At 39.0% G+C, this 105,982-nt stretch overlaps 1 protein-coding gene across 1 annotated transcript; it reads right to left on the bottom strand.

Moving 5' to 3' along the window:
- Positions 1–743: 743 nt before the first annotated feature.
- galnt18b (UDP-N-acetyl-alpha-D-galactosamine:polypeptide N-acetylgalactosaminyltransferase 18b) lies at positions 744–64,970 on the bottom strand. Its single transcript, XM_026379156.1, has 11 exons — positions 64,733–64,970; positions 42,221–42,416; positions 40,129–40,295; positions 33,285–33,468; positions 31,793–31,990; positions 31,420–31,534; positions 13,553–13,738; positions 9,593–9,730; positions 7,332–7,427; positions 4,171–4,335; positions 744–1,680 (listed from the first exon to the last, which is right to left on the bottom strand). Exons 1-11 carry the CDS (start codon positions 64,968–64,970, stop codon positions 1,534–1,536), a joined length of 1,830 nt encoding a protein of 609 aa, XP_026234941.1. The 3' UTR covers positions 744–1,533.
- Positions 64,971–105,982: the final 41,012 nt, after the last annotated feature.

Here is a 105,982-nt window from a genome sequence, read left to right as displayed (position 1 = left end):
GCAGAAAACCAACCCTGTTTCTCAGCTTCAACCCTCGCATTTATCATTACAAAATGACAACATCACTTCCACGACTTTTTGCCAGATTCAAAATGCCGGGAGAGTGATAGCTGCCGTTCATTGTCAGTAAAACCTGTCTGTTGTAGCTTTGAGACCCCCGAGGAGCTTGTTAGATTCAACAGGTGCCCAAATATAGTAGGAAAAACAGATAAAGGGTCAGTATTGTGCAGATATTCCCTGATGCAGTGTGAGCTACAGTGGTGCGAAAGTTACTCAGAATCATCTTGATTCCAACACAGAAGCAGAAGTTCATTTACTGCTTCAGCTTTTATGCAACACTGATTGTTGCAATGTCCTAATTCTTCACAGGGCGACATATTACAAGTCCCTGTGGTCATAAAAAACAGAAGAACAACAAAGATTGCCACCACAACTACTGTATGTGGTTGTGGATACAGCATGAAACAGCCCAAAATTAATGACTAACCACATCTAGTTCCCACCAACTACTTTGCACCTGTGTTTGTGATAATATTTGTTAATGGCAGGCATGAACTGGAGGAGTGGCTACACCAAGAACGTCATCCTGCATGAATGGACACCTGACAGGTGTGAAGAAAATGTGAATCTATGTTTTAACAATCACTTCTCAATGCTATACTGTATTGTTTAATAGAAAACATCTATTTATGTGCATAGTGTATACAGGGTAACAACATTATTTTTCAGTCATGGCCATGAGTTTTTATTGTCCTCTTGTTTTAGAAAATAAGTTCAGTTTTGTTCTGTGCAAATTGTGCAGTTGTTGGCTGTGTTATCTGAATGTACACTTCATTTTCTTACAGTACAATGAAGTCTTAAGGCCAACATAAGAACTGGAACTGGATAATCAAAAATCTATTTGGGATGATCCACTTCTTTAAACTTCAATGACAGGTTGACCCTTTTGTGTTCATCAAATCAAAAACAGAGCATCTATCAACAAAAGAAAAAGAATTAGCACTAAACTGTTTACTTCAGTTATTTTACTGTTATCTATTACAAATAATCAAAATATTTACATTTAGAAAATAATCAGAGTTATTCCAACATTTTCCCACAACTGTACAACTGAATCACATACTAAACCTACAAACCTGAGACACTAAAATAAAATAATTACAACAGGGACATGTTCAGAAAGCTTGCTACACAGTAGCAAGTATGGAAAAAGTTAAAAACATATCCATTACATTTTTTTAAGTCAACAAAAATCTGACTGTACTGTATTTATACCACAAAATATACTGAATATACTACCTTGTCAAATCTGCAAAATATCTGCCAACTATGGCTGATCCTGTAGGCAAAATAAAATGTTTAACATTTACGATGTGATGTCGACTGCTCGGGACATCGTGGTTCTCAGAATGAACGTGCTCAACCACGCATTGTTCACCTCGCTTCTCATCTTTTCACACACACGTGCACACAAAAGAAGCACCTCCGCCAGTCTGCTGTGCCATTCACTCCAGTGTTCCTTTCAGCAGTCGATCATAAGGAGCTGCTAAACAGCACATTTGTGATGAACCATTTCTGTCCAGTGCATTTCTGCAGAGCCAGTTGGTAGCCGAACTCATTGTCACTGCTCACTACAAGCTCCAGGCATCTCTTTGATTTCTTGTTCTGAATGGATCCTCCCTGAAAAGATAAAAAAAAAACAGGCTGGTTCAAATTGTGCCAGGCTTCAGAAGAAGCACAATATAACTTGTCTCTTTTTAAACCCACACTGGTGTGAATGGACGGGGATATGAGCAGTCAAAGTGCCCTAAACTCGGGCGTTTTGGCTGATTCACACACCATCCTCACTGGGCCCACCAGATAGCATCAACATGGTTTCACCTCAAAAACAACAAAGCAACTGCCAGTGCAGTCATTAACTTTTTTTATGGGCAAGCCAAGCTTTTGAGACAATACACCAGCTGAGTAAAGTAAATAAGAGAAAAGAAGACAAATACAAAAGAGACTGAATGGAGACGAAAACGTCGATTCGTCATCTAAGACACAAAGTCTTAAATTCATGGGAAGATAGAAATTGTGTGGCCTGAAGAAAGAGAAACAACCTTTAGTGGAAAAAGAAAAGTCCGACAATTTCCAAACTTTAATATGACAGCTGTCACCAGAGTGTGAAAGGAGTGAGCACATCAGCTCAGCAAAAATATTCCAGCATGTTCTGATGAAACGAGGCAGGATTTTCTCATTACAGTGTCAGGACTGACAAAGGGCAGGAGACTGAACAGGAGGCCTCCAACATTCAATACAGTGTGGAGAGAGCCATGAGCGGAGAGCTCCTTCTAGTACCATCAGAGGAATGGACAGGTTGTTTGGCCTATCAGTGAGGTCAAAGAGACATTTTATAGAAAGCAGATTGATAATATCTGCAGGGACTCACTGCTGGGTCCACAAACATTCAAGTGAAGAACAAAAATTATAATATTATATTATATTTTATAATAGGATAACAACTACACCATCTCCATGACAACTGAGTGAATCCATCTGTTGAGGAAAGCCACAAACATGTCTCATAGCTTTACAAACTACCAGTACTATCTCTATATATATCTACTATATATATGACTCACTGTCTATCTAAAACTTCCATTCATTATAACGTTGAGAATTAGCAACCTGTAAAATTCTTACTATATTTAGTTTTAGGTTTTACATCAATACCCACACTAGGAAACACTTAAAAATAAAGAATTGTCAAATGTTTTGACACAGACACAGTGTGCGCTGCAGGAGATCACCTGAGTCTGCCAAGGTCTACAAACAAATGCAAGTTAAACCACCTGATTTTGTCCTGTTCATGTTCCTGGTTGGTGGACTTGAGCAGGATCCCTGCAAATCTGGAACATTAATGAACAAAAGAAGCTGCTCTGGGTTTTACTCAGCCATGTTTCCTACATAATATCTTGGTGCTGCTTCTTAAATTAGCCTCCAGGAGCTGGCTAATGAATGCATATTTCAGCATATAGCACGTGGGAAGGTTGTTGTTTGATTTAGACGGCTATACCTTTCCTGTGTTTACATTAAATGAACTAGAACAATAAGTATTTGTTACAGAAAAATAAAAAAAGTCACCACCCACACATCGCCACAAATCACACAAACAAACCAAACTAAACAGTCCTGCCCACCGTTGTTTTCCTGATCAGTACCTGCAAACACATGACTAACTAAGCATTAAACATAGAAGCAAACATTTAATTTCTTTCTACACATCAGGCATCAAAACCACTTCTTCATGCATAGTTTAAGGTTTTTACAGTGGCTGAAGGAACGGAGAGGTTTGCACATTTCACTTTTAACTGAAATTTTTGCAGACCTGTGGAACATTTGATGATTAGGAAAAAAAAAAAATCATTTGCAGAGTGTTTCTTAAAGCTGCTATGGCTGCATGAAGGCAGTCCATTTCTGTTTGAACATCACACTTAGAACAGTGTCAATAATTAATGTCACACTTCAGAGACACGCTACATGTCTCCATCCCTCTTTAAATTATCTAAATTATACAGCGTTGGCTAAAACATCACTTAAATGTCAGTGTAAGGATTTGAAACATTTCCATTTAAGCATTTGACATCTCTTCACACCTACTGCCCATTACACTGTAAAACAGCATAAACAACACTTTCACAGCCAGTCCAGAGGTGACACAGTCAAAAGAATATTCTTCTAATTATAATAAGCAGCTAATATGATGCACATTTAGGATTTTATACTTATTTGGGTGAAACAGGAACCAAACACCCATCATTAACACTGCACTGACAGCTTAGCAGACTATGAATATGAGTTCTTTTGAGCGCAGATCAAAGCGAGCTGTAAATCCAATTCGCCCGCTGTCAGGGAGCATTTTGTGAGGTGGATGCTTGTTCTGTTAAAACACAGCACACAAGCACACAGTCGCTAATGAAGAAAGACGTTCATTAAGTTGCAGTGACTCTTCGTGTCTAAATGAGATGCAGGATTGAGCGGAACTCTGGTCAAATAATAAGAGTAAATTAAACCACTTGCTTGATTAAAAGCTACCTCCACAGATGGTTTTCCCATAACATCCAGCAAATTAACCTTAACTGATGCTGAATATAAACATGTGCGTGTGTCTTTCTCGTGTGTTGTCACCTGAGTGAAGAGCCAGTGGAGCTTCATGCGTTTGGCTGCAGCATAGCTGCACTCAACGAGGCGAGGTCTGCTATTCACATCCACCAGGCACTTGTTGTCGTCGTCATCAACTGTGGGACTGAGGAGCCCAACGTAGAGCTCCTGAGTACTGGTGTAGTACACATTCTGCAAGAAACACCATATCCTGTTATCAACAAACTGATTAATGTTGTTAACAGTGCCCTGTGTATAGCTGTCTTCTGTATGTATGACAGCTGGGTTGACATTTACTGTAAAGGTCCTTCCAGAGCATGACCATACAGGCAATAAACTATCCAGCAAATGAGGCTTGCTCCTGGGTTTTCTATGAAAGAGACATCTATGAGGTTGATTTACATATACTAAATTTACATATTTATGCAGTTATCCAGGCTGAATGGAGGACAAGGAAAGGTAAGGCACACAAAAGAAGCTCATTATTAATCCGGGAATGGGGAGGAAATCCTGAATAATTGTGCCCTCTCTGTTGGAATCCTTTTTTTTTTTTGAAGGGCAGTTGTTTGCTTATATTGAGTTGAGAAAAACTGAAAATGATTTTCAGGAAAGAAGCAGGAAAAGCATGTTCAGTATTCAGAGAGACAAGGCTTAGCGGTATAAGCATGAGAGAGAGAATTTGTCGATTGCATTTACAGACAGCGCTGTGCTCAGAGTATAATGGTATAATGCTGTCTTTAGTTTGGTGTAGTGCAGCACACGGAGCGATAAACAAGAAGCTGTGAAAAAACAAGGATGCACTCTGTATGATGAAATGTGAAATCATGCATGTGGCTCTTACAGAGGTTGAAAGTAACTAAGTTAAATCACTCCAGAAATGTAATTCGGTACAATTTTGAGATGCTCTACTGCAGTAACCTCCTCGAAATGTTACAAGGTAATGTGTCTTTTACTCAACTACTGCAATTAGTAAAATGTAACTATCCATTTATTATCCTAACTGCTTTTCCTGTTAAAAGTCGCAGGAGTGCTGAAGCCAAACCCAGCTGTCACTGGGCGAGAACTGAGGTTCACTCGTCTATCACAGGGCTGGCATATAGAGACAGACAACCATTCACACTCCCATTCACACCTATGGGCAATTAAGAGTCACTAATTAACCTAACTGCATGTCTTCAGATGGTGGGAGGATGCCGGAGTACCCAAAGAGAACCCAAGCAAGCCTGGGGAGAACATGGACCTGTGTCTAGTTGATTTGTGACTGTCAGCAGTTTTATCAAAGAGAAACTCCTTAGTTGATTTCATTTAAATAATTGACTGTAGCTGATTTTCCACTGTTCAAGCACTATTTTTCCAAATGAACAAGAACTAAATTCAAGAGAGAACAAATTTACTGGCCTGGAATATAGATAATACAAAACCACAAGAAGTAGACACAAGAACCAGATTCATCTTGGAGTAAAACTGGACAGAGCAGACAATTAAACTGACTCAGTCTGCAGAAATCTACATTTCTGATTAGCACTCTGACTCAACTCTCTGTCAACTGTCAAAGTATTTTCTTTTATTGTAAAAGTTGTGTTTGTTTACTCTGCTGCCTGTCATCCTTCTCTCAGTCTAATCTCATTGTCTGACAACGCCTCCTGCCTCCTTTTTTACCAGTCTTTAAACAGTCTTGTGAGTGAGAGCCTTTTTCTTTGAAGCAGCTCATTTTTGGAGCGACGCATGCTGCCAGGCCATGTGTGGCTGATGTTTCTATTGTTGCTGTGCTTAAGTCAGTATGTTTTATGGCTGCTTGAGTTGAATTGTTGCACTGTATGTTTGCTGACAGCCTGCTCTTGTAAAGTCAGCCATGTGTTTGATTGCTTTTTAATACTCCTCCTTTCATTTGTGCAGTGTGAAATGTTTCATGTGCTGTATTTACACCAGCAGCGCAGATACAAAGTTCAGATATTCCCTTGCACCATCAAAAGTTGTTGGCAGTTGCATTTTGACTGGCTACATCACATCACAGATATATGCATCTTTATCATTAGAGAAGCAATACAGGGACTAATTTATTTTGATGATGTAACATCGAAGCATAAAAATAGAGCAGACTAGATTTGTCTTGCAGAGGAGATCCCTAATCTCATTAGGAATGCTGGTGCTACTCCAATCCTTTGTTTGATATGCCTGGATTTATGAGAGATTCATAGCACACCACGATCTATAATTAGCAAGTTTTAAAGTTATCTAGGTCTCAGAAAGGGCTGCAGAAGTTGACTCATGAGTGTTTTGAGGATAAAAGCGTTTAAAAAAAAATTTATACAGATTATTACCTCTAAATATTTCTCTATGGTGTAAATGTCAATACAGGTGTAATGGGTTTGGAGCATTCAGTAGATTCATCTGAACTACGTTGGATAATGTGAGATCAAGCCTCACTTTATAAGACAAGAGTACAACTGTCACAGCAAGGTTAAACAATCTCTGAGAACAATCCCCTCAGACATAATGGGATGGTGGGATCGATAGGAGCTGCAGGAGGCTGAAGAAAGTAAATGATAATCAAGCTGTGCTAACATTTGAAGACACTTAAACTCCCTGTTGTTTGGGATGAGATATTTCCTGAACAAGTAGTACAGACACGCTCTTAAAGACACTGACTAATGAAAAACACGTAGAGGTTGAAATAATCCTGAGGTTTATCAGGCTGCGTATGAGTCTGAATCTCATAATAACAAAGCAAATCTTTTGACATTAAAATGGAAAAAAAAAAAAAAGCAAGAGACAGAGACAAATGTTCAGGTACACTCTAGCTTAATCAAAAGCAGGATTTCACATTGTCTTGCATCAGTATTGTGACGTTTTATTCAGAGATGGATTCAGTTAGGACATGTCACCTCTAAATGGAGGTGTATGAAAAATGGAGGTGGGTATTTTAAAACATCAAGGACTGTTTCTGTAAAGGGCAAACTAGAAATCCTGATCCTGTTTTATGAGGTAAATCTACTGAGTTTGATCCAATCTGAAAGCAGAGGAAAGGCAAGTTATTTTTCTTTATGATGGAACGGGTTTTATTGAGTAAGAAAAACCCAAGATAGTAAATGGAAATAAAATATCAAGGTGATATATCAAAGCTGGCTATATGCTTCACGAAACAGCGGCGCAGAAAGGCAGAGAGAAAGGCTCAGGAGTGCTCTAACCTGAGGTGTCATCCCGTGACAGAGATACAGGATGGGGACGTTGTCATTGTCGGGTCCCTGGTCCAGACACAGATCAGTCTTCAGAGAGTTTTTCAGCTGAAAAACACACACATTTACAAACATGCACAGCTAAACCGACAAAGAATCTAAAGATAAGATTTGTCAGGAGGTATTCAGTAATATAACAACGTTTACATGCACAAAGAAACAGCAAAAGATGACTGGATCTCCAAAAACATATCATGAAAAATGGCTGTAATATTATATATTTTTATATAAAGCTATTAAAAACAGATGGCAGTATCATGCATGCCCAGGATTTAAAGTGATCTAGAAGTCACATGACTAATTAAGTGACTGTATATTTTATAGGAAACTGAAAGCAACCTTCAACACCGCCTCAATTTGAGCTGACCTGCATACAGATAAAATCTGCTGCCGAAACACAATGAGAGTGGAGGAGCTTCATCTACCACCTGCTTCCTTCAACTGTGTAGCACATTGTTTCTGCTACGAGGGAAAGAAATGATTATCCGAGCATTAAGAGCTGCTTGCTGTGACGCTTACTGTTAGAATGAAAATGAATATGTGTTTGGAAAGGCTTTACAAACCAAAAAAGACAAAGATGAAAGAGGTAAGATGTTTATATCGACAGCAACTGTTCAACGTCAGCACCAGGCGGGCGCATAGAAAAAGGAACTTAAAGGATATTTACATAAGTGAAGACAAAACTAGACGTCAGCAGGTGCAAACATCTCAAATTTGAATCCCTGGATCCTGAAGTTAATTTTTCCTTTATAAAAATGTAAATGAGCAGAGTCATGCTTGATGAACTTGACTCAGACTTTAAGGCCCAGAGGGTTATTCATGCATGTCATGATAAAGGTCCGCCTGATTGCAAGATACACATTTCACTGTAGGACGCTCCATGGATGGTGGTTTGTGTGAGGAGTGAATTAGGTAAAGATGTAAGATCAGAGGAACACAGCTAGGGATGATTCAGCTCCCCTTGGCTCAGGAGATATCTACTTCTATCTGATAATCAGTAAATCCACAGGCAGCACATAGTCCTGCGCAACAGCTCAGATCTAAGCACTTCAAGTGTGTGTGGAAAAATAGGAAATATGCACCACTAAGCGACACCTGTGGGGCCGACATTAGCTTAAAGTCACAGTGAAACAGCAGTTAGTTCATCGTTAGCTTCAGTAATACGACATAGTTCTGAATGAAACGTTCAGCATCCTGACAAATATCAAATGTCTCTGATGTGATTGGATTACTGTGAGGTGGGTGTAAAACGCCAAACGCTTGGCTTCCACTCACACCACCCTCCTTTGGAAGCATTTAAACACCTTGTTGGCCAACAAATAAACATGGTTTGACATTTTTGTGCAGACACTCATGGTTCGAAGTTGATGAATCCTAATGATTTTGGTGATTCTCTGACTTCTCTGCATATGTCATGAAATAATTAAACCATTGCACTGCTTTTATTCCACTGTGTAGTAAATAATGTAGCTGCTTGGCCCGTCTTTTGTTTGTTTTTACTACGGTGTTGAACAGGGATGGCAATCTATTCTCATGTAATGACTCCTCAAACCACTACCACTGACTAGTCCATCAAATACATGTCACAAATACAGAATAATGAGGTCAACTAACACGGAAAAATGAATGTAATGAGGCCGACCTAGTTCCTTGCTATATTCATCCACAATTCGCCAGTTTGTCCAAGAAGAAAAGATCATCCATACTACATTGAAAGCAGTGCAATAACACTGAGGTCTGAGTGTCACTGTGCATTAGGGTGCATCACAGTGATGTGAGGTGGGAAGACTGTGGAAATAAACCTGTTTGAGAACAACTATGAATGGCCAAACAGAAACACTGCCAGCATGCCCTTTTGGCTGTCAGTTATTCTGGCTCCTCTGTCTAATAACATTCTGCTGGCCCTCTAGCACAATATCCCACACCTGCATTTAAACGACTGTATGTCTCAGGTAATCTATATATTTATGTATCTGAGTCCATCACAATAATCAAACACAAAGAGTTATTCAGTAACCTTCGTTTGAGTTGGTTAGCAGTTAAGTTGCTGCAGCAAACCTTGTCTTTGTGAACTGTTTTTGTTCCGGACTGCAGCCATCCGTAACCCAACACAAGGGATTAAAATGATTTGCTCAGGCACGGTTTAGCATTGTTTTGGCTTTTGCAGACGCTGAACTGAATTTGGGATGAAGAGGGAGACAGCAGCTGCTTACTACTCCGTATGCGATGGTCTCGCTGTACATCCTCATCTCAGGGTAGATGTTCACCAGGTACCACCGGAAAGTTTTACACTGCAGTCGCTTCCTCAGAGCCTTCCTCTCTGAGATATCGCCAATATCAATCCCTGAGTCCTGGGGTTCACACAAACACACAGAGAGAAAAACACAGATGCACACAAGGCGTAAAATTGATTAACTGCAGTCTGTGAAGAAGTGAATCAGATAATGGGCCATTGAGGAGCATAGTGCAGTCATTTGTTGTGTATTTGACTCGACTCTATAGGGTTTTGATTTCTTCCTTTTCTGACTGGAAAACCATCTATTGTACTGTTCCAGCTGCGACATCGCACAGACACAGTCAGGACCAGGCTCATGTTACTAGTGATGGAAAGCAACGGGGGTACATTTATTCAAGCACTGCACTAAATTTACATTTTGAGGTACTTGACTATTTCCATTTTATGCTGTTTTTAGACTTCTGCTTTCTATATCTTCGAGGAAATTTTTGCACTTTATTTGACTCCATTACTGTTTTATGATAACTGTAATTACTGATTAGTTTACAGATTATAAAATATAATACACTGTTAAGATTAAACCAGTGGCTCCAAACTTATTTGATTAACAAAAAACAGGCTCTTTGTCTTGAGTTGTTAGAAGTTCCACCAAAGAGACGTTTCCACTCCATCTCACATGGTTGCATCTTAACATCTGTTTTAGGCCCAGAGAGGAAACTTCCTCTTCGCCCAGAATTTCAAAAAAGGGAGAGACTGGAGATAATTCCAGTGTATCCAGATGTTTTAATCATTTTGTGCCCCCTAAAGTTTCATTTTGTGAGAAACCCAAACTGCACCCTAGGCTACCTCCACTTGTTCTTTCTTCGTTGTTGTTTCTTGCCCTGTGGTGCAGGGTGGTTAATTTCAGTTGTATCATATTGTATCACATCTAAATAGACTCTAACGAGCTATGACAATGAAATATTGATATGTTATACAGTATAAAGTGGTGTATGAAAGCTTGTGAATTCACTTGATTCACTTGTAATCACTGGGATGACAATCGGGTGAGAGTCTGGGTCTCCGCTATCAAAGGGTTGTCAGATGTCTCGAACAAAAGACAGAAGACCTTGGTGATGCTCACCAGATTGAAGAAGGTTAGAAAATAACTCCACCAGTCAGCTGTCAGGAACAAATCGCGAACTGTTCAACATCACTGTTAGAAGTGGAAGAAGTGGTCGACTATATTACCAAGAACAAGGTGTTTAGTATGTACAGCATCATTTACAGAGAATAGTTTTATTACATTGCATCAATTTCATCTTTTTAAAATTAGACGTATGCTGTTGAAGCTGACAGCTGTTCTACCTAATCAACCAAGGTCACTGCTCACTACTGCTCCTCTCTCACTGATGCTTTGTTTTGATCTTTTCTCATCTATTGTAATAATAACAACTTGAAGGGTTGAACAGATTGGATGGGCCTGAATTTTAGTCTCATGTCTCCACTAGCTTGATTCCCAAAAGTCCGATGTTGTACTGTAGCTTTAAGTAGAACATTCGCAGCATTTGCTCCAGCGTCAGTGGTACCGTTACTGAACCTAAGGATCGGAGCACTTCAATCACTGCATATGACCACGTGCTCTGTCTTCTACCCTGTAACTTATCTACTGTCAGTGATTTCTCTCTGTAATAACTCAAAAGCTGCAGTAGGTGCCAATGTTGCTGACATGGCTCTATGGTGTTCAAAAACATCAAAAATTGTGTGTGGGCTTAATATGAACTGGCAGTGTGTTGATTTTTACACTCTCAGAGGTAAATTAACACTGACAATTTTGCTGTGTAGTTAATTCATGGGGCTAAAGCTGGGGCTAAATTTCATGCTTCTTGGTTACAGCCCCTGTTAAATGGCTCATTATTGACTGAATGAATTGCCTGCAGATGTTCATCTATTCATAACGTGGATTTACATATTCAAACAGATTATGCAGGGGAAGGAAAAAAGCTTCAGTGAACAAACATTTAACTTAGCCTTTGAGGGATGCTACATTTAACTTAAAATGACGCGGTATGATTATTTATTTTAATTTACTCAATCCAGTTCAAGATTAAAGAGTCTGCTTCTTCTGAAATGAAACACTGACACAACTGTACAAACACAGCAGTGTGTAGTATCAGCGAGATTCAAGGTGATTCTGCAAACTGTGAGATGTTTTGTGCGAGTTGTGGATAATACGATAACGTCTCGAATAAAGAGATTAAAAAGAATAAATGCCATTCTGCTGAAAACATAACTTATGTACAGCTCCTTTTCTCTGTACTTCATTTTTCTTTCTGTAATATTTTATTCCCAAGTCACAGCTGTAATCCAGTAAGTTTCTATAATTAATCGTTTCATTGTCGCTCTTTGCATTGAATTTTCTAACTGCTGCCGTCTCGGTTTAGACCATTTTATTGAATCATATTAAGTATTTATTTATTCTGTGGCACGTCTTTAGTAATTAAGGCCATTCTGTAACTGACAAGAAATCATTTCATTTGAGCCTCCTGGAGGTGTCAGGGGCCTGATTGAACTAAACATCTGCGATGTGAGGAGTGCAGCTTACAACACATGACACTCAACCTTGTAACATTTAGATTAGGTGGCTGCAGAATGGAGTCTGCTGGTCCTGTAGATTTATGGTGGCATGGTCTAATTTAATCTGTACTCATATTTGTGAGTTTGTGCATCATGTTTTTACATAATACTAAGATTTCTGTTTGAATGTTAACTTTGGATAATGACACACACAGACTGCAACATCAAATACTGTATTGCATGCAGGTACTATGAAGAAACTTAACAAACAACAAATCAAGAGTTGGCTGTAACTCTTCTTGCAAGTAATCAATATTGCAATATACTGTAATGCGATCTTTTGAAACCTTATTGATACAGCAACAGAGGCAGAGATGTTTTCTACCAATTTTGCACAGATATGAAGTCTCTAAAATTATGCTATCAATCAGTTGGGCCTTTAGTCACTTTAGAGCTGACATCTGAAAAATGGTGCAGTGTACAAACTGACAAGGTTTATAAAGCTAAGCAATTTGGAACAGACCGTTTAATCTTAAAGCTGGAAAACCAAAAAAAAAAAAACTCTCATTATGAATGATGGTTTATGTTGGTTTCTGCTTCAAGAGAAACTGGTCCACAAACTTCCTCTTCAGTTAAACATCTTGGGTTTTTGTTGAAACTTTAAATGAAGAAAATTTAAGAAGTATTTATAAAACCTAACATTCAAGATAAGTCAGATAGTACATACATACAAATTAGATCAAACTATGTCAATAATTTGAATATTAAGGTCACTCAAAAGCAAGTGATAAGTGACTTCATACAAGTGACAGCAGTTGAGAAGACCTAACACTGAGGGTAAACTGTTCCACAGTCAGGGAGCAGGAATGGAAAAAGCTCTGTCACCTCAATATTTAGATAGTGGGCATGAAACAGAGAGGAGTAACTGATCACAGCATCTGAGGAGTCTGGAAGCAGAATGTGGGATGAAAAGATCAGAGATGGAAGCTGGCACCAAGCCACACAGTGATTTAAAAGCAAATAAGAGAATCTTAAAATCAACTCTATATTTAACTGATGACCAGTGAAGAGAGGCCAGTACAGGAGAAATCTCTCTCTGGTACCTGGGAGGATTCTCGACGATACAGTTTGGACTAGATGGAAACATAACAAAAGCTAAACTGACTGGGAAATGGTACTGTAATTTAAAAACCAGATTTGAACACATTTACATTATTAAAACTTTAATGCGTTGTTTTAAATAGAAAGAAATACTGTCATAAAATAATAACAAAATAAATAAATAAAAATGATCACTGTAGATAACAACAAATTATTGTGAAGGTACTGTATAATAACCTAAAGACCCAAATCTTTAGGTTATTTGGGCATGATCACTCACCTCCAGGGGAATATTCCAGGCCATGTAGACATGGTTTTTAAACTCATCCATCCAAACTTCTGCAACTCTAAGGGCGTTTCTTCTCACGTGGGATGTTAGATCCTCTGTGTAGGGTTTATGAGCTCGCTCGATGTGGGCGATACGAGCACAGGGCAGGACTTCCACACTGCCGCCACACTGCCACACCTGATTGAAAACATGACAAATAAAAAAAAAAAGAAAACTGCAATTAATCTACGTTAAAGGCTGAATGTCATTTTATTTGTTAAGATATACAATACGTATTAATGTATGTATTGACATTATGTGGAGCCCTGAAATTATTACTGAAGCTTGTTTTTAAGGTTTTAGTAGAGATCAATTTCTCAAACCTCCAAGTAAAAGAAATATGATGAAATATAATTTTCTACTGAATTCTGATAAAAAATGTGATGTTTTGTTACAGTTCCTCCCTCTGCCCCTGTCTGCGGCTTTGGTTTTGTTTTGTTCTGGTCTCACCCTCCTGTCTCACACCATATATGGACTTCCTCCACTTTCCGCCCTCCACTCACTGCTGGACTAATTGACTCATTCGATGCACCTGTTACTCCCTCCATTTTAAAAGCACCCCTCAGTCCTCAGTTCGGTGCTGGTTTGTCACTTCCACTTGCTCATTGACATTCATTCATTGCTCACTCTGTTTGGTTCATGCTCCACAATTCTGGTCAGTTTGTTCGTTCGTTTGTTTGTCCATCAGGAACCTCTGTTTTGTTTGTTAGTTTGAATTGTTTGGCCTGCCTTTTGCAGTATATTTTTTGTTGTTACTTTGTACGTCTAGTTTGTCTGTTGGTTTCTTGTCCGCTTTAGTGCGTGGTTTTTCGTTGATACTTTGTACTGTTGGTTCGTCTGTTTAATAATGTTCTTCTGCCTTGTGCAGATGATTTTGGTTTGTTACTTTGTGCTTCTGCTTTGTCTGTTAGTTTTGTCCACATTAGTGTGAGGTTTTGTGTTGTTACTTTGTATGTCGGGTTTAGGTTTTGTTTGTACTTACCACCGTGTGTTCGGGTCTCTTTCGTTTGATACTTTGTTAGTTTGTGTTAGTTCCCTGTGTCCCCTGACCCTATTGTTAATAAATATATGTTTTTGTTCTCACTCGTTCGTCCCGTTAGTCCATTCGTAACAGAACAAACCAGCCACGTTTGCGACCATGGAACCACCACATTCCACCACTGGTCGCTTCCCCCTTCCTCCCTGTCCTAGTTTTGTTTGTTATGGGGGCCTGGCGGATATTCTGGAGGAGGAGTATTTAGACTTGCTTTGCAGTGCGGAGCATTTGGTCGGTTGGCTGCACTCGGGTGTGGACCCCGAGTGTTTCGAGGCGCTGTACAGGGCAGCAATCAGAACCTTTGTGAAGAAGGGATACATGATGACGTATCCAGAGTTCCAGCGTCTTAAAGACGCTGTGATGGCTTCTCTGAATTCCTTCAAACAAGGGTTTTGTTTGACTGCCCTGCCTAGCCAGCACCATTTGCTCTCCTCCTCCAGTACTCCCCGGTCCCCAGCGCCTGTTAGTCCTGCAGCCAGTGCTGCTTTTGTTAGTTCTGCAGCCAGTGCTGCTTTTGTTGGTTCTGCAGCCAGTGCTGCTTTTGTGGGTTCTGCAGCCAGTGCTGCTTTCGTTGGTCCCGCAGCCCCCGATGCTGCCTTTGTTAGTCCCGCAGCCGATGCTGCTTTAGTTAGCCCAGCAGCCCATGCTGCTTTAGTTAGCCGCCCAGCAGCCCATGCTGTGTTTGTTAGTCCGGCAGCCGATGCCGTGTTTGTTAGTCCGGCAGCCGATGCCGTGTTTGTTAGTCCGGCAGCCGATGCCGTGTTTGTTGGTCCGGCAGCCGATGCCGTGTTTGTTGGTCCGGCAGCCGATGCCGTGTTTGTTGGTCCGGCAGCCGATGCCGTGTTTGTTAGTCCGGCAGCCGATGCCGTGTTTGTTGGTCCTGCAGCCCAGGCTGCTTTGGTCTCGGCTCCTGTTCCTGTCACGGATCCGGCTCCTGTTCCTGTCACGGATCCGGCTCCTGTTCCTGTCACGGATCCGGCTCCTGTTCCTGTCACGGATCCGGCTCCTGTTCCTGTCACGGATCCGGCTCCTGTTCCTGTCACGGATCCGGCTCCTGTTCCTGTCACGGATCCGGCTCCTGTTCCTGTCACGGATCCGGCTCCTGTTCCTGTCACGGATCCGGCTCCTGTTCCTGTCACGGATCCGGCTCCTGTTCCTGTCCCGGCTCCGGCTCCTGTTCCTGTCACGGATCCGGCTCCTGTTCCTGTCACGGATCCGGCTCCTGTTCCTGTCACGGATCCGGCTCCTGTTCCTGTCACGGATCCGGCTCCTGTCACGGATCCGGTTCCTGTCACGGCTCCGGTTCCTGTCACGGATCCGGCTCCGGTTCCTGTCACGGATCCGGCTCCTGTTCCTGTCACGGATCCGGCTCCTGTTCCTGTCACGGATCCGGCTCCTGTTCCTGTCACGGATCCGGCTTCTGTTCCTGGTCCTTCAGCTGTCGCCGCAGTTGCAGCCACCTTGATTGCTGCAGTCACCGCTGCTCTGGTGTCAGCTGCTGCTCCGGTCCCTGCAGCCGCCAGGTTCCCAGGCGGGTCGACGCAGAGGTCGCCGTCGTCGCCGTCTCTTCAGTCTCCGGACGGGTCGACGCAGAGGTCGCCGTCGTCGCCGTCTCTTCAGTCTCCGGACGGGTCGACGCAGAGGTCGTCGCCGTCTCTTCAGTCTCCGGACGGGTCGACGCAGAGGTCGTCGCCGTCTCTTCAGTCTTCGGACGGGTCGACGCAGAGGCCGTCGCCACCGTCTCTTGACTTCGAACTTTGTTTGTCACCCCAGGAGATGTGGTGGGATGACAATGAGGACACCACCACCCTGCTCCTGTCTCCTTGGGGGGCCCCTGAGAACTGTGCTCCTGTCCTGGCCCCTCAGCTCCAGCTGGCTCAAAGTTCGTCGCCGCCGGGCAGTCCGCCCGGGGCTCTCCAGCCTTGTTCGTCGCCGCCGGGCAGTCCGCCCGGGGCTCTCCAGCCTTGTTCGTCGCCGCCGGGCAGTCCGCCTGGGAGTCCTCAGCCGTCTTGCTGTTCCCTGGCTCACTGCTCGCCATCCGGCAGTCCGCCTGCGGGTCTCCTGCCCCGTGGGTCGTATCCTGGCCCCCGGCCTGGGGGTCCTCGGCCTGCTCTCCGACCGGCTTTCCGGTCCCCGGTTCTCCAGCCGGCTCAAGGGTCTCAGGTTCTGTCTTCTGGTTCGTCGCCTCCCGGCCGTCCGCCCGAGGCTCTGTCTTCTGGTTCGTCGCCTCCCGGCCGTCCGCCCGAGGCTCTGTCTTCTGGTTCGTCGCCTCCCGGCCGTCCGCCCGAGGCTCTGTCTTCTGGTTCGTCGCCTCCCGGCCGTCCGCCCGAGGCTCTGTCTTCTGGTTCGTCGCCTCCCGGCCGTCCGCCCGAGGCTCTGTCTTCTGGTTCGTCGCCTCCCGGCCGTCCGCCCGAGGCTCTGTCTTCTGGTTCGTCGCCTCTCCGGTCCTGTTTGCCGCCTCCTGGCCGTCCGCCGGAGGCACTCCTGGTCCGTCTGCCGCCTCCTGGCCGTCCGCCGGAGGCACTCCTGGTCCGTCTGCCGCCTCCTGGCCGTCCGCCGGAGGCACTCCTGGTCCGTCTGCCGCCTCCTGGCCGTCCGCCGGAGGCACTCCTGGTCCGTCTGCCGCCTCCTGGCCGTCCGCCGGAGGCACTCCTGGTCTGCTGCGCCCGGTCCCTCCTCCGGGCCTCCCTCCGCCCGCCCGGTCTGGTGTTTCGGGCCCTCCTCCGGGCCTCCCTCCCCCCGCCCGTCCTGGTTTGCTTGGGGCCGTCTGGGATCCGCCCCTTGCCGGGGGGGTTCTGTTACAGTTCCTCCCTCTGCCCCTGTCTGCGGCTTTGGTTTTGTTTTGTTCTGGTCTCACCCTCCTGTCTCACACCATATATGGACTTCCTCCACTTTCCGCCCTCCACTCACTGCTGGACTAATTGACTCATTCGATGCACCTGTTACTCCCTCCATTTTAAAAGCACCCCTCAGTCCTCAGTTCGGTGCTGGTTTGTCACTTCCACTTGCTCATTGACATTCATTCATTGCTCACTCTGTTTGGTTCATGCTCCACAATTCTGGTCAGTTTGTTCGTTCGTTTGTTTGTCCATCAGGAACCTCTGTTTTGTTTGTTAGTTTGAATTGTTTGGCCTGCCTTTTGCAGTATATTTTTTGTTGTTACTTTGTACGTCTAGTTTGTCTGTTGGTTTCTTGTCCGCTTTAGTGCGTGGTTTTTCGTTGATACTTTGTACTGTTGGTTCGTCTGTTTAATAATGTTCTTCTGCCTTGTGCAGATGATTTTGGTTTGTTACTTTGTGCTTCTGCTTTGCTGTGTGGAGTCTTGACTGCTTCATCGTGTGTCAGTATACTGTTATTTTGACTGTTTTTAGTGTGTCTCTGTTACTGAGTCTTGACAGCAGTTTAGGGATTTCCACAGTCAGTAAAGCATCTTCCATATTGCTTTAAGCGTGTACTGCACTGGTTGACACGCAGAGGTTATTGATCACCTCTAGTCCTACCACAGCTTGACTGTGAGGAGGGAGTTCTCGTAGTGGAAACTTTGTTAATGTCCCAGTGCCCAGGAGAAGAGGCCTGAGCACTTAATGCAAAAGCCAGTGGCACAAACTCCTCACATAATGAAGACCTCGGGGAGGCTCAGGACCCTGGTGTGGAAACTTTTCCCAACTGTGATTCAGCAGTAATAATACATGGATGAAGATTAAAATAAAATGTTGTTAAATATATTAGTTTTGCAGCATTATACAGAACATTGTATTCTCAGATTGATTTAAATCTCTGCAGCATGCAGCAAGGAACAAATAAACCAGTGCAGTTTTTCTTTTTCATATTGTGCCTTTTACTAATCACTGCTTACGCATTTAATCACATAATTAAGTGTGCATATTTTCCTTTATGCATTTTTAATCAATGTGTAATCAAGCATTAAACAGTTGGTTAAAATATGTGTTATGGTTATTTATGTAAATCCACTTGATTTATGTTCTTATTTACATTCTTTATGTATTATTCTTTAACAGTCCCTAATGTCCCAGTTGTTTTCAACATTTGAATTTATTTCTCATCTTGATGAACATTTCACAAATGTGAATTTCTAAGTTACAAAAACTTTTAAATGAGAAAATGCTATGAGAATGGGAAATTACTAGGCTGTACAATGCTGCTGATTAGTATCTGGACAATTTGAATGGTATCTCAAAGCAATTCAAATTCAACTTTCAAATTGAAACCTCCAAAGAAGTACTGAAGACGTGCTCTTCTGTTTACATGCTCACATTTGTATGGGGTCATCAAGAAAGATGTCTCTATCAGAGCCATTGGAGGACGCTCAGAAATCGTTTAAATGTGCTCAGCTTAACATTAGGCCAGGACACCCGGTGTTTCACTATGAATAAGGCTGAAATCATCACGCTGTGCTGTTATGTGAGGATGAAATAGCACAGCTGACATCCTTCCTGTTTTAAAATAAAATGTGTAATTTCAACATATATAGTATGCTGTGCATGTGAGTGTCATCGGGAATTATGTGACATAAACAGGACATGGTGTTTGTGAGTGGGACACTAATAATAGGACACTTTCTGTGGATAATCAAATCACTGCAGACATGTAGACATGATCATAAAAACTGCCCCCTGTGCGTTTTCATTCACTATTTTCTTGATAGAAATAATCTAATTCCAGGTGCAAGAGATGCTTTTAGTAAACCCTGAACCCTTTGGGGGTCCCAGAAAACACTATGTACACACATACAAATAATACACTATACATACACTGCAGTATTTACTAAGAGAAGTATTCAGGGGGGAAACACTCTGATAACAGCCATCAGGCAAAGCTGAACATGTACAATATTTCTCCAGCAAGATTTCTCTGGGAGAAAATCGATCACAATATGAATTTAAGAATATTTGAACCAATCTTAAAACCAGTAGACAAAAAGTGATGAGATCGCCAAAGTGTTCGCAGTTCATCCCGTGGGCGAACATATCTGTTTTTGCCAAATTTCATGGAAATTCTTCCAACAGTTTCTGAGATATTTCAGAGTAAGTGGTGGACATAGTGACACTGCCATCACTAAGTGGCTTAGTCGATAAAAAAAACAAACAAAAAAACCTCTTGCTTTTCCTTCCAAACCTACTACACACACAATTCGAAGTGAAAACACTGAAACAACTGTTCCGGCACTTTCTAAAACACAGTCAATTACAGCTTGTAGGCTCCCTCTTCCCCAAAATAATTCTCCCTCCGTTGTTCAGTGTCAACTTCCCTCTCTGACAATGAAACTACTGCCTCAGAGTCTATGGTCACGTGATGCCCCTGCATTAAAACACTAAATATCTGTTGCCCATCACCAAATTTATTACAAGAAATGGGTCATTACTGTCAAGACAGAAGGTCCTCTGTTATAATGGAGGGCTGTATTGTTATTCCATTCAAAATGCACCAATTTTATCCACTTGCCTATCTCAAATGGTGCACTCCTTGAATGATCAAACCCACCATCTAATTTGCATGGTGACTCACAGAATTTGTTTTTCAGCGAGCTGCTGAAGCAGAAAGCACAGCTCGACAACACTGCAGCAAACAATTACACTGCACTTCACTCCAAGATGGTGGCACAGTGTTAGATGGCAGACTGCTCTCCACCTCCAAGTTGTCAAAAAAGTTGCAAAACAGTAATTAGGTTTACAAAGCTCCACTCGATTCCATGTCATTTAGAGCTGGTATCATACTTCATTCACACTGTGGTACAGACAAATTCCCCACTTTTAGTCGCTGTTGGAGTCTGCCTTGCATTATTAAAAGTCAGGGCCTCTCTCCACCTGGTTTCTTTCGCTCCATAGAACAATGTCCATCAGGACAGCACAACCACTCCCTTCTTTTGTGGAGTTAAAAACTCGTCTCCTCAAGAAATCCTTCACGTCCCCCGCTCCCTCTTCTGCTACATCCTCCTGCAAATATGCTCCTGTCTAAATCCAATCTTCCCTGCTCTCTTTAGCTGTTCTTCCTCTAATTTCTTTTTGTAAAACTTTTCTGGCAGAGCACTGGTCTCACATTACAGCAATGTTTGCTTAGATCTATTATCAGGGTACCATCAGCCTGAGCCTAAGCTAATTTTACTGCTGCCCTCATCATAATTTGCTTTGGATAAGAGCACGAGCTAAATACCTTTAATGTAAATGTAATGTGAGTGGAAATGCTTTATTCATTTTTGTGTCTACACTGGTGCCAGTTACCGAGCAGAGCGTCTATTTGCTGAAAGTGGATTTTGATGAGAGTACTCACAAGGTTATTTCACAAAATCTTTGAGGATATGAGGCATAATAATGATGCAGCTTATGGTGCGTCAATGTGGAAAATAAAATTGCAGGAAACAAATCCTTAAACTTGATGACTGAACTGTCAATGTTTTAATTTTATGAACTTCCTCCTTTGGTGTGTGTGTGGTTTGCTGCAGCGGCCTGTGAACAAACATTTTCGTTACTTTCAACTACATTTTCTTTTCGTCTCAAAACAGGATTTAAATTTTAATGTTACACCTTTTGCTCATTTTCCAAATGTGCTTATATTCTTTTGAGGCGCGCCCCAGTCTGGCCATCCCCTTACAAACATTCTTGACCAGCCCCGGCTTTGATGCTACACCCAAAATCTATATTTAGAGTGTTGAGCACTCACATCCTGCAGGCTTGAAATGCAGCTGTAACATGTTTGTGCTTTTCTTCTACTATGAGAACAGGAGCAGCTCGAAGTCATGTCAGTAACAACAGATTTCAAAATATTTCACAGCCAAGAATAGATACAAGATGTATATAAAATGTCTCAAACCACTCCTTCAGCCTAAAATATTTTCACTGCTGTTTATCTATATGTTCAGTATAGTCTCTGTATTTTCAACAAAACCAGTAGCAACAACTTCTGCTTCAAATAGTTTAACCTACCTTTACACTATTTTAGCTGAGTTATAATTGGAGAAAAACTACAGGGATTAGATATTGTGACAGATTAGTCAGGTGACTGGTTAATAATGAACCAGCTGTGACCCCCAAAAGAGCACTTTGCTGCCAGGATACCTTGAAATAGAAACAAGGTAAATTACTTTTAGTTTTGTGATGTCATCCCAATGTCAAGTCTATGTATTCACCTCTGATGAAGATCAGCAGTGAGGATGCACAACATGGAAACAAATCTGTAAACAACAGAAAAGTTTCTGGAATAATCTACATAAGATGAAAACCTTGTCATGACCTGCTGTGCTGCAGCACAGTGTTAGTGTATCAGCAGCTACATTGTATAGTGTTAAAGATCACAAGAGGAGACTGCACATGCACAGAGTTTCAGTACATCTACCGTGGCAGCAGAGCCCTTTTATTAGACTATAACTAGCTGGCCACCCTGCAACAGCAATAACTAACTGCTCATTTATTTACACGTTGTCTACACTGGTCACAGTGGGCGAAGACGCTGACCTTTAAACCTTAGCTTCATTCTTTTAGCATGTTGTCAGTTTGTGGCACTGAAGTTTATTTTTAAGGCTTTTTAAATTCACATTTCACATTATAAAATATGTCTTACAAATTGTGCAGAGATGAAGGGTCCAACGAACCAACAAATGTGATAGTGATGGCTCCTGTAGCTGGACAGAGTTGATACATTTAAAATGAATACTCGTGTTACGTTTTCCTTTATGTAACTTCAAATAACCTTTACACATCCTTTGTTTCTTACATATGTGATATTATTTCATTATTTAAAATAGGTGCCTATATTAATATATGGCTTAAAGCTAAGCTATGAGGCTATAAGGTGCTACTGTTTATCTTATGATCAAGTCAAGCAATAAAAATGACCAATTTAGTTTTGGAAAGTATTTTACAGACACCGTAAAGCATGAAATTGTAAGAGTGGTTCTCATCCAGCCCTTTTGTAACAGAGCACTGTGTCTCAGTGAAGACGGTGAATGTGCATCAGTCATGCCGTGAGTCATCACTGCAAGCTGGAGGTGGGGATATGATGGGGTAGGTTGCATTTTTATTATAAACAGTATCATAGACAGACATTTGAAGACCACAGAGAGTAATGAGCAGAGCAGCGACTTCTGCAACTTTGTTTTCAGCAGATTAGGAAGAGGACACAGGAGGGGTTCACAAAAATTACACTTTTGTTGGTCATCGAACCAGTTTTGTAGATGTGAGGTCCAACAATATTGTTATTTGTGCTCAAAAGAAAAAAGTAGAAAGTTTAAATATATATGTAGCAATGATGTTACAAGCATCTTGACAGTTTCTGATGTGCAAATGTGGTGACACCTTGTCGATGATAACTGTCAAAACTTGAAAAGAAATGCAACAGCAAAGGAAGCACATGCTGCTGCAGCCTCCTGACAAGATGAGCAGAACCTTTGGAACTTTTTGCTCCACATATTCCTCTGATTAACTATGCTGCTTCAGGAAACTTCCCTTTTTTTATTTTATGCATGTCTGTTTATCTGAAGCTATCTGCTTTCATCTGCCTGCACCACCTCTTGTGCCCCTCTAGAAATCCTAACTGGCTTTTTAAAAATGCCCTAATATTTCCCACTGCATTCATTTCACATTTCCTCCTTATTTTGGGATAATAAAACCCTTTACATCAAAGCACAGACTGACTTTTAAGGTAAAGCTTAGTTCCCCCTTTTGCTGCCCAGAGCACAGAGTTGAAGCAGCACAGACAATTGGCATAGAGTTTTCACTGTATGTGTGTGTGCTGTCTGAAAAGGTGAGTACAGTTCCCATCCCCTCCACAGAAAAGCTGAATCATTTACTGACAATCCTAAATCAACTTGTGAAGAAAGTGAAGAGGGAGATATCCTTCACACAGGTAGGTCAGAGCTGAATTATTATTATCACTATTTATTTATTTATGTTTTGCAGCATGAAGGCGGTGTTTATCAAACTCCACAACATCTGTGAAATCTAGACCTGCACTCATGTTGAGCTGGGCAGTCCTTTACTTATGTTCTTGTGTATTTGATATGATATTGATATTTTTATTTGATAGTAAACTAATCACTTCAATTCGTGCCCCTATCAGACATGCACTTTACACTGACAGTGTTTAAAGCCAAAGAAATGAAATCAAATCAGCAAAAACAATAAGTCATCAAATACCAAAACAAAATTCAATAAAAATATGAATGAAAATGTGAAATAGAATATGAATTAAACTTTTTTGTCTTTCACAGTGTATGTGTGTTTCATAGTGCCTGAATCCCTTCTTGTCAACAGTTTCAGTTGGCAACATGTTCTATATTTCTGCTTTTAACTATGCTTGCTCTATTTGTAGGGTTACGTGAGATGCCCACGTTACACGTGCAAACACGTTTTCATGCAACTACTACCTACTGTCAACATCGCAATTTGACAGAATAACAAAGATTAAAGTTATAATAGCACAAAGCTGAACATAGAAAACCACATTAACCTTTAGACTTGTCTCACCACGGTACAGTACTCAGTAGGAGGATTCTGGTTCAGATATGGATCAGTTAACACACACTTTAAGTTAAATCTTAGTGCAGCATTTACAAGCGATGTCACACACATCTTTTAGCTCCTGTATTTACTCCAGTAGAGAAGAGACGAGAATTTTAAAAGGTGAAAAATGAACAAATTCCTGGTCAGGTCATGTAGCTAATTTGAGGAGTGCTGTGTCAACAAAACAGAATCATTCTTAACAATTTTGTCGTCAGATCTTTAAGCTAAAACTAATAAACATCACCGGCCTGAAGCTGTCACATCGAGCTACCAAAGATTTATTGTAAAATCAATTAAAGCTGCATTTACATACTTTACTGAAGAGGAGAACTTAGTATCCTGCAGCAAACCCATCAAAGAGCACATCAGTCAGTGTTTTCGCCTGGTCATCGCACCCTTTCTGGCCCAAAACATAGTTACACAATGAAGCTGTCACTTCTCCCATCACTACAGAAAGATCTGTTGTGTATATAGTCTCTGTTAATCCGTTCCACTGAGAAAGTTTGACAAATGGACTGTATTTGAGTACCCCAGCCATAAATGTCCAACTTCTATTCATAAAATCTGCCTATATTTCACATATCCTGCCAAATACTTCCTATACAATATGTCATCTCATGGGAATTACTTGGAGATTTAAACATGTGTTCGCTGAAGGACTGTAGGTGATAAAAATAGGCAACAAAACTCTACATTCTGTCTAAGAAAAGATGACATTGATGAGGAAATTATTAGGGAATACTGTGCAGGCTTGATTAGACTATTGAGAGGAGCGGGTGACCGACCCTCATACTCACTGTGGCCATTAATTAAACCAGCGAGATAAACAGTCATTCAAATGTTCAAACGCAAATTACTAAGTTTAAAAATCAACTCACTCACTCACTCATGTAGAGAGAACAGAGAACTCTTCTCCTCTTTCACACCACCGTGTTCCAGCTTCAATAACAGTTCCTTCATGATGACCAACTTTGAAAAACATATAAATAAATCACTTGAAGGCAGAAGTGTTTCAGAACCTATTAATAATTTCAAGATTAGTTTTAATGTTTTTTATGAGATAGTAATATGAATATCTTTGGGTGTTGAACTGTTGATTGGACAAAAATGTTGGTTTAAAACTGTCACTTTGAGCTCCAGCAAAAGAAGGAAACTATGTATTTATGTAAGTTTTATGTATATATATGCTTATATTATAAGTTTTACCAGTTATTTCCCCAGGACATCTATGTTGGTATTTATCATTCTGTCGCCCACTTCACTAAACAATTTCTAATAAATAAAAATGTCTTCATAAGTTTGAAATAAGCCTAATGAAAACAGCTGATCGCTCTGTGGATGAGTCAGAACTCAATGCCTTCAAGTTAACGTGTCAACACTTTGAGCACGACAAACAAAATCCTCATTAAGCTAAAACTATTTGTGTGGGAAGAGATTGCTTGAGGTAATAGCAAAAAGATTAGAATAAATACACTACTGGTCATTTGGGAGAAGTAACAGTTCAAATATGATAACTCTAAACAGTGATTAATATTAGAATGGCATGGGAAATTAAAATTAAAACAGCTGCCAGTGCTGAGGGTTAATGTTTTACATGCCGATCCAGCATGATAACCCCCATCCTCTTTTATTTTTGCTGACCTGCACTTGGCTCTGAACGGTGCCCTTGAAAACAAACTGCTAATAAAGAATAAATGCATATAAATGTAATTTATAGGAGACAAGCCTGCAGTAATACGCACAGACTGCCATGTGAAGTTTCATAGTGTTGAATTATTAATGCACCACTTAATATCACATCCTATCCAGCTAAAAAAATGGCTTTTCTAGAAGGGCAGAGACACTGACGAGGTTCTTGATTGGTTGCTTGTATGTCCTAGTTATCAAAGGGCTGCTAATGCTGGCTTAAGGAGTCTTCTTTATCAAGTCTTCAGAAATAAAAATTCATGCTTCAAACGATTTATATACATACGCTACCACGGATGTCTATTAAATGATATTTGTAGAAGCTATAAAGGTGTTTTATTTGTCACTCAAATCTCAAGTATTTAATAATGAAATCCACCCTTCAAGCATTTATATCATATATCATATTTTAAAACAGCATACTGAGTTTTCTACCACATGATAAAATCCAAATGCTGCTGTATCTGGTCTAATGCTGCAGACTGATTTTATCTTTAGAAACAGTGTTATAAAGAATTCAGCACTCTTAATGACACGCTACATCTAACTAGAGAAATCCCACCAGTTGTAACCACTTCAGAGCCACTTATTACCAAATAAAAGCCTGGAGCAACAGATGAGCACAGTTCTGCTGTGTGCTAAGTCTTCTGACTAGGGACTTGATTTATGTTTTAATCCAAACAGTTTCCTTCCTCCTCACAATTGTTATCATCAGCACAAAAAATCTGTATCCGAGAAAAAAACGTTAATGTTTAGCGTTAAGCACCAAAACACATCGTGTGCATCCTTGAGGTTTAGAAATTCAATTCTTTCCTCAGAAAACACTTGCAAATAAACCTGAATTGTTCACATTCATGTTTAATGGTCAGTAGTCTTCATTCATACGCTTCATAGAACTAGAAAAAAACTACACAATAACTAAAAGTTCAACTTTCATTGCTGCTAGATGTGAGTATTTAAGGTGATGAATATGTAACTCAAGGCATATCCTTAATATCAAGACCGGCAGTGGAGTAAATATAACTTTCAACAGGGTAGAAACCATTTATCATAGTTATTGAAGGTAGATGTCTAAAGAGGATTCTCTACTGATAATGAGAGTTGTGATTAGGATTTTAGACATGCAGGGCAAAAGCTCAGGTAGAGATGTGAAAAAGCATAAGGGACTGATATTGCACATACTGCCACCAAAACCTGAACCTTTGCTTGCTATGTGCCAGATCTGTCAAATCTGACCTATCCTCTCCATAGGGATCTAAGTTTTAGTATTCACTCTCTGCTGCCTCAACTCATCCACACTGCTGCAGTATATCACTCCCTGTGTGCTCATGATAACGAGACTGTAAAGGGAACCACATGTTGTCCACAAATCTTCCTTTACTATATGTAGTTTATTGTTTCCCCAGTCAGTGTTAATTTTTATCAACAATAATAAAATAGTGAGCTCCTGCTGAAGCCATGTTTTATGCCTGGGGTGTCATTTCACCTGGTTTTCGATTTAGTTAAAGAAGCAAACTCAGCTTATAGAGTGAAATACAAGAATGTCATCACAGTACACTTAAACCATATATGCATATATTTGATCTGCATATTATATAATATCTGTAGAAACAGCTTTGTCTACCTGCAGTAATGTGGCGTGATATTGATCATTAGGCAGCTGTAAGATAATATTAATGCTGATAAGCATAATTTAAACAACTGAGGTTAAAAAATGTTCAGTAAAAACTAAGGTTTTTATGGTTTTAAACTGTGATTTAAAAGTATAAAACTCTGTGTGTTTGGCATTTAATACCTTGCAGGCAATGAAAATACTTAGGAAGGCACTATAGGAAGTACTGTAGTGATATTACAGGTGTCGTTTTGGTTACTACAGTTTGAACCGTAGTCCTTTTTAGGACTAAATTATGGTTCAAACAGCATCATTGTAGGCAGCTTTGCTGATTTTTAATTGCATGTAGCTGCTGTATTTCTTATGATTGTGCTAGAGAGCTCCATTACCATTCACACTACCTCTGCCAGACAAAATACTTTCTCATTGATTGTCCTGTTGGTTTGAGATTACGCAGTGGGGTTCAATGGATTTTCAGCAGCATGGGGGTCATGAAACTCAATCAGTGCTGTTCTACAATTACTGACTCAGTCATTATGGTACAACTTTTTTGTTATTCATTCTCTGTGATTATACAGGACTCTGAATCTTTTGCACCTTTCAAATAATGGAGAAAGTCAAAACTGTAATGTAGAAAGTGAAAAAACAGAAAAACACACTTTAATGCTTTGTTTTCTTAACATAATGTTTGTCTTTCAGCAAGGGTGCAGGCAGGGTACACGACGGATGGGTCACCGCTTTATCACAGGGCCAACACACAACATACATTGCATGTCTTTGAAGAGGGAGATCTTTGTTGTTGCTGTGTATTCTTTAATTTTTATTTCTTAGTTTTTATAGAGGATGTCAAATTTTGGTTTATAGTGGTATATAAATAAAATAACGTGATTAGATTTTCCTATTGCCATTTAAAATGCTGATATTACAAGTTGCATACTGAGCATAATGATGTTATTCATTGATCGAAATTTCATGCCAAGTCTTTGGGTGAAATCTAATGTGTAAATCATTATGATGACATTAATTCTGTTTTATTGCCACTTCCATAAATAACATGGACAAATCCTGTCTGATAATTGTTTTTCATAACCTTCAATGATCATCATTTCTCACCACAGCCTTCCTGGCATCCGTTGAGAGTGATGATGTCTGCTTTCGTTTTCTTGTGATGCATTGTTGCAGGCCGCCTCACTGGCACATTACCCAGTATTCACAGGTGTTTTGGGAGATCCTACGTATTATAATTCTTCAGAATCAAGTCCAATTTGCTATATTGTACTTTGCAGTCTGACTTGGAGGATCGCCTTGCAAAAACTATTTCTTAGGTGTGCTACATATGCACAACAATTTTTGAAAAATCATTATGACTTCAAGCTCAGAGTGTAAAACAGCTGTGAGAGGCCAACTTTGTATTTTATATTTCTGCAATTTATTGTAGTAATTTGTAGAATAATTGGCCTGATATTTGGTTCTCACAAGACATTTCCCCTAATGACTCTGCCAGCTGATCTACAGTATGTGTTGTGCTGTTAATGGAAATGCATTCACCATCTGTGCAACCGTAGACATTTGTGTAGATCGTGGTTTATGACCACAAACAAATGCACATTTTTCACTCTCAAATCTCAAGTTTGAAATTAGTGATGACAGTATTTGTAAAAGAAAAGTCATTGCTAACTTGGCTAAGCCAGTCAAAGAGCCAACAAGAAGATTTAATGAAGATATATTCTTAATTTTAACAAAAAGTGTGTTTTTGGGATTTACAACAGGCTCTACAGTTTGTGTTGTGACAGAAGCTGTTAACATCCATTCACACTTTAAGGAAGCAATGGAAAATATAAGACATATCCTTCAAAATAAGAGTAAAAATTAAATACGATTTGACAGAAATAGTCAGTTCACATTAGTGCAACAGAACACAGCTGTTTTAGGAAAGCTACACATAAAACAAATGCTTGTGTCGTTATATTTAATAGGAATGCTAATCGTTGTATATTATGCCACTAATATTTAGTTTCCACTTAGTGACCAAACATGAATGGAGAACAGCGGTCTATTTCACCCTCACACTATTCAGTACAGCCCTATCAAGCCTCAGCCAAAGCCTGTAGGTGTTGGCCTGGTTTAAGTGTCTCTGCGGATCCATCAGCAGCCCAGTCTGCATGCTGGCAGGTGGTCTGGAGGCATGACCAATACGCTACAGACAGGCAGACAGACCCTGCTGGGGAGACTGCTAATCTGGGGCCAACCCAGGGTCCTCAAGTCTTGTAGCTCTCAGCTTTCTGTGTCGCCCTCTGTTTTTAAAAGCATTACCAAAGTCTAAACTACATTAACCTCCAAGCAAAGGCGAGTTCCTTTAGTCCAACAGAACCAAGAAAGTAAACAGCATGGAGGGTAATGCCGAACTTAAATGGAGTAACAGAGCAATGAACCAAAATGTTTATACGTAGCTTTAAGAGCCTGGCTCATAATATATGTGATGAAATCATCAATGTGTCCAGCTATAAAACAGTCGCAGAGTCTATTATCAGTCCCAAGAAATGTAAATGCATGTCATTTCTAGAAGAAAATGACTTGCAGGATTAATCTTCCTTCTGACGATTGCATCTCTGTCATTAGTGAGGATGGATATTTCCACATTCATATATGAATGTCGTCAACTTATCTCCATGTCCTTCTCACAGTGCAGTCTATGTAATTGCAGCTGAGGAGGAGTTGTTCCTCGCTTCTTGCTGTTATTGAACAGGCAGATAGCTGCATTAATGATCTTTGGACAGTAGATGTGTGCTATCATTAGCTATCCCTAAGGAGCGTTGTTCTTTCTCTGGCCCATCTGCTTGTGGTACTGATGAGTTGAACACACACCAAGCGATTTTCAACTCCCATTCAGAGCACAATGGGAGCTAAAAAAATTATTTTTTCTGTAAGCACTGAGAGAAGAGTACATCCCAACTACAGACGCAATACTGTATGTCTATCTGCTTTGAACCATGTTGGCATTTTCTTTACACATCAGTGCTAACAGTAACAATGATTTTGAGTCCTAAAGCTCTCGCATGTGTTTCAGTGGGATCATCAGAGGATGATTGTTATCATAATAAACCTGCTTCATTTACAGATTTAAATTTACAGGTATTTCATATTGCCATTAGACTCAGTATATTAAAAGCTGACCATTTACAGGCCAACAAATGAGAATTTTAAACACAGGATTTTATTTCTAGCAGTATAGAAGTAGTTTTGAATACTACTCTAAATAATATATAATTCAACAGTTAATCAAAAGAATAAAACTAGAAATCTAAACAACAGCTGGCAAAGACTTGGACTAAATAAACATAGTTTATCTAAAAGAAAATCCCAAATACACCATCCTTTTTTTATACTCTACTATTATATTACACAAAATGCATCTTTATCTTCCAATATCATATGCCAGACATACTGAGAAACATAGCGACCTCTGAAGAAGGAGTCAGCTTCCCAAGAAGACATAAAATGTTAATTTTAGGCTAAACAGAACAATGATTCTCTTTAACCAGGTGATTACACACTAACAAAAACATAATTATGAACACTATATTCTATTTCAGCTAATAAATCCATTATTTTTGAGGTTTAATGTTGTAGCATTCAACAAACCTATTTTATTAGCACTATGTTGACATTGAGAAGTTTAAACTTTTATGAAAATAAAAGGACTTGATTACATTATATTAGTGAAAAGGCTGTTTCTCGGCTCCATTTAATAATTGTCATTCCACTTCTACACAGTTTGTAAAAGCAAAGATCACACTGCCTAAGGCTAAATTACACTTTTTCAATGAGTTTAATATTGTACGTACAAGGAGGAGACCCACAGTGACCTTGCTCCCAATAACCATTAAGTGTCATTATCATAGTTAATTATCCACACATTACCTGGATGAACAATGACCCATGGGCCACAGGGAGTGACATCATTACTCACCCTGATGCCCAGCTCCACATTTTCTCCCCCGTACACTTCCATCCCCTCATCCAGCAGACCAATTTCCTCAAAATACAACCTGTCCACCACGAAGCAGCCAATCAGGGCTGGGCTCCTAGGGGTATTAAAGATGATGAAGATCAGTTTGGTTTGTCTGTTGCTGTCTTGTGCACAGGTAACATAAGCTTGGCACAGTTGCTATAGTGACAGCAGGGACAAGAAGAGGGATGTAGCCTTTTACAACATATAATTGGTTCATGAATGCTGCATAAATTACTCTTTTAGCAGGTTTAATAATTGTTTATTTCATTTTAGTTCACATTAATCATATTATATTATTTGAGTCAGTAAAGACACTGTGGTATTCACTTACTGGATTGGTGCACTCTTGTTACCCTTGTGCCACCAGGACTTGGGTGGATTGAGGTAGCGACACCACAGCTCCCAGTCAAAGCCCTGTGCTGACAGTGGATACTCTTCAATCTCAAATGTGTCGTACTTGATGTTATCAAATGATGGGGAGATTATGCGGGTTCTGTCCTCTTTAATTCTCTGCAGAATAGGTTCGGCCCTTGAAATGCGGAGAGAGAAAGCAATTTTACAGTGAGTATTTTTGTTTTGACAGGCTTTCTTTCTCAATTATCTTGAGATCATGCCTGTCATGCAAGGGCACTGAATTGAATTCAGTTTATTAGTCTGACAAAGGATGATTGCCCATCTGATAAGCTGATGCTGAAGTTATTTTTATGGCCTATGGGGGAGATAAAATACACTGCTCAAAAAATGAACAAATGTAGATGAGCAATTTATTCAAGTTGAAAATCTTTACTAATGGACACAGTGTAATTTGTTTAGAACAAAATGAAGTAACAACAGTCATTGGAAACAAAACTCATGAACCCATGGCAGACTGTGCTCACAATGAAACAGACAATTTCAATCACAGACTCATCAAAGTTACATTTCATCGCAGCAATTCATAATGTGACTCAGAAGTGAGTTAGTGAGTATATAACCTCCAGCAAGCTCTTCCAGTAGCTGCACAATGTTCAGGAGGAATCTTCGACCTTTCTTACTTTCAGAACTGCATCAGCTCAGCCATATTGTTAGGACATTTTCTATTTTTCTCTTCTGTATTACATTTAGTTTGATGTTTACTGCCATTGTCCTGCTCCACCACTCAGCATCAAGTAAGCTACATGGTGAACAGACATCCTAACATGACCTTGATAAACACACTGACCCTTTTCAGGTCATACACAATGCTGCATGTTCTGATGTCTTTCTAAACATTTTGAGGTTACTTTGCAAACCTTAACAGCTTCATGGAAAATCATCAGTTCTTATTTATAACATTATGTCTTTCATGGTCCCTCTTGAAAGGCCGAGAGCGATTTGCAGTCTGAGCAATCTAAGAATTCACAGATACTTCCTTTATGAAGAGAAACCTCAATTACATATAGACAAGAACAATGCAATGATTAGTATGTTGTTAGTTCAAAATGTGTTTATAGTAAATTTAACTTAGATAGATCCAGCTTTATTTATCCAGCTTTACTTTTCCTATAGCCATTGTATTTAAAAGTTGAAAGATCTCCTCATATAAATTGAAAAATGTATGTCAAACTGGTGCTTTACAATCAGGATTTAAATAACAGATTGTCCTAACACATTTAGGACAGTATGCAGGGTTATCTGATGCAGGCTGCACGTTTGTTTTAGACACAGAACACTGTCACAGAAAACAGACAATATGCAGTCTTCGTTTTTAAATGAAATTTTCTCCAAACCCACACAGAGTGATATGACTCAAGAAGCAGCTCTCTTGTGTTGACCTTGTGCTGCATATGTAGTAAGTGACTCACCACCCAACATTGAACTCGACGTGGGCATCAAACAGGGCAACAACTGGGGCAGTGGCAGCCCTCCACCCGCTCACTCTGGACCGGATCAGACCCTCCTGCTTGGCATGCCGTACCATCTTAATGAATCCTGGATGCTGGCTGTTGGTCTCGGACACAAAATCCTGCAGCTTCTCCTTTAGCTCATCTACAGAACAGACAGACACATGAATTTTACATGAGTATCTGAACACTTTCTGAAACTCCCATTTGAGGTAGGTGAGTAAAGTGAGAGCTGCTTATGAGCAAACTTCCACCCACAAAATGTCGTCATGTCCTCCTCCAGTGGGTAGTATTTCATTGGTAGGAGGCCAAAAGTACTCATGCCTCACTGCTTTGATCACTGAACCAAAGAGGCAGCAGCTTGAGCCAGCACTGCAGACCTCCATGGAGCTCACCAGTCATAACGGCATATTGCAATATTGAGGAATCAGTCTGCAATGCTTCTCAAAGCATGGGGGAAGGAGATGGAGGAAGTCTGCCCGGTAAAGTATTTGACTTCAGAGTTTACCTGCATTATTACCTGAGCTACGTAGATACTGTAGGATGAGTCCCTGGAGAACAACAGAGCCTGTGCTACTTGTATAATATTTCTGCAAATTTCCTCACGAACACAATCATTTACATTTTTTAGAGACATTTTTTGTTTGGGATTCAACTGAAAAAATAAATAAAATAAAGGAAATTGAAATAAAAACTGATCAGAGATTCATTGATTAAGGCCAAACCTATACTATACTACTATCTGAATAAAGAAAGAGGAAAATAAAACAGCACCATGTTTCATCATCTCTTGTACAAATCACCTAGGCTGGGTTCTCACTATTTCACCTCACCAGTGCCTTAAATTTAGAGACAATTAGGCTCTGGGTGGTTGGGCATCTGCCTTGACCAGCCGGGGTGAGATTTTCTTCGGCAGGATATTTATCAGTAGAGGTTGTGCACTAACAAATAATGAACCTGCCTCAGCTCTGATTTTGTGCAATGTGAACTTTCTTTTCTTTATGTGAACAGTAGGTTTTATTATTAAATGTGAGAATAAGATAGGAATTAATTAAATAAATCAACATTTAAAAATCAGTATATTGTGTGTCTTTGATAAGTTGGTCACAAAGCAATGAATTATTGAATTTCCATCATTATAAAATTTCACGTCAAGGACAATGTCAAAGCCCAGTTTTCTGTGGAGCTTTCTTGTTAAGTGAATTTTCATTACCTGCATGCCTGCCTATGTGCTTCTGTGCCCAACACAAACAGAACTCCTTAAAACTCAGAACTGTTATTTCCCACCACACACTATTAACACCAAATGCAACATGAAATTCGATGATACATGGTGTTCTGTGTGTTCATATCTGACCCCAAAAACCCAGCAGTGATTGGTTTCTATCCTTTCCTAGATCTAAGATCTTAAGCAGAGGCACTAAGGATTTGAAAAACTGAGATTGAGAAACAGGCGCGATGAACTAATTCAACTTTTAATTTTTGACTGCTTCCATCAAACTGTAACAAATAAGACAATGTGATGTGTTTGTGTGAGAGTAGAAAATAATGATGATGTGCTGTGGTTCATAATAAAGCATTCGTTACACCAAGAATGGCTGATGTCCAACAGCCATCAATTTTTCAGGACTGATATCCTGCTGAAACTCAGCTTGAAAGCAAAGGGCTTTGGGATGGAGTTGGACTGAAACAACAAGTAAACATGTTTATAACGTTTCTGTGCAGTCATGCAGTACACCAAGTAAAATATTCTAAATGTTACAAGGAAACATTCAACATTCATTTTCTCAGATGATAAAAATTAAAGCTAATGATGAGTGGCAAATGGTGAACACACCATTTAGTTCCCATCTATTGTAGCCTCGTATTAACATCTCATGTGTACATTGTTTTTTCTGGATCAAACAACACAAACTATTAAAGGCTTCATTATTCAAAAACATGTCATGTTTAAATAATTTGATTATCAGTGTCACATATAATTCTGTGCACAGGATAACCTTTTGATAAGTGGGATTTTGATCATTTATTGTATTCATTTTTGGCTTTTTGCTGTATGTCAGTGTGTGTCTGAATGAGGTTGTATGTCTGAGCCAGTATGTTCTCTTCTTGGATGTTCAAACTAAACACCATCCATCGCCATGCAGGCGTTACTGCTGGCACAGCAGATGGCAAATCGGCATGGTTGCGGTCTCACAGTTGCTGTGTACTTTGCACTACACAACTTGAAAATTTCTCACTACACAAATTCATGGTTGTGAAAACCCGTGTTTAAAATATGCATCTGATCCTTGCTGTTCCTCAAGTCTCATGTCCAATCCTGGGTTTGTTTAAAACATTATGAATACATTTGCTAAAGGTCCAGTACACATGTGAACTGTACTTTATAACTGGCAGGACTGTAAACTCAGCTCTGTTGGTTTTTGCTGATATATCCCAGCTCCTGTGTGCCCTCCAGCTTTCCTTGGCTAGACCTGCAGTCCCTGATTGCTGGATATCCAGCTGGTTTCAAATACTGCTGGAACTTGGATGCTGAAAATCCACACTTATTCTCTCCAAGATTATTTGCTACATATAAAAACTGGCAGTGTTGTAAATGCTAATCCTGAATATACAGGTCTTCTTGTCTTGATAGATCTAGATCTCAATATAAGGCAAGTTAATTCATTGACTAGTGAGTTAACAGAAATCTAATCAGCAACACTTTAATATCAGACACTTTAATTCAGTATTTTATACATAGAAACCAATCAAATTGTTAAATTTATGGATTAATCAAAAGCTGCAGCTCTACTATCAAAGGATTAACACTTAAATAAACACTAAAATGTTCGATGAATTAACCAGTTACAATACTAAAGTCTTTTGGTGGGAACTTGGATTAACCTTCATTTATTGGATCATTGCCTTAAAAAGCACCTGGCAACTAGTAATCTGGCAGAGACACCAAAAGAAACAGACTGCTAAAGACCTCTCCAAACATTATTTCATTCTTTCTGCTGTTAACGGATCATCACAGAATCTTTCACACTCATATAAAGTGACTTCACATTCACTCTTTACACACTTCATTGTCCATCAATCAGCAATAAATAACCTTTAACGACAAAAATGGCATTTCATTCAGACCCTTTTCTGTTTTACTCCAAATCAGACAATCGCATCCTGTATTTTTTTTTTTTATTATACCTGAGATGAGTCTGAACTTGGCGCACATTGAATACATTGGACATTGTTTAGAAACCAGTGCAAGTATGGTGCCACAATTCACAGAGCAAGTCAGGGCAAAAACCAAGCCTTGAATTCCAAAAAAATTTCAAAATGTAGTGGACACATTGCTAAGGACAGAGGTATAAAACCATTTCTAAAGCTTTGAGTGTTCCCACAAGCACAGTGGCCTATAATAAAGGTGACATAGGAGGAACTGTCAGTAGGATGACCATCTCAGCAGCACTCCGTCAATCATGTCTCCATGGTAGAGTGGCTAGATGGCAGCCCGTGTTGAGTAAAAAGCATATGACCTCCCTCTTGGTATTGTTTGCCAAATAAGATTTAATGGACAATGAGAATATGAGGATAAAGATTGTCTAGTCTGATGAGACAACTGAAGTATGTGGGCAGAACTCCAAGCACTAAATTTATCAAGCACCATGTGCTGCCCATCACCTGGCAAATCTAGTTTTGCAAAGTAGGTAGAGAGGTACCCAAGGAGACTTGAAGCTGTAATTACTGTAAAGGTGCATCTACAAAGCACTGAATTAAGGTTCTGAATACTTATGTGCATGAAAGACCAGAGTTTTTGATTTAAATAAATACATTTGCAAAGTTTTCATTCTGTAATTATGGGTTACTGAGTGTGGGCTGGTGGGCAAAAATTCAATTACCATTTCAAATTAAATCTACAAAACAAGTGACAAGGTCTGAACACTTGTGAAGCCAGTGTATATACAAAACCGCTCAGTATTATCATTTAAGTTAAAGCATGGAATCCTAAGTCCTTTGACAGCCTGTCTTATAAGTAAGCCCTTCTCAAAACCGCACTCTTACACAGACAAGCCTTTCTCTGCCCATAGCTTGGGACATTATCCAATTAAGGAGGAATCAGCTAGGTCAATTTGCCCTTCTCTCCCTTGATGGCTACACATTCTCCTGCATGCTAATGCCTCTCAGAGGTGAGCTGTGACAGTGGCGAATGTCCAATGTAAAGCTGTGCATGCCTGGGAGGTTAGCTGTGGATGATGACCCCTTCAACAATCTCTGCAGCATCACGGGTCAACAGGCTAACGATATTTAGCACAGATAAGATTCACAGTCGTGGTGATAATGACAACACCAGGCCTATCAGACGCAATGACAGAGTGCTCAAGCAAAGAGGGTGAAATGCCATCAGCAAAATGTCAATGCGTGACTTGGGTCCCTGAAGGAGCTAAAGGAGACTGTTCCCTGCATCTCAGTTACATGATGAAATATGAATGTTTATGGGATGACATGTTATAATCCTCCCGGAGCAGGAGAAAACCTTTGCTTACTTTTTAGTTGTACATTTTTTAAACTATTCAACAACGTGTTGAATTTAGAATCCTCATTCTAAATTCAACACGTTGATCAAGATCTACCACAGTGATCTACATTTGTTCCAACAAGCTACAGTATATGTTTTGCATTATTGACTTTGGTACACATATTTTTCTCTGTGCCATCATTTCCCATGTTGATTACCTATAATGGCTGTCTCAGTCCTTGTTACAAGCCGCACAGGCCATTTAAAAGTGTATTGTCTATAAATGGCCTTGGCACAGTATCATTACCTTTTTATGGTCAGCGTTCTCCCTTTATAATGCAGTTAAGTCTTACATTGTAAATTACCATGGCCCCTTTTCACAGGTGACCTTCTATTTCTTGTACCTTGCATGACAGACTAAAGTCACTGATCAGTCATCCTCAACATCAGTCACCTCAATAACAACAAACACTCTCACATATACTAGATATCTTTTCGACCTGACAGTGTTTACGCTACGTCCAATGAATACAGATGGAAAAATTAAGGTTGCAAATACTGACGTGTTATGTACAAACACTTCATCACCTTGCTGGATTGTTATCTGCCTTAGGGCAAATTTCCTAGCTTTGCAACTAATTAGTGTTCTTCATCTATCGGTTGACTCCAGCAAGCACAGCCACTAATTAAAAACAATAAACGAGTCTGGAGGCCATAGGAGAAGTAGTAAATACCACAGATGCTGGACGTCTCTGCACATGAAGCATGATATGTAAACTGTAAGTCTCCTTCAGCACAAAGTGGCTAAAAACATGGCTGTTAACATTCAAACTGACAATTTGCTATTGCTGTGCCCGCATTGTGTCATTTAAACCATTATTATAGGCTTCTAAGTGGTAGAATCAGACAACACTTAAAATTCTAACAGTTGTGGCATACTCTTGATGAGCAGACAGATGTTCTCCTGAGGGATCTCCATCCAGACCAGGATCAGGGTACCAGTTAACTCCTGGACAGTCTGTGGTGCGACGTAGCTTCGGTGGATGGAACGAGACATGATGTGCTCAATTGGATTCAGGTCTGGGGAACAGGCAGGTCAGTCCATAGCATCAGTGCCTCTATTGTGCAGGAACTGCTGATGCACTCTAGCCACATAAAGTATTTGGTCTTACAATAGGTCTAAGGATCTCATTCCGGTAACTAATGCCAGTCAGGGCACCTCTAGCTAGCACACAGTGGTCCCACCGCCAAACCGGACCAGATGTCGGGCTTCCTACCACTCTCATGGAGTCTGTTTCTGACAGTTTGAGCTGAGAAATCCACAATAGTGCCCTGCTGAAGGTCATTTTGCAGAGCTCTGGCAGTGCTCTTCCTCCTTCTTCCTTGCACAAAGCAACAGATAGCGGTCCTGCTGCTGGGTTGTTGTCCTACTATGGCCCCCTCCATGTCTCCTGGAGTACAGGCATGTCTTCTGGTATCTCCTCCATGCTCTTGACAGTGTGTTGGGAGACCAAGAGAACCCTACCTGCCACAGTCCACACCGATGTGCCATTCTCGATGAGCTGCACTACCTAAACAACTTCTGTGGGTAGCAGACACCACCTCATGCTACCTCCAGTGGCACTGGCCAGAAAGGATGAGGACAGGAAAATGGCCTGTAGCCTCCTGTTGTTGCTAAGTGCCACTAATTTCCACTTGTCCCATTTGCTCAACAGCAGGTAAAATTGATTCCCAGTCAGTGTTGCTTCCTAACTGGAAAGGTTGATATCCCAGATGCGTGATAGACTTGAACTTACATAGGAAAGATTATGTGTCCCCTTTATTTTTTTGAGCAGTTTATATTTGTACAACCAGAAATATGTATGACTCCCATTTTCATAATTTTTACAAATTGTATCAACACAACAATCATTAGCCAACTGTGTTGAATAGCTTAGTAACATACTAGTTAAGTAAAATAATATTTTGTTTGGGTTAAATGCTCTGATTCAAGATGCATTTTGGCAAGAAACACCTAATCACTGAACTAAAAATTGCCACATCTAATTGCAGGCAAGAGTACACACCTGCTACTGAAAGAAATACATTTATAATGTGCAATTTAAACCAGTTCACCCACAAATTCTGTATCAGTTTAGATACATAACTGGTGGAAATAACAAAAACCCACATAATCAATGTGTCATGTGTTTCATTACCATTAAATACACTGTTAAGAGCAAATAATAAAGAATCCAGATAGCATGCTAATTAGTGACAAACACAAGTGGTCTGTTGCTGTATTGTAAAAATAAGGCTGCTTACTGTTATTGCTGTTGTCGTCCACCAGGATTATCTCCTTGAGAAGGTGGGAGGGCGTCCTGTTGATGGCAGAGTGAACGGAGCGCAGGATAACAGACAAGGCTTCATTTACAAAAATGAACACAATGCTCACTTGAGGGAGGTTTAAAGGATAAGTGATGTTTCTGCACCTGAGAAGGATAAAGAACAAACCCCTGGTGAGGCAATGTTTACATCTGCATCTTTCTTAAAGGATTAACAGATACATTTGACATTCATTACAAAAAGCAGGTCAGATTTCATGGCAACACAGCTACCTGGCAGACTATATCAAGATGTTTTTGTCATGTATCAATGTATAAATGTAGGCACTGGCACCAGTTCATGGATTTATTCTTTTTATTTAATGATCAGAGTGCTGCTGCAATGGTGATGCATATAAAAGGAGTTATAAAAGGGGTCAGTTTACGAGGAAAAAATGAATGGTTGTGTTAAGGTCTTATATCAATCAAGCCACTCTCTTCCCTTTTAAAACACTGTTTCCCGCAACCACATGCTGACATTTACATTATGAATGGACAGTGCAGGCTCTTATGCCTGTTTCCAGAAAATGCAAAGAGCAAACAGTGAAAGCTGAAAACATCTGAATTAAGGTTTTTAAAATTTAAATCCTTGTTGGTTGTTTTCTGAGTGTAAAGACACAAATGCTTTAGAAGACAATTATTATATCTAATAGTAGTATTTTTGTTGCAAATCTGTGGCAGAATCTTCATACGAATCTTCTTGACATGACCATGGATAATTTAATTTTAAATAACGTGACCTTTATTTCCTGTCCAGTTAAATAAAATAGCATCACTGTTACGGGACTGTGTTGTTCATTACTGACAAGAGCCTGTTATATGAACAGTAAGGAATAGTTAAGGCAATATGTTTGGAAAGTATTTTAGGGAAACACAGATGCAAAACCTGTGTGATTGATTTATCCCCAGGAACCGTTTTAGATGAGTGCACAGAGGCAGCATCAGTGACAAGCAAGTTCAGTGAAATGCAGTGGAGAAAATGCCCCGGAGATCTCTGAGCTGTGTAAACTTTCGCACCAGGATGTCACCTTCTGTGACATTTTCTGTAACATGTTTTTCCATCATTGGACAAATAAGGAGCGGTCTAACACCTGACTGCAATGAAGTCAAGGAGACTAAGAATTTAGAATATTTTCATATCTTTCTCCTTTAATGGTCCGGCTCACATGTAATTTACAAATTCTTTCAAAATAACTTAAGATTGAATTAAAATTTTAATGACACTACATGGCATTTTACAAATAATAGCAAAAAATTCAAGTAATCTACAATAATAGTCCAGTGTTCTGTCCAAGCCTGATGAAGATCATTAGGAATTCAGTTTTTGCTGGTCAAGTAAAGACCTAGTCTACTCTAACATAATGTATAAAAGCATTTTCAACATCTATTGTTGCTGTCGTGATGTTATGTTTAGAAGAAGCAGAAGAAGCAGCTTTTATTTGTCATATGTCACATGTACATGTTACAATGAAATTTGACCTCTGCATTTAACTCATCCCCCTGGGGGGAGCAGTGGGCAGCCACAAACAGTGCCCGAGTGTCAGCGTGTGGTTCATGCTCAAGGACACACCTGCTGACGGAGAGGGTGTCTGAACAATGTTCTGCATCCCAGGCCCATTGACTTGAAAAATGTGTCTATTACCAATTTAATGCAATAACTTCAAAAAAGTCAAATTATTAGGGTTAATGTATATATAGATATTAAAATATAAGATTGTATGTACTATCATAGTGGAAATGATCACATTAGCCTTAGACATGTCAGTGAGGTGAATCAAGCTGCCAATTCTGCAGCTCAAAATTTGGACACAAAGGAAAATCCATCTGTTTGTGTACATACCCTTAATTGTGTCAATAAAAATACTTGAGTTTTAATAGTGTGAGTCCATTGCCGGGCAAGCAACAACCATAAATTTGCCCTATTTCAATGTTATCACAACCTTATTGTGAGAACACAGGCAAATTAATTTATTCAAGCAAAGGATAATATATCAGCAGCTAGCATCATAACACCATTCTACCTACAATCTTACCCGTCAGGCCTGAGGTCTGGTATCGGCCTGTCTAATGAGAGACGATCACTGAGGTAGCCATTATAGCCATAGTACTGGAACATCTTCAGTGCCACTCGCCGGTTGTCTGGGCTGAGCTCCTGACCCCAGTGAGAGAACAGTGACGAGTCAGAGAATGATGTGTCCGCCTGACTGTCCTCTCCCCTCCCTGGAGTCTCTATGAGGCACAGGAAGATAAATAGCATGAATATTTGCTTAGGTCACAGCTTCTCAGTGAGTTAAAGAATAGGTGGAAAAATTATAGTGCTAATACATTCACTGTGATAAATGCGGTTTTCCTTGAGTTGTAATATATGTTCGCAGGTGAAGGGTGTCTTGTTATTTAAAAAAACTGACTGGCCGTCCTTCAACAGCAACACCGGGAGTTCAGATACATGATGAGATGCTCTATCTCAAAAGATTCAATCTTTACTGCCAGGTACAGTAGTAGAGAAGAGAAAGCAAAACATATTTCCCTAAAGGCATAGCTAGAGTAACATACACATGTATGCATATAATTAATCGAGCAGAATCTTTTATTTATATATTTATTTTAAGTAAGTGAAGCTTCATGTGTTTGTGATCTTACACTACATAAGACTGTAAAAGAGCTCTGTGTATCTCTTGGGCTGGAAACTAAGGAATTCAAAATGAGTACAGCCTTGACTCATTTTATAGCTGTGCTGCACTGACGGTGCTGAGAGCAGGGAGACGTTTAACAAACACACACTTAGTGTGACAAACAGCATATTACTTCTTGTGGTCCTTGATAGACTGAGTTAATGTCCAGACTCCATAAAATAACAAGTGGCATCTGTTAAACATTCTGTACTGCTTCCAAGGAGTTTTAATGCACTTCGGAGCCAAACTGAGTCAGGAAGCTTTACCCATAGGCTTCTGCTTTAAATGCCAAAGATACAGCAGATAGAAATGGAGTGAAATCATTTTAAGACATATACAATAAAAATCCACCAATTGCACTTGCATGATTACAGTCGGTACCTCTAGATTTAAGTGTAGCCTTATTTTATTTGCATTATAAATAAAAGCAGCTTTCTCAGGTTTTTCATTTTTTAATTACTCTAGTACCTGTTAGGACATTATACAGGGATTTCATAATATGCCACAGTAAAAGCTGAATATTGCAGAGCTTTAGCGTTATTGAACTGTGATGCTATTTATGATCTGTGAAAACATGTGGGTGTGGGTGAGAGGCTGGTGAGATTTCGGGAAAAAAAGTCACTTTCGTGTACACTGATCAGTGACAATTACTGTAAGAAGTATGATGAGTTGCCTTAGTATAGTTAGTTATGCACCATACTCCTGCAATCAGATGGAAATGATGGTCAAAAATGGACAGAAATTCATAATATGTTACCACACTCAATGTCATGGATAATGAGGGCTTATTGTTAATTAAAATGTCCTAATCAGCAGGAAATGAAATCTAATGAAAACTGTTTCTGGTATCAGCTGTTAATAATTTCATTTAAAGCAAAGGCATCAGTTGCCTGCAGCACAATAATGTTACCAGAATAGAAAAGTTAGACTAAGACTAATTCCCTTATAAAGTTTCAGTATTTCAGTTTGCTGACACACTAAAGTTATAGGGGAGTATTTCACAACCCACCAGATATAATAAGCAGTTTTGGTTTCCTTTTTAGGGTGAAATTAAATGCACACTAGAAAAGGAAGAATGAGTTCCTCTGTTAATGAATGTACTGCTGTTTGTGCAGAAGCTGTTTTACATAAAAGTAGTTTTTGAATAGACATAGACATAGCTAGATATAGTAAGAAATTAATATGATATCAGAAACCTGAAACAACAAAATCATTGTGAGGACAGAAGAAAAAAAAAAAAGGTTTGACCCTCTAGTAAAATTGTATGCAAAAGTCAAGGTTAAATGTGTGTGTGTGTGTGTGTGTGTGTGTGTGTGTGTGTGTGTGTGTGTGTGTGTGTGTGTGTGTGTGTGTGTGTGTGTGTAGATTTGTATGTGTGAGAGTGTGTTTAAGCAGATTGGGAAAGGTTAATATTCATGAACAGACTGTTTTAACATGGGAGTGACAAACCGTGTCAGCCAAGTACGAACTAAGACAACAATATGAAGGCAGGTGTGAAGGGATTACATTGTGAATCAAAACAAAAATGAGCTTACAGTGAATTTATTTGGGAGGTGAACAAAATTGTCTGCTGTTTTTATCCTGTAACATAGTTTCTCACAGATTTGATTATTTGGTTAGAAAACATGTTTATATTTACTTCAGACTGAGTCTGACCTTTACACAGTCTCCAGTCATTTGATGACACCAACTTTTACTACATGTTCTAATCCCAAGCTCTTAAACCCCACTGTACTCTACCTGCTCATCATCAAATAGACAGAGGTGAGATTGAGCATATGCAACTGAAGTGCCAAATATTTCTGCCACGAGTTAGTGAAGACTTTGATATGCTACTGTAAACTGATGGATCACAGTTGCTCATAATGTTCTGTACAGTAATTTTATCAGAAAATGGCAAATGGCATGTAGCTGACACAAGAAAAACACGATGTTGGAAAAGTATTTCAAAATGTTATGTTATGGTCCCAGTACAGAAAGAGGAAGACTGAACTACCTAACTCCAGGACTGGCAGCCAACTCACAAACAGGCCTCTTGTGCTGATGTTCAAATCCCTTGTCTTGAAAAAGCAGCAACACAACAGTACAATCTCATATTTTATAGCATAGAAACAGGGTTTAAAAGCTATATTCTCTCAAACCAAAACAAATAATGCAATCAATGCTAAACTCAAGCAAAAGCTGTTGAAATTCAAATTAAAAGTCACTGTGCTGTGGTCATGTGGTGGTAACCTTGCTGTTTGGAGAATGGTTTCCTCTTGAGTATACATTCATTCAACTAACCTTGTGCTAACTCAAGTAAAGCACAGCCAAACACCTGAGGCAAAACCAGTGTGTATGTATGTGTGTGGAGTGGGGAATATTCCCTAAGCTTCCCAGCAGCACTCAAGGCGTGTGTGGAGTGCAGCACAAAGTGTGCTTCAATTGCGTGCACAGCAAGACAACTGAGTTATAGCTGTCCACAGTCACAGACGAGAGAGTCAGGAGAAAATTATATCATACAACTTATTATGAGTCATTCAGAGTAACTGACATACAAAGAAAAATCCTCGACCAACAAAGTTAAGACACCACTGAATAAAAAAAACAGAACCTCGAGGTCCTCCATGAACTGACTTTCAGAGGCTAGCAGCCACGTGTTAAATTATTAAACTGGATCTCATAAACGATAGTTCACTGTGATGAAACAGTGCTACAATACACAACGATTTTTATCAAATTATATTTATTCATCCCTTCTTGCCTTCCTGGAGAGGAAACTGTTTTGAATTTCAAGCATAAATCATTATCATTTCTGACACCTCAGAGATAACCCTCCTCCCCACAACGTTAACTTACAGGGGTACAGATGTAGACTTTTGATAAAAGTGCTGTAGGTCTGAATTTTTTTACTACAAAATCTAAGCTGTGTTCTGGTAGGAGAGAAGAAAGCATTTGGCCACGGCAGCAGTTTTATTGAAAATCAATATAAGGCTAAAATTTTGGTCAAGAGATCTCCTGGTAAATCTGATACTGGAGGTAGCCTATTGTAGGCCCTCTGGGCAGTGGTCAAGGGTCAGCATGGGCTGACCGGGCTGCAGTTATGCAGCAAGTTGCCATGCACTGTTCAGACATCTGACACCCGTCGATCATAGGCTGTATTAAATTAGGGAGCTTTGTGTGCCCATGACCACTTTTGGTAGGTATGACCACTGCTTACTACCAACACCACACTAGAACCACAGTTTGAACCCCGTTTCTAACTGTTTGGCGCTCACCGAAGTTGCTCAGATCCATTTTACCTGCTTCCAACACATCACCTTCAAAAACCGACTGTTTACCTGCTGCCTAAGGCCTAGTTCATTTTTTTTTACCTGAAATCTGAAAGCTCCTGCCAGGGTGAAGATCATCAGAAACTCCACTTTCAGAACAATAGATAGGATAGAACATAGAAAGGATTTTTGTGTTAATGCAGCTTTTCTCAGGCTGAAAAAGCAAATGATGAAGATCATGTGTTCCAGTGATCAGACAGAGCCCATAACCCAGAAAAAGTAAAGTGCCTCCTACATGTTGGACACATAAAAATCTCTAAATGAATGTTAATGTTCGAATTAGAAAGTGAAATTAAAACCATAATTCTATTAAAATAACCACACAAATTAATTCAAGAATTGATTCGAGCAATTGATCTGCCAGTTTCTGGTCTTAAGGTTAGATTAATGTTTGTCTAGCAGTAGGAATATTTCTTTCAATTGACTTTCATCCAGGAATATGGATTATAAAGGACAGTGAGTTGGAAATGTTTATTGCACATGAAGCGTTCTTATTCTGAACAGTACATGGTTTACAGACAGGTAAACTCTCAATCTGTCACATTTTACACTTCCCTTTTTATGTAGTATTACATAACGTTAGTGGGATTGTTTTTATTTATTTATTTTTTTTACAATTACTGTTAGTTGTTCTTTTATTATTCAAAGGAAGAAAAAAGCTCTTTGGGGAAATATCAGAAAGGTTCCTTTTCCACATGTGTTTATGTGTGATTGACAGTAGCTGGCTGCCAGAGGGCTGGTGTTCACTGTGGGGAACAAACAACAAAGTCAACAATCTTGTGCTGTGGCTACAGGTTGTAGGCAGACGGTGTGTTGTTAATAGTTCCTACCTGGACCAAAGTGATTTGCCCATGTTGTTTAATGTACTGGAACTGAGCAGATAATTAGTTGTTTAGCGTCCATACAGACATTTTTTTCTCTGTGAATGTTTGTGTGGTCGCTTGTTGAACAAGAGTGCAGAGAGACTTCTGTGAGAAAGCTATGTGGGTTGCTGTTGTTCAAAGACCCTTGTGTTGTGTAGCTGGTTTCTGTCTGGCTCTGTGTGACTTTACCACTCATTCTCTGTTAACTTACTGAGGGATCTTTAAATACTGCAGCAATGTAGGAATGTTAGGTAAAACAAAAATAAAGGATATACATAAAATAGATGTTATCTCACCCAGCACACTAAACTGCGATTTAGTATCTCACTACAAATTGAAGCTGACAAGTGAATATTTGTTTAAATCAGATGAGTTTCTCTGTTTGACCTTGACACGACACACATTTAGAACATTAGTTAGCAGTTCTTGGTTTTACTGATTGACTGTGAAGAACATAATGAGAGTGAAGAATGAAGCCAAACATCAAGCTGTGCTGTGGTGCAGTCAAAGTATTTATTGTATCTTCATTCTGACAGTGACTGAGAGGGAGGAGACGTAGACTTCAGTCTGTAAAAAACAGATCTCATCGTCTACATGAAAATGTTAGAGCACAACGTTTCTACAACTTGATATCAAAGGAGCTGTCAGCAAAACAAGTTCAAGTATTTAAAAAAAGACTTTCCTCACTCAAGTAAGTTTTCATAGTGCAGAAAATCGCCTGCATGCTGCCACTGTTACATTTACCCCCCCTCATTTCCTGCAAAGCAGCTCAAGACATCTCAGCTTCTGCTCTCGATCTTTGAGCTCACTTTATTTTTCATTTAAGAGAAAATTCTATTAATTATATTGATTGTGAAATGCTAATAACACTTTAAGCACTTTAACACAATTACATCCTCTAATTGTGTTAAGTGCTGATGTTTTGTTCGAGGACCACGTACTAGGTTTAGTCCTTTGTCGTTGCACTTGACACACTGGCAGCAAAGATCACACTTCAGTGCTGTTTATCTACTATTAGTGAACTCATCTGAACATTGTTTAATTTTAGTTCCATTAGTTAGCTGATTCCATTAGTTGTCATCTCAGTTCCCCAGGAGGCAGAAAGACTTAGATCGTCAGCCTCAACTTGCCCATTGTTTAGACTAAAGACTAGTTACTGGGATCTTCAGTACACATAAATAAAAATTAAATTAGATAACTGCTTTTAATCTATGCAAATTTCAATTACTCTTATTGTTTCCACATTGAAGAAGACAATGACACATTATTAGTGGTAATAGATATTAGTACTTATGAATACAGCTGTGTTCATTCCAAACAACAAAACTGACTTTATGATATTGTGTGTTGTTTGCAGGCCAGGTGTTCTTTAAAGTACAAATACTTAATGACTAAAGCCAAAAGCCTTGAATTCTAATTCCAATTTGTGCCACTAAAAATACAAACAAAGCTAAATAAACAACATTTTTATTTTTGTTTTACTAATGTCGAACATTTCCTGCAATTTTACATTTAGCAGATGTTTTTATCCAAAGCATCAGCAGGGTAAGCGTAAGGAGGTCTTGCCTAAAGAGCCCTAATGGAGGTAGGGCACAGCTGGGATTTGAACCCCAGTGAAGACACGGAAGCCGACGACCTTAACACTATACGATCCAGCTGCTGAAATTCCCAGCTGCATTTACTTGAACAGCAATCAAATTCACTGTAAACCATGGAAACAAATTGACTAAAAACGGCCAAGTAACTCTTACTGTACAACTTTAGTGCTTCAAAGCATCCAATATGCATTACTTTCCATTTAATTCATATTCCCTTTTGTCATGGTGCGGTTATTGTTTCCAGTTACATTACCACTACCTCATGTTTAGTGTGAGTTTTCTCTAAGGAGTTACATGCAAATAACATTTGGAGCTATTTGCAAACATGTTTGTCTGTAACAACTTTACATTAATAAGTGGCGCAAACCTGTCAAGAGAACCTAAAGAACCTGTGAGTGAACTGTATTGAAGTACTTTGCTTTGGGTATCCATAAAATGAGTCAACACTGAGATGTATGGCACTCGGAGCCCTAACAATCTACCTAGACCGCTCAGGTTAAAGTGTGTTGTGAAGTAGATACTTGCGTTGCAGAAAACAGCAACTGTTGCACATAAAAAGTACAGGTACGGTTTGTACTATTTTATAACTTGTCTCTCACTAGAAATCCCTTCTGTACAGACAGTAAATACAGCTAATAACCAATTAGTCTGTTTACTGGGTGGGAGTCCACCAGTGTATAGGTGTTGTCTGAGCCTCTGTGTGTGAGGAGGGGGGATTTCTCTCATTAGGACGCATCAGTAACTGGCATGTCACGCTGACATTTTCCTCTTGAAAGAAGAGAGGGGAGTGTAGCTTTGTCTTTCTCTTTGTTTATTCCCCAGATGAGATATGCAGTGGCAGAATTTAGGAGGAGGGTCATGTTTACTTGCAGCAGCCTTTGTCATCTCTACCCCTTTTGTTCATTTCTCCTCATTAAAGCGCTGAAATCACTCGTGCCCTTCAGGAGGGTACAAAGGATTTCTTTGTGCGTTTTTATCCTTTAGGAGAAGAGTTCTCCTCTAGAAATTCAATGTCATTAACGCCAACAAATTCTGAGCAACTAGGTGCAATATTTTCCTCTGAAGAAGAACAACAGCAGATATAACGCGACAGTGCTGGCATTATTTGATACCCAGCTCTGGACATTTTGCTCCTGTGCCACATTTCTCATTCCCACTGTTCAACTTGAAAAGCTGGATTTGTCATTCCATTAAATTCAGTCATCTGAGATGCCTTTTCTATAACCTCCCATCAGACTGGCTTTCTCAGAACTGAGCTTGTGAAAAAAATGCTTTTTCACTGTATGTTTTCAATTTTTATCATGCAACTTTTATCTGTGCCCCGCGTTTATCATCATTTGTCCTTAACGGGGGTTGTTTTCTTTATAAACTGGTGTCTGGGGTGTAACATTTTCTCAGAAAAGCACTTATCAGTTTTTGATACAAATGGAAAAAATAAATAAAATAAAATAACTGTTCGACCCAGAGCAGGAAAATATACTGATGTGGACTAAGCCATAGAAAAGTACAGGGTGAAGAGCACCATTAATCTATCACACAGAACATCCATCTTCTTTCAGAGCCAGAACCAATTATTCACTGGCAATGACGTTTTAAAGTATATCTCCTGGAATCTTTCAAGCAAAACCTATTTTTCTATCATTTTCCATCAAACCAATTTGCTGCTTATGAGGCTGAATTTTCAGAGCATAGAACAACACAATAGGACTCTAACAGAGTCACACAACCTGAACAGTAAGAAACAGTTCAATCACAGTTCAAATTGATACCAATTAAGCTTTGAAATTGCCCTGAACAATGAATTTCTAAACAGTTGAAAAAAAAGTCACAGACCAGACGAACATCTGGTAAAATACGTTGTTGAGGTCTTAAAATATTTCAGTGACGAGCCATGACTAGTACTAGTACTAGTAGTAGATACGTTGTTGAAATATTTGTCAAGATAAATGAAAAACTCTGTCTTTGTCTTTAAAAAGATTCTCGATAGTGAACAGAAATAGTTTCCTAACCTGAATTATCAGAAAAATTTGAATATACCTATATATTATATCTTCCTAAAAGGTCAGGGCATAAAGAGCAAATTGAAATAGCAATAAATCAAACTTTGTTATATTTTTATTACTTTATCTATGGTATTACAGAAGAGCTAGAAGTATTCAACAGAGAGTCTGCTTAAGTCTCAGAGAGTTTATTTTTCCATTTTATTCCTGTCTACTGTAGCAAAGAAAATAATTCTAGCCAAGCTGTTAAAAACAAAAAAACAAAAAAACATACACTTTTCACCTACAATGGCAACGCTTCATGAAGAGACTTTATTTTTTAATGATCGAGAAAAGATCTTACGTTTTGTGAAGGTTTCTGACATACTGTGTTTAATATTTCACTGACAAGTAGTAACAGAATCGTTAAAACACTGTCGAATTTGTCTTTTTCCCACCCTGTGCATGAAGAAACACAAGTCTCTGCTCTATGATAATGAAGTCTACGTGGATTTGGATGGCAGACAGAGACATCCACTATTTTATTTTATGTTCCGTTTTTGATCATGGCCTCTATTGATGGCTGGTATGAGGCATATACTATATTAATTATTCAGGTGGAGAGCGCCTTGATTTTTCACGCGGGGACTTTTGAGGGAAATAAGGTACAGGTCACTCAACAACCAGAGCTATCATGAGAGTCTGTCTTCAAAAAGCTGCTCCTCATCTCCTGAGGTTTGTGCTGAGGATTTGGCTGTGACTCGCCTGTGATGGAAAAGCTGACACACAGTACATGGTGTACAGAAATGTAACATTCACACTCTTCACACTATGAGTAGGAAGTTAACACGAAAATGTTTCAGCAAACATGTAGCAGTTTGGTACATAATTAGTCCGTTGCAATTATTGAACTGCTCTAATTCAGTGTGTTTACAACATTGCAGTCGACTTTCTTCAGCAACTTGATTTCTGAAATGCCACGTATATGAGAAACCTAATTTCCCCACGTCCATTCCTTCCTGACACATTTATGTAAACCTGTAACCAGGTTCTGAATCTGCCCAACAAAGACTTCAAACAGGGAAAGTACAGCTGTGACAGCAGCATGATGGGATGCTGTATTGTGATGAAAACAACAATGAAATCGAAGGAGTCTTCTACGTATCTAACCAAGTTACTCAGATACATTCATGCTGTAATGTAAAGCTGTGTGCTTCCACTACAGAGCATAAACACACATATGTCATTTGAAACAACATAAGTCATAAATCTTGCATAAAAAAAGCATAGAATCATAATTTTTAGGAGGCCACAGTTAATGAGGCACTGTTTTATATGATTAATAGAGTTGTAAGAAGGCTTTCACAGTAAGGTGATGGCTAAGAAAACATCAGATTACCACCTGGCTGCATGTATACACAGATTTACAGTTGATGCATGTGAATGGATTGTCTGATTTCCTGAGAGGAAGGAAGGTTTCTCTAAATAACCTGGATCCTGGCAAGCAATTAGTGAACTGTGCAGAAGTTTGTGTAACTTTAAGGAATGAGATTCTTAAGCCCATTTAAAAAAGCTGAAAGAAAGACATTTCTGTTACTGAAATGGATGTGAGTATTTGAGCCACTGTTGTGGGTTCAAATCAGCAGAGGTAATAGTGACATTATTTTGGCTAGAAGCACTGACATGAAAGTGAAATGCGAGAAAGTAAGACAAATGCAGGAGAGAGAAACCGGGCTCATGGTGTAGACCAATGTTAGTCAAGCTCGTAAAGTTTGATAACTGACTATCCATTCTATCCAGCATCTACAAGTAAGCCAGAGGCCTGGACAACAATATCAATCATGATTTCTCAGTCTCTGCTCAGAGGAGGAGAAGTGACCAGCAGGTCACCCTGCAGAGCTGCCTGTGGAGGAGGGATGGAGTTGTCACCAAGCCCAGAAGTAACAAAATTCAGGCAAAGACAGAGGTTCAGAATTCTGCTAAATGACTTTCTTATTTGATTACGACTTTAACTGGTCATATCGTTTCCAGTCAATTTGACTGTAATCACACTGTTCAATGGCCATCAGCTGTTATCACGCTCACAGTTATGGTTCAGTAGGACACCTACTACCTACCAGTAGGCCGGTAGGTTTCTTATCATGATAGGGGTGAAGTTGGGGGGATGAGAGATATTAATTTGTTTGTTGTTTCTTTATTTTAACACAAACCATGACATTTTCCTTACAACTGTTTTGAAGGCTAAATGTAACTGAGTTGTAGCTCTGTGTTATGTACAGTATTTTACTAATTATAACGAGCTACTACTATATGACTCCTGGCAGGGAGAGTGGGGATCTACTCTATTCATATGGACTGAAGATGATGGACTGAATAGCTTGTTGACATCCAAACTGTGGGATGAAATACCTGCATAGTCGAGTCCTTGAATGAAACATGAGGTTCTTCGACATTTTTTAACAATCACAAAACCACTAATAAACCAAAACACACCATTTATTTTATCAGAAGGGTTACACTGTTTTATAATCACTAGTACATTAATCTAAAATGAGATACAATTTTAGCAGCTGGACATCGGCTCCATACTTGTTTACGCCTGCATTATGTTTACAGTTGGGTTATTTTACAGCTTATGAAGCTGAATCTCATGTTTTCTTCGTGCTGCTGTCACACTTGGGTTTCAGTTCAGTCAGTGTCCTTATATGTTGTTTGCCCTTGCTGCTACTGAAGAGTCTTTTAATGAGCCCTTTGAGGTTTCTTAAATCTCATCTGTGCCCCCCCCCCCCCTCACTGTGTGTTATTGCTTTCATGTAGAAATAAACATGACATCCTTTAAGAACTGTGTAAATCAAAGAGTGTGGCATGGACGGCAATGCATTTAATGACAATTTATGTTGAATGTTTTAAATATTATTTATATGTTGCATCTATGTAAGAAAGACAATAGACAGGTAATATTTTGTTTGACAAAGACAAAGTAGTTACCACAGTGATTCAGCTGTTTTTAGTCATTTGTATGTACTATGGTCCAAAATTCACCTTGAATACAGTAAAATGAAAAACAATCTGTAAGTCTAAAATGAAAACAAAAAGGGAAAATAAATGTGACACAAGCAAAAATGGCTTTTATTAACACAGGTGTCATTAACCTTGCACATTAAACTCACAGCCCAGATGCAAGCATGGACTGGCATGTTCATTCATGAGGAAGTGGAGAAAAATAGCCTCAGGCACTCTCCATTTGCAAAGGCAGCTGGCTAAATGTGTTGCACCTTTCACATCACCCGTTAAGGGTGAAGAAACAAGCTAAAGGCCAGTAATGAGGCTTATCAAGCCCCTAGTGACAGAAAGTTGCCAGTGATAAAACAAAACACCACAAAGGTTGTGGATCTGCTACAAAAAGAGGCAAACAAAACATTAGTCATTACGCTGTTCAGAGTTTCATAGTCGACGGAGGAGCCAAGTGAAGGCTGAAGTGAAATTTGAAACGTTTGTAAGAAAATGAAAATTATACTGAAGTGACTGTGTATTTTTTGAAAGATTCCTTTATTTTTCAAAAGAGAATAACACAGTTTTTGGATATTTGAGATATCTGAGATCTGGTGTTGCTAGGAAACATGCTGTAACTATCGTGGGGCGCTCCTGAGAGGAACATGTCATGTCTCTGTATATCTTACGAACACTGAGAAACTGTTTTCCCCTTTTCTCATCAAACCCAAATAACTCTGGTTATGTACCTGTTACAGCATCTGGGAGGGCCCTTCCTGATGTTCAGTTCGTACTGCTCTCAGACAGGAGACAATTTAGGACAAACTAAAAATAAATATAGGAATTTTCTTTGCATCTTCAGAGAGAATTTTGGCTGTTTGCTGGTTTAGGTGATGGACGTCACGGGTGAGTGCACCACCAGGAATGAACCCTATCCAACCAACAGTAAATGTTCCTCCCAGGAGGTAACAAGCAGCATTTCAGCCTGTGGAGCCACAGCGATCACTAGGAAGACCAGTGGGTCCATGCACTGAACGTGAGGCTGCTCATTCAGGCACTGTGGCAGAGCAACCTCTTAATGCAGAAATATGAAGGTTTAGTTGCTCTGTGTTTGACTTGTGTAATCAGAGCGTAGCAGATGTGCTCTTACGTTTAACACATCACTTTGAAAAAAGCCTCGTTTCACATCCTGCACTGTCTAAGCTGTGACTCTGCTACAGAGCGTATAGGTTCAGGGAGAAACTATCTAACATTAATTCCAACAACAATACAATTGTCATAATTATCTCCAAAACTCTTTGCTGTGTTGCAAAAATTGAAACAGCCTGGTCCTTATCAGTGCACAGCAGATGCCCCACAAAGGCACATGACAGGGGAGTTTTTGCACAGTGTTGGTTTGAACCTCAGGCCAGGCAGACTGAATGGCTGCTGAGGGCAGCAGCTGCTGAAGGCTGCACCAGGCTGACAGCGCTGCCTGATGGCTGTATTCTCCTGTCATGGTTTGTCAGAAGATCCAAAAGGATTTAGAGTGCCATCTTACCAAAATAGGAGGGCGGAGAGAAGAATAGTTTCAATGTCACCATTAAATCAACACCCAGTGATCGAGTTGTGTTATTTTCACAGATTTGTTATAAAAAATTAAAACTTTTTTTGCTAGGAAATGTGACAAATACACAAGAGGCAAGTTAACCCATGATCACATGTTGTAGGAGGCAGTTTGCTCACCACACACTCAAATTTCTGACTGAAACAACAAGACATGCGTCTTCTTTCAGAGGACTACAGATGGCAGCTGAAAGTCTGGTAAAGAAATCATTCTGGGGCTGTGATGTACCAACTGTTGTTCTCCTCAGCGGATGATTCAACTGGGACATCCCCATGCAAATATAAACCAAACACTCAGTCTTATCTTTTGTGAGAATGTGTAATGACTCCATTTCTGCTCTGTATCACCTCCTTAAAATGAATTGGAACTATTTTTGTGCTCCGATTTGCATTGTAGAGGAATTTGTGAATACTTGATGGTTTGCTCTTACACCAGGACGTGGAACAGACAGGCGATGCTGGTGCACAGCTTTAGGCATCAACTGCTCAATAATACAGCTAATGCTGAAACAGCTGAGTGTTCATAGTATTGTATCAATAAAAGCAATAGGGGAATGAGAAACAATACAAACAGCAACGTGTGTTCCAGTTGTTTTCTTTCCTCTTTCTGCATTTGTCTGTTCACCTCTGTTTATTATAATTTGGTTCGTCCTCGGTTTTGAGTCAGTTTCAGCTCCAATTACATCTATGAACCTTAGCAAACAGGTTAGACATCAGTAAAGGTACAAACTCCTCCTGCTAGTATCACTTACAGACAATGGGCTGTTCTGACAGTCTCTGCCTTCATTTCTATCCAGCCTGATGTAAGGGAAATGCAATTTTTCATTTTCTTTTCTAGGAAGTCATTTAAAATTTGGCTCTGCAGAAAAACAGACCCTCCCACGGCTGCTGATCCTTAAGAAAATCGATGAATTAGAAATATTATGAATAATAAATTTGGATTATTATTAGTGAGACAGTGCAAGAGATATCAAACACGTGTTTAATACGTGTTATATTAAAAACACCTAACTCACCTTCCCTAGAGAAATCCTGTAAATCCTGGCTTTCATTTTTTTTTTTTTAAGATTCCAGGATTTGCACAGGATAAAGAACACAGACAACCCCTGCAATTATTACAAGTCGCAGGAGGACAGCAAGTAACTCTTGTATTGAGTGAACAGAGCTTAGCTGCCATAAGCTGTAGAGATGAAAATTTACATTGGTGATGTGTTCAAGGTTCCTGGGACATTTTTGGTAGCATCCATGCTCACTTGTTTTTTCTCTGTAGGGTCTGTAGCTCGTCAGGGCAAGATAACCACAATAAGTTCCAGTTTCATCTAGATCAGACATGGATTAACGATGAGTGAAGTTTGAGAAAATGGATTTTGATAGAAGATCTCAATTATAGTTAGCTTTGATGAATCTCATTTCGAGGTCGCAGTAATTCACTTCTGTCTTGTCATGCCTCACCCTGTGATCCTTGTCCACCCTCCCCTATCATAACCTCAGTAACACCTGACAAATGAAGCCCATCGTAACACAACTAATGTAGTGAAGTTTAAAAGGTCAGATAATAGTACAATAGATTTTAGTTGGAATGTGAAGAGGTAAGCTTTGTGTTCTGAATGTATACATGAGCTGCACATCATGAATTTCTCATGCAGGACGCACACTGCATGGAAGTCCACAAATTTAAGAAAGTGGGTGATGTAACTGAGAACAGACAGACAGACAATGAATGCACCGCACAGCAGCACAGACATACATACAACATACATCTTTGTATTGTTAATTGTTGGTAGTTTGGTTATTTTGAGACCATTTAACCATTTAATGACAAAACAAATGAATCAATAAAATAAATTAGAAAATCAGCAGAAAAGTCAATAATGAAAATAGTTGTTAGTTGCAGCCCTAACTGTGTGTAATTGCTGGAACATGAAGTGTTCATACTCAATTACCTCTTAAATATGCTAAATTGTAAGTTTGAAAAATCGCTTTTTATTGAGCATAAAACATTGGCTGTAAGCTCCCTCATACAGTTTAATACATGATTACCAAACCGACCAATATTATAATGTGAAAAATAATTAATTTTTAAATTAATTTTCTAATTATTTTACTGTAACATTTTGATTAATTCCAACACAAATTAATTATACTCATTGTGTTTATATATTTGCTTGATTGTGTCAATTATTCGTTCATTCAGCATCTTAGTTTTTAATACATCAACAAGCCCATTTGATTATTAATCCATTCATTATACTGTATCTGTTCTATCACAGAACTGATACTGACCTAAAGTAAATGATGAATGCTGCGACTTACTGTGTAGTTTCAAAGACTGGACAATGTAATTAAAGTCAGAAAAGAGGAGTCTATGAGCAAATACTGGTTTACTGTCATGAATACAGTAGATGAAAACATTTTGTTTATAATGGTGTGGCGTGTCTGAACCAGAGCCCACTTCCTCACTTAGTGCCATTAATTATAAAAAGAGAGTGCAGAGGAGGAATCAGGGGAAAAATATCTGCTGACAAATCTTGAAAGCATGAAACAACTAAACAGCTTCCTGACCTAACAGCTGTTATGCTGACTGAAGAGTCATATTTGTTCAGCATGGAGGTGAAGGTTTTCACATTTGTAAAGCCTTTGCAGCACAGTATGAGATACTAATTATGAGAAAAAACCTTTCAAAGATGTCTTCAAACATCAAGTGTGATTTAGCATTCAAGGAATGTGGCGTTGGTTTTCAGGCACTTATATAATATACAGTGACACTATTTCAACCTCAAGTGGAGACTGAATGTCCAAGGTTACAACCAATTTTGCAAGTTTTATGTTGTAGTAGGTTGCAAAACAGTGTGAAGAGCAGAATGTCTAGGAAAAATGGCCAAATGTTTTCAAACTTCGACCTGCTTTTAAGGGAACGACATATTACCTAAGTAATAATATTGCTTACGGGTACCGTCTTTGTTTCACCCTGCTCAATTTAATATGCCCTCCTGCTATTGCTTATACATAATATAACTGGCTAGTTAGCATAAATCTAATGTAAACACTAACCGCTGATTGATAAAAGCATTAAGTTAGATATATAATAAATGGAACAATACACTAAACATATTGGAATACATTTAGTATAGTGCTAAAGTGAGTTTGGTGCCACTACCAGAATGCTCCAGGATGTGGAGTCGGCTTTTTCCCAATAGTAAAACTGTTGGGATATTGCACTTTTCATCATATGTCAACTAGCATTATCCTAAATTAACATTAGAAACTTTAGTCTTGTCAGTACTAATGTTGCTTTCATCCACATTTACAGCAGTCCAGCACAGTTTAAAAGAATTGTTTCAGCCTCTTTAGGACAACTAGCTTCCAGTCATAGATTACGTATACAGTCTATGTTTCCAACTAACTTACACACGTTAAACTCAAATCCTCTTCATGGATACCTAGACGCTGCTTTTCATTAAACCACCTGGAAAAAACAACTACAATAACTACCTCTGCCAAATGAATTGAGTCCTTTGTCCACTATTAATGACTAAGGATGTGACTGTGTATGAGGCATAGATTGGATTATGGAGTACTGTGGTAGAGGATGACCGCTCTGAGGGAGTTGGACCTGGAAGTTGTACATTACGTCACTTAACAAGCAGAGTCAGGATGGATTAGTAAGCACATGATAACAGCCTACTGAGCTGAGTAGGATGTGTTAAGGCTCTATAATAACCTGAATCTATGGTCCTTACAACTGGTAGCAGTCACTGAATGGCCTGATGAAATACAAAGTGTGTGACTGTCAGGGCGGCATTACATTTACTAAAAAAATATGCTGAATTAAATATTGCAAATTAGATGTATATGAATGAAATTTGCGGTATCAAACAATATTTGATAAGCTGATATATAGTAATGATAACCTGCATCAGCAATGTGTTCCTGTGAGTTTTTATTGGAGACAGTCTGCTACTAGTTCCTGGTCAAACATCAGTCAGTGCAGCTGGAAGTTTAGGGATTCTTTAATCAACGCCAACAATAAAGTGCTTATCAACACATCATTTTGCATCAGTGTATCAAGATAAATGACTTTCACACATTCACAGCTAAAACGGATTTCTATCTCAAAGAGGTTGTTTTCACATTTTTGTAGTGGTGGCAGAAAATCAGTGGGGAAAAACTACATGGAGAGAATTTGCAATTGAGAAGTGATCTATTTAGTAGAAATTGTCAAGAGGCGACCTTTGCATCAACACTCTTGTAAGAGGCTTTTACACATCTAATGTATTTTGTTCATGATGATTTTGCCCTCTGGAGTCAGAATAATTAATTGTTATCATTACCAAACAGTCCCCAGTGAATTAATATCCCTGTATGTCAATAACTTACATTTATGAGAATTACCACCCAGAATATCTCAGTTTTAGATTCCTACACCTCACCCCAGACTCTGTCTCTCTCACACGTCTGCAGCCCTGCCTACGGGCTGCAACCAGCAAGTGCTGACGAATGAATCAGGCTTGTTATAAATCAACAGCAGAATGTTTATAGAGGTCACATTTAATTAGCTTCATATGTATCAATTATTCTCTTCACTCTGTTTCAACAAAAGCAAAGGTCCTGATCATATTTATGCTGCTTAAATTCAGTAACCTGAGAAGTACCATCAGCGTACAGTGATGAATTCACAAAAACCTTTCAGGGGTGAGGCTATTATAAGCACTCATATAGCATACAGATCTGTCGTTCCTGGCTGCTTACTGAATAAGTCATGAAATTCTGCCAACACAGCAAGACAAACTATTCCTTCAAATATTTTAACATAATCTTTTTACAGTAATCAAAAACAAGATTAATTTAAACAGCCCCTATATGATTGCCCTCCAGAGAGCACTGACAACTTCATTTTAGGTGTAAAATACCACACTTTACCTGTCGTTCCTATTTCAGTAACATTTTTATTAGACAAATTGGGGTTGTTGCAATGTCTGTGTTAGAAACAAGTATAACAAATTAACTTGACAACAATCAGTAAATGATCACGTTAAAAGGATCAAAGAGTTATAATAAGTTTAGAATTTATTTTGGGGCTCTACTAAAATAGTTTTGGGTGATTTACTACTGTAAAAACAGCAGCATATCTTTCATCATCTATCAGTTTGTTTTCGCTCGTGTCTCTTCAAAAAGGCTCTGCCCCCTCCCAACCCACTTTGTTCTGATTGGCCAGTTTACAAAATCCCGCTCTTGACCTATTATTAATATCTAAACCTATAATTATCTTCATTATTAGTCAATTAAATGCACGTTTATTTGATCTGAAATCTGAATTTCCAAATAATTTCCATCCGTCGCTTCAGCCCCTGCCTTCTCTCTCCACGCAGCAGCAGCAGCAGCAGCAGCAGCAGCAGTTCTCAGCTGTTCCCGCGTCACTGATCATCACCTGGCAGAACACCTGCCCCTTATTCACCTTAATTAACCACTCAGTTTGTGCCCACCAGTATTCTGTCTGATTGTATCGTGTCACAACAGAAGCAAGACCCAGCTGATTAACTACTAAGGGAAGAGCATGACTCATTATTCATTTTTGGATTTAGCAAATGTCCCCGAACAACACACATGACGTTAGGGTCATCTTACAGTGGAAAACAAACTGCTGAAATAATTATGACCCAGTATAAATAAATGTACCATCAAGCTGCATGCAGAGAAATGTTTATAAAATGTCATGCATTTTCACTATGGCAGGAGTACTTCTACCTGCCAGGGTAATGAGCTCTCAGAGTTGCCAAATGAAGATTTGCTGCAGAAGAAGTTCAACGATAGATTGAAACAGCAACAGTAAACAGGTCTCTGCAGAGGCCCATTTTAAGTGTTCACATATTTCTGCAGCAGCTGAGATGAGTCAGTGATGAGTTTGTACATTATTTATCACATTTTCCAGACATTCATGACACCCATTCAATATTTTACGGTATTGAATAGTGTGTTTTATTAACTCAAATATTGAATTAAATAAGTGTTAGGAAGAATGTCTACATTCAGTAAGAAACTAGTAAGTAAGAACTGAGGACCTAGAAGTATGTATGAGTGTAATTTGTACATCTTCAAGCTGCATACCATTACCTGCAAGCACAAGCACGCTCACAAACACCTGCACACATCCCTGTGTACACGTGCCTTCACCTCTCTCTTCACTCTCCCTCAATCATTCGAACGCTGCACTCATTGTCGCTCCGGAAAATCACATCTGATAAATACCCAAATATAACTGTCCTCTGAGCATCAACAGAAACGCTGATTTACCAAGCTTCTCAATTGACTTGACGGGTGGATTTGCTTGAAGCCATCTTGGGAACTGTCACTATTATTTGCAGCTAAATCAGCACTGTGTTAATGACTGGCTTTTGCAGCCTTCATGGCCATTCAATCAGAGTACACGCTGGCAATGCACATCTTCAGAGGTCAAAGAAAGCCATGTAACAAGCTGCTCTTTAATGAACGCGATCCAAATAAAACATGCCTTTGTTAAAGTGTGTCTGTCACACCGTTCATTTCTACACATATCTGGCAGTGTTTGCTTAGACTGTAGTTTTAATTTTCTTACAAAATAAACCCTGAAATGACAAAATGATTATTATCAGGAATCCACATTCCAAGAATTGACTATTTGACTGAGCTTCTCTGTCAAATCTACATCGTAAGTACGGCAAAGGGACTGCATGGCCAGAAACATTGCAGTGGTCAGATCAGATCCTCCTACTCATCGCAGTAATTTCAGTAAAAATAACCACTGTTCAACATCTATTAGCTCCAGCGCCAATAAGATCCACTTAGTTTCAGTTGTCATTGTTCTTAATATACTGAAAATAATGAAAGCCTTACTACTGAGGCCATAGAGCTCAACACCAGCACACAAATATTAATGCTCACAGGCAAATAGTAACAGATCAGTGTTGATCTGTTAAAAAACTGTTAAAACTCTACTGTATGTGAAGGTTGGATACATCTTTACACTGATAAATATAAAACATTGCTGTAAATAGTTTGAGCAGTAATCTAACAGTGTTTGTCTAGACTGTCGATAATGCAGTAACATGCAGCTGCAAAATTTTTCCTCAGGTTTTTGGTGTTGGTGGCAGAAACTCGAGAGTTCAGCAAACAGCCCTCATGGTGGGCGTGTGTGAACCTGCTCTGTCCAACTAGCCAATAAATTCCCCTTGGCTGACTGTACTGTACTTAATACAGAAAGAGTTCAGCTGCTTTATGTGCTGTTGCCATGTTGCTTTGCCCTGGTAACAGCCCACTTAACTTCACATAGCTACCGTAGTGAAATAGCTCCGTCGCATCCATGAGTGTGAAGTTGACACCGGAGACATCTCTCCTGACTGTCCACAGTAGCTCAGCTGCAGTAAATGTTTCATTCTCGCATGCAGTATTGCTCTGTGGTGGTGGAGAACTCATTTTGGCCTCAAGAGCACTAAAACCAAGTGCACCAGTATGAAGTTGTGTGGCTAGTGCAGCAGGATCCTCCAAGACACAACACTAAACTAAGGAATGCAAAAGCCAAAATGTATAATTTCTGCTCTTGTCTCACAGTGTGATATAGGGAGAAAATGTATTTTTAGAGATGTCAAAAGGGCACTAATGACTCTCTGGCTCTGCCTGAAGCTCACTGACTGTTGACGCCGTCGGCCACTTACAGGCTCGGATTATGGGTCTATGTTTGCGACGGATGCATTCAGAGCAATTATCAGGGAAAATTCATACAATATGGCTCATATTTAAAGTGGCAGGTCATTTTGTTGAAACACTTTTTATTGTTGCAAAATTGCACTGATAGGACTTCAACCGTTTCTGCTGTCAATGACACTGGGCTCTCAAAAAATGACACTTGGGGACTTGTGCCTAGTGATGCTGCAGGCTGGCTGTATTTGAGCTCATCAGTAGTGCAGTAGTTGTGAACACATTTGATATGCAAGATGTTTTTTTCTAAACTAATTACAAAAATGTGTCCTAGTTTCAAAGTGGCATAAAAACACAATGAACTTTCTAGTGTTAGACATTTGGGGAGCGTTGGTGCCACCTGTATACAGTTATGGTAAATAAAGTAAAGTGCTGCAGCCAGTTCCTCAAATGCAACTAACAGCACCTCTGAACCTCGCCAGTTACCATTTGATATCTTGTTTGCACAAAAGACAGCGTGTCCAGAGACAGGCGTTTCCCCCGTTCCCAGTCTTTTCTGTTGGTTTAGCTACATATTTACCAAACTAACACAAGAGAGGTTTCAACTTAAAGAGAATGAGTATACATTTTCCAAAATGTCAAACGATTCCTTTAAACTGCAGAAAATCCATGTGTCGAGATAAAATATTAACATTTCCTGTTCAGTTTTATTTGCATTTATATTACAGCTATATAGTAAGTTCAGTTTATCAGTAATTTTATTTTTTTCTCACAAACTGATGAATGCTTGCTAAAGTGGAAGTTCACTGTGGACGTGTTCCCAGTTTTTTTTTTTAAGCCCAAATCAAGCATGAAATGATCTTTTCTGCCAGAGTGACACAAATAGTTGAAACATATACTTTGGTGGTAAGTCACTGGGGACACCTGAACAAAGCTCCGCCCTGCAGATGCCTGTGGGTGCCAAACTGAAATGGAGACCTGCCTCCAGGAGGAATGTTTACCCAAGCTTAGCACAGAGCCTTATTGCTCAAAGAGCATGAGTAGACTTCTGTCTGCATTTCACTTCTGCAACAGATATGTGCCATTACAAACTGGGACCTGCCCAGAATAGCTCCTTTAAAAGAAACAGAAATTAGCTGTGTGTGATCAAGCATAAAGAAACGGTACAACGGGAGTGGCTGTAATGAATTCCAGTCATTCTTAAAAGTACGACTTCAAGTGAAATTATTAGATGGACAGAATTTGTTCGTCATTAATAAACCGAAGGGGATGTAACAAGTGACCTCAACGTATCATCACACATGTAACCGTTCCAATGCCATGTTTTTCTGCCAGTATTAAACTCTAGATTTTGGTTGTCTATAAGGAGGAACAATTGGAGTTCTCATGGTATTTTCAGGTAGGGTGCAGTACAAGATATGAGGCACATTGCTCTGAAGAATACACACACAGCCATTGTATTATAAAGTAATATTACTAGAGTGTGTTGTATTTTTTATATCTAACACAGCATAATTCTGTCAAAATGTTCTGATATGGTAATATATAACCCTTTTTTAGATGTGTTAACCTCATTGTACTAATCCTCTTCATGGACACACGCAGCTTTTCTTACTGTCCTTTGTCCTCTATAGACATAAAAACAAGTTCCTGCTCTAATCATTTATAGAAACAGCTCAGCAGCACCTTGCGGTGTCTTACACCTTGAAAACGCACCTTGTGAATTCACACTTGAACGCTGGGATATTAACCCACTAAACTTTCTCCTGATGGAGCACAGATGATGTGTTCAAAGTAACGCACAGAGTAGGGTGCTGTCTTCTTCACAGCACCAAGTTGACAGTATGGGTTTTACCTTGTATGTGCTGGTTGACCACGTTCTCCAGCCGATCCAGCCGCTCCATGATCCGGAGAGTGTCGCCTCTCTTGTCCCCCTCTAACTTTCTCTCCGGTAAAGGCATCGGCACTTTGATGTAAATGTTGGCGATGTAATTAGTAACCCATCCGACATAGAGCAGGCAGACGATGTTGGTCATGCCACTCAGGATCACGCATGTGGACACCAAAGTTTTGGTTCTCCTGGTGCAAGCCATGCCGACATCCCTCCATACAGCCTGCAGTCTCCCGTTGTGCCGGAGGAGCGGGCGAGAGTCGCCCGCAAAAGACCTGGAATAATGAAGTTATTTCCAGCTATGCAACATCCGAAGCCCGGAGCTTTTACTTTTCACTTTTTTTGGCGACGGCTAAACACAGGTAATTATGAAATATCTACAGGTGAAGTGTCCCTCTCTTGCTCCATTGCAAACCTCCGTCGGCTCCAGTTGCATTTGAGGCTCAAGGAAAAGGGAGAGACACCGAGCATCCTGCTGCAGCCAATGGGAGACACGGTGAGGACTGACAGCCTGGCTGCCGCCCGCTGCGCACTGATGCACTGACAAAGTGGATCTGACCGGTCTATTTCCATAGACTGTAACGCAAAGTGTTAAAACCCTTTTCTAACCATACGAGGAGACATGTAACAAAAACACTGAACAGTTCATCTTCTGTCTTAGACTAATAATCCGAGTGAGAAGCAGAATCTGAGAGTTGGTGCGTATTTCTGTCCCTAACACGAATAGAAAGCACTTTTGGAGTTATTGCTATGAGATGCTTTCAGACAAGCTACCTGCTGCAATACTGCATTAAACCACGAGATAGAGACAGTGGGACTTGATCAGATGTGAAGGTGTGGTGCATGGGTCATGGTAAAGAACTGGCTCTGGTCCAGCTCACTATGAGACACAGGATGCAGAGAAGAGTCTGCACTGCTCTCATATCCTGCTGTAATTAGAGCCGTGCATGAAAAGATACCAGGCAGACTAATTACAGCAGAGCTGCTCAAAGGGCAAAGAGTACAGACTTAGCATAGCAGACCTGCGGCACTTTCCACCAAACTGTAAATTTCTCTGTTGATCATGAACATGACCTTTACAAATCCCCTCTTATGGGACAGGTTTGCATTGACTTTGCCTCTGTGCACTGTGGGTGCCATTTTTGTGGCACAAAGTGATTATTGATTTTAGAAATGTGTGTTTTTTGACCTTGCATGTGTCAAAGACTCGTTTGCACCATCCAAGGGTATGTGGACATTTTTATGAATGGTTCTGGTCCCTGTTCTGACAGAGTGTCAAAAAATGACACAGCAAAAAGGAAAAGCTTCAATGCAGCTATCGTGTTGAAGGTTTTGGTTGTGTCCATACCCATGCACTAATTCTGCAGGAGTGTGTTTCCTCCAGTTGTTTATTCTTTTATTTATTTTTGTTTCTCTAAAGCTGGTTGAATTGTCATGTCTTCAAATCAGCTGCCTGCTCTAAGCCCACCTAATTCCATTTTATAAGAATTCCCTTCAGTTGTTGTCACCAAGGATCCTTTGAATGCACATGAATACTGCAGAATCCGAATGAACGCCGTGTGTCTTATTATATTTTACTAAGGCTCCTCATTGTGTTTTTGGCAGAATTTTCCAGCATGATCTTCTTCCATGTGATTATTTGCTAATAACTGTCTTTGTCATCCAATCTGCCAGACAGCCACTACACAGCAGGCTCCCACTGTGAAATTATTGTAGTCAATGATGAAAAATGAATTTTTCATCAAGGTAGCAGCATTATTATGACACTTGATTTCCCATATTTGTCCTGGATGACTACGTTTTCATAAAGTATGGAAAAACACAAACACTGACAAAGTTTTTGTTTGCAGTAATGGCCGTAATTACCGCCTTTTCAGACCAAAATACAACTAAATTGTCTTCTTTGTGGTTGGCTGCTATCACACACGTTGATTATAGACAATGGTGGAGAGAAGAGAATCAGTCGATTTAACTGGTACCTGTAGACAAACCACCTTTAGAAAAAGAAAAGCTTTAAACCCTGATTATTTCCAACTCCAATACATATCTACAGCTTCACATTAAAAAAAAAGCACAGGAATCAACAATTACTTCTAATTTATTTTGGCAGTCAAAGAGCATCAGTATTATCTGATTTCCCCTTTTCTTCTATAATCCAGATCTAATGACAGACCACATCCTCTGTCCTGTATGCTCAGCAGCAGTAAGATGATCAATGCAGGAACATGCTGCCCATTCATCTCAGCTAACAGACCTGCCAGAGTGCAAAAGGGTTGGTATTCCTTTTTTTTTTTTTTTTTTGGTTTGCAATATGTGAATGTTTTTTCTTATTTGCTTCTTACGTGGATGTGATGAAAAAAAGAGTTTTCTCGCCTTTTCTGCTCATTTAATCACTCGGTTAAACCCATGAGATGCTATAGAAAGTCAATAAACAGTTTAAGGGATTTTTCTATACCCCCCAGCTGATACAACCTCTCTGCTCATGCAGTTCTCCACACTACATCTACATACATTTAAAATATTGACTGTGTAAGGATGTCATATAAGTGTGTTAAGGCTAAAATCATTAGTCATTTATAATCAATTAACTTTCAAAACCCAGCTGATCCACACTTTTAAGATCCTGAAACCAGAAAGTGTTTCATTGGTGAAATGCGTAAGTAAGAAAATAATCAGCACATTCATTGATACTAAAATTAATTGCTGCAGCTCTGAAGTCTGCACAGTTTTCCCTTTGATTACCATTCATTACATCATTTGATCAAACTGCCATGACACGTTAGTAGTTAATCGCCCAAATTTTAACCTTCCTGTTTAACCGTCCCCGCACAGGATGTCTTTGTGAACCATAGCTCAACTTTAAGATGACCCCAAAATACTTTTTATATGCAAGCAGGAGAAAGATTTCATTAGAATTTGAGACATGTTGAATTACACTAATCAAATCTTGGGATGATTTCTTCCACTGGGTTCAAATTGCCTGTGTGATGCTTTTCAGACTGCAAACTGTGCACAGTGTAGAGATGAATACAATTAAAGTGGATTTAAATTATAATGAGAAAAATGATCACAAGTAAGTCACCAGACAGTTGCAGTGACGGGCTGATTTAAAGATTAGCTTGTTTACTAAGTGAATGGCACATCATGAGAACTAGCAGTTTCAGCTTTTTGACCTCTCCTCTGTAAACTGATCAATGAAGCGTCATTATTTGATGTCCCAGTAACACAAAGTGTTGTCATTGAGATGATTCAAAGCCATGTACACATTTAACTAACACCTATCAATTTCTTTTGAATTGAAGCCAGCTTAGGGGACACTGTGTGGTTGTTGTTAGGGACCTATGATCCGCCCTGTGAGTGATCCACCTAGCCAAGTAACTGTCACATGTAGTCTGAGTGAATGGCTTTCTTCTGGGCTGATTAATTACTGCGTGTGAGAGGTTATCCTATAATCATCACTGTGAGGTCCCAGAGACAAAGACACTACCTCAGTAAGTTCCTCAGCTTTGAAGACAGCAACCATTAATCAACAAACCACACGCTCGACATGTAAGGATTAGGTCTGGACAACACTCAAAAGGCAAGTAAACTTAAACATCAACTTTTCAACCCTCTCCTGAAATAATGCCTTTAAATGATAGAGAATGAGTTGATGAAAAACTGAGCCCACGTTGAAAGAGGGATTTTGGAAACAAATCCGGATAGAAAAGGTGTTGACCCCATTATTGTCTCACAGTCCCCTCAGAGTGAGGTCACCCCCAACTCTGAGGGTGGTGGGCCAACAAGAACAAAGGAAATTTCCCAGAGGACACAGAATCACTTTCAGGTAATTCATGTTTAACTGGAGCAAACTGCTGATTGTACAGGTACGCGAAAACTAAACTACTGCTAGAAAAAAAAATGCTGACGTGTGTGAGGCTTCTAGTTAAATGATTCATTTTGAGTGATATTAACAGTACATAACATAACATAACATAACATAACATAACATAACATAACATAACATAACATAACATAACATAACATAACATAACATAACATAACATAACATAACATAACATAAGCAGATATACATGTACAAATACACCCACAGTAATGTACACATATATACAAGGCATCTACTGTACATGTGCAGCATGAATGCACAGTGTCTGTGCAACAAATCTACAATAATCTTTTCAATTTTACCAAAAATATCTGATCTTGGAGTACAACATCAACAAATGGAGACAGGATAGAACCAAAATATACAAGAAGCTAGCACTAGCATGAGACTGAGCCCAGTCCTCCCTCTTCCTGCTCTGCTCTGCTATGCTGTACTCATCTACCTACTGCTACACTCTGCCGTGCTCTGCTCACAACACTTCAGGTCATTATCAATTCACAAAAAGAGTCATGCAAAACATATTAATCAAGCAGGAAAGGTTGGAGAAGAAAGCTTGTGGCCAGAAATTTCAATCAGGCTGTGGTTACACTGGTCAGCTCCAAGGGGTGAATTTGTGTAACTTTATAATTTTGGTCAAAAATCTCTGAACTGCTGCAAGGTTGTTGCTGTGAGTCTGACTTCACAGAAGGCAGCACAGCAACGACAGCACATTTCTATTAAAAAAAAATAAAAGGTTACATACTTGAGCTTAAATGAAAGAAAACTGCAGTGTGTTCATACATGGAACATTTAAGAAGTTCTGCTGTTATTTTAATAATATATTATCACATAAAAACATTTTTATGTGTTGAGTTAGTTGAGTTGAGTTATTGGTAAGGAGGCTACACTGACTTTTTATCACCTGCACCTCATTAAAAATATGTGGATTTAAGCAATATTAATAATCATAATAAGCTAAATTCTCAGTAGTCATTTTCCCCCAATTTGACGCTCAAGTGTTTTGAATATCAGCACTTTTAAATTAGTCCACTTCTTAAGGTAAGTTGCTCCGATGTGGACACGACAAATGAGAAATGAGAATCAAATTAAGTTCTAGCTCATTTATTTATATAGCTCTTCATCACAAGTGTGTCTCAACAGACTTCACAGGCAGAAAGAATAACTACTATTCAGATTTCTGTTCTTATAATCATTCTCATGTCACATGTGACCACTAATCATACATTTGTGGTCTCTAACCAACTATCTTCAGGCTGAAGAAGCTACTTTGATGAGTAGTGAAACGTTACAATCTGACAAGAAGGAAGTCCAGTTGCCATGACTCAACTTCCAGATGACTTCACCTGGACGACTGAGAATCTTCACAGACGAATCAGTCAAGTGGTAAAATCGCGTGTAATCAAGTGCAAGACTCCTTATACATCTAATTAATCTACAGGAGGTGGATAAGATATCACAGGTATTATAGCTGTACATTCTAATGCAATTTAATTAAACAGTTCTGTGATGAATAATACTGTTTTGAAGCTTACAGTAGTGTTGATTAAATAATACCATATTGTTTGTTTAACTGGTAATTTCAGAAGAACAAAAACATTATTCTGCACTGGTTATTTATGACATTGTGCTCACATACAGTGCTGTGAGCCTACATGTATTTACCCAACACCACCCAACCTTGAACCAGCAGAGACAGTGAAGAAAAAACCTCTAACGTGGCCTTGTCGCATTTGTACAACAGGAAGAATTTTAATAATCGCATCTCTTTCTGTGCATATTGAGGTCAGTGCTGTGAGTGTTAATAACATGCATTGTCCTACAGGCTACCTGTGACGAGCAGCAACTTGTCAATTCAAATAAAACCTAAGGACTCAGATACAGTAGGTGCATGGCATTCATACTGCAAACCAAGGAAGCTTGTTGGTTTAGTTCTGATAAGTAAATGACTTCAGAAATGTTTGGAAAGAGGGTTAGTTTTACCAACCTCCAACTTATGAAGTGACAGCGGACCCTTAGAGGAGAAAAGTTAATTAAAGGAGGAAGAGAAACTCACCTGGACTTTGAGAGGAACAAATGTAGAATCTCAGGTTAGTACCTGTGCAATGAAGTCAGGGATCTTCTGCTGTGAAAGCAGGAATAAGGCAAGAAAAAATATTATGAGCTGTATATTGTATCAACAGTAGCATACACTTAGAGACAGGTTTCACTAAATATGAGTTTAAACATTGTGTAAACAATAGTCTGACACATTTGGCAGCAAAAATAAATAAATGAATTAAAAGTAGACTAATTTGGTGACATCTTTGCCTCCAAATTAATTTTTTTATGCAGAGTTTTATTTAATTAGACAAATGAAAGAATAGTTTCTTCACTCAGTTAGAAAACATACGTCACAGATAATTAAAATAAAGTACTGACTGTCCTCGTGCCTCACTCACCTTACCTACTGTTGCTGTAACAAAACTTGAAACATGACAACAAAACCCGTCCTGAGCAAACACAACCTCCTCTTAAATATTCTCCCTCTGACTAATTGGAATGAACCAAACTATCCATGGGTGAGTTCACTCTACAAACAAGCATCAGTATACCTCTTTTCTGGTTTGATTATTTATTACCTATAATACTATTTGCTTTCTAAATCAATCAACATTCACAGTATTCACTATCTGTAAAATATGCTGGACCCAAAACATATTTATATATATTACAGCAAAGAAACTTTGTTCCCTCTGCTACTCAAACATGGAACAGACAGGAAGTATAAGTGACTCTGACTTGCTGTCTTGGTTATTTTGCTAAGAGGACCCAGGTGAGTGACACAGGTAAGGTAAAAGTTTGTTTTCTCTTTGGAAAAACATAATTTCTAGCCAGACAGTGGATCTTAGTGGTCTGAAATAAAATGTTATTCAATTGACACTAGAAGATTTTATCAGCTGTGTAGCTAATTCTAACATAAAGTTGGTTTAAAAGCCTGGTTAGATATAAGAGGGTTGTGAAAGCAATAATTAGACTACATATTATACATGTTCAAATTAGACAGTTCAAGTACATTACAGTAGTAAATTTACCGTGTATAACCTTTAATACGTGCTCCATGCTCTGTCAGGAAAACTGAACTACTAAAAGTACTAAGGGTTTTTGACACAGCTTCGTTGTTTGATGCCCTGTGGACTGATTTTGCGGTCTCATGCTCCCTTGATACCAAAAGGTTGCATCTTGTAACGTGAAGTAAAAGTAGCACATTTAGAAATACCACAGTATTAAGTAAAAGCACAGAAGTAGTTTGAGCAGATTATAGTGTTTATTCCGAGATGTATGTGAAGTTTCCACAGAGGAATTCGTCTTTTAAACTATATATAAATGTATTTGTTGGATATGTTTTGTAATCTGAATCTTGCAGCAGTTTTAGCAGAGTACAGTGACATGTTGAGGAATAAAGCGTGGATACACTGAAGTAAAAAAAACATAGTACTTCACTTTCAGTGTGATAAGGAAGGCTGTAAGAACTGTTATTTTATTTTAACATGACCCCTTTTGACTGCTCAGTTGTTGTTTTCACTTATAAAAATGAAATATGTGGATTTTTCCATCCCATAGTTCTGATGTATTTTTAATAATAATATAGTCGAATGGCCTTTTACTCAGTGACTGGAAATTAAGTCATCACTGACCATTATAAAGTGGAGACTAATTTCCAGCATCAAATCTTTTCTTTGCCCTACTTTCTCCAGTTCAGCTTCAGATTCTTTTCATCTCTCATGCATGAGTGAGGGGATCTGGTGAAACTCTGCGGAGTAAAGCAGTATTTGACTTCATGCATATAGATATGTCACATAAAATGAAAATCCCACAGCCTCTAAAGTATGTTTTGTCTGTGGATGAAGAAGATTAAATCCTTTCATGGTTATGGCGAAAGGCACTGTCATCATGGGGGCTCGGATTTACTTTTTTTTTTTTTTTTTTTTTTAAGCCAATTAAGCCGTTTTTTTTCCAACATCCATTTACCCTAAAATGAATATTCCTGCTTTTAACAATGTGGTTTTCTTTCATTACCACAGTAAATGAACAAAGTAACTCTCTTAATCCCTGAACTGAATTTCTGTGTGTCCTCTCTATATTGCATTCACCCCTGGGCGCTTTAAGTTTAATCCTGATAATATGAGCTTTGTAGACGAAATTAATCTCTCTTAAATCCCTTTGTTTATAGGGCTTTAAGCTAGTGATTTGCTACTCCTAACAAGTCTAAACATTTCATGCTAAACCTCAATTTGTCTGAAAAAAACTTCTGAAATATAAGGTGTAACAAGCAGAAAATCATGCAGCAAATCCACTTAAAACCATTTTGACTGATATTAAAGATGACTTCTCTTCTACTGTGGGTGACTGAGGTGGTAATTCGTTTAAATGACTGCAACACTTTGAGGCAGAAAATGTCCTTTAGCAGTTGTTATCCGTGGTTTTGTGTGTACATGTACATTAGCTAAATATTAACGTTAGTAGCTAAGGCATGCATTGTGTCAGTATCAGTGTCCCTATGACAAAGGGCAATGTGTGTCTCTACCCTGGTTATAAGTTGAGGAAAGTGGAAGTGGGAAAAGTCTGCCTATTAGGATTTTAATAATATAACATTCGGGGGGATGTGTTTTATTTCTGAGCCAGTGACAGAACACTAAGTTGGAAAAGTAACTTTAATTTCTGTGGTTATTTTAATCCATCTTTGCTGCTCAGGAATATATCAGAATAGACTTCGGTATTGATCTTTTGATCGTCTATTGCACCTGATAACCTGCTCGGGATGTACTCACCTTTTGCTCGATATCAGATGGGATTGGATCCAGCCCCGTGAAACTCGGTTAAAATAAAAGATAAGTGGGTATAGCTACTGGGCGACTGGGAGAGGGGATCTATTGCACTGAGATGAAATCTTAAACATTCTTGTGCTCAATCAAAGCATAATGAAAGACACAGCAGGCACAGATATAGAATGAGAGTGATGCTGAGTCAAACTATCTAATGCAGGCAGAGCCATATACGGTACACGCTGCTGACTGCACAGTTTTCAAAAATAAATCTGTCTTTCATACTGTGAAAAATGTAGTCGACTAATTTTGATGCAGCTTAAACAGCTACTGTTTATCATGACAGATGCAGCCTGAATCAATTACAGTTAAGTAACAAACTCTCCATTTTGGTGCCACAGACCTTAAAGTTCTTCATAATATTAGTGACAGATGGTCCTGTTTTTGACCATGCTTCACTTTTTTTCTCCCTCCTCATCTCCTCAGACACGTTCTTTTCCTACTCTTGTCTATATTCTGTATATATCAAAAGAAAAAAATTACTCTACTTTTCTCCATTTAAATAAAATGAATGGCTGATCATTAAGACAACCAAAGATAATAGCGTGCTTGTAAAACAAACAAAAACATGTAATCCATGTATTTATTACCATTTCTAAAGGCGACCTATATTTGTTTGGCCATTTGAGAATATAATTGTAAGCAAATAAGCAGGTCTAATGACTATGTCTCTATCTTTGTTCACATCTGTGGTAAACATATGACATGTAGGTATACATGTCATAATATTCATTTCAGAATTTTGTGCAGTGATATGGAGTGATAATACAGTATAACATTTGGCCTTGTCTGTCTAACATACTGTATTATACTGTAAATATCCTGAAATGTTTTACTATAAATAAATATTATTCTGAAAAAGAAATGCATACTTTAATCAAGTAACACAACACAAAATGATGCAGTGATTATTTTTTTTTATTAATGATTATTTTAATTTTAGTTTGGAGTAAGTCCACTTAGATGAAACAAATCTGAGTAACCATGACACAGACCAAACCAGTCTCTCAGCTGTAAGATCTGTTTATTTCAAATCCCCAAAGGAAAAGTAACACCTTGAGATTGTTAGACCTGATGCAATAAAAGTATAAACTCCAGCTAAATCTCCACTGTCTAGATCATATTTAGGATGAAAAAGCAAATGATAAAAGTACCTGACACTTCAGCGTTATTGTTTTTGCCCACTGCAGTTGACACCGAGATAAAAGACAAACAGCAGGTATACCTATAAATAAATATGCTGCTCTCCCATCTTTGTAGCCTCATACATTTTAAATGGCAGGTCCTTTGGTAAGTGGCTTTTTTTTTTTTACACACACGTGCACACAGTTATATAAAGCGTTATTGACCCATACAGTTGGTGAAGAAGATGCACTTATATCTGGTTACACCCTGCGTGCCCTCCGTGCTGTAAAACGGTCTCTGGTGTACAGTCTGCACTTTACTTTCATACATCAGTAAAATCTGATTTACACTTCAAAGCATCACAGCGAGGGACGGAGAGGGAGGAAGAGGAAGAGAGAAAGAAAGAGACTAAGTGGCCGCTGGCTTGGTTTTGATTTGATTTTCATTAAGCAAGAGAACATAAAAGTAAAATCAATTAAAGTGTGAATCTTTGTTCCCTCTGGTCACTGCAGGTTAGTGTGTCTTTGCCATCAGGGCGAGCAGGGAGGAGCTCTCTCCATCCGGCTGGTAGAGTCACAGGAACAGCTTTGATTAGCGACTTGATCTCCAGCTTCCAATCACACTGCTGCTTCTGTTTCTTTCTTTCATTTTCTCGGTTGCTCAGGGGGAGAGACACAAGCAACTAACCTTTGCTTCTGCTGCAGTGTAAACCAAGAACGCACGGCTTACTTTTATTAGATGTGGCTATGAAGTTGGCACTGTGAACTGGCTGCTTTGTCGATATAAGACACGGCGAAGAGTAAACTCAGAGATAAGGTGCTGCTTAACATGCTTAAAATAGCTCTGTCCTTATTCTAATAGCTTAAAACAGCAGGCATCATTTACTTTTAACTAAACTGGATCACGAAGAGCTTCCAACACACAGAGCGTTACTGTCTCCAGAGATTCTTATGTTGCATAGTTGCAGGGTGAAATTCACATGAATAATGTAATTGCGCATTGTTTTTATGCTTTTTTAAAAAACAATACCCCGATGACCGAACTGGAAAAAAAAGTCTAAATAGAGCATGTTGATGACTCACAGTGTTTGGACTTTTTCATTTCATTTGTTGTTGACCAAAAACTTTACTAAAAAAAAAAAAAAAAAACAGCCCCTGGAGAAAACTGCAATAAATCATAAATCACAGCAGACTCACAGACAGAGTCTTAGGTTTAGAGTCTGAGGATTTTTATCCAGATATAGAGTTCTTTCTTTAATTCAGTGAGTCTACATCAGCCTCTGAAATATACAGTAAACATTTGATGCCTGACAAGTTGTTTGGGGCCAGATCTAGCTTGACTCTTCTGCATACAGCCATGCACAGATGTTTGGTTTGCAGAAATGAGGTGGATGAGACGAAAGAGCTCAGGAGTGCTTTGGACAATCGGAGGAAACGGATAATAATGAGCTATTTGCATCTATTTATAGGAAAAACAAATATCTTCCGCACACGTTTGTAGAACTCCATTAATTTCAATTAGTGTTCACTTTTGAATTTATGATCAGAGAGGTTGTAACAGCAACCCCACAAGAACATTAAACAGCAAGCCTTGTTCTTCATTTGTCTCAATTATGAGGTCTAATTGGAAAAAAAGATGAATCTTCAAACAAAGGTTGAGCATGTCTGACCTGCTCTGACTTGCATCATTTGCATTATGGAATTACACACCTGAATCCTATGTCATACTCACTGCTTCCTGCGATCATCCCACGGTAGCTGTTGTTTTTCACAGGTTTCTTTTGTCCCAGAATAAGTGATAGAATTATATTTAGAGCTCTGGATTCAGTCAGTGACTACTGTGTAGCATGGCAGAATCATAATAAGCATTTACTGCATAGAAACCAGTAAATTAAGTCTTAACATATTGTGTAATGACAAGTAACAGGGAAAGGGAATTGTGTCCCCCCCAAGAGAAACATCAGCATCAGTCAATTTAGAAAATGACATATGTTTATGTTGAGCTGACAAAGCTCTCTTTGAAATTATTGCAAGTTTAATGACTTTACTTCACATTAATGCAAATAATGTAGATATTAGTAATCTAATGTCAACAGAAAAAAATAATACTTATCCAACTTTGCTTACTTAAAATGACCTTTGGCTTATTTATTTATTTTATTTATCTTATCTCAACATCAGGTAAAACTTGTCTTGGCATCCTACATGTAAAATATCAAGTGTAGAAGCAATAGTAACTGGAGCAGATGAGGAAGTCAGGTGATGTTACAGAGCCACAAAATCTGCAGCATGATGCACTTGGGAAGGATGGATCAACAAAACCTTGGACGTGAACACAAGAGACAACAGTTTGTCTCTTAATTTAAGCTGCATGACCACTCTTATTTCCCACAGGTCCCCTAATCTTAATGAAATAGTCGTTGTAATCCAAACAACAATGTTTATTAGTTTAACTCATATAACCAATTGGTAGTTTTTATCCCAAACCCACAGTGCTGGGACGTCATGGACATGTTGTTTTGGCTGTCCTCCTTCAAAGTCTTGTTTAACATAATGAATAAGACTTTCTGTTACATCGGCTCTGACAGGAAATTGTAGTAAATCAGATTACACTGGTGTTTAGGACAACACTGACTGAAGTAAACATTTTAAAATTCTTAGCTGACTGAAGAGGTTTTTTCTTTAAAACTGTGTACAGTAAGGTGCTTGTGAATTCTTGTTATAGTGCAAGGACGTGACAAATAAAACTGCAGCAAACTTCAGAAACATGTTTCCAGGGACATCTAAAAGTCACTGCCTGAACCTGCCAGCTCCCATGACTCACAGGTTTATGTTGTGCAGGTTCAACATCAGCAGTGTCAAAACAGCCTGCTTTTCTATATCAGGCACAGAGAGGGGGGAAAAAGAAAAACAATCTGCTGGTGTACTACCTGAGTGGGTGTTATCTGGTGTTAATGTGTGCATAGACCTGTAAACTGCAAACATCTGTTTACCTGCAAATCTGTTACAAGTCAGACTTATTTAAAGTCCACACCAGCCACATCTCATAATCCTCTGGGTTAATACACAGCCCTGTATCCAAGCAATTACATGTGTATGCAGAGTAATTTCTCTTTAGAGAAATGCCAGAACAAATGTGTGCCAGCATGTAACCCTAAAAAGCAAATATCACTCTGCAGCGAATTAAATGTTACACCATGTACCTGAACTGCACTGCAAATAACCACCAAAAGTAAGATATTTCAATCTAGGAGGTATTCTGTATTATGTGTCTATTATGAGTATCTGTGAATATAGATTCAATACCGGACCACTGTATCTATCTTGGGGGTAATTAAAGTTTCATCTTACAATGCCAGGAGTGACTCAAAGATTCACATTTCCTGTAGTTAAAAAAAAAAAAAAAAAAACAGACTGTATGAAAAGAAGCATTGAAATTGTTCACATGCTGCAATATCAGATTACCACTTCCCTGAATTATAGGCCGTTCCTTTCAGAGCCTCAAAGCAATTTCTGAAGATATTGCTGGTTCATTAATGCTAAAAAAGATCAGACGGAAAAGAAAAACACATATGACATTACAGAAACCGAGATGCTGCAGCTAAAAAGGCATCTATGTAGACATACTAACTGTCCTTGAGGCATACTGAGCTATAAAATTAAATTGGCTCCCTCAAACAACAGCATCAAATCCCAATGCCTATGTTTGCAAATGGGATGTAATGGTGCCTGCTTGGTATACACGCCGAGATGGCTAAATGGTTCCTCCCCCTGAGCCCCCTTCTGGGTCACCACGGGTGTTACACAGCTTGAGCACATTCAGTAGCATCATCAATGAAACCTGCAACACACAGGACCAGCTCTATTCAACAGCCCCAGCCTTGGTAAAGTGCCCGTCTTTTGCTTTTTCTGATCAGAGAGCTAATGGCCTCTACAGGAAAGAGTCTGAGGCATTTTGCTGAGCAAAGTGGAAGTTCGTAGTTTCCTGTGACCAATCAATGGAATCTCTACAATCTCTCCCTCCTGTTAAACTGAAGGAATTGGCAGTGACTACAGGTGACAGATTCATTTTGAGACAAAATTAAATTCAGTCTCTTGGTGCACAAAGTTGGAGAAGAAAAAGGAGATAGTTGGTCTGCTAATGGAATTCACCAGTTCAAGGAAAAATTATGGGAACAGAGGGTGACAAACAGAAATTTGTGTATCATGGAGAAACCTTCACAGCACCAAGTTTACGAGGCTACAGGATTCCTCTACCAGTAAATAATCACATACTCCAAGAGCAATAGTCTATTTAATTTGTAGAAATGTTTTATAGTTGGTTATATTACTTTGCAGTTTCCCTCAGCTCCATAGCTTCTTTTGTAGCTTATTGTAGAGCTCCACTCTTTTATATTTAATTTTCTGCTCTCATAGTACAGTTTTTAAGTGGGAACCCGTGGTTTCAGCATAAAAGCACTAGTGACCAGCTGATGAACATAGTGAAGCACCCACCAAATATTTCCTTCAGGAGTTGGTGGAGATCAAGGACAGAGTTAAAGGAGAGTGACAAATGGACTTGGATTCATGAGGCGGCCACAGAAAAGACTCCAAATAAATCACGCTGTTCAGGATCTTGTGGAAATAGGTTTTGATGTAAATTATATAACAACAGAAACTATCTAATGTTCCTCTATAACATACTGTGTTGTTGAGATGCGAGTTCAGCGCCATGTAGTTTCCTGAGTTAGCTGAGCTGAGGCACATGTTACAGACGCATATTCCTGAGTTCCTTTTATTAATTTATGCTCCTTCAAAGTTAAGTGTAATTTTTTGGTTACGTGTTGCCTCTGTGTTGTTCATGTATAAATAGTTGGTACCCTTACAGCCGATCTTGGTAGGTGTCATGTATAGTAACTTACCCCAGTACCAGTTTGGCTTTGTCTACACTGTTCTTGGCTACTTCATGGTGGGACATGTGTGTGTATGGTCATTTGTTTTATAAATAAATCATAAAATCTGCATGTCTCCATTGTGCAACTACCCTAAAGGCTCAGCTTTACTAAGGGTTTAATGGTTCATGCAAGACAAATCTCAAGTAACCTCCCCTACCGCTGCCACCACCATATTAATAAGAGCCCATAGTGTTATATTTTCTCTGGTTTTGCCAATTTATTGGTTGTTTAATTGCAGTTCTAATAATAGCTCATTATCATACTTATATATTCACTATTAATTGCAGTATATTAAATATCTTTACAGATTAAATATCTGGAAGCAAACTTAATAATCAGTGCAAATAATAATAAAAAACTGGAAGCTGCACTGCTGAAATGTATTAAAGCAGTCACTTTTAAAGATTATAGATAAAGCTAGAACAAAGAGAGGATAACATGATGATGATGTCAGTTGTCAGGTCCTTTTGCTGATGGCTAATTTTCATTCTTTATGTATTAAACTGATTTACAGTGACTCAGTCGGTGTTTGTGAATCACTGGACAGTGACCTTCAGGAGCGCATCTTATCAACCTGATTAATTCATTACTGTTCCTCCAAGTCCCATAAATCAACTTGTCACTCTCCAACTGGCAACAGATGTAGAGGACAGTAGACAATCTATTATGTTTATGTCTAGCTGCTGATACCATTATGCCGCTGTGGATCGGTGGACATGGGAGTCTGATAAGCAGAAGGATTTTCAGTTTCTTTCAGCAACATAATTTGCTGAGAGGTGATTGTACATTGACTTTCTCTGTTGCCTGAAATCAAACATAAAACAGATCAAGTGATAAAAAATGAACTCTTAATTGATTTGCTGCAGCTGTTTTTCTCTAGCCGTCGATTCATTATTCATACTGCCTATCCTGTTCAGAGTTGGACTCTCATAGTTTGTACAACCACAATAGACTAAGACAATAAAGTTAAAAGAGGACATCTGGTTAATATCAGGATTTAATGTTTGTGACTGCATAACTACTCCACATAAACAGAGTTTTAATTAAGAGTTTTAACAAAAAGAGCAAAGAGGCAGAATTTATCAGTAAATCGTTTTCTGATTTTAAATTACTGAAATCTTTGCAGGTCGATTGTCAGTGTGTGGTGTGGTATTTAAACTGAAAAATACGGAGCTACTACAGTATATGATCATTTAAGTGGCACAACTGCACAAATACATTTACCTATATAATACAAACGGGTCAAAGTACAGTTTCCTATTTATACTGTGCAGACTTCTCTCCACACCGATCATGTAAGATCACTGATAAAAGCTAAAAAAGGGTCTGTGAATTTCAGTCTGTTTAAATTCAAAATAATACAGTCTACTCTAAACTAAGCATTTTTAGCTGCATCACTGGGTGACTTCACTATCAAAGAGCATCTTATTGACTCTCATGTTACCAGAGTTTCAATGAACACTGATACTCCTCCGCGGCTGGTCATGCAGTAGGTAACCGCCCAGTACCCTGTTTCTGACCGACCAGTGTTTTGTTCAGGTGCAGACCTCTCTGAACCCTTGAGTCTCACTTACCTGACTGCAGCCTCACCCACACACCCCCTCTAATCCTCTAAGTGTAGGGTATTAAAGCTCAGCCCTTAACAAAGGATGTCCTTTAAGCTGTGTGCTGAATGACTGCTGTTCAGGATGTGATTCTCAAAATGTAAAGGTTATTGGAAAAGTCATGTAATGCTCTCAGGGCTCAAACCAACAAATAATACACACACCTTCTGCACATGCACAGAAAATTGATTATTTATGACTCTCACACATCTAATGTTATTAGAGAGTAGCTTTTTATGCCATTTAAACAAATGAAAATTCAGATTTTCAACACATACTGGTCACCTAGATTCTGCAGTTTCCTTTCAACATGTCCTCTAACATATAGTACTTTATTTTTCTTTAGCTGAACTAATTCTTCAGTGGAACCAAATTGGATTGTTTGTAGCTATTCTAATGAAGAAATGAGAGCACAGAGGAGAACACTGAATCTGACAGGAGAGCAAACACAGTTGTTGTCTGCCTACACTGGTAATGACTGCATTGCCGGCTGGCTACCCTCCATATAATGAGCTTAGTCAATCACAGATGCAGCAAACACATTCTCAAACTTTCTTGTTCATCCATTCATTGTTGTCACAATGCATTTTTAATACTTCGTTGCACAAGTGCATTACCTTGAAATGTATTCAGTGAGTTTCCAGTGAGACTGTTGGATGGTTGACACAGCAACAAATTGATAAATGTTACGGTGATACAGGATTTCTAACACATCACGTGATCTTATTTAACTGATGCTTCATAATAACAATAACCAAGTGCACAAAGCAGGACATAAAACGTATCCTAAAACCAATCATTGTTATGGTTTTATAGTAAGAGAATAATTTGAGTCCAGAGTCTCGTGTCAGGTTTAGTTTACACAAGAAAAGCACTTTGGTTAGAGTTGGTGAAAGGTTATGGTTTTGTGTAAAGTGTAATAAAGATGTAGGGATTATTGGATTTCTCTTTATTAATCCATGCAGTCCACAATCTTTAGCCGACCTTAAATTGGGGCTGTGACTGCCTGAACCCAACCATCAAAACATCTTCCCCACAAAAATGTTTTGTGATTGAAGTTTAGCTGTATAGAAACATACTTTTTAAGAGACTGGGCTGCTAAAACATCTGAAAAATACTAAAAGCTAAATAAAAGCACATCAGAAAGTGGGCTACTTATTAAAGACATCTACAGTGCCCACAGATCTTAAATCTAATAGGAGAGAGTTCCAGAGCTGAGGAGGTACAACCTCAAAGCACAGTCTAGTTTTCATTTAAGCCTGCAGAAAGGAACAACAGACGAGACATGATCAGAGGACCTGACACTCTGCTGATGATGTAAGACTTCTGCAGCCCTTTAATGCATGTGTAGCTGGTAGTGTAATGTCCTTTGCTGGCTACTGTAGAGTAAGAGTGCAGTATGCGCCACCTTTCCTGATTTCTGTATACAGTTGAGAAGCAAATACTGCATAAGAGATGAGACACACAGAATGCTTTTTTTTTTTTTGCTGTTTTTTATTTATTTACATTTTAGTAGTCTTTGTTTTGTTGTTTTCAGAGCCTGAACTTGCAAGGCACCAAATGTAATTTTGAATTGGTTTATGTGATTCAGTGTAAAGATGTCAAATCATGTGTAACATGAGACCCTTTGTCAAGAGCTTGACTGCAGCATTGTGAGGTCTTGCTAATGCAGATGAAAAGGAAATTGCAATAGATGAGACAGAATGAAATTAGCATATGGCTAATCATCTCAGTTTCAGTTTGGGACACAACGTGGGACACAATGTTTCTCAGCTGGTAACAACAAAAAAAATGTATGTAGATGCCGAAATTATGGCATAAAACTAAAACTTGTATTCACCTTTGGGACAAAACCAGCTGAGGCAGAAACAGGAGCTTCTGTTTTGTGTTTGTGCAGAAAGTGCAGAAAACAATTTTTATAGAGTTCATGCAATTGAGTGGAATGTTTTTTATTTTTATTATTGTCAACAAAACACTAAAACCAGCAATAATTTGTACCTACTGCACTGTAATATCTGTGAATCCAGAATGTGATTTAATCTGGTTCATCTGTGTTATAAGCCTCCATTATTGTTCAAAAAGTAATAAAGACACATCCGTGAGTCACAGCGCAGCACTGGGTGACATGTTTCTTCATTATGAAAAATGTGACCATGGTATTTTTCATCAAAGAGCTCCAAGGGCTGACAACAACCATTTATGCTCGACACTTGCAGAAATTCATTTAAGAGAAAGTTATGCATGTTCTTAGCCTTTGGACCTCCTTTTTAAAAATAAAAAATAAAAAAAATTCACTCACCAGTGACTTACTCATGAGAGTTTTTATGTTAAAATCAGGTTCTATGTTGACTGGAAATGCGTTGTTGGTTTTAGATTGTGTATATGATTTACAATAACAAAACAATAAAAACATCACTGGCTTTATCCTTTAAAAAATGTGTCTATGGCCAATCTGTATGAGAGAAAGCATGTACAAATCAAATAGAATTGGACCTAAGACAGAATCCTGAGGGACACCACATGTTGAAGAGTTGGACTACATCTCAAATACTGCTCTTCCTGTCATATATCTACTGAACAAAGCCTTTCCTGACCTGCATTCCTGTTTGTTCTTATGTTCTTGTTTTCCAAAGCCCACCATCCCTCTCCCTCCTCCCTTTACTCCCTCTTCTATCATCTGTCTTTCTTCTCTGATCTCTCATCCCCTTGGGCGTCTGAGATCCCATGAAGACATGGTAGATCTATCCCAATGCTTTTCACACACTCCTATCATCATCCAGAAAAAAGTAACAGTAAAAAAAAAGTACATTAATTAAAAGGGAATATTATTCTAGTAATGTATATATTTATTTAATGTAAATCTAATAAGTCTCTCAATCTATATTCAAGCATGTTATTACAGTTAAAACATCAGATTGTGGTCATAACATTTTTCTCTCAGGTTTAAAAGTTCATTCTACTCTAAAATATAAATCCTTCAATCATTGATCCAGCATTAATTAAAATATGTTTTCAAGCTTGAATCAAACTTTGCAAATTATGTCTGCATTATTTCTAAACTGCAAACAGGAAGGAAAGCAGGAAGAGATAATTTAGAAGTCAAGTCATCTGCTGTTTCCTGACAACATCTGTCTTACGCCGACTGGCTAACTATGCAAAACTGCATGATATAATGTTTCATGCATGACAAGCTTTTGTTTTACAAATCACATCAATCAGCTTGTACATCTGCTTCTCTGCTTGAAATGTGTCATCTGCTAAGTGAGAGAGAAAGTAAGATGAATTAATAATGATTTGCAACTGTGACGGCCGAAGCTGAAAATCTAACAACACTGGTCCCTCAACGTAATTTTCTCACAACTTTGTAAAAGTGGCTTTGAAATTTGTTCAACTTTTTTTCTGTTCTGTAAAAGACAAACTACATATTGTGTGTTTTTCCTCTTAAATTAATACTGATAAAAAATCCCTGAACTACAAAAATCATCATGAATCAAAACCTTATAACCCACTGTTAATGTGCTGTCAGTGCTTACTTTTAATTATTTATATCTTTCTAATGAATCAGCACCATTTGCAAGCTTACAATTTACTGTAGCAGCAGAACTTGATTGCTTTGTGAGTCATCTTCTTATTTACAGTACAACTCCCCCTGAGGGCATTTCTTTTTTTTTTGCCTGCTTGGTATTTGGAAACCAAATCACCCAGAGCTATTTCCCCCAAATACATAATTTGTTCCCTGCAGCACGCACAACATTATATAGTAATGTATGTTCTTGTTTGTATCAGCTACAAAACAAATAAAAAATGCATACATATGCAGGTTTCTATTCAATCTCTAGAAACTGTTGTCCTCTCCAGAAGAACAGAAGAACCTTTTGCTTCACCGAGACCCCCCCTTGTAAAAATTCAGCCACAGAGCACATCCTGTCCCCATCACTAGCGCACAAACAAAGTTTATCTCCACTATCCATTTGTTTTACCCCAAGTCTGTTTTTGTTTCTTATACGGCAGATCATGATGTAATTTAAAATAGTCCAAAATGCTTTTTGTTATCTTCTACTATCCTCTACTTTGTCACTGTCTTTAAATGAATCCAGTTTTGTGGTAGTGAGATGGATGTGTTTTAAAATATAATCTAAAATGAGGCAATCTAAGTTTATTTTTTATTTTGTTTTTGCATTTATGCCATAGATGTAGTAACTATGACAAGTTGCAGGATAGATTTGTGGGAATAAAGGCAGATATCCAATAAATAAACTTATCAAGATCCACTTGACAGATTGGTGGCAGTGATTTGTCTGCATGATTGCAGTGGAAAAAAAACTTTAAATGTAAATGTTGTATCATATTGTAGCATCATTACTAATTAACCATATTCCAAAGCTTTTTCATAAATAAATCAGAAATTCCACTTTTCATAAAACAGTTCAATAAACAAGAGCCTTCCTTCAATCAACTGTCTGTCTATAGAGGTGGAGACCCATCTTGAGCAAATTTAGCAGACACATGAAAGGCACAGGGGTCAGTATTTGCCAGCATTCATGTGGAACATCTTGTAAAATTCATTTTTTTTTCAAAGCATGCCTGCTGTTTTGAGAGAAAAATACAGCACCACTGGGTGAAGATGGTATTCTTAATATCATGCACACTGAGTTCACAGCAGCAGCATGAAAATGAAGTCTGAAATTCTCCTCAATTCTTGGACACCGAGCACAGAGGACTGAGAGGCTTTATTTTATCAGTACACCAAAGTTCTTTTCCCCTGCATGAACAAGAGGATCTACTGAGGCAGGACATTTCTTTTTCACTGTAGAGACTTCTAATTCGTTTGCTTAATTGCATTCAGGGGTTCTATTGTTCGGTTTTATCTGCCAGCTTTTTCCTCCCAAACCATCTTCCATTCACCCATGGCTCCCTAACACACAGTATGTAGTGCCTGAGTCTGGGCAATTTACCTCAATAAAGCTAATTAATTTGAGGAAACAAATGACTGAGTAAGAAATTGTGTGAAAATTAGCAGTATTTTCAGCCAACTGGAAAAACCCATTTGACTTAACGTAAGCCTGTACTGTAGAACGGCTTGAGTGATGCAGCAATTTTAACTGAAAGGTAGTCTTATAATTAATTTAGGATTTATATTTTATTATTGACCTTGTTTCCTGTGGCTTTATGCACCCCCCTCTGCCCATCATCACCTATTTTGATTAGCCAGCTACTGGAAATCTTGTGGGTTGAACTATCCCAGTTTAAACGGCTGTCGTCTTGTCTGGTACAGTCAAATAACACTGGACAACAACTGTGGTAATAAAGCTGTTTGGTTGGGATTAAGTATAGAAATGTCTGAGTTAGGTTTAGGCACTGCAAAAATATAGGTTAACTTAGTAAAAATGTATATTTGTCAAAAAGCTAGTGTTTTTCTGAATTATGTGATTTGGTTATCATTAGAAAAAAAGGTAAAAATGTCACATTTCAGAAACTTGTCCTATACTGTACTTGAACTCTTGTCTCCTGTGTGAATGGCCTTCACAGTTAAGGGATAAAATTGGACTCCAACCTTAGTCTTGACAATGATGACAATGCACTGATGATGTATAGTATGTATAGGTTCACTCCTAGTCATAAAGCTACAGAAACAGTTACAGCAGCATTATGAAGCATCTGTGTTGACATTGTCTGCACGAAGGCAGATCTTTCTACAATTGAGATCTGAATTAGAGCTTCCTAGCAAATAGACACATTAAACAGAGGCAATACATAACTGGGATAGAAAAATAAATACACCCACAACAAATCAAGGTCTTGTGTTGTATTCGTTGGCCATAACAATATTGTTTGTATGATTTATTGCTTGAAATGTTCAAAAATTGTCATGTACTATGGAGCAACACAAAGACATAACAATGAAACTGCTGCAAGTGGGATATTGTTATTTTTTGAACACTGGTTTAACAAACATCACCACACTCCTTAGCAGATGCCTTTTGGCAGATATACTAGACCACAGTGGGTGAAATGCTGCTGCAATAACAAAAGGACAAAAAGTCTAAAGTCCTACAAGGTTGCAACCTTTGTTGTTTATTGTTTTGACCCCATGCAGCTAAAATGTTGGTTTTGCTATAAGGTTGGAGAAAAGGCCACAGGATCATGACATGAAATGGGTTTTTCTCCAATAGGAAGATGAATGTGCTCAACAGTGCTGCTTTCTTTAACCAAGGAGGAAAGTTCATGTAATATTTTAGAAAGATTAAATGTGTTCTGAAAACTTCAGGAGAACTAAAACTTTAGTTTTTGACTTGATTTGGAAATTTTAACCTGGCCACTGTGCCTCTGGAGACAAGTGATTTCATGCTTTTGAACACGTGAAAATAAAGCAGGATGATCACCTTGTTCATGTTTCAGCAACTCATTTTCTGGCAGGTGCAATGTTATCTGCATGCAATCTGGTGGATCTAATGTCAGTTCTGAAAGACAATCTCTGTCTCCTCTAATGAATTAGTTTACACTGAGTTTGTTGGCATGCTGAGAAAAACAGTATCCATATTAACATTTTGCCATAGTAATGGAGGGGCTTATGAGCTGTGGAAATTACCCACTGAAGTTTCCATATGGCAAACCATCTCTCAAATTATCTTTTAAATATCTATTTACTTACCTAGCTACATCTAATACGCAGGTTATTGCGAGGCCCATCTTTTGTACACTAATGGTGCCCATTTCCTTCCCAGCTTAATGTGTTATTAAGTCTTTGCTAGCATAAGAAATGTCTTGGGAAAACAGATTCTTAAATGTCGGTGACCGCAGTGAGTGCATCCATGCTGTGGAAACACTACTTACCAAGCTAAGCTGTGACACAGCAGGATGAGGAGATGGTCTCTCTGTTTTCTGCATTTCAATACATGTTTCTGAAATATGGACAAAAAAATAAAGAAAAAAAAATTCTATTTCACTACAGGGCATCTGAAGCAAAAGCTTGGCAACCACAAAGCTGTCAGAGCAGTCGAGGCTGTCCATGCTCATAACCGCCGCGATGCCATGCACCAATATGTTATGACAAACTTAAGCTTAAGAGACACAATTAGGAAAAGGCAAGAGCAGCCAGTTATCGGTTGGAGGGAGAGCAGATTGACAGCTAAGAAGAAGCAAAGCGGCACTGAAGAAGAGCTTTGTCAGGAAGATGGGGACACAGTTCTGTCATCTCTCCAGAGCCCTCTCTCCATGCTTTCCATTTCCAGGTCAGCATAGGATAGAGGCAAGAAGCCAAACTGACTAAAGAGGACCAAGTTAAGACAGCAGGTTCTGTCCTGTCTTATCCCTGAAGATAAGAGCAGAAGGGCTTTGAGCACCAGCCCTAACAGATGCACCACTTGAATAGGGGAAAAAAGCTGTTCCCACTAGTAAAGCAGGGAGGAGAAAAACCATCATCTTGCTTAGAGATGTTAGCGTAGAATTAAAGTACTGGAATAAAGTTGGTACATTTTAACCTCCTCCCTGTTTCTGAAATGTAAAAAATCACATGCATGTACACGACATGTGCACGTGTCACGTTGTATTAAGTGATTCTACAGTGATTCTATGGAACCTTTGCACCACACCTGGTACCAAATAATCGACAATATCATCAGCTGTGTGAGGTAAGCAGCTTTCACTAAAAACAATGCTGTTCACCAGTTTTAGTGCTAATAAAAGTTTTCATCAAATTCATGAGATGCAGGAATCTTACACAGAAACTGAAAAAGAGAGTTGAAGATGGTGGGGAACTGGAGTCCCAAGTGGAAGAATCGCTTCTCTTCAGGAGGACAGGCTGAATGAGTCCACTGGCCTGTGTCAGGAGAAGGTCAGGTCACTGGTGGTGGCTGACGGGGAAAGGGCACAGCAGGTTTCATGCTGATGTTCTCAGTCCAGCTGCCACAGTTTTTGGGATAAACATGACCTGGATGACTGAGAATCTCACACATCTACATTTATAAGAAAACTTTAGTCTGTATCTTTGTGAAAACTGTGTATGAGGATTTTAGGAGGAATTTCTTTCTTAACAACAGTCAGTAAGTGAGGTCCATTTTGTGAGTTTAGCATTAGAGGTCTAATGCTGCCTTCATGGACAGAACAGAGTGTAGATCATTCGAGATGTTGAGGCATTTTGGGCCATTACAGAGTGTAGGTTATTTGTGTTTTGAGAGGCCCCAAACCACCCAAAAAATAAAAAACAAAGACAAAGCAAAAGACATGAAGCCTGACTGAACCGTGAATTTGGATAATCGGTGTACCCCTAACCTGTATATTGAGATATGGGCCAATATTTATTTAGTCGTGTAGAATTTGTACGGTCAAGAGCCCAAATTATACAACTGCCGGGACATGTGCTACAAAAAAAAGTAAATCATCTAATTTGGTGTGAAACATATTTAGATAATCAATATACATATATAATCACAGAGTGATGCTGATAGGCCATCAGCTGCATAGTTCAGAAATTGATTCATCTGTATGTATTGTGTGAATATGTGACATTTGAGATCAGGAGCTAGTATGATCTGGTTTGATTAATTCAGGTTACCCCTCCATGGGACAGAAACCTTTTTATTGTCTATGTAACATGCAGATGAAATGGGATGAGCCTTTTTGTGTCATTTGCCAGCACGGACATGTTTGAATGACGGTAATAGGTGTAACTACAGTGGCTGCATGTGCATATTGGTGGTCTCCATCTGCCTTCATCCTTTATTCCACCTCCTCAACCTTCACTCCAAACTACTTAGTCCCACTGTGAACAGAAACAGCAGGTGTGGTGCATGTAGTCAGCGTGGTTCCACCAATCAGTGCTGTTCGTTCACACATCATCCACACCCCGGGAATTATTCAGCATCAAGTCTGTTTATTTTTAAACCTGTCTATATTTAATTGTCTACCTTAATGTTTCATAGCTGCTTTTGCTATGACACATCTCTGTAAGGCAGGAACACACACGATACAGACACAAGACTAATCTGATCTGCATCATGTTACTCCTGAACCGAGTAAGATAAGAGGTGAGAGCAGGTGCACGCTCTTTTTTGGTATGTTAATAAGAGAAGGGTCTGAGTCTGATAAAGACACAGAGAAGACTTTGTGCGCAGAAAAAGTTGAGTTTGAGGTCAGTGGGGTGGTTCCACCAAGAGCTATTGTTTATTGTGACAACAGCTGAGGTGGTTTCCCCATCGCCGGATGGGAACATTACAAACTGTGACACAAACCAGCCTAACCCAAAACGCTCAGTGCTGCATTATTTTTTTTGTTTAATATGACTTTCAGCAGGAAAACACACAAAATATTCCCTCTCACGTTCTGTGCTGTGATTTATTAAAATAGGAAAACATGAAAACTTCTTGTGACTGCAGTTAAATAAAAACTAGATTATCTGATTAAACGTAGAATCCTGTCCTTGAATAGCATTTTTCTCCTTGTACTCAAATGCAGTTCACCACGCTATTTATCCACTCATTGCTGTTGCTATTATCTCATTGTTAGTCTATATCTGCCCCATTCCAAGGTTTATCTTTTTCCATTTATTTGAATGAACAAACGTTCTGCCTCCTACATCACATTCATGTAAGTACAAGCTGTTAAATAATCATTTACAGCCACAGTGTTTGTAAACATTTACTTAAATCATACAGGAGTAAAAATGAAGGTTATGATAGATGAAAAGAGCTTATTTCCCATTCCCAAGTTCAACTTTTCACTGCAAGTGGAAACATCAAGAAGCTTAGCTGAAAAAGAACTTTGGGGGATGGAGGCTTCTAGGATTAAATGTGACATTAAGATTTTGTTTTCAAGGGCCTTTCTCACGAAGCAGGATTAGTGGGTTACCGAGCTAAAGTTGAGCTTAGCCCTGGCTTTTCTGTCTCACGACAATGACTAAGTTTGAAGCTAAGCTAACCTGCTCACGCTGTGAGCATCAAAAATGCCACAAAGTCTGAGGAGCCCTGTGGATGAAAGGGACGGAGGGAACATGATGATTTATTGTCAGAAATACAAATGTTTCTTTCTGACCATAAAGGAGAGGTATACTTTTTGAACACATTTACTGAACGTTGCATATAAATTGTGCAGAAATTCATACGTTGGAGTCAGTCGGAGTGAGTGAAGCAATAGATTGGACTCACATTCACGTCAGTGCAGCCTTTGGGGGACAAAGAGCAAAGCAAACTTTGTGAATTGGAAATCCTTCCACTGAGTCAGTGTGAAGACATCGTTCTGTATTAATGAAAAAAAATCCTGCAGTGCTTTAATGACCTGGCAGTGATAAGCCTATTTACTTACACATGCAGTTTTCCTCCAGCTATCTTTTCAGAGCTTGGCAGCAGCCGGTGTTGCTTCTTACTGTTGTAATTTGGTGTTGCTCATATTTATTCATTATGATCATTTGTTCTTCTTTACAGACAAGCACAGTGTTACTGATCCAGTTATTTCCCACGGGTCCAACATTTACTGACTAGCAGTTTTCAGTCATGTACTATCAAACAAATATCCAAACTTTCCTGATTGTGTTTCATGAAATGGTCCTGGACGTCTGCCGGATTCCCTCCATAAAGCATCTGTGTATCATTTCAACAGATTCATGTTTTAGGGTTACAGGTTTGGCTCATTCTTGCCTCTATACACATTGCTACTCCACTGCAGGACAGTGAAGCATTTATTGAATCTGTTTTTGTGCAGATCCTCTCATGTGTCATATCCAATCATCCTTTGCTGCCTGGATCCGCCAGGCTGCATACACTACATTAAAGACCAAACATCCATCTCATCATACGCATATTTTCTGACAGTTTCCATTTGTTGCAGCTGGTATCTTGTCTTTTGGTACCTTTTCTTATTTTATTTTCACAGAGAGACTATTGTTGTAGCAGTGTTTTAGAATCATTTCATCATGTGATTGTGATGTCTCAGTTGGATCTGTTACTGTGATCTTTCAGAGACGTATTTTCCATGTCATAGTGAAGCTCTGCCCAGCATCAGTGGTTGGGTAGAACTGTAGAAGTATACTCAATACCCCCATGAAGAAATTGTATATTGTGTGCACTCCCAGCCTCTGCAAAATAGTTTAACAGATGTCACATTACAATTAAATTACTCACAGCTATAGTGTATCCCCTACATCGGTTTCTCTCATTTAATTATCATTCCCTTCATCAGCCACAGCAGGTATCCTGCAGAGGATCATAGAGAGCTGGATTCAATCCCAGCTGGTAGATCCTGGACAGGTCGACAGTCCACCACAAACAAACAGTCTCACTGAAATTTAAACATTCAGGCAGTTTAGCCTTACCAATTACTATAGTTCATGCTTTTGGACTGTGGCAGAAGAACCCAGAGAGAACAAACTGCACACATATGGAGGCCACAGCAGGTAGAATATTAACTGAAGTTACCAATGTTTATTTTACTTTATTACTTAGAAATTAGTTCTGAAATTCCACTGACTCTAAATATTTTGTTCAGTTCTGTCCATATATTCACCATAAAGTCTCTTTTCCTACATTGTTTTCTATGTGTCAGTCATTGTGTTCACAAGTCTGAACTCTAGTTCAAAAGTAGGTTCACTGGGGCACTCTGCCACACATCAAAACTGGTTTACAGGTTTTAAGAACTGCACTGAGGGGTACTCGAGTGGTTGCAGCTTCTGCTCTCATGTACATCTATAGCTGTTTGCCACTGTTGTCGAAGTTAATGATGGTTCAACCTTTTCAACCTGCCACTGCAGGTCTGCACCCACCTTGCCCAGGAAGGGGAAGTTCACCAACATCTGGATTCCCTGAATTGTACACCTTTTAACGAGCAGTGATCAAACAGATCAATCGAAAGAAAAGTCTGGGAGCATCATCAGCTCCAAAGTTTCACTGCCTGAAAACATCTTTAGTCTGTTTCTTGTCCAACTTGTTCCAGTGAGTTCTGTATAAAGCTGCACTCATTCAGATGTAATTACATGCTCAGAAAGTAGTGGTGAATCTGGAATCATCTGCTCACACCTCAGCATGAGTGTTTTTTAACCCTACTAAGCTGCACATGTACACTGGACATGCATTGGAGTGCATTCATGCTGCTATATGAATGCCCGGTGTATTGATTCATTCAGTTAATAATGATAAATAAGCGTAGTCAGTTTCTGTGCATGTTAAATAATTGTTCATACATGCACTGAATGGTCTCAAACATTGAGCTAGATTTCACTTTAAATGGCTTCAGTTCTGTGGGAATCATTGCACCTGACCTCCCTGCCCCTCGTGTCGCTGTGGTTGTCTCAACACTCAAGGAGGAAAATAAGCAGCTAATTCAAGTTGATTCTTCAAAACTGGGAATCTTCACACCTCACACTCAAAAACTATCTATTTTCACAGTCACATAACCAAACCCATCCCTGTGTAGTTTGGGAGTGACAGCCTCTTTCCTTACCTTCATCTACACACAGCCTTTATATACCCACCGACTGTTGGGGAGCCGGTCCGCGGCTGCATCATTACAATCGCTGCCTGCCTGCTGTCTGTGTGACAGTGTGTGCTGCTCACGTAAGGCTTCACTGAGTGTGTGGGTCCTTCTCAGTGTGACAGTATGTGCTCAGCTGTCTGTTTGTTTTTCCTCTCTTTCAGACACCTGCTGCATTTCAGTGATTTAATGTGGCAGTGCTAACCTACTGTATGCTGTCAAAAGTGTCACATCCCACTTCATCATGTTTCTTGTTGCCTTATTTATTTTCTTCAATAATAGTCAGTATCTGTGTTATTGTTGTGTTGTAGTACCTGAATCTAAACTTTCTGTTTATGGTAAGGGGAAGATCATAATCTGAGTTGAATAATGTAAATATCAGGAACAATTTCTGTGAATCCACAGGTCGGACTCCTCCCTGAGAAAGATGCAGAAAACGCTGCAGGGATTTTACTGTATGTCCCATCTGGCATGGAAGTGCCTCTCAATCAAAAACAGTGCTGGAGCATAATGCCACCACAAGTTGTATGCAGTTTTTAGATCAATATTTTTCAACACTTCAAAGATTGATTCTCGAATATTTAGCAGAAAATGTTGGATTTTACCAAACAGCTGAATCTAAGATTCAACAGTGGATTGGACAGACCACCACGTCACTATTTACCACACATAAAGGTTTTTTTTTTTCTTTTTAAAATATTTTTTAGTTGGTTTGTTAATACATGTTTTTCTACTCATCATTTTTGAAGCAGGTTTCACACTACTTTACCCATTTAAACTGACATCATTAAGTGAACATGACAAAGTATTAACATATCTAATAATAGTACAGTAGATATGCCCACCAGATTGTCTAGTGTGTAAAAGGCCTTTAAGCACAAAACACATGAAAGTAGAATTACCACTTTTGTCCAAGTGGACATTTGGGCCAGATGTTATAAAATTCCCTTCAGGCATTCCTAGAGATATTGAGATATGGCATTTGGATGGACCTTTGACTTTTGACCACATGTCAGACATGTTAAGGTACCAGATTCCCCCTGAAATCTTTAAAAGCAGGTCTTACATTAAATTTTTTTTAAAAGACGCAGCAATTTCCCAAAACAGCTGGATACTTTTTTTGTTTTTGATTTGCCATTGATGAAAAACAAGAGCCATTTGTGGGACACGACATTCATTATTCCACAGTTGGTGAGTATTTACAGTAACAGGTATTTGGAAATGGGTTAAAACGACCTGTTTTTCACAGTAATGAAGGAGGATATCACCTAAGTAAGAGGAAAAGATACATGAGATTTACACTTACAATAAATATTTGTATCAATCCATATCTTTTCATGGAATTTGTTGATAATAACAAAAAAAATCACAAAAATAAGAATATCTCCACACGTGTCTTTGACTAAATAAATGTGCATATGGTGTAATTTATTAGAAACTGGGTTGCATATGCAGAAAACGTGTATTTCCTTGTATCAGCAGTCTTCTGTTCCCGTCTGTCTGCATTTAAAGAAAATATCTATTGTCACTTGGGGCAATGAGCCAATAAATGCAAAATGTCAAACTAGATTTACCATCTGTTGAATCTGTAGCTACAACTGAAAACATGAGAACATGTGATGTAAGTGTCAACTGTGCATGGAAATTATTTTTAATAAACAGGACAGCCAATATGTTGTTGTTTTAGTAATAGCTGAAGCCTTTTTGTCAGCACGTTGTGAAAATGATGCCACTGTTGTCCACTACAGCGCCAGGAGATTCACATCATTGTCATTTGTTGGCTTTCATGGTTTGTTCTGTTTTTATAATCTGGAATGGGAGGTCCATGGGTTTACTGCGTTGGCTCAGCATCTCCAACTCCATCTGCCAAAAAATAAAAAATAAAAAATAAAAATCGTGGTGCGCCACAGCACACGTTGGCACAAGAGCCACAAGAGGGAAGCTGGAAATAGCTTCACAATATTAATGAGCAGTTTAATGGCCGTTATATATGAGTGTGTGGTGTACATGCACACACAGCACTTTGAGTGCAGTAATGGCAGTCATATTCCTTCTGGAGGATAAATGACTGTCTCTGATTAGGTTTTATACTATGGAAGCGATGTAAGAGAGAATGGTCTGGCCCGGGAATGAGAATGAGTGATGAGGCCATTTGAACCTGCACAGGGCACACATAAGTTATCTGAAATTATTAGTGTGTGAATCTGTGACATTTACACGGCAGCTCGGTCGTGACTCTGAGGCTCAGCACCTTTAATGCAGTGTCACTTCGCTTGCTTTCATTTCAAATTTCAGCAAAGAGGTTAACCATCAAACAGCTGAGCATAAAAATATGACACTGCCAGAGTGGGGACACTGGTTGTTGTTCAGACCTGTGTTTTGACTTGTTTAGGTCAAAATCAAACAAGAATCAAGCTCAACACAGGAACTTGTCACTCAGAAAACTGCTGCCTGGCTAAAGCTAAGCTTCAGTTCTTCACCTAGATCTGTCAACTGAAGGATGCTCGCCTCCACCAAACTGTGAAATGCAGATTCCATGTTAGTCTGTCCAGACTCATGTAGTATAGTCAGTTCATCTATATGTCTAAGTAAATGTTTATACCAGACGTAATGACAGATATAAGGTCACAGTGACCTTTGACCACCAAAATCAGGTTATCCATTAATCCAAGTAGACTAGAATAAATTCCCTCAAAGGATTCCTGAGATATCTTGTTCAAAGACTGTGACGGACAGACAGACGTTCATAAACACATAAACATAAATATTATCTTCTGGTCCCCTGCTGTCGTCATTGGGGAGACATCAAGTGTTAATAAATTAGTATTATTTCTGTTATTCTTCTGTCATTATCAAAAACATTTTTTAGCTTTTGTGTTTTCTATCTTGTGATTGTTGTGTTTCACCCTCCCTCTGACACTCTTGAATAATCCTAATTAATAGAATTGCTCTCTGGGGAAGATCTAATGACTTTTCCTTAGTACTGATGCATCTGCTCTGTTCCCCCGGGTGTTACCTCCAGTAAATAAGAACATCACCCATGTCCTAACCCCTTCTTTCAGTCATCTGTACTATGTAATGTAGTATTCAGTAGTGTTCATCCCCCAAGTGAGTACTGCTAGTTTGCAGGCATCACCTCCGCCCCGAGGCATCACTTATCTGTTTCCCATATGATGTCTTTGCTGTGGCGCCTCTCCACAAGAAACACTGTTCTTCTGGTGTTATGCTTATTATCTTGTTCCTGTGTTCACCTCCAGAGTTTTGTTGGGCTGTACTCCATCCTTGTCTTAATATCCATTTCCTCAGGAACATTGTACAACGCTAAGGGCTGAAAAATCTGCACTAAACCACACAATCAGGTTTTTGATGAGCATATGATGAGTCTTTGGTTTGTTTTCCTCTTAATTTCTATACGTGTCACTATGTGAAATAATCAAAAAGGATCATGTCCCTTCTTGATAGCACAGTGCTACATCCCAATATCCACAAAGTACTGTATGCAAAAAAAAAATGTTTTAAAAGCAAACAGCATTATTTTCATATTCTGCAGAACACAAAACAAACAAAATAAAGTAATTATAATACAAACTGATACTTTATCTGCAATAGATATGTTGGAAATCCTTCGTGAAAACCTTGTACAGTAGTTTGTAATGGTTACTATGCTAGATCCTGCAAGAAAGCTGTAAGTCTCATTATAAGATACAGCATCAGCTCCCATGTGGTTCTCCATTAAAATGATGGTGAAGCTTAATCCTGATGTAGCATGTAGGAAAAAGCCAATAACTTCCCCAAGGGCTTATGAATGTTAACCAGTGCCAGAGCTGCTTGGTTGATTTCTAAAACATAACCTCTTTCTGTTGTGTGTGCAAAAGTTCATTCTTGACCTTGCGATGAAGTAATCTCAAAATCCACCAGAGCTTTCAGCTACATCTCGAAGTGTTCATCAGCAAATGGAGTCAGATCGGTGGACATTAAAGTCAGTCCTCGAGCGCAGACGGACGTTGTCATGCAACATGCGACAACACTTCTGTCACAAGGTGATAAGTGAAGTGACGCGCTGATCGTGAGATGTATAAGAATTAGCAAGAGTGTCTGGATAGACCCTAGACCAGGGTCCTTAGGCAAGACCTCCTCACTCTTGCCTTGCCTTTTTACTTTGTATAGTTGTCACTTTGGATACAAGCATCTGCCAAATGAATAAATGTAAGAGGATGTTCAGTTAAGATAATTTTGCTCCAAGTGCAAACTTTTGTTTTGAAATTATTCTAATATTGTCTCTACTTCAGGTTTTTTTCCGTGCCACCTGACCTCCGGTCCCACAGAGCGTGTTTGATTCAAAGACACAGATTGTTTTTAGCTGGAGCAGAAGGCCCAAGGACAGATGAAAGCCTGTAACTCCCTTCGTGCTTTCATCACATCAGGGGGCGGACAAAATAAAACACCTGTGTGAGCATAATGTGATCTGGTACTACAAAAACACCACAAAGCTACAACATCAAACATTAATCAGCACATCTGACAACCTCAACAAAAGGTAATATGTACAGTATGCCAGAGCTATTGTGCTGTATTGTATGGTTCACTGTGTCCACCTTCTGTAAATGTGACCATCAGATGAACAGCTACTGACAGAACCTCAGACACCTTTGTCTGCAGGGATTGACTGACTGTATGCAATTCAGCGCTGTATTGTAAGGCTGTCATCTTTAGAGCGTATTATATGGAGTCACACAGTTTTCACCTGAAAGCGTGTGTGTGACTGACAGCGATTAAGAATTTCTCCTTTATGTTTCTCTGTGTATTCAACTTTCTTTGAAATCTTTAAAAGCTCTAAAGCAGCACCTCTCCGCTCTCCACTCTTCTTGTTCCAAATGACTGAAAATGTGTGTTTTGACCCAGTCATCGTCTCTAATAAGAACAATACTCAAGAGCTTACAGGATGTTATCCTTTTTTTGTGTGTTCTTCAAAACCAGAAAAACAAGAGGACAAGTGAGTGTTTATGTACCATATAGGCTGAGTATATTGTGATTAGTGTGGATGTTATTAGTTAATGTTATATTTTGAAGACAAAGGTCCATCCTGTGGGAGTCAGGTGAGAAATTATAATAACTGTGACACTTGTGAGGTCTTTATTTGGTCCAGGGAGGTTTCAACTTCTGCACCTTGGTTACACTTGCATTAGAGAGCATTACATTTTACTTGTTAGTCATCATCCTCAAATCCCTGTTCCTTCTAAAAATAAGCATAGTGTTGAAGCATCATATGAAAACTATGAATGATAAATAAAGTTTGAATTAATATCCTTATTAGCCATACCCATTAGCTTTCAGTATCCTATGATATACTGTATGTAGACTGCATTAAGAGTTTTTATGGCTTACATGTTGTATGAAAAAATTAGTTGCAAACATAAAACAGTCTGGTTTTTATCAACTCACAGACGTTAAGCCTAGGCATTGGATTATACTAACTAGCTACAACTGAACAAATCTGCTTTTTTCCTTAATGCTGAGTTGGATGCAGCTGGATTTAAACATCTGTCTGACAGCATCATATTATAAGAAAGTCAGTTACATTTTCCTTCATCTCTACTATGCTCTGCCCACCCATGGATAGAAGCGGGAGGCTGATAACAGCCTGTGGTGAGCAGGTCTCCAGATAACCTGGATAAATGAAACAAAAAGAAAGCTTTTAAGCCTAACATAAGTAGCAAACGCATTTATGAAATTAGAGAGGATGAAAAGCAAATTATTACATTTCTGCGAGAAAACCATTTCTTTTATTTATTTATTGTGAGAACCACTGGCCACAACTAAATGAGTGCATCTCAAAAGCATATATGTTTGAGGATTTTATTCTAAAGCTGATTACTGCAGCTGCAGCGTAGTTTCATTTATGAGTACAGAGGTGAAAATTATTCTAAAATGTGCCCAGCTATTTTCACAAATTATTGCTATTATCCTTTCAGTGATTTTTCTTTAGGGGAGAGCCGTGAGCAGGAAATAGCTGTTTGAAGAATAGTTCATATTAAATTACTACACATCCTCAAATGTTCAGGAAGCTCAAAAGCACCTTTGGGGTGCGAGGATTATGGGTTTAATGTGAACTCCTGGATTATGCAAAGTTTTTGTTTGCTGTGAAAATATGATATCAGGCCAATAAAAGTGGAGTCCCCTTCACCCATAAAATTACTGCATTGAACACTGGTGGCTGTATTTTAGCAACTCTTAGTACATAAACCTCATCACTTCCTGATTTGCATTTATTTGCATTCTCCCTCAGGACAACTAACAACCAAATGTGGCTTCCCAGTTTGTGTCGTCTGCCATCAAAGGCTAAAAATATACAATAACTTTTTCAGCCGACTCACTCAACCTTTGTAGAATGACAGCCGCCTCTTTATAAATGGCTTGTCCCCAAAAACACTGAAAATCTGTACTTACCTATAAACCAGCTTTTCTTACTTAATAACTAAATAATAAACACATTTTGAGATGGCCAATTCACCTAAGATCAGAAATACTATAAATACTATACTGTAAAAATACACATAAAAGGAACCCTAGGGAAATTTATGGGAACCATAAAAATACTCTGAAGTTCACAGTGGGTCCATTTGATCCATGTTTGCAGATAGAAACACAGAAGCTGCATCTTTCATTGCTTGTTTAAGAATTTGTGCAGCCGCTTGGTGCATCAGAGTCTCATTATTATGCAAGTACTGTGAAGTCAGCTGTTAATGGGTGTTAATCATGAAGTTTGGAGTCTTGGGAATTGAAAGAGGATGTAAAATGTGTGAATCTGAAGGAAATATTACATTTATTATTAGACTTTTACTGTGCTAACAAGATGCATCCCAGTTCCATTAAACATCTGTGTCTGTGATCCCCAACACAGCATTTTTGACAAATAGCTCAATTTTCAGGTAGCAAACCCCAGATCATAGCACTGCCCCCACAGGCTTGTACAGTAGGCACTAGGGATGATGGGTGCATCATTTCACCCGCCTCTCTTCTTACCCTGATGCTCCCATCACTCTGAAACACGGTAAATCTGGACTCATCAGACCCCATGACCTTCTTCCATTGGGCAGTTCTTAACCCAGTTTTAGTAGTTTCATCAATCTCCTTAGATGTTTTCTTTGCTTGATGTCAATAATTTGACCCTTTCTGAAACAGATTAACATCTTGTCCATGACCACAGTATGTGTCCTCAGACATGTTTGTTTAAGAAATGAGATGCTTCTCACTGCATCAGTTAGTAGGAGGTAGGAGCATCAGTAGGAGGCTCTTCTCTACTACACGTACTATAGGCATCCTGTATAGTTTTTATTATTTATTCCCTTAGCAAACAGTCCCTTGGAACAAAACTCTAAATCCTGACTTTGTTGACTTAAGGCCTGGAAGAAAGTCGTGGCCTAAGCTCATATATCTCTGAGAACCTGAAAAAAGGTATTCACAGATAGATAGTAGTCACTTGATGTATTTATGTTTCCTATGTTTGAAATTCCTTCTGAGCTGCAGTGAAGCCTGAAGAAAGCCTGGAATATTATTAACTTACACCCTTTAGGAAGACATAAACAGTGATTTGTATTTTACAGTTTGAGTGTGTGGTTGTCAAACTACATCCTGTATTGGTGACTCTCAGCAGATGATTCAGTTGTCGCAGTCCTGAGTGAATGATGGATGTAATGCTGAATGGGCAAAATGAATGACAGTTTACCGAGTATGACAGCAGGTTGTGCCAATATCACTCACTATCTATACTATGTATGTAGAATAGGTACAGTATATACTGTAATACAATAAAGTGTGTCCTTTAGAAGACTTTCTGTATTCAGCGCTCAGTTTAGCTCTCGTTTTGTGACTTTATTTATTGAACATCAACAGAACCACAGAGCTGGTTGTGGGTTTGGAGAGGAAGTAGCAGACCCAGAGGACACTGGTGATCATCGTTGTCCACAGAGACTCAGAGATTTTGATGGCAATGGTGAGGCAGTGGCTTTACCATCTGTGACAGCTCTTTGTGGGTCTTAAGACCTTAGGATTATGAAGGATCTTCACCACCCCAGCAATATTAATACTTTCAAGATCAGTCAGATGCCCAAATAAATCCAACAGAGAGCGACTCAGAAAAAGCTACTTACCTCAGACTGTCAGCATGGTGAACTCTGACCTCTGCATATGTTGAGCTTTGTTGTACTCTGTGAATCCTTTGCATCACACGTTGACTGTATATTTTGCACCGACAGTGTACAACAGACAGAAGGTTATCTATGTGCCTGTCAAATGTTTACAGCTTAAGGGCATGAAGAGATACAAAACTCTGGCTGTTCAAGGCAAACTTTATTCTTTTCTGTCGTAGTGTTTATCACTGTTGTTTACTCCTCTAACAGTTTGTTGAGATGACAATTTAATCCAAGCAAGTTTAATTCATTTAGTCTCCAATAAAATGGAACACTGTCAGACTGCACTGCAGAGACACTCACTAGTAATTTACAGGTGGATCATTGTATTGACTGTCAGTGTCTTCCATTAGAGGCCTTTGCCACAATTGTGCATGCTTCACTGTCTCTTAAAAAGAGGATACTTTCTTAAAATAGGTTAAACTAATCTATAATTTCTTGGAAATCCCAAAGAACGGGGAAACGGGGAAAATAAACTGAAACATATCCTGGAAAAAAACAGCTTTGAATCAGACTACTGCTGATAGAGCTACTGTATCTCATGAGAACTCCAGAAAACACATTTTAGATTTTCATCCATGGTGATGTAATTCCTATGCACAGAGCCGCTTCTCTGCTCAAACTGTTGGGAACAGTTTGCTGGTAAGCTCTGCGATTTAGTGTAGTTGACAGCTCTGCAATTTATTTCAGTTTCAGCACTCATCTCTGTCACCTGCTGCAGGTTGGGAATCACTACTTGTTAGAATAGTACAGCACTGCCAGCTTTTCGTCTGCGAGGCTCTCAAACATAAACTGCAAATAACCTCTTATCAGTCTTGATTTCAGCCTCACCTGTACAAAGGACCATACTGAAAGCCCTGCAGCTGTACTGACCAGACAGTGAGCGCTGGATAAGCTGTCCAATTTTCTTCCAACACAGAAAAATGATCTTCCAGTCGTTGTTTTTCTCTACAATGTATAAGCTACTGTTGGATTTACAAAAGAGATATAACTCTGAAAAGGTTCAGATTCAGATAATTACAAACCATGGTTGCAGAGCTCCTATGGTAACCATGGAGACAGTAAGCAGTGTGTCATGTGTCCTGTTTTAATTCTCAGAAACATGAACTTAAAAGGAGAACTGTTAGTCAGTGCACAAAGTGTAGTGATTCAACATTATAAATATTGAATAAATATTGTCAGTTAACCATATGTTATTACAGCAATATTCAGATACACAGCGGTAACATAAGAAACAGACTTAATAATAAATAATAATACAAAATAATAATACATATTTAAAGAGCAGTTTGTGAGCATGTTGTCACTAAACATAATTCTTGCTGAAGGTACCCCTGCTTATGAACAGATACAATACAAGGAAACATTCATTCAGACATTATCTAAAACATAGATACTGTTTTCAGCTGACAGTGGATGAAAGGTGAAGTAAGGCAACATTATATTACAAAACATTTATTTAATAAGGTTTATTCCAATGCAAATGTAATGTTTAATCATCGAGGACAACGGATACTTAAAAGCAAACTGGCCTTTACACATGCGCAGCATTCAGAAAAAAGTACAACTGTGTTGAGTTGTCTTGAGCTCTCTAGGCCACAGTACTACTGCTGAACTTAGTTTCGATCAATACTTTTTACTTTCTTGTCACCGTACTAATGAACAGAACTCATGAATGTAGCTGTATGACCTTCTCAATTGACTGAATGACTGAAAGAAATAAAACATGAATGCAAAACATTTCTCATTTTTAATCACCATGAAGAGAGGTTGAGCACAGCTTTCATGTGCCTCAATGAAATGGGTACAGAGCTCAAACAGCAGCAGATCATAAAAATGGCAGCCATTGATTGGATGATAGAGTGAGTAAGCAGTGTCATGACTTGTCGTCTTTGAAAAGCTTAAGAATATCTTCTTCTCTATCAAGAAATAGTTTGGTCTAGTAATTTTACTTATACAATAACTACGAGGCAATTATCATTCAAGCATACAGTACAATAAGAGCACCACATACATTTGCATAATGCAGAAACGTATGTTTATTTTTTCTCTTTTTGTTTTGTTCAGTGTTGCATTTTTGTGGGAAGGCTGGGTAAGCTGGCATTCATTATAACAAATTGGTTTTGCAAACAAAAACGTGTTAACATGGTTTGTTAGTTAATAATTAAACAAGAGTGAAACAAGATCTCTAATCTGTGGTTTTCACCACGCCTTTTGTTTAGAGATGAAAAATAGGGCTGCAATCAAGTGTGACCTATACTTTAGAGCTTCGGGAGTAATTCAGCTTTTTCTTAAAAGGAAAAAGTAATCGTGTATTCCCTTAAATATTCACCACAATCAAAGGTGCTCTGCTGCAAAGAAACTTTCACAGACCTTACGAAGGTTATCCACCCATGCATCTCATCTCGTCTAGACTCCCTTGGCTCTGGCCAAAGCTGCAGCTGCAGGGTAAAATCCAAAATAAATGAGACAATAATTGGCGCCTCTCTTGTCTGGCTGCATACTAGTTGAATTTAAGAGCATTTTTCATTTTTATTCTGTTTTATTTTTGGGACTATCTGAGATTTGTAAATTAATTTTTCATCCTTTAGCCCACATTTCTCCTTTTCCTCCTTTTTGTTGTCTAAGGTTTTTATTTAGACACATTCATCAATTACTTACTTCCTGACTTTTGGTTTTATTCTTTTTATGCTTTTTGTCCTCTTATGAACTCTGCAGATAGCTGGCAACATGTTTTATTTACATAAGTGCTACAGTACATAAATTGTTTTCTCTAGTAAACCTTGAGAGGTGACAGCTAATAGTGTCACAACATCAAACAAAGATCCCACATGTTTAATTGTTATCCTTTACTTAGATGTCTCTATCACAAAAACATTATTACCTTCAATCAAATTCACAAAATTCAAGATGAATTTACAAATGTAGCTTAAACAGTTGATACATTTCCACCTAATAAAGATTTTGATGTATTATTTTAAATCTTATCTAACAACTGTGAGTTTGTGTGTTTTCTTTTGTACTTTTAAATATATGTTTCGGGTCATGACCTGTGTCTGAGACCAAACTCTCTGATACTTGGCAGCTTGTTTCTCTCCAGAATAACTTCAAGGCACCCTCTGCCAGACAATGCGAGATGCTGCAAAGCAACCCTGTAACGTCACTGAGCTTCCCCCATGTTTCACAGTGGGGATGTGTTCTACTCTTTTAAAACTTCTTCTTTTTTCTTCTGTAGATAAAAGGCTGATGCAACTAAAATCTTTTATTTAGTTTCATCTGTCCACAGTACATAGAAAATTGTGGTTAGACAACATTCATTTTAACAAACTCTAGTCAGTTTAATGTGCTTCCCTTTTAAAAATTGGGTCTTCTTGGTTTAGTTTTAGTTCAAATCAGCTCAGTCTGCATGCAGCTTTAAATTGTTGTTTCATCATACCTCCTGCAGTATTTGAGACCCTGTTAGTCCTGCCTGTCAACAAGATGCACTGAGATATTCCCACACTCCTGATCCTCACCTGATCCTGCTCCCAAACCCCTACAGCTCGTATTGTAGTGGTCACATCATAGGTGCCTTTGAATCATCTAAATCAGTTGCAGTCGTGCTGATGCCGCAGGTTTGTGAACTTGTCTGTGGATCTTTTTGTGAACAGAAAAATATCAGAGATTGTTGACTTGGAATTACAGTAGGAGGCTGATGTGAAGGATGTGTCCTACTGGTAATGATGTTGATTGTAACAACAATATACTGTAAACCCCATCATATAGTACACACCAGCCCTTTCCAATTTTCGCTCTGTGAGTGAGATGACAGATCATCAACTATCTGCCACTGTGCTCCAGTTACCCCTGTCTGTTCCTTTAGCCTTCAACCTTCTTCACTCTCAAAAAACACCCAGTCACGCTGCATCTGAGAAAGTTAGTCTAGGCCCAACTTTTTCTGAAGTGCAATATGGCATCATGTGATGCTACACTGACCAATCGTGTAATGAGGAATGTCTCAGCGAGACTGGCCCACTGAACAACAGACTGTTTTCCTTCCTTCTTGTTTAGCATGAAGCACAGAAGCATTCAGCTGTTCTACAGCCAATGAATCTTGAGGAGAAGCTCGTCACCACCATTTTTAGACATCCCAAAGTTGCACAACCTTGTTATGAGG

The sequence above is a fragment of the Anabas testudineus genome, chromosome 3 (genome assembly GCF_900324465.2).
Source record: "Anabas testudineus chromosome 3, fAnaTes1.2, whole genome shotgun sequence".
NCBI classification, from domain to species: domain Eukaryota; kingdom Metazoa; phylum Chordata; class Actinopteri; order Anabantiformes; family Anabantidae; genus Anabas; species Anabas testudineus.
This window is presented reverse-complemented; position numbering and strand designations above follow the sequence as displayed.

Excerpts from the sequence above, each read along its gene's own strand:
- galnt18b (XM_026379156.1), bottom strand. The coding sequence starts at position 64,970 with ATGGCTTGCACCAGGAGAACCAAAACTTTGGTGTCCACATGCGTGATC. Across the intron at positions 31,535-31,792 it reads AACAAGAGTGCACCAATCCA|GAGCCCAGCCCTGATTGGCT; the intron begins GTAAGTGAATAC and ends TAATACCCCTAG. Across the intron at positions 13,739-31,419 it reads ATGTGGAGCTGGGCATCAGG|GTGTGGCAGTGTGGCGGCAG; the intron begins GTGAGTAATGAT and ends GTTTTCAATCAG.